The sequence below is a fragment of the Notothenia rossii genome (assembly GCF_949606895.1).
Source record: "Notothenia rossii genome assembly, chromosome: 2".
In the NCBI taxonomy this organism is placed as follows: Eukaryota; Metazoa; Chordata; class Actinopteri; order Perciformes; family Nototheniidae; genus Notothenia; species Notothenia rossii.
In genome coordinates this window covers 33,448,802-33,590,926 of record NC_136904.1, presented here as the reverse complement: position 1 = coordinate 33,590,926, position 142,125 = coordinate 33,448,802, and the positions used below count along the sequence as shown (strand labels likewise).

At 40.5% G+C, this 142,125-nt stretch overlaps 10 protein-coding genes across 32 annotated transcripts; 4 read left to right on the top strand and 6 right to left on the bottom strand.

Moving 5' to 3' along the window:
* The first annotated feature begins 28,032 nt into the window (after positions 1-28,032).
* On the top strand, positions 28,033-78,315 carry c1qtnf4 (C1q and TNF related 4). Its single transcript, XM_079667194.1, has 3 exons — positions 28,033-28,393; positions 73,802-74,163; positions 75,119-78,315. The coding sequence occupies exons 2-3, from the start codon at positions 73,807-73,809 to the stop codon at positions 75,941-75,943; spliced, it is 1,182 nt and encodes a 393-aa protein (XP_079523320.1). The 5' UTR covers positions 28,033-28,393; positions 73,802-73,806; the 3' UTR covers positions 75,944-78,315.
* On the bottom strand, positions 51,210-80,903 carry LOC307030648 (uncharacterized protein). 8 transcript variants are annotated; one of them, XR_013805727.1, is made up of 6 exons: positions 80,700-80,903; positions 80,507-80,583; positions 56,336-56,419; positions 55,972-56,067; positions 54,309-54,457; positions 51,210-53,644 (listed from the first exon to the last, which is right to left on the bottom strand). XR_013805727.1 is itself a non-coding variant. In XM_079667196.1 (5 exons), the coding sequence occupies exons 1-4, from the start codon at positions 58,133-58,135 to the stop codon at positions 54,350-54,352; spliced, it is 312 nt and encodes a 103-aa protein (XP_079523322.1). In that variant the 5' UTR covers positions 58,136-58,185; the 3' UTR covers positions 51,210-53,644; positions 54,309-54,349. The 8 variants fall into 8 exon arrangements, 3 of the variants coding, with proteins under 3 accessions (XP_079523322.1, XP_079523321.1, XP_079523323.1); XR_013805728.1 differs by having other exon boundaries at positions 80,507-80,896; XM_079667196.1 differs by lacking the exons at positions 80,507-80,583; positions 80,700-80,903 and adding an exon at positions 58,112-58,185.
* LOC307030649 (uncharacterized protein) lies at positions 58,596-64,919 on the top strand. The gene is made up of 7 exons (XM_079667198.1): positions 58,596-58,966; positions 60,189-60,343; positions 60,711-60,869; positions 60,958-61,138; positions 61,675-61,808; positions 62,414-62,606; positions 62,712-64,919. The coding sequence occupies exons 1-4, from the start codon at positions 58,738-58,740 to the stop codon at positions 61,081-61,083; spliced, it is 669 nt and encodes a 222-aa protein (XP_079523324.1). The 5' UTR covers positions 58,596-58,737; the 3' UTR covers positions 61,084-61,138; positions 61,675-61,808; positions 62,414-62,606; positions 62,712-64,919.
* An 884-nt stretch (positions 80,904-81,787) lies between the features above and the next one.
* ndufs3 (NADH:ubiquinone oxidoreductase core subunit S3) lies at positions 81,788-87,169 on the bottom strand. Its single transcript, XM_079662939.1, has 7 exons — positions 87,011-87,169; positions 86,586-86,645; positions 84,190-84,287; positions 83,471-83,620; positions 82,993-83,118; positions 82,780-82,899; positions 81,788-82,069 (listed from the first exon to the last, which is right to left on the bottom strand). Exons 1-7 carry the CDS (start codon positions 87,063-87,065, stop codon positions 81,899-81,901), a joined length of 780 nt encoding a protein of 259 aa, XP_079519065.1. The 5' UTR covers positions 87,066-87,169; the 3' UTR covers positions 81,788-81,898.
* Positions 87,170-87,506: 337 nt separating this feature from the next.
* Positions 87,507-94,189, bottom strand: ptpmt1 (protein tyrosine phosphatase mitochondrial 1). Its single transcript, XM_079662940.1, has 4 exons — positions 93,880-94,189; positions 89,490-89,570; positions 89,117-89,308; positions 87,507-88,207 (listed from the first exon to the last, which is right to left on the bottom strand). The coding sequence occupies exons 1-4, from the start codon at positions 94,024-94,026 to the stop codon at positions 88,079-88,081; spliced, it is 549 nt and encodes a 182-aa protein (XP_079519066.1). The 5' UTR covers positions 94,027-94,189; the 3' UTR covers positions 87,507-88,078.
* A 5,224-nt stretch (positions 94,190-99,413) lies between these two features.
* prc1b (protein regulator of cytokinesis 1b) lies at positions 99,414-109,296 on the bottom strand. Of its 13 annotated transcripts, none has more exons than XR_013805771.1 (16): positions 108,842-109,295; positions 108,476-108,608; positions 107,405-107,527; positions 106,949-107,182; positions 106,077-106,247; positions 105,280-105,429; positions 105,029-105,176; positions 104,803-104,939; positions 103,738-103,833; positions 103,484-103,630; positions 103,294-103,404; positions 103,073-103,186; positions 102,260-102,439; positions 102,111-102,142; positions 101,142-101,276; positions 99,414-100,291 (listed from the first exon to the last, which is right to left on the bottom strand). XR_013805771.1 is itself a non-coding variant. In XM_079667377.1 (15 exons), exons 1-15 carry the CDS (start codon positions 108,850-108,852, stop codon positions 100,243-100,245), a joined length of 1,836 nt encoding a protein of 611 aa, XP_079523503.1. In that variant the 5' UTR covers positions 108,853-109,296; the 3' UTR covers positions 99,414-100,242. The 13 variants fall into 13 exon arrangements, 6 of the variants coding, with proteins under 6 accessions (XP_079523503.1, XP_079523507.1, XP_079523504.1 ...); XR_013805772.1 differs by having other exon boundaries at positions 101,190-101,276; XR_013805773.1 differs by having other exon boundaries at positions 100,247-100,291; positions 101,190-101,276; positions 102,111-102,178; positions 102,337-102,439.
* Positions 109,297-115,642: 6,346 nt separating this feature from the next.
* On the bottom strand, positions 115,643-127,101 carry vps33b (VPS33B late endosome and lysosome associated). 4 transcript variants are annotated; one of them, XM_079666451.1, is made up of 24 exons: positions 126,967-127,101; positions 124,204-124,311; positions 123,279-123,359; positions 123,131-123,192; positions 122,977-123,026; positions 122,499-122,566; positions 122,366-122,411; positions 122,185-122,279; positions 121,597-121,701; positions 120,890-120,980; positions 120,730-120,807; positions 120,583-120,656; positions 120,414-120,500; positions 120,249-120,339; positions 120,095-120,169; positions 119,955-120,019; positions 119,813-119,867; positions 119,684-119,730; positions 118,529-118,661; positions 118,134-118,207; positions 117,942-118,043; positions 117,741-117,816; positions 117,061-117,180; positions 115,643-115,896 (listed from the first exon to the last, which is right to left on the bottom strand). In XM_079666451.1, the coding sequence occupies exons 1-24, from the start codon at positions 126,967-126,969 to the stop codon at positions 115,817-115,819; spliced, it is 1,866 nt and encodes a 621-aa protein (XP_079522577.1). In that variant the 5' UTR covers positions 126,970-127,101; the 3' UTR covers positions 115,643-115,816. The 4 variants fall into 4 exon arrangements, with proteins under 4 accessions (XP_079522577.1, XP_079522578.1, XP_079522580.1 ...); XM_079666452.1 differs by lacking the exon at positions 126,967-127,101 and adding an exon at positions 124,662-124,802; XM_079666454.1 differs by lacking the exon at positions 126,967-127,101 and adding an exon at positions 124,662-124,709 and having other exon boundaries at positions 124,204-124,327.
* Positions 124,686-127,218, top strand: hddc3 (HD domain containing 3). Its single transcript, XM_079666458.1, has 4 exons — positions 124,686-124,933; positions 125,977-126,032; positions 126,117-126,357; positions 126,997-127,218. Exons 1-4 carry the CDS (start codon positions 124,822-124,824, stop codon positions 127,125-127,127), a joined length of 540 nt encoding a protein of 179 aa, XP_079522584.1. The 5' UTR covers positions 124,686-124,821; the 3' UTR covers positions 127,128-127,218.
* Positions 127,219-130,018: 2,800 nt separating this feature from the next.
* Positions 130,019-136,767, top strand: mfap1 (microfibril associated protein 1). Its single transcript, XM_079666455.1, has 8 exons — positions 130,019-130,232; positions 131,637-131,853; positions 131,949-132,087; positions 132,201-132,388; positions 134,523-134,792; positions 134,872-135,031; positions 135,638-135,727; positions 136,159-136,767. The coding sequence occupies exons 1-8, from the start codon at positions 130,151-130,153 to the stop codon at positions 136,336-136,338; spliced, it is 1,326 nt and encodes a 441-aa protein (XP_079522581.1). The 5' UTR covers positions 130,019-130,150; the 3' UTR covers positions 136,339-136,767.
* Positions 136,768-136,813: 46 nt separating this feature from the next.
* hypk (huntingtin interacting protein K) lies at positions 136,814-139,126 on the bottom strand. Its single transcript, XM_079666459.1, has 4 exons — positions 138,892-139,126; positions 137,991-138,046; positions 137,785-137,836; positions 136,814-137,051 (listed from the first exon to the last, which is right to left on the bottom strand). The coding sequence occupies exons 1-4, from the start codon at positions 139,051-139,053 to the stop codon at positions 136,956-136,958; spliced, it is 366 nt and encodes a 121-aa protein (XP_079522585.1). The 5' UTR covers positions 139,054-139,126; the 3' UTR covers positions 136,814-136,955.
* Positions 139,127-142,125: the final 2,999 nt, after the last annotated feature.

Genomic DNA, 142,125 nt, shown 5'->3' with positions numbered 1-142,125 from the left:
GATTCAGAACACCGCTGCTCGAGTCCTCACTGACACTAAGAAAGTGGATCACATCACTCCTGTTCTGAAGTCTTTACACTGGCTTCCTGTGTGTCAAAGAATAGATTTCAAAATACTGCTGCTGGTTTATAAAGCACTGAATGGTTTAGGCCCGACCTGCTGCTAAATTATGAACCATCCAGATCTCTCAGGTCTTCAGGGACTGGTCAGCTTTCTGTCCCTAGTCAGAACTAAACATGGAGAAGCAGCGTTCAGTTATTATGCTCCAAATATCTGGAACAAACTCCCAGAAAACTGCAGGTCCGCTGCAACTCTGACTACTTTTAAATCCAGGCTGAAGACTTTTCTTTTTGCCGCTGCTTTTAATTGAACTATTCACATCTTAAACTACTGCAAGCACTGTAACTTTTATCCATGTATTTTTTCTTTTAATGTTTATTTTATTATCTTTGCTTTTTAATGACTGATTTGAAATGCCATTTTCTTAATGTCTTTCATTTTGTGTAAAGCACTATGAATTGCCTTGTTTTGAAATGTGCTATATAAATAAACTTGCCTTGCCTTCTATTTAGTTTGTGGTTAGTTTTTTTCTCGCAAAAATGGAACCATTGTCCCCAAAAATGTGTGCCCGAGTACAGTTTTGTAGGCCTAAAATTTGTTTTTTAATTAACATGCTCAACAACTGGTTGATCTACAAATCCTATAACTTTTTATTAATTTTCAAAACAAAATCCGATTTACAACCAATATTTTAATTATGAATATTAAATGATGCTCTGCTCAACGCACCTGATACATTATGAACTAATTAGGGTCTGTGTCTAATCCATTTGATATGATGCTAATGTCTAAATGGATTAATATGGAGAGCGCCACGGCTGCCGGCACAAACCATCAAGTGTTTGATGTCCAAGCTCACTCAGGTGGATGTTTGGTGCCTTCATTTGTTTAAATGTGAATGGTTGCATTGGTGTGTGTGTGTGTGTGTGTGTGTGTGTGTGTGTGTGTGTGTGTGTGTGTGTGTGTGTGTGTGTGTGTGTGTGTGTGTGTGTGTGTGTGTGTGTGTGTGTGTGTGTGTGTGTGTGTGTGTGTGTGTGTGTATGTGTGTGTTTGTCTTTGTTATAGGTTGCAAAGGGTTGCCATAGAGGAGAAAACAATTCATTTCAGCTCATTATGTAGCTGAGGTGTTCATTAACAGCGTTTCAGATGAAGGTAATGAGAGAGAGTTTGTTTCTGAAATAAATCTTTATAAAAACCTGGAGAGGCGGGGGGGGGGGGGGGGTCTATGGACGCAGCAGACAAAGGCTTATATCTTCGGACCAAACTTTAAAAATTGAGTGTAAATTTAAAAGTGTACCCATGTAAATATAACAAACAAGAAGTTCCGATATCATAGTCCATAAAGCATTAAAAAAATAGTTCAAATTATTAAGATATTTTGGGTTCTCCCTTTCCTCTAGTGTGATATATAGATGCATGTAAATGGTCTGCAAAGGCTAAAATCCCTAAAGTTCCCTCCATAGGGAGTGCTGTCCCACACACTGCCCCTGCCCTGCCTGAAACGCCTCCTTTAGACCCCTTTGTTTACTTCAGTAACATAGTGACATCACCACGTAACACTCGTGCTATTATTAGCTAGCGCTCAAACACATTGCATCTGATAGGCTAAGGGACGGGACATATCTAAGCAGCTTACCAATCACAACAGAGCCGGCCAGCTAACCAATCAGAGCAGACTGGGTTCTGTCTTCAGACAGAGGGTAAAAAGAGGTGCTGCAGCACAGGCAGTATGAGAACAATAAAGAGCTTTTTGAACATTAAAGCATGGAGACATGTCATAGAGGCACTAAATGTAAATATAAAATAAAAATAAAAGATTTTTTGATTAAACATATGCTCAACTTAGACAACATTATTACTTGACATAATATTTATAACAAGATCATTTCTACACATAATAATTGGAAAGCAGTTTGTGAGTGAGTGCTGAGTGTTACATATGCCATTTTTTCTGCAAGTAGTCAATATTTTTTTTAAAGCTGCACTGATCAATAATTTTTAGTAAACAAATTGGTGATATGGTTTGTGAAAATCATAATGTCAAATGTACATAGATTTATTTCACGCAAAGCAGTTCCCCTCCACCTTTATAGCATCTCATTGTTTTGGTTATACGGCCTGCATATGTACCGTTTTAATTCCCTCTCACGGGTCTTATTTTCTATAACTGCAGGCAGCAGTTTTCAGTGAAAAGCTCTACTAAGCTGCCGTGCGCTACCTGCTGAGCATGATACAGCAGACAGATACAGTTAGCGGCGAGCCGGTGAACATAGAGCACTTAGCAGCTGAAGAGCCAGATGTTTACTCTGAGCAGTCAGTGGAGACCAACACACATCTAAAAGGAGAGACAATATTCATCAAGCGGTCAGGAACATGCTCCCAAATGAGTGCTAATTTTGCTCCGTGTGTCAATAGAAAACTCGATATATATTGATGGTCAAGGTTGTGTTTTTTTAATATGGTATTTTTGTTGGACTTTCTTACAGATCCCTTCCAAAATTGCAGATTTTGTTAAAGATTGGAGGTTATCACAGAGACACTTTTCTCCATTAGCAGATGAACGTGAAAACAAAGTCATACAAACATAATTTTGCACAGCGGAGCTTAAACATCCAAGTGAAGAAACACACAAAAAAAAGATTCATGAGCTGAAGGAGGCTCTAAGTAAGGGATCCGAATATTTATACCACCACTGACAATGATTATAATGGAAAGTACTTTTAGTGGAGTATTCTGACATTTTCCTCATAAATGGGGATTTGGAGTCCAAATTAAAAAGCGAGAGGTATATTAAATCCCATAGGGGGAAATATTTCTGAGAAGACACTTCACTTTTCTTTTTTTTAAAACAATATGTTTATTAATTTTTCATTCTTTTAAACAACAAGAAACATCATACCTTACAAATAGTTACGACAACAAAACATTAAAATAAAAGAAATTATGTGAAAAAGGTTCGCTAGTGCAGGGTTACTGTGCGGAGCGCATAAAGCAGACCCTTCACGCGATAGCGAGGGGTAGAGCGAGGGATCGCAGATGCCGTCGTGCTCGCGGACGGATTAAAACAATTAAACCTAAATAGCTCGCGAATTATACTTTGGCAGCCGGTAACATACCTGGGCGGCCCACCCAAGTAAACCCTGCTATCTTACCAGTTCTTATGCAACTCGCAAATATCTCTCTCTCTCTCTTCTCTCGCAAATGCGCCTTTTTTCAAATGATCCGGTGCTCTTTTTTAGCGGGGGGTGCGCATGCGCACCTGCGCACCAGTTATGTGCAGCCCTGAACATTATCCTAAAAGTGTACATAGTCACAGCAGTTTAAGAAGTACTTTACTTTTCCATTCAACTAAGTCGCTCTCATGGATTCCCATTGTTATTTCTTAGAATGTTTGACACATTAACATCACCCAACAGTTGAGTAAACGGGCCCAAAACCCTATCATAGGTTTCATTTTTCCTTTTCAGAATATACGTTATCTTTTTCATAGAGCAGCAATTACTCATTTCCCTCAGCCATTGGCCCACATGTGGCCTCTGAGTGTTCTTCCATGATAAGGCAATCAAGTGTTTTGCTTGGAGTAAACACATGTTTATGAGACACTTGTTATTCTTTGTTATGACTGGGGTGGAGGGGTAAAGTCCCAAAATAAACAATTTAGGATCAAAAGGTATCATAACATCTAGAATTTTGTGAATTATTTGTGAGATCTCGCACCAGAAAGTTGCAATCTCTTTGCACTCCCACATCCAGTGAAAAAGTGTCCCTTTAGACTGTTCACACCTAGTACATATATCTGGAATGTTATTATTAAACTCAGCCAGTTGTGCTGTGGCAATCTTAATCTAGTATTCGCAGTTTGTCTATGTGTCTCAGTACATATCACACCCCAGTCATCCAAGGAAATATCCTCCTGTATATCTCCCTTCCAGGCGTTAAGCCGGTCGGTATAGGATTCAGTTGAGTTAAAAACCAACAAGTCATATAGCACTGAAATAAACCTTTTCCCATGACAATTATCAGAGATCAATCGTTCCAGTTCAGAAAGTGGTGGGGGAGTTAATAACTGGTTGCGGGATGCGGTTATAAAGCTTCGTACCTGTAAGTATTTATAAAAACTGATATTTGAAAGGCCAAATCTAGTACGCAACTGTTCAAATGACATCAACGTTTCATCTTGAAACATATCTCCTATTTTTGTTAGACCTTTTGTTGCCCAATGATGGAAACCTTGGTCCATTCTTCCTAGTTTAAATTGGTAATTTCCCCAGATTGGGCTAAAACGGGACATTGACGGTATTTCCCCTAGGACATCTTGAATTTTATACCAAACATTGATCATATTCAATACAAATGGGTTAGATGTTTGTTCCCTGAGCTTTTTAACATTGGCAGAATACATGTATGAGTTAAGTGGTAATTTAGGGGTAAGTGAAAAGGCTTCAATGTCTACCCACTCTGGGACTGGGTTGGGGGAGAAGTAATACATTATGCTGCGTAATTGGGCGGCCCAGTAGGAAGTTTGAGTCCTCCTCTGTCATACGGTAAGTATAATAACGTCAAACATAGCCTGTGTCGTCTATTATTCAAAATGAAATTTGAACATGTTTTCCTCAATTTAATGAAATGCGATAGTGGCAAGGGTAAAGGTACTGTATGTTTTGAAACTGGTAACTGATAGTTTTGGGAGGATATTCATTTTCAGAATATTTATTCGGCCTATTAAAGAAATTGGCATATTAGACCATCTTTCCAGTGATTTATAAATTGATTCAAGAGCAGGGTCATAATTGGTTTTCACAATTTTTCCCACATCAGGGACTATATGTATACCTAGGTAGGTAAAATAGTCTGTTGAGTTGAATGAGGACACATTGTCCATAGGATTGCATCTTTCTTTTCCATTCAATAACATTGTGGAGGATTTTGCATTATTTACCTTATAACCTGCAAATAATCCAAACGTCTTAATTACATTTAGTAAAGCTGGAATTTAATTAGCTAAATCCGTGAGGAACAAAATGACGTCGTCCGCGAAAAGAGCTATGCGATGTTCTAGCTGTCCCAACCTGACACCTGAAATATTCTTGTGTGTCCTGACTGCTATGACGAAGGATTCTATGGCGAGTGTAAATAGGAGGGGTGACAAAGGGCACCCCTGTCTGACCCCCCTATTAATATGAAATGGTTGAGAAATAACATTGTTAGTCAGAATTTCAGCAGTGGGTTGAGTGTACAATAACCTTACCCAATTAAGAAAGCAGTCCCAAATCCAAAACGGTCTAGTGTTGCAAATAGAAAAGGCCATTCTATTCTATCAAACGCCGTTTCGGCATCGACTGATAGCATAGCAGTTTCTGGCGAGTCTTTACTCTCTTGAAGTATATTTAACACTGTGTGTACGTTATGAAAGCCTTGTCTCCCTTTAACAAATCCATTTTTATCCATATCTATAATGACAGGGAGAACAGACTCCAATCTACATGCTAATACTTTGCAGATAATTTTAATGTCCGAATTTAGAAGTGAGATTGGACAGAAAGATTGGCATTTATGGGCTGGTTTGTTTGGTTTGAAAATTAAAATGATCATGGCACCTCTCAATGAGGGAGGGAGTGACCCGTTTTTATAGGATTCCTGAAGCATTTAGAATTGGAGTTAAACGTTTCCTCTTGAATTTCTTATAAATATTGATTGGTAATCCATCAGGACCAGCTGCTTTGCCAGCATTCATTGCATCAATTGCTATAATTTCCTCCGTTGACAAATCAGAGTCCAGGTTGATTTTTTCTTCATTTGAGACACTTGGGAATTTTAAATTATCCAAAAATGAAGTTTGAGCGTCCGAATTAGGCGGATATTCTGAGGAGTATGACGTTTCATAGAATTGTCTAAAGGTTACATTTATTTCTTCAGGATCCACAGTCACATCTCCCTTAGAATTTTTGATTGCATTAATAGCTCTTTCTGATTGTAGCTGTTTAATTCTCCAGGCCAGAAGTCTACCTGGTTTTTCTCCCTGATCATAAAAATTATGTTTAAGCTTCAACAAGCTATTCGCAACCCTCTCAGCAGATATTCTATTGTATTCAGCCTCAAGAAGTAATAGTTCCTGATGTGGGTTTTCTGAGATATCCATAAACTTGTCTTTCTCTAGCACTTTAATTTTATAATCCAGCTCTTCCAGTTTTTGACGGATGCGTTTTAATTTAGGAAACGTAAAATGTGTAATCTGTCCTCTCAAGAAGGCTTTAAAAGCTTCCCATCTGATACAAGCCGAGGTCTGACTTGTGTTCATTAAAAAAAATATATCTATTTGTTTCCCAATAAAGTCTATAAAAGCCGGGTCCTGTAGCCAGTTTATATGTAAACGCCATCTCGGAGGGCTATTAACCAGTTTAGAATCTACATATGTAAAAGATATCGGGGCATGATAACACCATGGCATCATAGTTGCAGTCTTTAATTTTATATCTTATCTGTGTTGATATTAGAAAGTAATCTATCCGTGAATAGGTTTTATGTGTGCTAGAGTGACAAGAATATTCTATATTGTTTGGGTTCAGTTCCCGCCAGATTTCTGATAAGCTCAAATCCTTCATAAAATGTAATATAGATTTTATAGCTCTAATATGGGACGTGTCTGATCCAGTAGATTTGTCTATTTGTGGGTTCAGGGCCACATTAAAATCGCCTCCTACAATGAAATTCCCTGGGAGCGTTGATAAGGTCAAGAATAAATTATCAAAAACTTAAATTAACTTTAGTTAATTTACCCAAGCCCCTGCAATTCTAAGATAACCTTAACCTTCATAGATTTAGACATATCTCAAACATCTCGAACATATATTGTGTTGTATAGGTTGTTTAGTGACTGTAATAGTGAGTGGATAAACTATGCAGCCCTAACAAAATACGTGTAAAAAGACATATATTCCAACGCATAAGTACACATAAAACCCCAACCTCTAACATACATTTCCCCCTGAGATCTACAGAAAAATGTCCCCTCCCACCACCTCCGACATGGCCAACCTACCACCAGACCTGTACACTGTAGTGGGCTGTCCTTTGTCCCCTCTTTTACCCTCCCATGGCGTCCTCACTTGCTCCGTCTTCTGTTGAGTTTTCCACCTTTTTAGTTTTTTTTGACGGTTTCTGTGGCATAATGGATGTTGTGGGGGTTTAGAATCAAATACCGTGCAGTTTTGGGTGGATTCCGAGTAATTAGAATAGGATTTTAGTAGGAATTGCAACCGTGCTGGGAGTGTCAGCCTCTCAGCTCCGCCATAACCGGAGGTCCGACACTTCACTTTTACTTCGACAGAAGGTCAGGGGAAAATACCATAATGCAGAGCGGCAGTCTCGATCTGTTGTTGATGATGTGTGAAAGACAATGACCTCTACTGTGGTGCGTTTGTTGAAATTACTCAGGTCTCTTTCCAGCCTCAAACTTTTTTTTTTGTTTCTACTTTGATGTAAAGTTAACTCTGTAACAATTGGATAATTGAATTGAATTAAAAAACACTTTCATTATAAAACTCCTTTGGATGGGGATTTTATCCAATTTCATGGCCAAAGTTCTGCATTTGACAGCTAATTGGAAGCAACTTCTTTGATACTCCTGACTAGGGTGTGGCATGGCGTGTAGTGCAACAATGACCTAGAGTCAATTCACTTTTTAGGATTCCTATTGCAAGAGTTGTGGGCTTTGTGTCTGTGTGTTTGTGCATGAAGCTCATTTTAGGTGCCTGAGAGCCTTAATGACCAGCCAGTCGATAGTGGCTGGTACAGGAGCCGCGGCTCAGCAGCTTTAGATGCTTCTGTCAGCTGTGATCAGTGTGTTGGAGCGGACCATAGGCAAACAGGCAAACAATGTGCCACAAGGGTTACTGCAGTATCAGGAAAAACCACTATCTGTCCTTTCCATGAAATCCTTTCAACTGGTCTTTGTTCGGTGACCTTCATGTTTCATCAGCTGAAGTAGAATCCGTTTTTGAACTTAAAACAAAAAACATCTCCGACTGTGCTTCAAAAAGGCTCAACTCGCCTAAAGTCTAGAGCCACTACAGCTTGTTAAAGTAAAGTCAATTTTATTCTTGTAGCCCAAAATACGAAATACGCCACAAAAGGTCTGTCATTTGGAAGGAATTGTAGTCCAAAGGGTAGTGTCAGAGGCAAGATGAGTTGTCACTTTCTAACTCTAACCCTTCTTTAATGTTGGTTTGGCAACCTAAAGTCTGCATGTACGATATTTTATTAAATGTAGCTTTTCTATGCAGTTTTGCCTTTCTTCCTAACCAAAATTCTGTTTTTCGCTCCTTCCTTGATGAGGATTTCCAGAATCTCAATAATAAATGACCTTTTTGGAGACAGGAAAAAAGCTTGTGGGGGTGTATATGCCATTATTCCCTTTGTGAGATGCCACAAATGATGCGACATGGCGAACATGGCCAACATACTGCTGCTTCTGACTATGCTAAAAGTGTTCACATGTTGTGCACTTTGAGAGACAGAGCAATGAGTAGTTAAACTCTTCCATTGTATTATTGAACAGAGGCACCAGAATGTGCTGCGATCAATTACCGCCACATTATCCAACACTCCCGTGCGATGGACCCCATTGCCATTCAAATCAAATGGGTCAATCAAATGAATGTCACTCCGATGGTTCAATTACAACACTTAAATCCAGACAACACCTGATTCAGTTAGAATGCAGCCTACAATTTAAACACCAATTAATGGGTAGGCGCAGAAGGGTGCAAAGCTGGGAAATCTATGTAGAGGATGGGACTTCTAAGACATGTTAGTATATAGCTCCACTGTTTAACATGTCAAACACAAATGTAAATAAAACAGCTCTGGATATGTAAGATAGGACCTTTGGGAAAGGGTGTAACTTTGGTTTGAGAAGTGGGGGGGACACAAAACAGGGGGTCCTCCGCAATGAAATATTTTCTCGATTTAATTCCATTTCCTGCCTTTCTACAAATACATTAAGGACTATAGTATTAACAAATCCAAGAAAAATGTGTAGTGTATATAATGAGTGTGCAAACTTATCTAGTATCCTATCCATGTGAACCTGTTTTATATGTGGGTGGACCTCACATCCTCTAGTTATATGCATAAATCTAGTGCACTTTGAGGGCAAAATGAAGAGATGTATGGATACAGCTCTCAACACTGATATTAAACAGAACTGTATATATTTTAATAATAAACACACACACACACACACACACACACACACACACACACACACACACACACACACACACACACACACACACACACACACACACACACACACACACACACACACACACACACACACACACACACACACACACACACACACACACACACACACACACACACACACACACACACACACACACACACACACACACACACACACACACACACACACACACACACACACACACACACACACACACACACACACACACCTGATTTAACAGGATTTTGGGTACCAGTTTACCGAAGCTTTCAGTTTTGGAGCTGAGCTGGGCTGAATACAGCTTACTCTTCTTGCCTCCACATAGATTAAATTGATATGTAACCCAAACTTCTATTAACAAGAAATCAGAACTTTGTAAGACCCACAAAGAGGAGATTTACAAAAGGCGCTGCAGTTTACCCACTAGGTAGGCCAGATATTATGTATACAGCAGTGTGAGGGTCTGGAGCCTGGCTTAAGGGCACTTCTGGTTCCTAAGCCAAGTCTTTACTCACCCTAATACATATAGAATTTCCCTCAATTTTGGTGGAGGTATTTCTAAAGATAAATGTAAAGATAAGATAGAACTTCATTCATCACAAGGGAGATTGTTATGCAATGCAAAGTATGGGAGAAAAAAACTATACAACAGTGAAGATTATCAATAGGGTGCAAAAACAAAAAGGTACATTTGGTTAACGTTAAGGCACAAATAGATGTACGAGAAGTGGCATATTGGTATGTAGTTAAATTGAAAAATAACCCTATTAGCATCGACTTTAGGGAGGGAAGGTTTATCAATCAATCACAGTCCTCAGCAGGGATTTTGCGTTGATTTTAGCGCCATGAAATAACTATTCTTTTAGATTCCATCACTGCCATATTTATCTATTCTACATTGTTATTCTTGAATTTGGCGAGATGAAGCAGCGCTCCAATGCACCATGAGATGTGTTTAGGGCAATCTGTCTTTGTTAGCATTACTTCACATGGTAACATGTTGGCAGTGAGCCAGCCTATCAGAGAGCCCCTGGAGAACAGTGTGGGAGCGCTGTCTTTACTCAACAGCAGGGACATGCACATTCCAATGACTGAGAAAATGTGTGAATTTATCTCTGCTTCTATTGCTTTTATCTTCCTGTATCCATGTGGTTCTTTGTACTCTTTCATATATTTTTCACTGATATGCTTTCTTTACAAAAAGCACAATAAAACAAGAAACAATAAACTGAAAAAGTAGGATCGGCTCAAGCTAGCAGAGAAGGTAGCCATGCATAGAAAAAAAAAATAACTGGCTGTTTTTAATCGCGAGGCTCTGTGTGAAACGTCCTTCCAACCTCTTTTCAACAAAGAGATGCAATTGTGTTTGGCTTTTCTAGACCCAAAAATAAATACAAGAACAGAAGAAGAATTAGATTATAAAGACATTAGCCTCCCTGGCTAACTAGCGTTCTAGACTATGTTGCTGTCTTCAAACCGACTCACAGGGCGTTTGTAATCTTAATAAGCTACAGCTAATAAAGCCCGCTAGGTTAGTCATTTTAGCTAAAATCGAGGATAACCATCTAAACCTAAAGAGCTCTTTTATCCGCAAAACAGCGGATACATTTGCCACCACTATTGTAGCTTTAAATGTGTAGCAAGAGTAATAAAGGGAAGGTGGTGGAGCCCCGTGGGGTCGATTGACGCACTGGAAATCCATATCATTAGCTTGGAGCCATTCTCATTAGTCTACTTACTGATTAGCGAGTAATTATTGAAACAAATGTGATGAGTGTGATGTATCTTTGCTCTGCGGTATTGTGTTTTTATTAAAGAGAGATGACACAAGAGATGAGTATTTCCTTGTGTGTTTACCGTTGCCCTGTTTGTGGATGTTCTTTATCACTTGCAGCTGGTGGGAATCATGCACAAAGACCTTAGAGACGTCCGACTGTTAAATGTGTTGGGGCATATTGTTTAACAAGGGAAGAAGTATCCTAGACTATTTCCAGCAATTCTGTGTGGATATGAAGGCAACTGCAAAGGGATTTGAAGACTTGCATACACCACCAATTTTCAAATATGTCAAACTGATGTTGTTCCACATTAAATTAAAAGTAAACAGCGTTATTCTATCTATTTAGAACATCTATTTGTTTTCACGTCCTTAATTGATTGAATTTCATTAATTTAATAAAACTTATAATGATGCATTTTAGCAGAGTTCATTAAATGTCATAGCAGGTGAATTTTGTTTACATTTGATGCACTCCCTTCAATTGGTTTCTTATTAAAAATACAAACGTTTTTACATTTGAGTTGACTCTTTGTTAACAGCAGATATAATTAACTCCAGACTCAGTATCAGCTAAATCATATGTAAATGAAATGAGTGTTTTATCACGGATCTTTCTGGTTTATATTTTTGAAGTTATTTTTTCCAAACCTTTTGAGTTTTTGAGCAAAAACAGCTCCTCACAACATGTAAATGATCATCAATGAATTTTGCCTGCATTTTACCCAAAAAAATGTTGTCATAAAACAGAAGTTGCATTTTAATGAATGCCTTTGAAAATAAATATTCAAATAAATATAGAAAAAACACAAAAAACCCTTGGCCCACCCAATGGGATGTGTGTTCCAATTATTTTTCTGTTTACGATCATCTGTAAACTGTGATGAACAAAATCTGTTCAAGAAGTTAAGAACGGAAACAGAGGATCATGGACAAGCTACTGAAAACTGTTTATAATAGTAGTTATTCAAACCCTAATAAACAAATAAGTTCGTAGCTGAAATTGGACACAATACCAATATTTTAAATAGTTTAAAATACAAGTTTTTACTTCACTTTGGGGGGGATAAAACAACTACATGTAGTCTAAATAAAAAAGGCATGTGAAATCAGAGGGTTTTTGCATCATTTCTGAATGAATAGCATGAAGTCAGACATATTCCTGACACAGCTAAAGTATCAACAAAGCAACTGTGATGGAGAAAATGCATTTCCTCCAATTTTGTCTGATGTAAAGCGAACGAGTGCAGAACATTTCTCATGGATTAAGTAGAGGTGATGGTTCTTACTGAACTAATATCCATTCTAAAGCTTTCTTTGCCTTTCACTGCTATGCAGTTCATGGTAAACATCGGCCCTGGAATTACAAGAGGAAGTAAGGATGATTTGTTGTGTATGTAATTAAAAAACGTAATTTTTTACGGTCCCAGAATAATCAACAATGGCCGCTCTATTTCAGACACAGACATTCTATCATGGTTGAACTGCGCTCACATTAACTCATTTTGACCCCCACAGCTCGCCATATGGAAACTTCAAGGTAAACTACAAATACACCAACTTTACCTTATGAAATTGTTCGGTTCTGATTTAATTATATTATTATATACATTTACAAGGTATTTATACCCATTCATTTCTGTTTCTCTAGTGGTAGCAATAATTAATCCTTTCATGATTAAACTGTGTAGTGTGCCTTTAAAGTACCCCATTTAAAATCTTTTAACATGCATATCATTATTTATTTTGAAGCTGTATTCCGACCCGTACAGATTCATTTCAGCCAGTTTCCTAAATAGAGCCTGAGAGAGGCTCCATGCCAGGAAACCTTCACGCCATCTTCTTTCATACGTCATCATATCTAATCTCTGGTGTGAGACCACTGGCTTGTGAGGGTCTAAATGTACCACTGTTCCCCCATCATCCAGGGAAAAACAACACAAGACGGGCTGCCAAGGAACCCCTGGGAAATATCAGAACCATAGTGAGGAAAAAATAGAGATGGAGCAGAGAGGGGGAGAAAGATGAGATGACACGAGAGAGAGGAGGGCAGCCAGAGATAGAGAGAGAGAGCTGTCAAATAAGAAGAGGAAAATTATGTTAAAGGAGGGAGGAGGGAGGGGAGAAGAAAAAGAGGAGGGGAAGGAGGTGGGGTGAGTGCTGACGGTAAAGCAGAGAAATTGCATTTTGATGGAGGCAAATTGAATCAGCCCTGCAATAGAGGCCTCAGGGCAGAAAGACAGATTGAGAAGCGGTTATGTCAGTAGAGAGATTACTGCCACCTGTGTGTGTGTGTGTGTGTGTGTGTGTGTGTGTGTGTGTGCGTGCGTGCGTGCGTGTGTGTGTGTGCCTGCCATCAATGTCTCACACAAGGATATTTGCCCTCACATTGTGACAGCCACTCCACCCGTCTTTGAGGTGAGTGAACAGACACACTCACGATTTCATTGCCTGGATTTTCATCTGAAACGCATCAACTTCACTAACAGGATTATAGCTGCTAAAAATACGGCTGGCACAGGTCTGTCTGAAAGGACTTTCAGCTCTGAATCAGCTCTGAATCAAACATTGAAAAGTCAAAGGCACCTTCAAGACATTCAAAAACTCCCTCCGGAGAGTCACAATTTTCTTTGCAAAGAATTTGTCATCCCTAGATTTTGTGTGAAAAATAAAAAACTAGTGTATCTGGATGAGCCCACGTGATGTGCTTTTGATTTACATATTACACACAAGTATGTCTGTTTGCTTCTGTCATTGACAGTACACGTCTGTTTTTTTTACACGGAAGCAATTTCAAGTCACATTTACTTGTTAAGTAACAGGAGAAGACCAATGCCATTTGAAATGTAAGATACTGTAACGTCCACCCGGACGTGTCGGAATGACGAGTGAAGCGTTCTCAAGATAAACAGGTTTATTAACAACCAACGGCTCTCCTCCGTCCTTTCTCACTCTCTCTCCTCTCGCGCCAACCTCTCACTCACCTGCACGCGCCCACACAGACAAACACACACCAAACCCTCTGCTCCCCAACCCCGCCCCTACCTGCTCTCCTCACAGAAGCCTGACACAAACAGTTAACAGAACACTTGAACAATAAATGCAGATCGCTACATTGCCCCCCCCTTACTAAGTCCCTCGCCCCGAGGGAATGCATAAAAAGTCTCTGAGGTGGCCCGGGGCTCTTCTTGGTCTCTGAGGCCGCCTTGGAGTGAACACAGGCGGCTGCGCTTGCCGGCTTGGAACATCCTGTCCCGGAACAGGGGGTGAGTTTGGGGGTGGGGGTGAATGTGGGGGGTCAGCAGGGGACACAGTCAGTGAATCGGGGGAAGTGACTGTCTGGTTTCTCCTAGACGATGCTGGGGGTCTAGGCCGCGGATGTGCATCGCCTCTGTATGGGGCCAGCCGGTCCCTGTGGAGGGCCACCCGTCTCCCTCTAGGCGGCAGCTGGACCCTATAGACCACCTCTCCCAGCTTTTCCAGCACCTCACAAGGGCCCACCCAGTGACAGTCCAACTTAGGGCACCGGCCCTTCTTTCTTCTTGGACTATACACCCACACCAGGTCCCCGGCCTTGAAGTCCCCCCCTCTAGCCCTCGTGTCATAGTTTCTTTTCTGTCTCATGCCCGCCTTCTGCAGCTGATCGCGGGCAAAGGCATGTGCTGACTCCATTCTATCCTGGAGCCTCCTGGCATATTCCGGTCCCGGAGGAACCGCTGGTGTGTCGGGAGGTCGGCCAAAAGCCATTTCTGCTGGTGTCCGCAGCTCTCGCCCCAGCATGAGCAGGGCCGGTGTGCATGAGGTGGACTCCTGCACAGCCGATCTGTAGGCCCAAAGAACAAGAGGGAGGTGCATGTCCCAATCACGCTGATGCTCCGCGGTGAGGATAGCGAGTTGTTTTCCCAGAGTCCTATTGAACCGTTCGACCAGTCCGTCACTCTGCGGGTGCAGAGGAGTAGTCCGCGTCTTTTGCATGCCCAGCCGGTCTCACATAGCGGCGAACACCCTCGACTCAAAGTTTCTTCCTTGGTCGCTGTGAATGACCTCGGCCGCTCCAAATCTGGCAAACATGCCCTCCACCAGGGCACCTGCAACGGTCACCGCCTCCTGGTCTGGTATAGCATACGCCTCTGGCCATTTTGTAAAATAGTCCATGGCGGCCAGGACGTAACGGTTCCCCTTCTCTGTGCACGGGAATGGGCCCATTATGTCCACCGCCACCCTCTCCATCGGGGCCCCCACCGCTAGCTGCTGAAGCTGGGCACGTGACTGATCAGTGGGACCTTTGTACGCCGTACAAAGGTCGCAGCGGCGGCAGAAGTCCTCAACATCTCTCCTGAGCTGGCCCCAGTAACAGCTTTGGCGGAGTCGACGCAAGGTTTTGGAGACCCCAAAGTGTCCTGCCCCAGTAGTTCCATGGGAGGCCTTAAGCACTTCTTCCCTCAGCGCCCTGGGGACCACCACCTGCCACCTCTCCTCCCCCGTTGCAGGCTCTTTCCAGGCTCTCTGCAGCACTCCATCCTTCGTCCGGAGAGCCTCAAACTTTGCAACCAGTCCTTTGGTGGCAAGCGAGCACCCAGCAACTTCATTCCACAGTGGCTTTTGTCCTGACTCCACCCACCTCAGCACTGGCTGTAGGTCAGCATCCTCTTCCTGCCGCGCTCTCCATTCGGGTGAGTCGATGATCCGTGCACCTCTGCAGACCGGCTCGGCTGGTTTATGCCTGTGGTCTCGCTCCTCCTCTGCACAGAGCTCCTTTTCTTGGTCCTCTCTCTTTTCACAGTACCGACAGCCGCTGGGAGCACAGGGGCGCCGGGACAGGGCGTCAGCGTTGGTATGGCGAACCCCCGCCCTGTGCTCCACTGTGAAGACGTACGGCGCCAGTCCTTCTAGCCAGCGTGCAATCTGTCCCTCGGGCTCCTTGAAGGACATCAGCCACTGGAGGGCTGCGTGGTCAGTCCTCACTGTGAAGGACAGGCCACACAGGTAGTACCTGAAATGGCTGATTGCTCTCACAATTGCCAGCAACTCTCTGCGTGTCACACAATAGCGCCGTTCAGCTTTGTTGAAGGTTTTGCTGAAATACGCCACCACTTTTTCCCCCCCAGGCCCCACCTGGCTCAACACCGCCCCCATCCCGACGTCACTGGCGTCCGTATCCAGGACGAACGGTAGGCTGAGGTCTGGGGGAGTGAGGATGGGAGACTCCGTCAAGGCCTTCTTTAAAGAGCTGAAGGCCAGCTCACACTCTGGAGTCCAAGCAAAATCACAGTCTTTCTGTTGCAGGCGGAACAGGGGTGCAGCTATGCAAGAGAAGCCACGCACGAACCGCCTGTAGTACGACGCTAACCCAATGAAGCTCTTCAGCTCCCGCAGATTGATGGGGGCTGGCCAGTCCTTTACTGCCCGCACCTTCTCCTCCAGCGTGCTGATGCCCTCTCCTCCGACTCGGTGCCCCAGGAACTCCAACTCTCTCCTCAAGAAACAGCACTTGTCGGGGTGGAGCTTCAACCCCGCTGCTGCTATCCTCTGTAGAACCCGCCGCAGGGCTCCTAAAGCCGCCTGGAAGGAGCTACCATGGACCAGGATATCGTCCAGGTAGACCAGGCACTCCTGTCGGGGAACGTCAGCGAGCACCCTTTCCATCAGCCGCTCAAACGTGGCCGGAGCGTTGCACAGGCCGAAGGAGAGGACTCGAAACTGCCACAGCCCCCTCCCAGTGCAAAAAGCTGTCTTTGGTCTGGCTTCTGGGCTGAGGGGAACTTGCCAATACCCGCTGCGCAGGTCTAAAGAGGAGAACCAGGATGAGCCAGACACCAAGTCCAAACACTCATCTATGCGGGGCAGCGGGTATGAGTCTTTCTTGGTCACACTGTTCAGCGGTCTGTAGTCCACACAAAACCTCATCTTTGAACTCTTCTTCTTATTGACCATCACAACCCCCGAGGCCCAGGGGCTGTCAGAGGGCTCAATAATGCCAGCTGACAGCATCTCATCAATAGCGCTGTCTGCTGCTGTCTGATGGGCCAGGGGAAGGCGGCGGGGGCGTGTCTTGACGGGCCGTGCGTCGCCCGTGTCGATATCGTGCTGCACCAGGTGTGTCAGGCCCACTTCCTCTTCTGTCAGAGCAAAAATGTCCTTAAACTCCCACAGCACTTGCCACAGTTCCTCCCGCTGCTCGGGTTTTAAGTCATCACAGCTGCGTTTCCACACCTCCTTCACTGCCGCCCGTCTGTCCCCCTTTAGAGCTGCAGGTTGTTGTTCCGGGGCCGGGGGCCGTACATCAACTGGAGTACGGGGTGTGGGGTTGGGGCTGGGGTTAGCATTGATGACAGGGGGCATGGCTGCAGGGGGGGGGGTTTGGGGTGGGGGAAGTGTTTCAGTCACTCTTGATGTAGGTGGGTGTGGTGTCGTGGCAAGTGTGGGGTGCACCATTTCAACTGTGGGACCCCCTGGAAAGGCCAGCGTGTTCCTCCCCAGGTCTAGCACACAGCGTGCAACCCGCAGAAAGTCAAGTCCTAATATGCAGGAGTCCTGTACTGCCGCAACCCACACCTTAACAGACACTGACAGCCCCCCCACCTGTATAACCACCACCCCTCTCCCAAGCATAGGGGCTAGCTCACCGGTTACTGTTCGCAGTTTCACCAGAGTGGGTGTCAACCGTGTCCCCGCTGGGACCACGTCCGGTCTCATCAGTGTCGCTGTGGAGCCGGTGTCAACAAGGGCCGTCCATGGGGCCCCTGCCAGGGTGACGGGGACATGGCAGAAATCCCCCGCGTGAGTCCAGCCCACCACCCTCACAGACTCTGCGATGTCGTTTGCTTCTGGGGGAAGCGGAGCCCCGCTCCCCCCTCCGTGCAGCTGGGCTCTGTCCACTGGAGACCAGGCAGGATGGGACCCAACGGCGGGGGTCTGTGACGTCCCATTTACACAGACCCGGGGGCGTTCCCCTGAATATCAGCATTCATGGGGCACCTTGTGCTAATATGGCCGACCTGGCCGCACCCCCAACACACCAGAGGACCCCGACGAGGAGGGTTGCTGCCCTGCGGCGATTGCAGTGCCATAGCACGGATTAGCTCAGTCAACTCAGCCGCCCATGCTGGTTTCTCTTGTCCTGGCTCCTCCTGTCTCACCGTTCTCACAACCGGGCCGCCTCCCGTGTGCGTGCTCTCTGCCGCCCCTCCTACAACCTCTCTCTCCAACGCCAGCTCCAGTGCTTCCTGCAGAGAGCGGGGATGTGCCAGTTGTGTCTGGACGCGCAGCTCCCTGGGGGTTATGGCCCGGATAAACTGGTCCCTAGCCAGCTCGCTCTGCACCTCAGGGGACATGTGGCTGTATGCCCTTCTCGCCAGGGTTTCAATGTCATTAGCCAATATGCGGAGCGGCTCACCCGGCTGTCTCTGTCTGCTTGACAGCTCCGAACGCAGCACCCCAGGCTGGCTGTATTGTCCAAACCGCCGCTTCAGAGCCCCAACCAAGGCCCCATAGTCAGTTCTTTCAGCCGGGCTGAGCAGTAGCAAACAGGATAAAGCTTCATCTGTAATACACAGGGCCAGCTGGAGCGCCTTATTGTCCTCAGACCAGCCCACAGCCCGTGATAACAGTTCAAATTGGGCATGGAAGGCTTCCCAGTCGGCTTTACCGTTGTATTTCGGTGTTTTAACTTGGAGGCGGGCGCCGCCATCATTGTTTACAACCGGCGCCGCGCCACTCCCGGGGGAGGTCCCTGCGCCGACGTGCCGCTTCCCGCCGGCCGAGTCGAAACCGGCAGCAGCATTTAATTCACGCCATAAATTGTCTTCTGAGTCACGCCATAAGCCATCCATCTCCTCCTTGACTTTCGGACGAGCTCCGGTCCGGTTCATCTGTGCTTCCATTATTTACCGGCCGATGAAGCAGAGCTAACGTTAGCCGAGTCAGTGCTAGCTGCGGCTACCGGCGATTAGCGGATAAAACTCTGTTTTTTTTGTTGTTGTTTTTTTAACTTCTGACACCAATGTAACGTCCACCCGGACGTGTCGGAATGACGAGTGAAGCGTTCTCAAGTTAAACAGGTTTATTAACAACCAACGGCTCTCCTCCGTCCTTTCTCACTCTCTCTCCTCTCGCGCCAACCTCTCACTCACCTGCACGCGCCCACACAGACACACACACACCAAACCCTCTGCTCCCCAACCCCGCCCCTACCTGCTCTCCTCACAGAAGCCTGACACAAACAGTTAACAGAACACTTGAACAATAAATGCAGATCGCTACAATACCTTCAGGGGAAATAAAATGTTACACTGTGTTTACACACTGGCTGAAACACACGTCACTATTGATCCGTACCGGAAGCTGGATTTGTTCTGCGCATGTACAAAAGTGCTGCGAATTCCCATGATGCTAACTAACCCCTCGATTCCACTGGGTCTGTCTGCGGCGCGGTTTTGGTCCTGCCTCCTCCGGCTACATACCCTACCGGGCGCGTTTCAGAAGCGGGGCGCGTTTCAGAAGCGGAGCGTCTTGCGTGCCGGCTCGCAGCTTTTGTTGATTTGGGCATATTTCCTGGACAGGCTACTTTGTACAGACAAAGTTAATAATAATTGTAATATTCCAGTTATAAACGACATTAATCAAAGATCTGTTGCTGTATTTTAGTGGTAAAAAAATGTGTTCATCATCATAATTATTCTATATAGGCCTATATAATTTACACAGTGCCTGTAAACCGGAGGAGAACGCTGGCATTTCTTCTCCTACTTGAAAGACTACGGAGGGATAGGGTCTGCAAAATTAGTTTATTTTGGGGATTGACTGGATGCTCTGACCGTTCCACTTCCTGCCTGTCGAAAATAGACTTGAATCCTATTTTTAGCGGAGCCAAGCGCCGGGACCAGAGTTCCCGTTAGCCGGTAATTACCGGACTATGACCGGTAAAATATGCTGAAGACCGGCAAATCTAAATCTCTCCGGTCAAAGTGTCCGGTCAAAAATAATTTTCCCTTAGCGCAATACCGCATCAGTTGCGCCACTTATGTGACAGACAAGAAGAGTCAATTCTAATGTCTAACGCTTAATATGGAGAAAGAGATGTCCTGTATGGGTTGATTGTGCGTTGATCTGTTGATAATGCCTCCGGTGGGCATGTAAACAAATGCATAATGCTGCGCTATACTTTGCGGCCTCATCCGGTTGCATAGCTACGCTTATTGTTTAGGTGTCTTTTAATAAGCAGGTAGTCATATCATTAGCTAGAACTAGCTAGATCTGATCGATATGGACATAAACGCGAGTCTAATCTGACGGGAGAGAGAGATCAGCTGCTGCTGACGAGTCGACACCATAGCCGACACGCAGCTCTGCATAATCACATGCAGCGGTGAGCTGAGCAAAACACATCCTTCAGGTTAGAATATCACACGTAGCTATTTTAATTACCTCTCAAACTACAGTACCTAAACTAGTTATAGATATGTTTAGTTTTACTGTCGGGTCACTCATTACTGATCCGCAATGTGCATGAGACTAACGGGCTGTCAGGAGAGGGAGAGAGCGCTCCGTTTATTATTCCCGTGTTATTGTAAATTACTGTTCACTTTTGAATAATGTAGTTAATCTATTATAATCCGTTTGTTTAATATTGAATCATATCGATTTGTTTTAAAGCTCAATAAATAACAAAGAAGACCTTTGACGGCACTTTTCAAATTTTGTCCGGAAGATTTAAACTTTAACATGTTGACCGGCGAAAAAATATTAACGGGAACTCTGGCCGGGACGCTTCTGGGACGCTTCTGAGCCGTAACGCGGCGCGTCTGGTGGAATAGCACCCATTGACTAGAGTGGCCGCAATCTTTGCGAACACCACGGCGCAGCTGTAACACGGCCGTAACGCAACGCAGACGGACCCGGTGGAATCGTGGGGTGAGGTGTGTCGAAGCCTTTACATTTGTTCCTTATTCAATAAAGACTTTCTTTCTTGTTTTGGAACGGAATGTGAAAAATATGGAACTCATTTCGTTATTCACTAACAAAGGTAAGATGGTGAAATTAGTGCATTCCTTAGACATTTACTAATCATTTAACTATGAAATAAGTATATATTAATGTTTACTTATTAAGATACTTTCGAACCCATGATATCAAAATGGTTTTCATTTATTTATTTATAGTGCACCTACAGGTCTAAATTATTTTACATACACTTTATTTTGTATCTGGGTTTTTGATGCCAACATGAATAATGTAAAGCTGACAAATGTACATTTCCTCAATAATACAAACACATCAACAATATGTCAGACAAATTCTTTGTAAGTAACTTGGAGTTGAGGAAATCAGTCTTTCTGACTCATCTACATCACAGCGTTTTCGGCGTTTATCACCATCAACAACAACAAGGGCTGGTTGTTCTTTCTGCTGTGAGCCCACTGTGCGGCTATATTTAGTTTGTCAGCCCGCTCCCTAAAAACAGACCTAATGATGAAACTAGGGCAGTCCACAGTGACTGAGCCCCTTGCAACCTGCAGCAATAATCTCTGAAGACCTTTATGTTAACAAAAACCCAGAAGAACCCGGGATATTCATTTTCCAACAACACATTCTGCCGCGGAAGATAAACTGAAGACCAGAATCTTTCTCTGCAGCAAGGTTATTCTTAAGGCTTGATCTTTTCCTAATTTAATTGTTTTAATATATATTACAGGTACACGATTGATTACTGCAGAAATACAACTGGTTAGTATGCAAACACAATGAACAGTTGTGTGGGGTATGACCCATGTCTGGCTTCCATCTGTGTTTTGATAATTAGGGGGAAAATATATGAATCTAAGGTTTAAAAAAAAAATTCCAGATATTAAAAATATTCTAGATGGATATATAGATAGAGGAACATAAGCAAACCCTCAGCAGATCAGAAGCAACTCAATGCTACCTAAATATATAAAAATATTTTTAAAGAAGTCAGGAAAGTGGAAGGCACGACTTCCCTCCACAGAGGTTGAGATGGAGTCTGAAGACACTGAGCGCTCGTGGATTGCTGTGATGAATAATTAACCAGAGAGTGAAATCTGGATCCTTGAATGAAAGCAGCCTGTTACATCACTGCTGGGGAACGATACTCAATCATTTACTTATCAACGTATACCCGTATTTGCACATTTCCACAGAGACATAAAACTAGGCTGAGGGAAAGCCTGTAAGCATCATACTGTATTATATGCATTCAAACACTTCATTATTTGCCTAGAAACAAATGTACATATTCTTGGCTCTAAGACTTCTGTACATTACTCTGTGAGTCCATTAGTAACTCCTCAGTGTTCAGTGTAATGAGTGCTACAAGACACTATAGCACCAGTCTGACTTTTTCATTGATCATGAAACAGTAAATATTAGTGTTAATTAAATGCCACCGGCCTCATATTATATGTAACAAGGACATCCAGGAATAATGGTGTTGAAGGATTGCCAGTATGCAGTAATGTAGGAGGAGAATGAGGAGTGCTTCGGTCCATGGGCGTCGCAGCCATTATATGAGGGTGGGACAAGTCCCCCCCCCCCCACTTTTTCAAATGATTAGTTTAGACCCCCCCACTTTTACCATGTGGAAAGTCCGTGAATCGGTCTATCCACTCGCCGCACTTTGTAGAGCGCTGTGTCAGTGCTTCACTATCAAATTAATTCCATTCCATTTATTGAGAGAATGCCCAAATCAATGAAACTCCGTACCATGTTTTCACTGCTACTTTGTACCAAGGCAGATTCTCCCATTGCACGCTCATGTTCAAGGAGTGTTGTCATAGTTGGACAGCTCAGATCTGTTGTACGAAGCGATGCCGGTAGCAGAGGTAAGGCACACACACCAAGTGTTCAGGAAATGGTTAATACAGCGAAAATCAAAGCTGACAATCTCTTGGTTTGATATATGTTTTCTCCCCCAGACAACATGGACATAAGAACATTTCAAAGAAGAGGAAAGTAAGTCATCAGCTGGTAGCAGTTAATCAGTTAACAGTGATGTCGGCGGCGGCAAAAGCGTCTCACTTCTGGAGAGGAGTTTCATCTTTATGTCATGATAGAGAGATACAAATACTGAATAGTTTAGATGATAAAAAGGCATCGAAATGCCAGGTTACTAGTATTTATCATGTAAACAGGGAACATGAATAACCCGATCTCTCTGTGCTCGTGTAAACACCATGATGTACTGTAGAGACACAGTCAGTGTGTTTTACTGGAGCCTCAGTTCGATAAGAGATTATTTTCTGAGTTCTTTAACTTCGGTACTCTCTCTCAAAATGGTAATGTGCATTATGTTTTAATTATACTTCTTATCATTCAGAAGCTTTTTGTGTGTGTTTATGTTTTACTGAGTGCTTATAGGCAATTTCCATCCCAGTATTCAGTTAACTATTTATTTTCTGTGCACATTACATAGACTAGCTAATATTCTACTGCTTGGGACTTTGAGTCTTCAAAATATCCAATGTGACAGATTGGGATTTACTTTAGAGTCAGTTGTATTTACATTCAGCATGACTTGTTATGATTCAATGTGAAAGAGTATACTGCTCAATAAATAAGTATCACTTCACCACCTCTCTTGACATGTAGGCGCTTGAGAGTGAGTCAGAGGCAGAACACAGGGACAGTGGAGAGAGGTCCGTTGCGGAGGTGAGTGATGAAAGGGAAATGACAGTTTAGAGTAAATTGTGATGTGGACTCTCATCCCAGAATGTTAAGGAAATCAGTGGGGATATTGAACAGGAAACATTTCAGCCAAGGGTCATCATATGACCAATATAGACAGAAGAACAACATTTATTTGAACATGTAAGTCAATGATACCATTCCTAGGTGAACGTAACATCCGTATGGAGTCAGATCAGTCTCAATATTAATAAATGCTCACAGAATGATTCAAAAATGTATTTTGCAATTTATATATAAATGACTCTCCACAACAATATCTCTCAATGCACTCACAAATATTTATTGTTGTATATAAATGTACAAAAAATGGGCATTCAAACTGCTTTTTATTCATTCAAAGACGGCTCTGAATTAATAATCAAATATGTTTCCTTTCTTTACTACTTGATGAAATTACAAAATGTACCCATCATTTCCCTCATGCTAGTATAGCCACATAAAAGTATCAAACCACCTGTTAAAATGCACCAGAATACAGGAAATCAAATTTTTTTTGTGGTAGGGGACCCCCACACCCCCACGTTAAAAATGTCCTCCCCACATTCAGGATGCTTCCTACGCCCATGCTTAGGTCAAAATAATAGCTACTAAAGAGTATAAGAAAACTGTTCCAAAGAATAAGAAATAAGCCCTTGCATACATTGAGATACAAGGGATTAAGGCATACAATTACACAATAGGAGGAATTGAATTGGGTATATAAGAAAGCACTTTTTTAAAATATAAGTCAGTTGGTTTTCCGTTGAAACAGCCCTTGGTTTGCTGTAATGTGTTTTATGTTTAGTTAACCTATTATTGTATTACACTCTAGAATTGTTATTTGGATTCTAAAATATCAACCACGTCCCCATCTTGTGGGTATCAGTGCTAACGTTAGCCGGCTAGAAGGACTATTCTAAAACTTCCTAGTGAAAAATGGAAGTGGAATTGACAGGTTACGTAACTACTATCTCAGTGACATTAAAACAAAATACCACAGGTAGATCTCAGAAGGTTCTTGAGCACATGCAGTTTGGCCTCCTAGAGAGAGAAAGTGCCATCTTTCTTTTGCGTTTTTTTAAATAAATAGATACACTTCTGTTTAAGGAAAGTCTCCCCTGTTCACCTACTGCCTTTCTAAAGGTAGAACAAGGCCTGTCTTTAAGCTCTTTATTTTTCTCATACTGGCTGCAGCACCTTTTTCACCCTCTGTCAGAAACCAGAGCCCGGTCTGCTCTTATTGGTTGGCTGGCCGACTCCGTTTTGATTGGTCGACCGCTCAGACGTCCCGCCCCTTAGCCTCTAACGTACAATGTGTTGGAGCACTGGCCAATAGAAGTGTGACTGTTACATTATAATGTCGCTTTGTTAAGGAAGTGGGAGGGTACCCAAGAGCATGTTCAAATATGATTTTTGTAAATTAGCTTGTTTTTAGAAAAAACTCTACAAGGATTGGGACTATAGTACATTTCCCTATCTACTCTAGTCGTCTCCCCTATCAATTCTCATCTCGTGCATGCTTCCATCTATCTCTCCTCCCATCCATCTGGGTCTCACGGAGCAGTAATAAAACATAATGTCATGTCATGTTGCAGGCTTATCGCATATCCTTATTTCCACAGATGAGATGATGCTTTGTTATTAACAAGGTTGCCTGGAGCTGCCTACGCACCGCGTCACCTTCAATCTGAAGACAAGTCTTAATTCTAAGACAGGGGGAAATACAAATAAAAAATCCCACCCAGCCTTTTAGGTTTATGATGAAATATTCCATATCTGCCTCTTGTTCTGTTTCCACAGTCTCCACTATTAAAATGTTTATTCCGAGAGATGACATTTCAAAGGTTTTTGGACTCACAGCTGCATTTGAAGCAGATGCTTTTTTTCACTAATTAACGCCGGTGAAGAAGGTCTGACATTCACTCACCAAGAGCAACCGAAACATAAGCTCCCTCTATTTCCCATACTCACATAACGAGAGAGCAAGCCATTGGCGCTGAGCATCTATCTGCTCCCCCTCTCACTAATTGGCTAATCCCGAATATTTGGACCATGAAGAGTCATGGGGAAGGCCAGTAACAGACTGACTGGCAGAGAAGAGATGACGGGGGGAAGGCAAGAGGTAAAAGAGAACATGAGGGGGACATTGGGACCAATTTGAAGCCTTTTTCCATCATTAACTGATAGCTGGGGCGGGTCATTAGCTGATTCTGTCTTGTATGTGCGGGGCTCATGGTGCAGGAGGAGAAACACCTGCTGAAGGTGGCAGATGGCAGGGTAGAGAGCCCAGAAAGAGACGTCAATAAAGGGAAATGGGAGATGATTCAGCTCCTGCCCTATATTCTAAACGAGGGGAGAGATGTAGAGTTTGTCAAACACATAACCTATCTGCCAAGAACCATTATGATAGCCGCACACATGTTGTAGTCAACATACACGTGGTTAGTTTAGTTCCTTCAAAGTCAGTGCTAGATGCCTTTTGCAATTTAAACCAAGCCTGTAAATGTTTATTTGCATGTGAAATATGAACCTAAAATACAATTGGTTTCACTTTGTCATTCAGACAGACGTCTCGATCTTGTTTTACACTCCATCTTAACTGATTACTAATGGTGTGTTCACACATGTCAAGTTTTGGCAAATAACGTGACCCAAATTGACATACAGTATGTCGCATAAACTAACCAAATATCAATGTGAGAAATTCTGTATTGCAAAATTGTTGAGATTCATCTGACAAAGATAGAAACTGTGCATTTCTTCTCTGCTCGCCAACTGCTTCAAAAATAAATGTATGTATGACAGGACAATGATATGGTCAGAGTTTGGTTAGATTTAGCGCGTCAAGACTTCGAAGTGGATGGAAAAGACTGGTTTGGGGTAGGGTTAGGGTTATTGTTACAGTTTAAAAGAAATCTGGTTTGAGTTGAAATGACTACATTCTTGAGGTTAAAAGAAACCAAAACTGACTCTGTAGTTCTTCAATGTCACCCAACTGTTTTACTTGAATACAGATAGACAGCTTTAACCGTCCCGTTTGGACTTGTTGCCTGAAACGCCACCATTGGACTCCTTTGTTTACTTCTGTCACATATTGACATCACTATGCAATACTTGCACTTCTATTGGCTAGCCCTCCAACACATGGCACTCCATAAGGGGCTAAAGGGCGGGACATCTCTAAGCAGTTGATCAATCACAACAGAGCCGGCCAGTTAACCAATCAGAGCAGACTGGGCTCTGATTTCAGACGGGGGTGAAAAGAGGTGCTGCAGCACAGGCAGTATGAGAAAAATAAAATTATTTTTGTTTTAAATTAAAGTATGTAAACATGTCACAGTAGAGGCACAAAATACATATATAAACTTAAAAAATTGCATAATATTTCCTCTTCAAGAAAGTCTCTAAAAACAAAAGCAACTCCAAAGTTCCATAAACAAAAATAAATCCATAAAAAAAAAATCACAATTCATCATGTAAGCTGACAACAGTTCTTGGTTGAATGGTTCTAACTTTCTTGTGCTTTTTTGGTAACAAACTGAGTAGAATGTCCTAGAGGAGTAAACAGGTCCTTCTGTCAGTGTGGACATGTCCTGACCTTTTGGTGAATCCATGCTTCATTAACCTTCCTCCCGGTCAGAGCAGACGCATGTTACCGGCCTGCCCATTAGACCTGTTTAGCCTCATTGCACGACTGTGCTTCCCACTCTTTTCAATTCTATTTCTGCATGTTGGCCAAAAAACAAAGAGCGTGCCAGTTTGCCGAGAAGCGTCCAGGATGCAACTGAGCACGGCAGCTTGCCAAGCGTCAGCCAAGAAAAGCAAAAGCACAGGAGGGATTTAGTCAAGTGCTCATTTAAATATGAGCGAGCAACAGACTGTGGAATTTGAATGAGATTACAGAGGGAGAAGGGGTAGGATGAATTTCAATTTGAGAGCATTACATGTATTCTCTCTCTGCCTCCACCCCCCCTTCCCCCTTCCTCCCAAAGGTGAGATAATGACTCCCAACAATGAGCAGGAGGGAGGAAGTTGGCAGCGGCGTCGCCACATAGCAAAGCCCAGCAGTTATTATGGCATGGTGGCTCCTCCCCTCCTATTTATCCACACACACACACACACACACACACACACACACACACACACACACACACACACACACACACACACACACACACACACACACACACACACACACACACACACACACACACACACACACACACACACACACACACACCTGATTTAACAGAGCATCTCACCAGTAGCTCCACTGCAGTGGTACGCATTGCACCTCCAAGACCTCATCAGATCACAACCTCCTCTTAGCATTTATATTGTGTGTGTGTTTGTGTGTGTGGGGGGGTTTGTTAACTCAGCTTTAAAGACAGCAGCAGGTTGAAGGAACACACTGAAGGAGGGAGAAAGAGGCAGATGGAGAAAAAACAGCGAGTGAAGGGAAAAAAAGAGCAAGGAGAGTGAGTGAGGAGGGTGGGAGTAGAGAGGGAGGAGAGAGGAAGAGTAGGGGAGGGTTTTTTCTACAGCGCTGAAGAGACAGAAGTTTCATCTCTGCGCTTCACACACCCACATCCAGGACAGAAGACTGCACACATACATACATACAGGTGAGAAAACTCTTATTTTTGCATGCTGTAATTGAATGCTGACATTCAGGTTCATGAAGGTGAACACAGCGTGAGGGGGGTGAACTTGATGCTCAAGTTGTGAGTGTGCAGGCATGCAGCGTAAAACGCCGGGGCATCAGTGGGGGGGTTTTGCTGTGTCCTGAGGGACGAATGTCAACAGAAGAGAAAGAGTCCGGGACGTGATGTGTCCATCCCAATGTAAGAGTGTCATTCTCCGGATTAACAAAACAATGGGGTGTAAGTGATGCTGTAATATTAATGAATGCTTTCCTCAAGTGATGCGTGCTGCTGGTGAAAAAAAGCGTGTGTGTTCAGCAGTCGTGCCGCGTCTGAGCAGAGTGCATTATTTATTCGCACTGATCTCCAGAAACAGCGATACTTCAACTGAGGGAGGAATGTATATATGATGTGTGAGTATCATATGTGATAGCTAGAGTGATATTATGTGCTGTACAAAAGGACAATCTTTTAACATCTTGCAGCACATGCATGGATATCCTGTGCTTTATTTATTTCTCATTAAATGAGCCCTGTAGCAGTGGGGGGTTGTTAATACCACGGAGGTGACGAGATCTCTCTTATCTCTGGCTTCCCCACACTGAGGAGGTGACTCCTTTTGTCTGCAGACACAGTATCTTAATCCAGATCGGTGGCACACAGCTGCCGCAGGCAACAGATTCATCCTCTGACTCGAGGTGTGTGCACAGATTACACATTTGGAAACAGGCCTAAGCTTGTGTTATTTGCAGCATCTTTGCGTCTGTGTGTTTGTGTGACTGTCCAGCTGCTTCTCCCCTGTTTTATCCAAAACTGATGTCGGGAAAGCAAACAGAGAAAGCAGCAGATAAAAGATACTCTGACCTATATCATCATACTAACACACTCTTACATACACACTATAATGCTGAGTTAAGTAAAGAAATGCTCTACTTATAAATCCACCCCTAAAGGTTTGGGAGACGGTTCTGTAAAGTTTGGAGCTCGCTGCTTTGGGGAATATTGCAGCTTGGATATACAGTTTGAATTAGTGAAGATAATTCTCCACCCACTCCTGCAGTGTGGCCCACTTCTGTGCTCCATTTTTTGGTTTTGCCATGTACGACTAAATAAATATACTTCATCTATCACTAGTACAGTTAGCTAGCACTTGTTGTTGATGAGCAAAATACAGCTGAAATAGAAGCCCCGTCTTATTCCCGTGGTGTCAAAAACGTAAAATATTTTCACAGCCTTCAGTGACTGATGCCGAATCACAAGGCACTCTTAAAGATATCATATCATGCTTTTTGGGGTTTTCCCTATCCTGTAGTGTGTTAAATATGTGTGTGTGTGCATGTAAATGTTCTGCAAAGGCTAAAATCCTGAAGGCTTTCAGGTGATAACTATATAAAACCATCTGCTGCATCAGAAGACGCCCAGAGCAAGTTCTCCGGAAGTCATGAGATGTGGTATAAATAGTCATAGGTATGGATGTAATGGATGGTTCAAACAAACAGGTCTTTGACCCATGAGATCTCAGTTTTCATCCCGTGTGATGAAATGTAATTATTTTAGGTTGCATAAGACATTTTCAAAACCTAAATCAGAGGCTCGAAAGCAACAAAGACAATCTGGGGAAAGCATAGAAATAGGTGACATGGGGAAGTGGAAGTACTGTATGTCTGGAGGGGAAATGTGACTTATTTAGGTTGAAGGAAACACTATTGACACATCTCTTTGCCTGCATCCGACAAAGGAATACCAACTCAATACACTACACTAACAATTCCTTAGTATGATGAAACAGTTTGCAGAATGTGGATAAAGCACTACACTGCCTTTCCTCATGCCACTGCAACCTCGCACAAGCTTATAAAAAAGACAGGGTGGTGACTCTGCTCAGATATTCAGGAACACACATCCTCTTATTGGGAAAACAGTTAACCTTATTCTATCCAAGTCTGGGCTCTCCATGTCTCTCTTGAATGCTAAAGCTATTCAGAAACCCTCTAAAATTGGTCGAAAGAGAATTTACAGGGCTTAGGTAACTATTATAGTACCAAATCAAAAGGAATTAAAAAGCATCATGTTTCATGTAGAAAATCTGGTTTCACTCTGTTCTCCAACACTATATATGCCTAACAATCCCCAGTTTGCTTTCTTTAACAAATGCACAACAATGCACCCTGAATGTAGATGTTACTGACAGATGATCTGACAACAAGATTATTTACAAAAAGGACTGCAGGGATCTCAGTTCATTAAAGGTCCTGGACAGGATGTACTCCAGTGCACACCAGCACTTATCTGTTGCCATTCCTACATAAATTGCATAGCATTCACCAAAGAAAAAGGAAATCATTATGACTGATGTATCTTGTAATTATGCCGTAACATAATTATGCAATCCTTATCTTATCTTATAGTTCTAAGAAACGTATCTTGTAATTACCAGGGGGTGGTATGGGATGTGTAATTACAACATAGCATAACAAATGTATTTCCATGGTTAAAGCAATTCACTTCCATAGTAACCACATTATTTTAAAAGAGATGATTCAGGGAGGGTAATACAGAATTTTTTCCTCTAGAGTCTAGCCCCCTGGTTTTCTGAACAAGATTCAGGGGTGAGGCAGGAGCAACAATTACACGAACGACCTTCTATAACTCAGCAGAGGATAGCGGTGGTTTTATATATGAAATATCTCTAAACTGCAGAATGAATTGCTGTTGTAAAGAGCTTTGCAGAAAAACTATTTAAACACAAAAATTGTTTCTTAACCACAGGTAATAGATGCAGAATATACTCTGTTGTTGATTATTTAAAAAGAGTTAGGAGGATATCTCACGCAACCATCAAGTCCACACACATTGCTGTTCCTGTTGTATTGACGAAGCTGGTGCTGTAACAGTACAACTGGCAGTATGTTCCAAATAAAACTGATGTGGGCTATTGGCAAAGGTTGTTTAGCTGCTGTTGAATACACCTCTGCAAACAACAACCAGAATACTCAAAGCATATGGATAGCTGTTTCCTCCGAGCATGCCAGTCCTCGAAAACGTCCCACACAAAAAAAACAAAGTGCCTCAAATCATGTGAGATTATTGACTTACTGCAGGTGAGTGTGTTGTGAGCACAACAGTGTGAACACATAGTCAGCTATGATGTGAAAGCCAAATTATTTCCAAGCATTCACTTAGGATTTTAGGATTACTGTTAGGATAAAGCCAGACCATAAGCCCTGAGCGGAGAGACATGACAGTACGGCAGTGGAAGACATATGAGTTATACAGGGAGGCATCGTGTGATAATCCCTGTTGTTGCACTGATCTGTCTCCTGAGACATCCTGAGATAATAGCCTTCACTGCTCATTGCTTTAAACAAAACCCTAAGTACCAAAACGTTATGATCACTTTAACATCTCTCCAGTCACATAAATACAAATCCTTCATGGGAATCTTTCCCTCCATATGTTTTAATGCGCCATCGGCCTGTGATGCATTTGCTCGTTAGAGAGTGACAAAGCTCAATAAAGTCGGAATTAAAGGTGGGGTAGGTAAGTTTGAGAAACCGGCTCGAGATACCCTTTTGTTATATTCCATGGAATGCTCTTAACATCCCGATAGCAATGAATATCTTAATTGCTTTGACAAAAAAAATCCATTAAGAAAATGTCATCTGTGGAAGCCGTAGTACTGTAAAAAGAACGACAAATCATTTTAGCCGGCCCGGCTGTGTATTTTCAAATTCTTGCGCACTCGAGCTGGTTTCTCCAAAATTATCTATACCTCACCTTTAAGAGTCCTTTGCTAAAATGTTTCTTCCGCTCAGTTAAAGAGACAGTGGGTTGGATGTTGCAGCATTAAGTGGTTGCAGATTGCAACCAACTAGAACCCCTTCTGCTAAACCCTAATTTTACAAGACAATTCAGGACCTTCAGGTAGCTGGGGCCATCCTTAAAACACTGCTTTAGGAGCCACACAATTCCGGTGGCTGCTTTTGATTTACCATCATTTGACCATGGTTGCCTTCAGGTAAAAATGTATATGGCCCTCTCTAGAGCCACAGTTTGATTAGCCCTTTCTGAGATAATGTAGGAACATGGTGGACTATGTGTAAGGGTCACACTTGCAATCCTTTATCTACATCAGAGTTTTCACCCTAGCGTTGGCATCATTGGTCTATGCACCAATCCTCCACTGAGATATTTTAACAACCCACAGATGGATTGGCATGTTATGTTGAACAAATATTCATTGTCCTCAGAAAATAAATTCTACTGATCGTGGTGATCCCATTACTTTATGTGCCACAAGCAGGTTAAAACATTTTGGATTATAGTGACATGTCTTGACGATTATCTGAGGGATCACCATCACGTATTTCAATACATTCATGGTGCCCAGAGGCTGAATACCATCATCATCCTAAGGTAAAAGATTCAGTCTGTCCTGTACTTTATGAACACATTCCCAATTCCTTCTAAACTAACAAGCTTTAAATCATCCATAACAATAGGTTACTTAATGTAAAGTTCTAATAAGCAAATGATAGCATGCTAAGACTCAAAACTGAGATGGTAAACATAAGCATGCTTCTGTAGTATTCTGCAAAAGGAGATTCAGATAGTGACACTAGCTTCAGTACACCGATTTGTTGATCTTGAGGATTTACCATCGGTTTGCTCAATTAATGAATACCTGGAGTTAACTGAAACAGTGGAGGAGAGAATGTATGAGCGAGCGATAAAACCAGATTAATTTCAAGCACTGAATGGATTAATAAGTGTTGCTCCTCTTAAGTATGGTTCACTGCAATATTTGTCTGAAAGTAAAATGGCAGCTCTAAAAAAGCAGCTCTTTGATACTAAGGAACTGACACCAAAACCGTTGATGTTTCAGATCATAAATATTGAGCCGGCTGTCCTGGAAAATATAACATTCAGAATCCAGAACCAGACAATAAAAACAGACCTAACTTGCCAATAGATTGTTTGTACATTTTGTAAATGGGATTTTTCATGCAATTTACTCACATTTTAATTAATCGGCTCAATAAATGATGACATTTGTTTGCCAAGTCCTCATAATGACACACACACACACAGTGAACCCAGTCTGCTGCCTTGCTCCTGTCTCGTCTGTCACCATCATCAGTGTTTCCTGGCAAGACGCCAGGATGCCACTACCGCTGTTACTTTTCTCTTTCTTTTATATTTCTGTGTCCCTGTAGTGGTACAGGCTGAATTGACAGTTTTGAGAAAGCAAGTCTTCCTGCTCCAGGTTTTCTTTGTACTCAGAGTGTGGCAGGAGAAAGAAGACATTTACAGGATGGATTAGAGTCCATAGAAATGGATCTTCCTCTGTTGTTTGCTTCAGATGACAAGCCTGGCTTACACCTCGAGAAGCTTTCATTTTTTATTCCTTCTTTCTGTCCTTCATCCATGCCATCCATCCGGTCCCCAGGCTGGTCCCGTGGCTACAGTCGAGCAGGCAAGCTGACAGCACAGTGACAAGTGTTGAAGACGAGAGAGGAGGGGGGAGAGGAGGAGGAGGAGGGGGACTAATGAGGGACAGCAGCAGCAGCCGGGGTCTGTCACTGCACCTCCAGATAACAGCCCCCCCGATTCTCTTTGATATTGTGTCCCAGGTGACCAGGGCACTCCATCTCCAGCTTGTAACATTGAGGTTGTGGATGGGGTGCTTATTAGACACTTTTTTTTTCTTTACCCTTTGTGCAGTTGTAAAGCAGAGGAGGGTGGTGTCAGGCCTGGCAAGGATACAAACATCCAAAAGCAGAGTTGAGAGAAGATCCAATAATTAGAAAGGATGGCAAAGTAATACTGTTTATTGCAGAGGATCTGCAAATAATACATTTCACTGTGCACAATGCTAGTTTGCATGAGGCGTGGCAAGAGGCTACAGAGAAAGTCCCTCTGGAGGGGTCTTTGGGATTGTAGCCTTTGCAGACCATTTACATGCACACACATATAGAACACACTACAGGAAAGAGAAAACCCCAAATAGCATAATAGGAGCCCTTTGAATTCAGATGTATGTTAAATGAATAGATTTGACAAGAGAATCATTCAAACATTTTAATTCTCGCAAAAGCCAGAGAAATTCATGTTTTTGTATTTAAAATGTCAAAAAACTACAGATATTTGAATACGTCTGAAATAGATTTGATATATTTACACATTTTATTTTATCCAAGGCAAAACCAATGAAAATCATTTTTGTGATAAAACAGTATGCAAACTACAATGCAATGTTTAAATATAGATAGAATAGAATTGAGGGATGAACCCCTCTTCAATGGTATCACATGCAGAGCACACAGCACACAGTGACATTTGTTCTCTGCTTTTAATCCATCCTAGTACCAGGAGCAGAATAACATTTCACATTATATTTCTTTTTAAATTGTACACCATATCAAGATATTGATCCCCATTAACAAACAGTAGAGTCATGTGGCATTGCTGAGGAGGTTACCTAACAACAATATGTAGTTTAAAACATCCAAGAAGCCTCATGAACATTTTCTTTTTTAGAGACAGCAACATGCAGATCATTTTAAATTTGATTATTTATAGCTCAAGGAGATATGCAGCTGCAAAAACAGTTCTTTTTTCCAGGCACGCTCGAGCCACGGGGGTGAATGTAAAGCAGTGTGTTAAAGGGAGGCATAATGGATTTCATGGTATAACTTCCCCTCAGCAAGAAACAGAGCTTGTGATCAAGTGAGTTTGTCTAATACTGAAAACATCAATATGTCCCTCCGTTTTCCTGATTATCTTGGCAGCTGTTGTTGTTGCTGCTCAGCGGGTTGGCAGGTTGTCCAAGCAAGACACTCAACCTCAAATTGATCCCAACTCTGTGCAATCCGAGTGTGTGACTGAGGTGCTATAGATAAATGCTGTCCATATTTAAATCGGCAACCCTTGTACCGATCTACTTGAAGCGTGTTACTCGTGGGAGTTCAAAGCCACGTGTTAAAAGGGGGAGACGGCGGCATTAACGTAAATTCCCTGCCGGATTCGAACCTGGGACTTACGCATGGGGACTGAGTCTTAATACATGGGCCCTAATAAATGGACCTGTTTAAACGTCAGTGTAGTCTTCCAAACCTAAGAAGTAACAACATCTACATTTCTGATTGTAACACATTACAGAGGAAAACATCATTGTTACAGCAGACAAAGTGTCCCGATTGTTGGCTGGTGTAGGATCACTAATGGTGTCTGCCTGTGTGTTCCCTAGAGCCGTGTGATGTGTGAACAGATTACTCTTTTAGTCAGTAAAGAAAACCCATGAATCCTTCATGTTTCTAGTTTGTCCCAGAAAAAAAAAATTGTACGGTTGCTTTTATGACAACGTTATCCTTTGTAGAACTCGTATCATGGTTTCAAAAACGATGGCCGTGTGAAGTAAAAAGCAATACATATTTATTAGGGGTGTAACGGTACACGCACAAAAATTATTCGGTACGTGCACTTCGGTTCGGTACACGTGTGTACCATACCGAACGAATATAACGTTAAACGTAAAAAAATTGAGAACGTGAACAACGTTTTGGAAGTAATATCAGGTGCTGCGTCGCAGCATTCAGAGTAATTTGCTCACATTGGGTTCAACGCGTCATAGAGCGAGCAAGTCCTTTCATTGGACGAGAGGCATACTATGAGAGCAGTATGAGAGCTGGTCACAGGGATGCGTTCAAATTTAGTCAGTCATTTGAGGAACTGTCGAAATTGCGAACGCAGATAAAGTTGAGCTCGAAAAATTCTCCAGCATCACTGAAGTCTCCGGTTTGGGAACATTTTGGTTTCGCAGTTACGTACAAGGATGACGGACAAAGACAGGTGGACCGAACCAAAGCTGTTTGTTGGCATTGTTCAACTAAAATTGGTTACGCGGCTGGCAATACATCAAACTTGCACACTCATTTGAAAAGGCATCACCCGAACGTGAATATCACCGGTACCAAAAGAAAAAAAGACTGAAGTGCAAACCCAACTCCCACTAGCATTTAAGCCTCCACCACTCGCAAAAAGTTCAGACCGAGCCAAAGCTATTACAAACGCCAAATGTCCTTATGTTGCCATGTTAGCAAAGCGCTACCTGGCTGTATCTGCTACCTCTGTCCCTAGCGCAGTGGTTCTCAAAGTGGGGGGCGCGCCCCCCCTGGGGGGCGCAGAGGCATACCAGGGGGGGCGCGGGAGACCAGGAGGAAAAATGGTAAAAATAAAAAATGTAAAAGATAAAAAAATAAAAAATCATAAATTGAAAAATTATTTAATCGAAAATAATATGATGCAGTACTATTACGTCTGGGTCTCTGTGTTTCATTAAAGCTCGGCTCTGTGTGTGTGTGGAACGAGCCATTTTGTGTGTGCGAGCGAGAGAGAGAGAGCGCACTGGTACCGGGGATCGTTGTTGTTAGCTTCTGGTGCTAGCGAGCTACGCTAACGGACATAAGGAGCTTTTTCAACAACAAAGTGGAGGAGAGTCCCCTCCTGTCAGACTGAGAGACTCAGTGAGCTAAAGCAGGGGTTCCCAACCTTTATTGTGCCAAGGACCGGCAGATACATTAAAAAAAAATCGCGGACCGGTTGTCAATTTTAGCTGATTTTAATATTTACTCACCAGCAGGTGGCAACAGAGGCTAATTGTTTTTAACAGCCTGAAGAAATACTAATATGCATCCAAAACATATTAATAACGTTTAAAACCAGGATACAATTAAAACTAAAAATTAGGACCGCTTTACAAATATTAATATAATATATAATATAATATAGCCTAATATGGCAATATCAGGCTGTTACATTGTATGTAACAAATAATAGAGCAATATGCATCCAAAGCATATTAACAAAGTTTAAAACCAGGATACAATCAAAACAAATTAGGACCACTGTACACATATTGATATAACTGAAATGTCAGGGAGACCCCTAGGCTTGTTTGCCAGCCATAATAACGTCATACCGGGGCGTTCGTTCCGGTGCACTCCGACAGCATTTAGAACTACATCGAGATTAAGATTAAACTAACTTCTTTTGGGAACACCCACATACCTATGGAGTTGGCCAGATGTGTGTAAATTACTGTTCATGGTAATTTGAAAACAAATGCCATTGTTGGACACACACAAACACACCGAACATACACACACACACAGCGGAGCTGAGCAGAGCACATACACACACACACACATCATGTGCCTTTGTTACCGGACATTTCCTTCATACAACGATTAATAGGGGTAATAATCAGGCCGTTCGGTGTGTGTGTGTGAAACGTAGCAGCCTGCAGTGGGGAACACAGTGAAGGCTGTGTGTACACGCTGGTGCTGCACTTCTCAGAGGCTGCCTCCTGATGCTGCAGCTATTTCATGAAGTGAAGGAGGTTTTACAAATAAAAAAAATAGCTCTACACCCCTGGCCGCAATGTCCTTAAAATGAAGTCCGAGTTCGAAATATATCTCAAATAATGTATGCACTGCCACTTCCCCACATAAACATAACAGTCTGCGATTAAACGGTTGTCCCCTGTGTGCTCCACTTCCTATTGGCGCACCGGTAACTTTCTCTGTGCATAAATGAACAATGATAACATATTTTTAAATATGTTATCATTGTGATCATCTAATTCTGAAAATATTACGATAAACTCACAGCCATTTCGCGGCCCGGCAGTAACACCTCCACGGCCCGGTACCGGTCCGCGGACCGGGGGTTGGGAACCCCTGAGCTAAAGGACTCTCAGTGTTTAGATAGTTCACTTTAGTCTAAGTTATCTCAGTGGGTCTCAAACGGTTTGGTCACGATTAATGTAATCAATTATTTCTGAGGCACATGTTTATATGATCATTATAGTTATATATAAGAGAATAAATGAAAAACAGGTATGAAATACTATATGGCAGTAAAACAAGAATAACGTTTAAAAGGGTGATTTGTAAAATATCCATAAAGAAAAAGTAAATCTGTTTACAGTTCTGTTTCATATGGGTGTTGAGAGATGTATCCATAGATCTCTTCATTTTGCTCTCAAAGTGCTCCAGATTGGTGCATTTAACTTCAATATTTAAAAATAAATCTTCCCGGGGGAGCTTGCCCCCAGACCCCCCTATGTGAGGTCCACACACCACCTATAAAAATAGCACTTTACCCTATGCCGTGAGCTGATTAGCGAGCCTTCATTGTAACTGTCTCACTGTGTATATGCGTGGGGAATGTTGCAGTAGAAAATTCCACTGTAGCGCCCGGTACATTAATGGGAAACCCTAAATGTTTGAGCACCCTCTATGAAACGTCAAGCTACCCCACAGCACCCCCAAAAGAAATTTCTGGCGCCGCCACTGAGCCTGACTATTTGTGTTGGGGGGGCCCGACTTTTTTTTTTCTCCAAGGGGGGGCCTGACAGAAAAAGTTTGAGAACCACTGCCCTAGCGAGAGGGTGTTCTCCATAGCAGGAGACATTGTTAGTGCCAGCAGATCTGTCCTTTCAGCAAGCAATGTGGACAAGTTCATCTTTCTTTAAAAAAACGTGAAAATACAATGACAAGCAAGTCATAATGTCAAACTGGCTGCTTAGGTACTAGTACTGTACAGTTCAAATACAGATTATTTCAGTTCATCGAAATGCTGCACCTTAATGCTTATTTTATTTTGTATTTATTTGAGTGAATACATTATTCACAGTTTAATACAAATAAAAAAAATATATATATATTTTATGTTTTGTGATAATTTTTTCTGCTGTACTGAAAACGTACCGAACCGAACCGTGACCTAAAAACCGAGGTACGTAGCGATCCGAAATGTTTGTGAACCGTTACACCCCTAATATTTATATACTGTACTAGAGCCAAAAAAAAGGTAGTTTAGTTCGGACTCAGTTCTCCTGCCCATAAACTTCACACTCCTTTCAGCCTTTGTCTGCACACAGTGTGTATTGATTTTAAAAGACATTGCAATCTTTGCTCCATAAACACAAGATGATTTTGTATCGTCCTAGTGATTTCAGGATTGGTTCATAACACTAAGCACTTCTACATGGTACATTTCCATATTTGCTTTCAGCCAGAAGTGGGATCTTTTGTATCCACCTTCCCTCAGAAGCCTGCACTTTGCTTTGGCCCACCCAGCAGGTAGGAGGCCGACTGAGGCGGCTTCAGAACATCAGTCACAAAGCGGCCCTGCAGGCTCCGTGGAGAAAAGAGCCGCAGTATTGATCATTATACAAAGCTTTAGGGGCTGGGATTTTGTCTGTAGGAACATGTTGCTTTATTAATATATTTGGGTTTTGCATCCAATTGAAAGTATGAAGTGAAATAAAGCTGTAGTTTGTGCTTTCTCTGATCAGCCCTGCAGGTTTCTGAGTTTTTCAATCAGTGGCTCGCCCCGCTGAGAGAAGCAGGTAACACATATTGATTTATTTTCTTTTTTAAACTGGCAAAGCGCGATAGATTTGAAAGGCCTCTGAAGTTTGCCGGGGGAATTATATCGACTATTATACCAACCTCTGGTATATGATGACGGTTTAGGTGTATTATTGGAATGTGGCAAGCAGCGGTTTGAAGGAGTCTTTTGTAATATCTCCAAAAATCTTATTGTATATGATGAGAGCCAATATTTGTATGCACTTTATAAAAGAGATTTATTTTTTTCAATATGCTTTGGCTGTCATTCCTATCAGTAACATTGCTTTCATCAAATGTATTTTCAATTAAATAAGCTGTTTGACGATTAGAAAGGTCTTTACGTGGAAGAGAAAATTGAGAAATTGTTCAATTATTAACAAATAAGCAACCTTGTGGTTCGACTTTGATCCACCATAGTTACAATAGGGGGTAATTGCAGGCTTTTGGTTGTGCTCACTTTCAGTTTAGCCTCAAAATAAAAAGAGTTTAAGTACACAACAACTGGCTACGCTATTGGTTCCTTTACAACCAAGTTGGCCTGAGTTAGTATATTACATGTATGAAAACCCTGTTTAAAACTATGAAGAACAATACTTAAGTTATTAAAACAATAGACAGAACATTACTGTGCATGTTTCTAACTCATTTAAATAACCTCCCAGAAGGAATAATGCATTAGTATATTTCTAGGGTTTGGAAATACAACAGCACCATCACTTTTTTTGCACCAATGTTATGATACAGGGAGAACATCATCAGCCATTGTAGCAATAACCTCTTGTTGTTACTGTTGCGGTCACAATAGTTTACATTTCACAGTATAACATGAATCAAGGTCAGGCAAGTAATTGCTGAAATGCATCATGGGAAAAGTACATAATCACACATGTATGCGTAGGTGTGGCTGAGAGGATAAAGGATAGGGACAAGGTTAAAGTAGAACACACTGATGTGTATTTTATTTGGTACTGTAGTCAAGAAAATGTGATTTGCAATGCAACAATGACTGGGGTTACAGTGCAACATTTTTAGTACAAGTCTGTTAAACAATGTAGAAACAGAAGCCCGTTTTTATACTTTAAAAACCTGCTGTCACAGCAAACAGCTGCATATTAACATATCTAGTAGAGCACAATATGATCATATAATTCAGATCTCAGTCTACCTGATGAACATTAATCCAATATCACCTCTCTTTTAGTTCCAGTTTTGGTCTCCAAATCCTGAAAGAATGATCTGACGATATAGTATCTAACTTTGTGTGTCAGCCGTCCGGTTCTGAGCTAGTTGGAAACAGCACTAGAACGGCGGTAAGAGCGAACCAGACAGTCAGGTTGTGAGCAGGACAGATAAACAATGAGCAGGAACTCACTATAGTGGTGCAGTGATGACGTATTTTTGTAGACCGACCTGGAAAGCATTGGTTTCCCCATTGGATTTTGGTATAATAGTTTACATGTGTTGTTCAGCAGGATAAACTCCACATATTAACACAACTTTGTGATTTTCGAAATGGAAAATGCAATCGGCAGAGATAAAAAGCTATAAAGAACTACATCACGGTCACATTGCTGTGCATCGCTAAAGGCGGACTTGTGTGATGACGTTTAGTGGTCTCATTTAGTCACATGTTAACAACCGTCGTTTTTATGACATAAAGAAGATTTAGAGATTCACCAGTGGGGTAATTACTGACGTTTTTTGCGGTAAAATCTCATAAGGTTGTGTGAACCACAGACCTTTTTTCTGACTTCTTACTTCAAACACATAAAAAAACACATTGACTTCAAGAAAAAGCAACCAGAAGTGGTAAAAGGCTAGGACTTTGTGTTTTAGGACTCATTCCTGCACCACTCTTTAAGCAAAGCTGATGAGAGCTACATATGCCGTTGATAATTCTCTCTGGTACCTCACTACAAGCGACACATTTCACATTTGATTCTCTGTTTGTTTGTTTTTTATATCGGGAATAGTTGTTAAAAAGTATTAAGTAATATAAGTTAAGACTGTTCAGCCAGTATGGACGTGAACACAAGCTGAAAGTCAGCATTTCAACCTTGCAACTCTATGAAAACATCACTGCCCTAATACTTTCTGACAACACTGTGTTCTGAGAGACAAAATGTGCATACTTCATCACAAAACAGTTCGACAAAGATAGAGGGCATATTTAGATTGTATCTGCATGAGCATCCTTGTTCTTGACATTACAAATAAGGAGGGATAGAAAACCATAAATAAGCACAAAGTGTCCATGGCCTGCAGCATTTAATGTTTCTTATTCATATGGTTTGGCGAACTGCTTTAAACAAAAGTGTCAGAGGCAGTGGTTATTTCCTCATCAGGATCAAGCTTCTCTCCTCTCAAGCCAAAGATTTGGACCTGTTCCCTGTTCTTCGAGGCTTTCAAGGCTGCATGCTGAAATTCTAACAGAAGTCATTTTCAAAGGCGCTTTTATATTTTAGATAGCAGTCAGAGAGGAGGAGGCTGCCCCCACCACTCCCCCCTTTTGTTGTTGGGAGACGGGGGCGGTAGGCCTTGAGCTGGAGCGTCACAATAGATGTTTGTCTGAACTCATAAAGCAAAAGATGTTTCATCTTTTGTGAGTGGGTAAACATGAGCATACATGGAGATGTATGCCTTTAGTATTCCTTTTTTAAGCTGGACACTAGCAGGAATGATGTAAGTTGGATCTTACCAACATTACAGATCATTCATATTTGACATAACCTACTGTCAAATAAATAATATTTCACACTAGTCATAAATGAACCGCTGATATACGTAGAAGAAAAAAAAACGTTCTTACAATGCCAATTTAATTAGTCTCTGATGATAGGATTGCAGATCTTTAACACATACAGACAAAAAAAACAAGGAAATCAGCTTGGCTGGCTCTGTCTAAAGATCAAAGCTACACATACCAGCATTACCAAGTTAACTCATTTCCAAAAAGCATTGCATAAACAGAAATGTAATAGTGACAATATGTGGTTTCAATGTGTCCAAAAATTCAGATACAAACGCTTCAAAAGATCTATTTAATAACTAAATGTGTCAAAATGTGAACCTGTATAGTGCACCATGTTGTGTTGAGTGTGTTAAAGGTCCCATGACATGGCCATTTCTACTGATCATAATTCCATTGTTAAGGTCTACTAGAATAGATTTATACTGTTCAATGTTCCAAAATCACATTGGTTTCTCATACAGCATCTCTGTATAGTATGTGTATTCACTCTCTGTCCTACACGCCTTGTTGGAGCTCCTGCCCCCCCCCCTCCCTCCCTCCCTATGAGCCCACCGTGCTTGGATGTGTGATTATGTGTTACAATGGCGTTTGTTTGAGGCTCGTGGAGCGGACTGTGTGAGCTGGATTACTGGTGTTGTTTCCTGGTTGCTGTGTGGGGTCTGCGTGGGGTCTGCGTGGGGTCTGCGAGACAACGAGACACCACAGAACTCAGCCTGAGCGCACACACACACTCACAGCCTGAGCTCTATGGAGCTCCGCAGAGCACCGCGGTTGAGAAAAGATAAGGCTGAGTGAGTGTGTGGGTGCGCGGAGCTCTGCAGCGTTACGTCACTATGAGCAGGAAGAAAAAAATCTCCAACGAGGCGTTCTGGGGCAGCATAGACACCAGTGTTTCCGCCAGGGGGGCGTCTTGCCGTCGTTTGACGGCCTTATTCAGCTCGGAACGGCCTGAACTCGAGCCGAGGGCGTCCAAAAAAAAAAAAAAAATCGCTTGAAATGACGAAAAGGAAAAAGGACAAGGACAGCCCTCTGTTGGAGGGGCAAAGGAGCCTATTGGGATTATTTTCGGAGTATTGAACCCATGCTGCCATGCTTGTGAACTGCGAGCGCCGGAGCCTCGCAGCGCCCGTTTTTGGTTGCGCTTCCACTTGGCCTAGTTTTGGCCCGGGGCTACTTTTTCACCTTTTTTCTGGCCCGACTAAATCGTGGTTCTATCGAGGCCAACAAACAGGGCTGAGTCGGGCTGAGTTTGCTAAACTAGAGAGAGAATCGCTGTCAAGGGGGCTAAAACTACAACAAGATGAACATATTTGACCATGATTTAATTGTAATACACGTTTCAAAATGATGCCGAAGTAACAACATACTGATACCGGTTAGTAAAAACCATGAATTAATGCTTTGACAAGTCTGCAGACAGCCGGCAGGCGAAAAACCTTTTAAAATGCGTGATCTTCGTAATATAGACATGCATTTCCAAACATTTGGTCTACCTACCTGTGCTGTAAAATGTATTATCTCTTTGATTTACACACGGCATCTATTGCACGTCTGTCCGTCCTGGGAGAGGGATCCCTCCTCTGTTGCTCTCCCTGAGGTTTTCTCCCATTTCCCCCTTTAAACTGTGGGTTTTTCTCCGGAGGTTTTTCATTGTACGATGTGAGGGTCTAAGGACAGAGGGTGTCGTTTTCTCATACTGATATTCTTGGAAGTTCTGTTAGTACATTCAAGCGCACAGCACAACATTTTAATTGTCTGGTATTTGTAACAATATTCCCTAAAAGGCACAATCACCACGAACACGGCTAAAGCTAAAGGGTCAAGCACAGTAACTACAACTAACTAACGTTGTAGCCTCTATGGTTGTAGCCTAGCAGAGTGGACAAGTTGCTGTTAGCTGACAGTGAGGCATGTACATGTCCATCAAAGTGACCACGCCCTAATTTATGCAAAAGCTTTAATATTAATTAAACAGATGAGTTGAGAAAAAATTCACCCCCCAATCCATATTCATGAAGGGGGGATCTAACTATACAGAGAATATGGTTTTTTGAACCACGATGTAAACATGTTTATTTCTGCTGTAAAGTTGGGCATTTTAACATGGGGGTCTATGGAAATTGCTCCCTTCTGCAGATTGCTCCTACTGGCCACTAGATGAACTGCAGTTTGATGAACTGCAGTTTGAGGCACTTCCGTATTAGCGTCCCGGCTCTTCCCCAGAGTTTGCCGCTTGGTCCACACTCACAACGGCCTATACAGACATAAATAAACCAGCGACTGTATTCGCCATGACACAGACAGTCAGTGGTTTGTATTTGTTTAACTTTTGTCTAGTTTCTGAACAGATATGAAGAGCATGAGTGCAAACAGCTAACGGCTGATGTTGTTTTTTCTGGGGTGCTCACGGGCGCTCATTGAAGATGATGTTGCGGCTCCACCTACACTGCGTTACTATAGTTACTGCCCCAGCTCCTAAACTGTAATGGAAGCACAGCATTAAAGTGAGCCGGGCCTAATAAGGCCTAACCAAACCGAGCGAGGCCTGCAGTGGAAACGTGCCATTAGTGAGCCGAGCCAAATGATCCGGCTCACTAAATAGAGCCGTAATTCCAATCACTAACGTAAAGAGATATTAGGTCCTATATAAGGGGACAGCTCAATTCAAAATTCAAGTCACGTGACACTCTCTCGGGTGGATGCCCTCTCAGCCCTGGTCTGGCGGAAACACTGATAGACAGGTCTTTTCTGTTTTAGAGTTTTACTCGCTACAGGGTGTACTTTGAGGGTTTGAGACTCTGCAGAAAGTTTACATGCAGAAAAACCTTCATAACACACAAGGGGACGGGTAAAAACCGGAAAAGCATGACATGGGACCTTTAAGGATTGAACAATCAGTGCATAATTCAACAAAAAGATGTAGTGACCATGAAACTCGCACTATCGTACCAACAATCCCGCAAATCATATCACTGAGGCATAGCAACTAGTTTCATCTGGGTTCCTGCTCATGTTGGTGTGGAGGGTAATGAACAGGTGGATATGCACAGACACAGACATAGAAGTTCCACTTAGCAAAGCGGAGGTTAAAACATTCATACAGAAATATGCACAAACAACATGGCAAGAAGATGGGGACATTAGTGACACAGGAAGACATCTTTATAAAATTCAAAGATATGTGGGGGGTAGGGCTGTACCCGAATATTCGACTATTCGAGTATTCGTTCGTTGGCCAACTATTCGGGTTTCAATTTCATTATTCGGATATTCGGTTTTTTTCCAAAATAATTTTTTTTTTCCTAAATATATGCATACATCAATAAAGGCGAATTGCCATATTCTTATACTATATTTATACTTTTGAATTGCACTGTTAAAATGCGGAAATATATACAATCTCAGCCTGTGCTCCTGACATCGCGTTCACTCACAGTCACGAACGCAAACGGCACGCTTCACCTCGCTTCACCTCGTTTCACACACCTGAACACAAAATGCCGAAGACTTCAGCTGTGTGGGTGGGACCATTTTAAATTGGACGACGGTAAGAAGAAGGCAGTGTGCCAAATATACAACAAGAAACTGGCCTACCACGGTGGCACAATAACTCTGAAAAGTCACCTGGATGCTGTAAGTAGTAGCCTAGCTTAGCTTAGCTGTTGTCAAGTTGCCATGATGAAGCTGCTTTATCAGCCGTTTAAACAGTAACGTTACACATGATAAAAACGTGCACTTACTTTGCTTGGAAAATAGTTCTAAGCAAGCAACCAAATTGTTTTTTTATATTAGTTTTTCAATTTTATCCGAATAGTGAAAATAATAGGAGCAATGTGGGAACATCTGGGGCTAAGGCAATTATTGGCATACAGTTCGTTCATTTATTTTTCGTTCTTCATTTATTTAAATACTGTTTACTGTATCGGTAACAAGTGTTACACTGTTAGGCCTACTGTTACGGCTATATTATTAAAAGTATTGTTGTTATAACAGAAATAAGTGTTTTTTTATCTTCAGGTTGTAAAACGTTAGACGGAATTTGGAACCAGATTTGGTCCCCGGGCGCTGCACTGCGGCTGGGTTAAATGCAGAGGACACATTTAGTTTTAATGTATGCGAGTACTGAGACAATAAATAAATATAAATCGTAATAGTATACTCTTTCTGCGCTTCTGCTTAACAGCGTGTTGTCAGGTGTCTCGGATTCAGAGCGTGTTATGAAACCTTTTTTTTTTTTTTATTTGATTAAAAAACAAAAAATCTCTCCGCACCGAATATTCGCTGCTGATTACTACAGAATATCCGGAGCCCGAAAAATGGTATTCGGGACAGCCCTAGTGGGGGGTGGAAGGAAGGTGGAGTTTAAAAGAAGGGAAGAAAATGTAATTTCTCGGATAGAATAGGTCATACTGGTCTCAATCATACATTAAGTATAATAGGAAAGCATCCAACCGGAAAGTGTATACACTGTGGCCAACCAGAAACTGTTGAACATGTTTTACTGCATTGCAGGAAATATGTTACTCAGAGGAATGTGCTTTTCCAGACACTGAATGAAGAAAGCAAATGAAAATACCATGACTTTTTGCTATCAGGGCTGTTAGGGAAAACATCAGGCAATATATATTGTGAAATTATTAAGTTTCTAAGAGAAATTAATCAATTTAAAATAAGAGTTTTACTTAATTTCTCTTTTCTTTCTTTTGTTTATTATTTTTCTGCATAGTCTCTTGTCCACACTCCAGTCCAGTTGGTGGCGGTACCTACAAGTTGGTTTGCCAACCCAGGTAAAAAAATAGTATACTTTAGTGCAGTGTTTCCCAACCGGGGGTACGCGTACCCCTAGTGGTACGCGAGGGAACTGCAGGGGGTACGTGGAATTCCAAGGTGACAAGTAAGAAAAAAAAAAAGTCCCGTCAAAAATGATAGTGCGCGATTAGTTTCCCTAGGGAGACAATAGTCTGTTGCACAACCGTGCCAAAATCCCACAATGAAAACAGCTGCTTACCTGCAGCCAGAAAAATACTGGTCGGTCTGCGCTATGGATAAATGGCTGAAACGTCCGCTTGCTCTGGTTTCAGGCCAGGAGGAGCCCGCAGAGAAACGTAAGAAAGAGGCCAAACTGAAACCAAGGCAGTACAGTGAAACATATATATTATTTGGATTAATTTCTACTTCTGCGGACCCACCGCAGCCTCAGTGCTTCTTTTGCGGTGAAGTCCTGGCTAATAGTGCGATGAAGCCAGCGCATTTACAGAGACACCAGAGCACCAAACACTCGGGAAGTGTCGATAAAAGTGAAGAATTTTACAGACGAAAGCTGTCGGAATTTTTAAGTCGAGCCAGACAGTAATGATGAAAGCCACGAATGTGTCAATGAAAGCACTCGAGGCATCTTACGCCGTGTCCCTGCTTGTGGCTAAATAAATAAAAACCTCACTATTGTTGAGGAGCTCATTCTCCCTGCAGCGACTGCGTTGGCCGAAATTATGATGACAAGAAAGCAGCCGAAGCACTCAAGAAAGTTCCCCTGTCGAATAACACCGTATCCCGTCGGATCAATGATATGTCTGTTAATATAATTGGACAAGTGGTGAACAAAATAAAACTAGCCGGTCAGTTCGCTTTGCAGCTGGATGAAATGACAGGCGTGAGTGGAGAAGCGCAGCTCCTGTCCTTCGTGCGTTACAAAGATGCGTCGGACATAAACGAGCATATTTTATTTTGCAAAACGCTGCCAGGAAAGACAACTGGGGAAGAATTGTTCCAGGTTATCGACAGCTTCTTCAGAGAACATCATCTGCAGTGGAAAACCTGCAGCCACATCTGTACTGATTGAGCAGCTGCGATGACGGGGCGTGTAAAGGGACTTTTTGGGCACGTAAGAAAGGTAAATCCCGACATTAAATGGATGCATTGTATTATTCATTGTGAAGCACTAGCTAGCAAGAGGATGAGCCCTGATTTAAGTGCTGTTATGGATGATGCTGTGAAGATGATAAACTTCATCCAATCTCGGCCATTGAATCACAGGCTGTTTGAAACTCTTTGTCATGAGAACGGCACAGAGCACGATCAGCTATTGCTTCACACAGACGTGCGCTGGCTGTCTCGTGGGAAAACGCTACTGAGACTTTATGAACTTCGCAATGAAGTTTTTGTGTTCTTGAGGGAGCATCTGCATCCTCTTGCTGTGCAGCTTGAGGATGACAAGTGGGTGGCGCTCATGGCATATCTTGCTGATGTGTTTACCAAACTCAACGAGCTCAACCTATCACTTCAGGGCAAGCAGTCACATATCCTGAAATTGTATGACAAAGTTCAAGGATTCACAAAAAAGCTCAAACTATGGGAGAGGAAATGTGATGAGGGAGACGGCATACTTGACAACCTTTAGACCTCAGAAATCGGGAGCATTTCAAAATGCAAAATTTGGGGGGGAGGGGGGGGGGGGGGTGCTAGTGGATCGCCGGAGCTGTTAGATTAACATAACATGCTTATTGTAGTTGTAAGTGCACTGCCTTGCGGCCTGTAGCACCGTCCTTGATGGAGCATATGTGTGGGCTGGACCTGTATTTTACAGGAAAGGAGTGAGCAGAGAGTAGAGTAGTTGTCGATTCTTGTTCTGTTTTCTGTGAATATCTGCCTCACCCGCTCAGACTTTGAGTTGCGCGCGCTACTAAAGAGACGTGTTACCATGGAAACCAAACAATGGTGTAGCTGTATTAAAGTCCGAGTGGAAACAGTCGTGTGTAAATCTGATTTTGTCAGAAATCGGGAGAAATATGACCCCGGGAGGAAACCGGGAGAGGGCAATGAAATTGGGAGTCTCCCGCGAAAATCGGGAGGGTTGACAAGTATGGGGAGACGTGAGCTGTTTCCCACTACTCAATGCCCATCTTGCCACAACTGCTGTTGCCAGGGGTCCAGTGGTCAAACTGGTGCAAGCACACCTGTCCAAACTCTGCACTGATTTCAGCCATTATTTTCAGGACATTGAAAATAAGTCAGAAAGACTGGATTGGGTGAGGAACCCATTCATTGTGAGTGAGAGCAGCAACAGCCTTCCAGCAATGCTGCAGGAGCCTCTGATGGAATTATCATCTGACCGTGGTCTGAAGATGGCATATGCTGAGAAGTCATTGACTGAGTTTTGGTGTGATGTGGAGAAGGAATATCCTGAACTGGGAGAACATGCACTGATTGAACGTTTGCCGTTTGGTTCTACTTATTTGTGTGAGGTGACCTTCTCAGCTTTAAACACACATCAAAACCAAGCAGAGGAACAGACTGGATGTGGAGACCAGCCTGGTCACAGCTGTTTCCACACTGCCTCCAGAACTATCAAAGCTTATGAAAGACAAGCAAGCTCAAGTGTCTCATTAAAGCTCACATGACTGGTGAAAAGAAACTGCTAGATCATACTGATTCTGGATATTATTTTGCTAAGTGTTTTGTTCCCGAATTAAAGTTTAAATGCCTGTTTAAAGGGGAGTTTTTCAAAGGGGCTCCAGGTTTAAGCCTAAATGTTACAAGATATATAGCAAAGATAAGTTGATTATTTTGATTTCATATGTATTTAATTGATTATATTATTTATTTTCAAGGCAACATATTCCTTTTTATTGAGTGATTTAAGTTAAAATTAAGAAAATGCCTGAGAATTAGATGTTCAAATTAAGGAGATGAAATAAAGTTATTTTCATTCAATAATCAGTTACGTTCTACTTGTGAAGGATCATCAGCACGTATGAGTGAGGGGGTACTCATGGTATGACAAAAGGCTTTGTACACAAGACAAAAAAGGTTGGGAACCACTGCTTTAGGGTATTAGAAATATAATGTAAGTATACAAAAGTGTATACAAGTATACTTCTACTTTTTGTGCTTAATTGAAAGTATGTTTAAAATGTACTTTTAAAAAGTATAATTCAAAATAGATGTCATTTAGTTCAATTTTAATGTACTAAATATAAATATACTATTTCTGAAATACTTAAAGTGGTATTTCAGTGTGCTTATTAAAAGTGTACTTGAAACTAAGTGTATTGTGAATTGCAAGTAAGTACACTTTCGCTATACGTACTACATCGCAAATACTTATAGTAGTCATTAAGTATACTAATCGAAAGTACAATTCTTTTTTTACTATTTTGTAATACCCTACTAGCATGCTTTAATAACGAGTACCTAAATATACTTAATTAGAAGTGTATTTAGGTAGTCTTATAAAAAGTGCATTTTAATAAACGTTTTTCTTAATTTGTACTTCATTGTAATTTTAAAAAGTATATTAACTTGCAAATACTTGCATACTTGGTACGTTAGTTTACTTTTGAAAAGTTCAATATTTGCAAGTCATTTGTAATTTTAGTATGTCACTATTAGTATGCTTTATTTAAGTAGACTTGAATTTCACTTCATTAGAAGTGTACATAAGTATACTTACAAACAGTGCACTTTAATGCTACTTCATTTTAAACTGTACTTCAGTGTACTTTGTTTGTAAGTGTTTATTTTATAACACTTATGAATAGTGTACTTTGTTTACACCTCTGGGAAGTGTATAGGTCTGGACTATTACCATCCTGTATTAATGCACAAAGACTTACTTGACAGAAGGCACTTTATCTATGTCAGGTTCAGAACAGGTTCCTAAAACACATTTGTACATCACATTCAACATTCTACTACAGGTGTGTACTTAACAAGTCGATCTACTAGGGATTCGTACATTACAAAATACTAGTAAGTAGAACATCAAAATGACAGAATTCATTGTGCACAGAATTGGAAATTAGTACACTTATTTTCCCATAATAGGCTCATTATTTAATCTCATTCGTTATCCGGTGAATTACATCAAACCTATAGTCTGAATCAGTTCTTGAGGCTTCCTTGATGTCCAGTCAAATCAGTCTCGTTCAACGTTGTTTGGTAAAGGGATAACATATATCTTCTCCCTTGACTTAATCATGACACATTTGCATGTCAATGAGTCTGGATGTATGGCATACACATTGTTGCACTCAGACACTTCATACATGAAGCTTGATGCAATATGAAGTATTGTGTCTCTGCACAGCTTCCTTCCAGACTTCAGAAACTCCTTGACCAAAACAGTGTATTGTACCAGAAACTACGAAGCTCAGAATTCTGATAAGCGTCCCATTCTGCAGCTCTACAACAGAGTTATTTCTTTTCTGAAGGCGGCTGTTTGTGTCAAAGTGATACAGTATCCCATTCACAATGAAACGTTAGTAGTAGGAAGCTTGTCTCACTCTGACACCTAGTAGTTCCTCTATTGCAAGCATGTGTAACACAGGAACATCTGTCTGTACTGACTTACCAAAAACTCTGACATGGGTACTGATTTGAACTGATTTGTCAGTTGAACATTTGCTGCCCAGCAGTTCAGAGAAAAGATCTTTAATATTCTCATCAGCATTTTGCATTATTGTGGCTCCTTTCTTTGTGAGACTCCTCCCTCTAAGGAACCTTCTCATTATCTGTACAGGGACATGAGTTGTTCCTTTGAAATATTTCAACAGGGTACCATTAAATGATTCGAAGGGAAATGTGGATGTGGCCCACAAAGGTCCCCAGTTCCTCACACTCATAGAGATTTGCATCATTAGATGCACATTAAATGAGACATTATCTGTGCCATACAACCCCTCAAATTGTCTGACAAATGTTTTCAATGCCTGTTCAGCTATTGCCATGCCGCCCTCTCTGATCCTTTCTTGCAGGAGATGATACATGGCAAAAACCAAAAGGAAAAGGTGGTTCCAGTATTTTTTGGGCAGGATCCCATTCAAAACAGGTAAAGCATAGAACAAAAGAAACGACCTCCACTCAGACGCCTTCCAAAACTTCCGTTCTTTGATAAATCGTGGTACTCTTGTGATCTCGGTCGGTGGCAAGATTGCCATAAGTTCCTTTTCGATCAGCTCAGTTTTGGTGCCTATGTACCACCCATTTTGATGGTTTGTGGAATCCAGCCACAGAGTAGCCAGCTGTCTAGTAACCCCGAGACATACACTGTGCTGGTATTCAGGAACAAAGCCTTGGACCATTTGAAAATGTGTCCAATTTCATTAGTTGACTTGGGCCTTTCACTCCCATGACAGGCTGCTGAGGTGTTGCGTTCATGGCATTGTCAAAATGCTCAGCTTCAGTACGAAGACCGTGCTCAGGACTAACATATGGATAAGGACCCCCATCTCTTCGATAACAGAAGTCACAACCATAAATTCCATTAAACTGCTTCGTATTTCGGATAAGTGGCTGGGCAATAGAATCTGAACTACATATTAGGGCATGCACCTTTGAAGTGCAACCATCTGCCCAGGTGATGCCATGAGTTTGAAGTTCCTTAAGTTCGTTTACAAAAGGAGTGAGGAGTGTTTGGATGTTGGGCTTGCTCTCTCCAAACCAAAGGCAAGGAACACAGATGTTGTTCTTCCGATCTGCAGGCTGTAGCTCAATCTGGCACTGAATAGGCCATATTTGGCACTTGGAGCTTTTGAAAACAGGGATCCCATCACAGTTCCATAGCAGACTGATATCATCTTCACCAATTTCACCGCTGTCTTTGAGCTTCCTATATTCTCCTCCACATTGGATATCACAGATGAAACCTGGAGTTGATATATGTCTTGCGATTTGTATATTGGGATTTTCCAGAATCTCCTTTATCTGCGAGGATAAACTGACAACCCAAAAATACGAACCCTTTTTTAGGCTAATGCTCACATCAAATGACGATTGACACAGAGCAAACTGTGCCAAAACACATTCCTTTGTTCCAATATAGTTAGAGTACTGATGGCAGTAAAAATGGGGCTCATACTCTCCATATTGAGCATATGATTTGTGGAAGAGATACGAGGTTGCTGGCATTAATCCGGGAAAATGTTCATTAAAAATCTGTAGTAGATGGTCCAGTGCAATTCCGGTCAGGTTATGCCTCGGGACATAGGACATTAGAAGGAGCAGACTTTGACCTTTCGTGATCGGTGCTCCAAGGTACAAAAGGTCATCTCCACAATTTTCTTCCTAAAAAGAGTGGGAGATCTAGATTAATATACATACTATCATCAATCACACTGACAGTAATGTTTCTCCTGGCTGGACTAAATGTAATATTTAAATTTAAAGGAACATACAAATAGTTTGAATGTATTTAGATTATTTACTAAATAAAAGCTAAACATGAAATATCCTTGTTTGCATTACTGTGGGAACCCTTGGGATCCAGCAGCTGCTGGTGCTTATGACTTAAACTAAACCACATGTGCTTTGGTAGGTTTTAGTTAGTTTTCAGCTCCCTCAATTTACTAATATTTTAGGGATTACTTGTGTGAACAGTTCACTATTGTTCCTCCCACACAGTATGTCAATGTTGTTTGGGTCCCAATTGCAATTGGGCCATTGAAATGCTACGTCTTATCATTTAGACTCTATAATCAATATTTGCTTTAATATTGATTATCATCTCCTTGCTGCATGACTCATTTGACATGGCTGTATGTCAAGTAAAACGTATACAGATTCCAGTTGGAAAAAACGCATTTATAACAGTATTTTATTTTCCCTTTGATTGTTATCGTAGCGTACCGCGAGAAGCAAAAGCCCCTCTGACTGAAGAATGAAATACTCAATGGAGAGATTTTTAGGCAATACGTGCATCAAGTTTAAGGTTGTAAATAGAAAAGCACACCTTTAAGAGAAGGTTCCTGGTAATCCCACAAAGAGGAACTGTTATTGCAATCCCACCCGTGATGGATTTCTGTTGGGTCTCTCTGCCCCCTGCCCCAGCCCAGCCTGGTGTCCTCCTACATCTTCAGCACCTCCTCCAGCTGTCTCATTCTGAAATGTGGACAATTTGTGCAGACAGTTAGTTACTAACAAGTTAATATAGTGTGACGCACACACCTTCCCTGGCCATCCTGAGCAGTTTAGTGTATGATTTATGTGAAGTGTCACATTGCTCCATGAAGGGGATTGACTGTTTTTTCTCAAATGTATGTGTTAATGCTGTACTGTTGTGTATACTACTTCCACATACCGGACACCCACAATGAAAAAATAGGTAATTAGTAGGGGTGCACCGAATGGGAAATTCTTGGCCAAAACCGATACCGAAAATAGGAAACAGTTGGCCGAAAACCGAATGCCGAAAGGCCGAAAAGGATTAATAGAAATATATATAATGTATACATTTTTTACCAATGTTGTTCAGCTGCCTGATTATGGAAAAATAAAAGATTATGGCAAAACTTAACTTAAATAATAATCACTATTATGGGTCCATAAAACATTTATTCAGCACTTTTGAATGCATACAGTACATTAATTCCAAGTCAAGTGCATTTTCTTTTCTCTGTAGGATAACTACAACAAAGTGCATTCAGAACAAAGCCAAGGTGCTTTAAAACTGCATAAACATCTAGGCCAGTAGGCCTACAACAAAATAGTGTAAATAAAGACTGTAACAGCCAGGCCTTCAACAACAACAAATGCACCTATAAGTGCATGCATACAAATGTGCAAACTGGATAAATCCACATGAATGTAACTATTTACAAATGAAATTACAATTCAATTTCAAGAATCTGTAAATAAGGCTGTCTGTCCTCATAAGCAAAGTAGTAAACATTGTATAAAGATACATCAAGTGAAAACTGGATACAAAATCCACAATCAATTACAAATTAAATTACAATTTCAAGAATCTGCAAATAAGGTGGTCTGTCCTCATGAGCAATGTAAACAACATTGTATCATTTAGATACCGAAAGTACAATATATTGAACACTGTGCTGCTGTCATTTCCCCCTAATGATAACCTGAGATGGTGAATTATAACTCACAATGAGAATTGTTCAGGAAAGTGGGTATAGAGTAGACATGTAGAACTAGATAAGCTTATGATAAGCCAGCCTTGTCTACTTATTAAGAAAAAGTGGGAGGTTATTTTTAATGAACAGTAGCTTCTCTGCTTTATCAGCCATAAGTCTGCTCCTCTTCTCATCAAGCACATGAGAGGCAGCGCTGAACAGTCTCTCGCTGTCAGTGCTTGTGATTTGATCTTACTCCGCATATTTGTCCGGGTGTTTTGATTTCAAGTGGTGGAGTAATCCCGAAGTGGTGAAAGTCTTTGCAGTTACACCCCCTCGAGAAATGTCAGCTGAACACGTTTTACAAATCGCAATCCGCGCCTCTTTCTCTGATAAAGCCGAAAGGGCCTTTTTAAACCATTTTCGGCGGCCGAATATTCGGTGCATCCCTAGTAATTAGTTTGGGTAGTTCTCTGATGGGAGAAATGCTCCTTCAAGAGAAGGTTCCTGGTAATCTCATATTGAGTGTTATTGCAATCCCACCTGTGATGGATTTGGGTTGGATCTCTCTGCCCCCTGTCCCTGCACAGTCTGGTGTTCTGCTATAGCCACAGCAGCATCTCCAGCAGCAGACCCATTCTGAAGTTAGTACCAAGTGTATCAAGTTAGCCACTACATTTAAAGCATTGTGATCTAAATTGTACCATATACTCAGGTCGGGTCCCTGGCGTTCAATGTTAAAATGTTTTATCATGTCAGTGAGTCAACTTTTGCTCCAACAACACAATTTTACTGACACTTCAATCAACTAATTGCAACCAAAGCACTATGGTTCTTTTCATACTGAGTTTGATCTAAAAGCACAGCAAATAAAGCAATCTGTATATCCGAAACCATCTCATCCCACCTGTGATGGATTTCTGTTGGGTCTCTCTGCCCCCAGCCCAGCCTGGTGTCCTACATCTTCAGCACCTCCTCCAGCTGTCTCATTCTGAAATGTGTGCAGACAGTTAGTTACTAAAATGTTACTATAGTGCAGTGGTTCTCAAAGTGGGGGGCGCGCCCCCCCTGGGGGGCGCAGAGGCATGCCAGGGGGGGCGCGAGAGACCAGGAGGAAAAATGGTTATTAAAAAGAAAAAGAAAAAAAACAATTCATAAATTGAAAAATTATTGATTCGAAAATAATATGATGCAGTACAGTACTATTACGTCTGTGTCTCTGTGTTTCATTAAAGCTCGGCTCTGTGTGTGTGTGTGTGTGTGTGTGTGTGTGTGTGTGTGTGTGTGTGTGTGTGTGTGTGTGTGTGTGTGTGTGTGTGTGTGTGTGTGTGTCGAACGAGCCATTTTGTGTGCGCGAGAGAGAGAGAGAGCGCACCGGTACCGGAGATCGTTTTTGTTAGCTTCTGGTGCTAGCGAGCTACACTAACGGATATAGGGAGTTTTTTCAACAACAAAGTGGAGAAGAATTCTCTCCTGAGAGACTCAGTGAGTTAAAGGACTCTATCAGTTTTATATCAGTGGGTCTCAAATGTTTTGGTCACCATTTATGTAAACAATTATTTCCGAGGCACACGTTTATATGATCATTATAGTTATAAAAAAATAAGAGAATAAATGAAAAACAGGTATGAAATACTATATGACAGTAAAAAAGGAATAAAGTTTAAAAGGGTGGTTTGTAAAATATCCATAGAGAAAAAGTAAATCTATTTACAGTTCTGTTTCATATAGGTGTTGAGAGATGTATCCATAGATCTCTTCATTTTGCTCTGAAAGTGCACCAGATTGATGCTTTTAACTTCAATATTTAAAAAAAATCTTCCCGGGGGAGCATCCCCCCGGACCCCCCTAAGTGAGGTCCACACACAACCTATAAAAATAGCACTTTAACCCTGCTTACAGCTATATGCCTTGAGCTGATTATCGAGCCTTCATTGTAACAGTCGTGTGTACACTGTGTATTTGCGTGGGGATTGTTTTAGTAGAAAATTCCACTGTAGCGACCGGTACATTAATGGGAAACCCTAAATGTTTGAGCACCCTCTATGAAACGTCAAGCTACCCCACAGCATCCCCAAAATAAATCTCTGGCGCCGCCACTGAGCCTGACTATTTGTGTTGGGGGGGCCCGACTTTTTTTTTTCTCCAAAGGGGGGGCCTGACAGAAAAAGTTTGAGAACCACTGCTATAGTGTAACACCCACCCACCCACGCCTCCCTTGTGTTAATTCTGTACTGCTTGATACTTCCACATACCGGCAGCGGACACCCACAATGACAAAATAGGTAATGGGTAGTTTGTTGCTTTAACATAGACTGGCCCAGAATACAGCTAGCTACTTCAAATATACTAGATGGAACGCTTAAAAGGTAGGGAATTAAGCTATTGAGTCATTTATGCATTATCAGTGTTCTGACCTGACTGACAGCTCTCTTTAGTTTTCCTGATGTTGGTTGCAATGCAGTATCATCAACTGATGAAAAGATTTCACCATCATCACCAACAATTTCATATTCTAAAAGCAGGCTCTTTAATTTTGAGAATGACTTCCTTCTAGGCTAAAATGTATTAACTTAGCAAGCATGCTCATCATATCTTGTTATTTAACCAATCAATCTAAGCAATTTCATGCCAATACAAAACATACAACTTTACATAATAAGCATCAACTATAGCTGCTTACGTCTCTTTGGTGTTGTGCTGACATTCTGTTCGGGACTTCGACATAACTGCTGGAAAGGTACTGCTTGTACAGCTTACCTCTTCTTTCCTTTGTCTAAAAAAAGACAGTATATTAAATGGTGAAGTAATACTAAGTTATCATATGTGTCCATTAGTTAGCTAGATCTTAGAGCTATTATTATTACTATAATATCCCAATAATCCCACCCTGCCCTGCATATTTACAGTATTAGGAGCATTCATAAAAAATAAATGAATACAATATAATTAATAAAATAAAATATACACAGCATAGTTATCATTATCTTAGTGTGTCTGTATTCTGTTGATCTTGTTTTTTTTATATTGACGTCCGATAAGAACTCCTTGTACATTGTACTGGTGGCATATTTATAATATATAATTGTTAGTCATTAGCTCCAACGACTAGCTAGCGTTAAACCAGACCAAGGGCTATAAAGTAACTGCTAGAACCGAATAATACTGGACCTGCATCACGAGATGCAGGTCACTCACGACGCCCAATCACAATGTAGCAGTTTGCGCGCCAACTGTGGTGGAGCCAAGTGCATCGGTAGACGGACGGTTATTGTTTGAAATTGAGCAGCCAGACTACAACAATTCAACATGTCTCTGCTGGACCTACCAACATTTGGACTGTTCTATTTCCCAGACGGGTCGGTTAGAGTAGAACATACATCTATCATAAAGGATGTAAACAGGGCTGCAAAAGTTACAGTTACCTGCATGGAAGACCTCGATTTGGAGCAAGGCTGGATAGAGGTGATTTGGCCTGCCAAACGTCGACCGCAAAAGGGGTCGAAGCCAGTTGCAGCCAAATTGCTGTTCGTAGGAGGTAAGTTAAAAATACAAGTTAAATGATTCTGAAAAAATCTTTATAACATTAGCTAACTTTGGCTATAGTCTCTCTAGAAATGTAACTGATAACTTAATGCTAGTAGAAAGAGTTGCTTTATTGTCTAGCTAACTAGCTTGCTAGCTAACGTTAGCTTGAGTCCAATTATGAAGCTCTATTCAGTAAAAATGTGTATAAGGTGGTGGTAAATTATAACGTTAACATATGTTCAAATTAGAGGTGTGGGATATTTATGTCTTAGATAATATCTTAATTGTTATTTTCACATATGCAAATAAGGACTTGTGAGCTCCTGCAGGCACTGAATGTGCTCACCTTGCACTGAAGCTAATAACGCGGCGGTAACCATAATCTGGGTCCTGCGGGGTGTTTTTTCCACTCTCAAGGCTTCTTAATATTTAAAAACCTATTAATGTGTCATACTCAGTTAACGGTTATAAGCTCAGCTAACTGAAGATATGAACCATTTTTTCCGAATCAAAGCACAAGTCTCACAAGAAGCATCTAAATTAGCCCTGACCGAAAAATGCTAACAAACTTAGCCCAGAACTCACGGTAAAAAATTGCCTTATTACTTATTATTTTATTATTATAAAACGATAAAAACGCGGCTCAATGTTAATCCTATGTGTCTGTGTCACTTAGAAAGTATTACTGATAATACTTCATTCAATTTTTATGTAAAAACCGGATATTTCATATTAGCTGCTAATGATAGCAGCCAGAGCATATCGCAGCTTCCGGTTCCGGGGTGCAGCACTCATTCACCAATGGTTCATGTTTTGATGGATTTTAGGAACGTCCCCTCGATTCTATTAGCTCTAAACGGTTAAAAAGAGATGTCAATCATCAAAATCGAACAAGGGGGGCCAGAGATAGGTCAAATCCACCCAAATGACCCCAGAAGTGTTTTTGTTTTTTTCTAAATCTCTTTAAAAAGGTGAAATTGAACTTGTTTTGCATCAATCTTGATACAGGGTACATATTATATGTTATAGTTTGGATTTCTAAAGCTTTGAGTCTACTATCCCATCATTCAAGGGTGGTGTTCACTTTAAATAATGGTTGTTTTTTGGATGGGTACTATAATTTACATTTTACTCTGTATACGGTGTGTATCAGTGTGAACAATAGTGCATGAAAAAGTGCTTCAAAGTGCTTACATTTTGTAATGTCAGAATGAACTGGATCTTGTTCACAGAAGTCTACCAAGAAGTGGTTCAAAAGCGGGATGCTTTCATCCAAGGGGAGGACATATTTTTGGTAGCCGAGTCCCAGAAAAGAGGCAGCAGAAGAAAGACATGTACAGTCAAAAATGTGAAGGAGGCTGTACAAAAAACAAACCAAGGAAAGGCAGTAAGTTTGATTGGTGTGTTTTGATGATTGATAGTTTGTGATTGAATGGAAAGACATTGACTGATTTTGTTTATTGTTATAACATTCACTGAAAAATAATTTTCCGTTTCACCTTGAATGATATTGACAGCTATGGCTTTTTGTTATAACGCATGTTTTTTTGTATTTTGAGGCCACTACATTTTCATCCTCCAATTACCAAATGCTCTTTTTAAATACATGCAACATCTGTGGATTAATGGAAAAGTGTAGTCTTAATATGAGGAAATGTAATGTGGGTGAAATGTAGTTTTAAATTACAAGCGTTAAGCCTGGTGTTTGGGTGGTAATTTTCCAAGGCACACTCAAACATGATGTATGTTGTCAGTCTGGTTCACAGATGGTAACTGCCATGGGCGAACAGCTCAAGAGATCCCTACAGGCTGAGAGAACCTCCAAGCCCTCAGAAGAGGTGACATCTGAATCACCTCAACACTCTTCAGATTCTGATGTCACCTCGATTGACCTGTTTGAGCCGATCAAAAAGGTTTAAATATTTAACTGTTTTTTTCAAATTGAAAACTTTTACAGTTTGTGGTGTGAAATTTGCACTAAAATTATTTTTCTCATTTTAGATTCGCAAATGTTATTTTGTGACCAGTGAGGAGGAGGAAGATGAGGAGGAGGAGGACACTTGCATCCTTCCACAGAAGGAGCCAGCGTGCCAGCAGCAACCACAGAAGGAGCCAGCGTGCCAGTAGCAACCACAGAAGGTCTGGGTGGAATTGGATCAGGAAACGTTGGAGGCTCTGAAAGGTGGGTTGGTGCATGTGCATGCTCGTGATCCTCTGTTGTACCATATTGAATTATATCATTATTTTGCATCGTGTTGAATCGCATCATATCGCCACGAATCGCATATTATTGAATCAAATCGTATCGAACTGTATGGCAATAGGGTGAATTTTATTACATCGCCCGGTGCTTCAAAGGTATCGTATCGCTGGGCAACATATCGAGATGCGCATCGCATCGGCCTCAGTGATGGAGATGCACATCCCTATCCCACACAGTTTATTGACCCACCTGCAATAATTTGAATGAAGTTGTGAAGTAAAATTCATGAATTCCGACATTTATTTTGAGACCCACATGTTACAAATTTGAAAATAAACTATCTATTGCATTTATACAACAGTAAACAAATGCAAAAGAAAGAGCGTAACTTCAGAAAATCAGGACTGTTGGAATGCACCATGGTCAATCATAGTACATAGTATTTTTCGGTTGACACTATTTTATGTCTGAATTTGTTATTTACACCTGGATACTTTTTTATACCCACTTTTTAGAGATGCCAAGATTGGTGGCTACCATGAAGACAGCACTGGATAACATTTCAGGGTCGTCCTCATCAGGATCTTTTTCCAGTAGTGACAACGGTGACTCCCAGCAAACTGGCCGCAATACTGGCAGTAACGACTTGGTATGACCAACATAGTAATGTTACTCTATTGCTATTGTTCTATAAAAAAATAATCACTGCGGATCAATGGAATTGTATTTTCACACCCTTGAAGCCAAGACGTGAGCTGCCCCACATAATATACAGAAGTGTACTCGAGTACTGTTTGAGTACACCTTGACTTGATTACGGGGGACGGCTGTGGTAGAGCAGGTCAGCTACCAATCAGAAGGTCGGTGGTTCGATCCCCACCCCACCACCGGCAGCCATGTGCTGTTGTGTCCCTGAGCAAGACACCTAACCCCAAATTGCGCATTGGTGTGTGGATATGAGTGAATGTGTTACCTCTGATGGTTTATCTTCCTCCATCAGTGTATGAATGTGTGTGAATGTGATATGTTGTGTAAAAGCGCTCTGAGTAGTCTGCTGACCAGATAAAGCGCTCTACAAGTAAAGTCCATTTACCTTTACACATATGTTTTGTTGCCATTAGAAATACACTTGCATGACTATTGTATTATATCTCCAGTGTGTTTAAAATATAGCAAAGCATTCAAGTACATTTGATGATTCAGGTCCAATATTTGTAATTTATCTTGTTTTAATCCACCTCTTTGTTTTTACAGATGTTCCTAGGCAACTCCTCCGTCCAGGTCTCCACACGCCTCTTCCACAGATTAGGCAACAGAAGGATGTCTGTCTTTGCCCAGGAACTAGCAACGCTAATCTTTGGGAAAGAGAGCCTGGCAAAGTCTACCCTTACTGGGAAGGGGAAAACCGCAGAGACCCTTGACCCGGAGAAAGTCAATGCCATTATAGGTACAGATATTCTGTATTAATGTTATCATTATGAATGGATTTCAATCTAATATATTGTCTATATTATCAAGTATTAAATCCCATGCTTCCTTCCTGTTTTGTAAGACACTGTGAGAGAAAAATTTCCGGGCACCGAGGTGATTGCGATCTGGGCCCTGCTGCGGAGGAAATGCAACAACGAGAGATATAAAAGCAACGTTACTCCTCACTAATGGCCACCATTTAGTTTATATAGACTTTGCAAGTTAGTCAGTTTAGCCATCATGTTTTGTTAATTGTTACATTTAGTATAAACACGTTTTTTGGTTTGTTGTTTTTATGTCATTAAAATTATGTTTTTCTCAAAATTGAAGTGCAATTTGTCATGAAACAGAATAGCACACTTGGTGTGTACTTAAGTGGTATCCGGAAGTAGCTTAAAGTGTATGAAGTATAATAGTGATGTATTGTAAGTATGCTTCTGTAACACATAAAGCAGTACTTGCAGTGGTAACATTATTGTACTTAAAATACACTTCTATTCTGTAGTATAAGCAGTGATACCATACACTTCTACTCTACATTATAGTATAATAACATTATACTTAAAATACATGGATTTATGGTGCTTAAATTGTGATAGAACCTTACTATAAATACATTTTTATTAACATAATAGCACAATTTAAAAATTATTAAATACAGTCAGAAAGTGCATTTGAAGTTAATTGGAAATATAACAGGTGTGCTTGAATAAGTAGGATAATAGTATGTTCAAAACACTTATGAATTACTATGAATTGAGCTGAATGCCCTTTTAAGTATATTTCCAACACACTGGTGATACAATACAATTGTGCTTAAAGTGTGTTTCGAATGCACACAAATCATGATTTTAACTGGTGTACTTTAGTACACTTAAAGTTTACAAAAAGTTGTGCCAATTTAGCACACTATTTACAGTTCAAGTATACTCAACTAATGATTAAGTAGTACTCCAGTACTACTTGAGTACACTTTAGTATACTTGAATGCGACCAAAATAGCACATTTATCTAAAAGTGTACTTAGTACATTCTTCTAAAAGTATAATTTAAGCATACCATTTTTTTACCTGGGAACCACCAATGACCACCAAAGAAAAAGAAGAAGGAGATCATTTCACTGTATTAAACAGATTTACAGAAACTCACCATAGTATGACAGCTAAAAGTGAACATAATGATTAATACATGTCCCATATCTGTTTTTCCTGGCCACAACACAGTATATAAAGAATGTATGTTATGTGGGGAGCTGTGGATAAGAGTGTGTTCATGACATGTAGCCTACTTTCCGTTTACCACCACAGAATGCAGTGACCCTATTTTTTCACGTTTTTGTTTCTTAGTGACTAATGGGGATAATAATTTGTCAAGTATTGAGCAAAAGCGCTGCAGCCGGCAACCACTCGAGTGCGCTAGAATTTGAAAGTACGCAGCCTAAAAAAATCTGCCCCTTCCTTCAGACTTCCTTGCAGTGCCCCTCCTCCAACACACACGATCGCACACATGACCAATGAGGGCACGAGATATTTTTGTGCACAGATGGAAGGCTGACAGGCTGGTAGGCCATCCAGTTATTTTAGCCGGGCCGGCTCAGATGATTGGTCGTGCTTTTTACAGCGCCACGGCTTCCACAGATTAAATGTTTTTTATGTATTAATTGTCTAAGCATTTAATGTATTCATTGCTATTGGGATGTTAAGAGCATTCCATGGATGTTACGGCTGCTGCCTTCCTGGTCGTCTGAGTGTTTTCAGCTGTGTGTTCTATGTAAATGAGCTGTGCGGTTGCCCTCCCGGCATTGGCTGCCATCTCCTGGTCCGCCCCTGAAGATTGCGATTGGAGCGCACCGGGCCCGACGCACTCCAATCGCAGCGCACAGCCGGCGCACACCTGCTGGAGATTATTACAAAGCTTGGGGACAATCATCATTCTGGAGGCTCTGTATGTGGACAGATGCCTCTCGCTACTTGCTCTTTGTTCTGGGGTTAAAACGTGTGTGATTAGTTAGAGTGTAGAGTAGCTTAGTTAGTGTTTAGAGTAGGTTAGGATTCTGTGACGGTTGCCTGTTGCTGTGTTTTGTATTGATTCTTTGGTTAGTTGTACCACTCTTGAAGTGAGGTTTGGTTTCGGTCTTTATTTAGTATATTAGTATTTATTTTCCCTTTATGTCTTTAGACTCCTTTCTTAGAGTCCTCCTTTTGTTTGGTTATTTGTCAACCGGTGCCCTTTTGGCCCTTTTGTTTGTTTCAGGCTGCTTGCCTGCCATTTTGTTTACAGCTGTTTTTAAATAAACGCTTATTAATACCAATTACATACTGGTGTGTGTTGCATTCCTCTTCCCCTAGTTGGGACGTAACAATGGAATATAACAAAGTGTTTCTGAAGTGAACTACCTACCCTACCTTTAATGAGCTGCAATTTAACACTTCGGACCAATCCACAAAAATAAAAACACTGACAGGTTCAGATTCTACTTCTGTTTCTGACACCATTATGGAAAAGCAGTACAGAGAAATGAAATATTTTTCCCTCAATCCAGTCTGTATATTAGTTTTTCTAACAGTCTTCCTTTAAAAAAATAGGCTTGATCTGAAATCCTGCTTTACAACCACATGGTCAAAATCAGCCCAACATATTAGCTATGACATAAAATAACTAAATACATCTGATACTTTCTCTGTTTTCCAACAATAAACTAATCTCAGCTTTCCTGTTTACAACTCTCACTCACTTTCATCCTCTAGCAAGATATCATAACAAGACTACTTCTTGTGACTGAAATCTCAATTAACCAATACCGGTTAGTTTTTAAAAGGAAATTCCAAAGTAAAGTATTATTAGCTGGCAATATAGATTGGAAGATACTCAAAATATAGCGAACACCTAAACCAAAATATTGCTTTTTCAGGTTTCCCTTTCTTTTTTGCTATGCTGGTGTTTGTTTAACTGGCTCTGTGCCACAATATAACCAAACCATTCCGTTGATTCCCCATCATATTAAAAACACGTTACATGTGTTTGTCTGCTTAGTGATATCAAACATGACATATGTGAATAAGTGAAATTTAGTTGTGTTGGTAACTGTTTTCACTTTAGGCCAATATTTATGCTAGGATAAATTAGCACATGTTAGGACAAACGCAGCCAAAATAAGGGCATAAAAAAACAATGACAAGCATGTATGAATGTACAACCATGCATATGTGCAATTAATTATTTTGACTTCAGAGCAGGCAGGCAGCCTTGCTCGACTCTACAGTGGAACAATAGCTTTCTCTGTGTGGCTTTGATCTAATAAGGGAGATGGTGGGTGGGGGGGGGGTACGAGAGGTTGTTCATGGAAGCAGAGAGATGGATTTACACCGATAGCGAAACAGCCACTCCAAGAACTGATTTGATTTCAGCTTGAGCAAAGAGCTTAAGATAGAAATAGACATCAAGATTGACACCGTGACTAATTTTAGAGTGTTAAAGGCTTCTCATTCAGCCTTAATCAGAGTGTAATTATAGTAAGTATTTGTTAGTCAAAAGCACTATGTGTTAATGAGGAAATCTTCTATATGCAGCAAGATAAATATTCCCTTCAAATAAAGGTTCAAGACGATAGGTGGCCTTAGTAATTATTTAGTAAAAGTCACGAGTACAATACTGTAGAAAGACAGGGCGTTTTGGGGTTGTCCTTTGCCTGTATGTTATATTGTGTGTGTTATATACATTTGTTTTTCAAAGCAGACTGGGCTCTGGTTTTAGACAGAGGATGAAAAGAGGTGGCAGTATGAGAAAAATAAATAACTCTTTGAACAATTAAGCACTTTCACATCTTACAGAAGTGGCACAAAATATAAATATACCTGAACATTTGCATAATAGGGCCCCTTTAAAAAATGCTGGTGTATTTAAAAAAAAAAACGTTGAAGCAAATCTTACCCAGTTACATTTCTGACCAATGAGAGAACAGTTTGCATGCGCTAGGCCTTTGTTTACAACTTTTGGACCACTATATTTCTGAGTGAACACAACCAAGCCAAGGGAAAAATGCAACAGTGGTTGTATAGGGTTAGCTAACGCTTTAGGCCACTGAGGTGCCCTTTGTTGACGACATTGTTGCATACATTTCATTATCTGATACAAAGTTTCCAATTGAAAACTCAGTCCATTTAGTTTCCAATGACTGTTGTCCATTTAACTTAAATCATCTTTCCATCAGCATACAAACAAATGACACCTAGAAAGACAATAACTACACTTTGGCAGTCAACTTTACCTCAGCATCTGTGTGGGTGTAGGACTGTGTCTGTGTGGTCAAAAACCTTCCCGGCGAAACCTCCGAGTACACAAACACTGGTTCCCAACTATATCATAAGCAATAATTGGCTCCTACAGTCGTATGAAATGTCTCATTCTTAGCAGAGTGGCAGACATTCTAAAGTTAGTGGGGTTTTCTAAAAAACTAAGCTGTACTATCATTCCGAAGAATTAAATCAAAGTGCTGTAAAAATAAATTGCTAAAAGAGGCTTAAAAGCGCCATAAAGCTAAAGCAACATTCCATGAATCTGAATCTGTGAGCTCCGCAGACAGTAATAATCTCCAATCAAAGCATATGGACTACGAGATTACAAAGACGACATGTGCACTGCAGAAGGAGGACATATGAAAACATTTACAGGTTCTCAGAGCAGATGTAAAGGTAATAAAAACGAGTGATCCTCAGGCAGCCGGTAAGATGTGGTTCTGCTTCAGGCTGAGGGCTAATGTGTTTGTTATCACCTCGAGCAGATGGCCCAGCAGTGAGGAGAGTCTACAAAAATATTGTCACATGCATATGAAGCATGCACACACCTAACATAAGGCTAAATACGCATATGCAAGCACACACACACTTTTTTACTTGCACATGAGGCCAGGACAACATATTTCCACACATGTGCACATGAATGCAGGTCTCCCTTGAAAAATAGATCGCTGATCTCAATGGGATTTTCCCCTGGTTAAATAAAGGCTACAAACAAACAATACGCAGAACTCATCTCACATGAGAGGATTTTTAATGAGCACACGCAGTCGCAAATTCCTTCAGATACAGACACCTATAGCAACCTACACAGCTAAACACATTCCCACCCACACAGCAAACGTATATAGGCCACACACATTTACTGAAAATCCATCCCCCAGCCAAACAACTTCCCACATCTTCACACTTTACTCTGAATCCCCTCTCACAAGATTGTTGTGCTATATTTGTTCAGCTTTTCTTACTCATTATCTACTCTCTTATTCCATTTCCTCTTACTCCTCCTGTCACGCTTTTCATCCGCCATCTCAATCATCAGGTATTGATCCGTCTCCAGGGAGGAGAAATCAGCCCGTCTCCTTCCCTCTATTTTTAGTCATACAGTAGGGGAGATCTCAGGAAGAGCCACAACCTGAGATTGAGCAAAGATTCATCTAGGATCTGATTAAATAGTAGAATAAAGATTGTAAAACAATGAACCTGCTGATGTGCCAGGGACACACAAAGACGACCACACTCATCTGCAAATATGTTTCACAATTTAGCTTATATTTAAAGAGGCCTTATTATGCGTCTTATGGTTATGCTCTTTCCTGTAGTGTTCAGGTTTTTTGCATGTCAATGGCCTGCAAAGCCTAACATCCTTTGTGTGTGCCAAGGTCAATCTGAAAATAAGGTTGGTTTTGAAATGGTTCTGACCTTTCCGAGACAAACCTGGGTTCAGCTGAAAGGTTTCTACCGTGTTGACAACACACACAAATAACCGATGGTGTGTTCAGACACCAGCCCTCCGTCTCAACTCCGTCTTTCTCTCAGAAGGACACATCAATCCAGAGCCGGAGCAGACTGACTCAGAATGTCAAACACGGGTATAATCACAGTCAGAAAGATTGTATAGATAATGCAGATCAGATGACAGTCTGACGGCTGAATCATTACCCAGCTGTGAAGGGAGGGTTAACTGTTGCTTAATGAAAGGAGAAGAATATGACGCCTGCTTCATGGCTTGTGCTATAATATCATTATTTTTGTCTTTTCAAGGAGGTCTTCTTTGACATTTGCCATATTTCCCATAAACATGGCCTCTTATGTGTCATGCTTACTTTGCTCACAGCTGGGAATGTTCTGCATAAAGCAGGGCTCCACACACACCAACACCCTTCAGGCATCACTTAATAGAGCAGCAGGGACAATGAGTATGGAAAAAGAACTTATAATGAGGAGACAAGGAAGTTGAAGTTGGATGAAGTTTTTCTTCCGCATGCAAGTTGGCCACACACCAGTCATTAGGAAATGTGTTCTATAACATGTTTTTACTCGACGTACCGAACAAGGTGCATCTTAGTCTCAAGTGTTGCCATGTTTTTTTCAGCCAAGTTGCTGTCTAATAATTTGGAGTATGGGTTGATTTAAGGTACTGTAAAGACTTGCACAAAGACACCAGTTCACTGACAAATTACCTGATGATTGTGATTGGTCCAAATAGATACAAACATGCCAGAGAATTGTTTGCCCAAACCAGAATGATAACAGGGGCAATCAGACCTCCCTCTCACTGAGATAGCCAATGTGTGTAGGGTCTTCTTCTCAACACAGCATTTAGAGCCAAAAATAGTCAAACTAAAAGCAAAATAATCCAGAGACCCAAAAATCCATCGTTTTAAAAGCTTAAACAGTGTTGACAGCCGAGGACACTAAACAAATAAGCGTGCTCCTCAGGAGACGAGACGACACATCTTTCTCTGCAGCTTGTTCTATTTGATGTTCCACCTCTGCCAGTCCCAAATCCTCCATTGGGAGAGGAACTCTGTTAGCTATGCAAATGTTGTTCAGCACAGCTGCTGTGCAAATTATTGTGCTGCCCTATCTGGCTCCAACCTTATTTCACTGTGCAAGAAGTGCAACCTAAAAAAAATGTTGTGTGTCTATATACTGTAGCCATGCATCATCCCATCGTCATTATACACACACACATCCACACCAAACCTGCACAAAGACATTAGTTTAATGAACATCATAAATATACATTTAAAAACCATGTTTAGGCACAGCGGGGCGTACATTTTGGCTTTGGCTTTAATCTGCGGTAGTCTGTATAAAGCTCTGAATTATTGTTATATCTAGTTCTAACGAATGTTCAAGGTCAATGCGGCAGCTGGAACTCATGGGGTTCCGGTAATGGCAGGCAGCTGAACAGTCGGCGAACCCAGACTCTCCGACCAATTTCATTATTTTACCCAATACTGACCAATTAGGGAATCATAAAAAGCCACGTTTGGAGACGTAAAACATGGCTCTGAGTTGAAGCCTGGTTATTTCAGAGAACGCACAACCCCACCAGACAAGCTAAGCTAAGGATGGACATGGCTAATAATGATCCTAATGTGGGAAGAGCTGATGCGAGCCACTTAGCTAGCTCAGACCAAGCTAAATCGTATATATTAGAACTGCCACTGAATTGCGCACGTAGTCACTTACGCCTACAATGAAGTCAGCGCCAACCTTCTATCCAAGGCCGCCTGAATTCGGCCCACTGACTGACACACACACACACATAATCTGAGACCAGTTTGCCGCAAATTTCCCCCTGACATTAGAGTGCTCCTGATAACCTCTGCTGACAGGGGGTCAACGTGCAACCTCCTCAGCTGCCAGGATAACGTAGCATTATTAATGAGCTGTTATTCACACCAGCAGAAAACTAAATAATAATGAAAAGTAGGTAAGAAAGTAGAACTATGACGGCAAAGGGATGCAATTAGCTTGAAAACATCATAATTAGCTGATATCTGACTTCAAATGTATGTCACAATCATGAGGCTGAAGCACTGACACAAACTTCTTTATCTAAATGTTCAGTAGGTCCAACTAGAGGAGCAGATCAAGAGCTTGGATGGATGGATGGATGGATGGATGGATGGATGCAATTATTAAGTGCTGGAAGATCTGTTGTTAAAAAGATTACATTTCCGATTGAACAACAGGTTTTATCTGATCATTCTATAACATCTCATGAAAGCAGCCTGTATGTGTGCGCTATCTCACACTGTTAAAGAGGACGTGTTATGCTTTTCAGGTTCATATGTGTATGTTGTTCCTGTACAATGACATGTTTACATGCTTTAATGTTCAAAAAGTGCTTTACTTTTCTCATACTGCCGGTGCTGCAGCACCTCTCCCTTTGTCTGAAACTCAGATTGGTCGTTTTTCCATTATCCTGCTGACAGGCTTACAATATCAGCTGAAAGCATTGGCAGAGGTAAATTGGTGTGACCAATCTAAAATAAATTAAAGGAAGGAGTAAGACACAAGAAAATGCTTGAGCAAATTAGTAGAAAATCTGTGTGCTTTTTCCCGCTTGCATGGACACATTTTTCTCCACTCTTTTCCATTCTGCTCATTTATGTTGCTCCTCTCTGTGCTTAACTCCCATGGGTGCTCATTACGGAAGAGCTTTGTTTGATCTATTCTTTCATAGCTGTTTGAACCTGGAGCATCAAACTCTCTAGGGAGTAGTCTGTCGACGTGACTGGTTAAAACGGCTGCCATTATACACACACACAAACAAACATTATCTCTGAGTGCAAGCTGCCATATGAACACGCCCATCTGCTGCAGTGCTAATTTTGTCTTTTTATTTTTTCCTAAAAGTGTGCTCAGATTCATAAAGGAAAATTATTATATCTGCATCGCGCTAGAGCTGAAGCATCTTGGATTCCTCTAACTGCTGCAGCGAGACAAGTAATCACACAAAAACAATCAGTTGTGCCTCGATGCCTTAAGTACAATTAAATGCCATAATTAGTCCCCATTTAAAAAGAGGTCGCTTAAGTATAAACACACAAGAATAACATTTAGTTTCAAGAGTAAATAACTGCAAGGCATTGCTTCTGTAGAAATAGAAAGAGAAAATGTGTAACATATTAGTGGGTATGATGATGTGCTCAGAATCCAACATAGTATAATAAGCAAGGATCCTTACCAATTACACTCCATCATATGACCCCCTTGAATATTGTCAAAGGATAGTGCACACATACATGCTTTCTGTCCATAATATTCCTACATGAAAATATTATTTACAGTTAATTTGCCAAACGGATCCATTCCAACATATCCGAAACAAACAAAAAAAATTCAATTTTGAACGGAATCAGTTTGCCACAAATCTTATCAATGATTTTATTGTCAGGTAAAAAGGGGTTACATTTACTTTTTCTTACGGTGGCCAACCTGTGCAAACACGCTACAATTGCCAAAAATCTTTTTCATTAGGAAAAACGTGCTACACTTTCAAAAACGATGTAAATATAAAAACACATATGTGCCAGTACACATGCACATGAAGAAACATTTTCACCAACTTGACAACACATGCACAGCATTTAGAAAACATTTACCAACTTGACAGAACATGCGGAACGTTTACTTAAAGCTGCATAAACAAAATACCGCAAATAAAAAAAGCTCAAGGTCAAAACACAATGGAAACGGGGACACTAATAAGTGATGCACACAGCTGGGACCAGAGGGCTTGTTGACATTAGGGGATTATAAAGTTGTCAAACATTCACTGGAAACTTGCCTAAAAGCTAGTTCAGTTCTTTCAGATGATATTATGAAATTATTTTCACCTATTCCACCATTAAAGTTTCATCAGGAATCTTGCACAGGAATGTTGTTTATCACTGAAAAAACAGCTGACTTGAGGCAGCAATAAAATCAAATCTATTCTAATCTAATTCTAAATCTATTATAGGCTTGTAAAAGGCTACAGGCACAATATAAAGTACTTTTATGCAAAGGAATAGTGACAGTGGAGGATAATATTTGCATTTCATTGTTGTCAAATGTCATTGTAATGTAATTTTAACTTTACTTTGCCAAAATATAGATTGATTGTAAAAATATATAAAGATCAAATCAGGTTTTCAATTTAAACCTAGATTTAATTTTGCTGTTGAATAACGGATGAACATTGTTTTAGACAAAAAGGAAAATCCAGTTGCCTTATAATACCTCCTTATACAATGAGCAGTTGCAACCCTTAATACTGTGACACATATTTGACAGTCGTATTATCTATGTTTAGATTGATCAACTGTGGTGAGCACTGGACATGGAAGACCCCCCTCGGGGTCTGGTAGCTCTGCATAAATTGATCATAAAACATATCCCGGGGTATAAACACATCATATATGATTTTGATGATTGACACCTCTTTTGAACCGTTAGAGCCAATAGAATCGAGAGGGAAGTTCCTAAATCCACCTACACGTTACCATTGAGGAATGAGAGTGATGCGCACGCAGCTTGCCCAAACCGAAAGCTATGTTACGCTCTGAAAACTGAAAACTAGGTTATAGCCATAAATATGATGATGGATTATCAGTAGGGCGGCTCAATTATGGCAAAAATCATAATCTCGATTATTTGGGTCAATAATTGATATCACGATTATTAAAAACGATTATCCATTTACTTTGAAAACATCCATTTATTGAAGAAAAATATTTGAACAGTATGTTTTGAACAGTTGATTTCCCAGAAATTTAAGTATAATTCAACTGAAAAACCAATACACATTTTTTTTTTAAATAAATATATAAAAAATTAACAAAATAAATAATCGTTTTACTTTGATTATGTTGTTTTCATAATCGTTGCAAGCCAAAAATCGTAATTGCGATGAAAATACGATTAATTGAGCAGCCCTAATTATCAGTAATCATTTCAAAAAGGGACACAGTGATGATACTTATACCGCTAGAATCTGTGGAATCTCAGCTTTAAATCTGATATCTTGTTTGTGCAGATCCGATAAGTAATAAAGTATTTCTACCGTGAGTTCTGTGCTAAGTGTGTTAGCATTTTTTCGCTCGGGGCTAATTCAGAGGCTTGGAGTTGTGTTTCGTGTAGCTAAAAATTGTTAATATTGTCTGATAGCTGAGTTTCTTCCCGTTAAGTGGGTATGACGCTCAGACGCTGTTTCTTGCAAGATGTTGCGTTTTTCCCCCGGTATCGGGGGCTTAACTGGTTGAATGGACAAACATTTAAAAAGTTTTCATATTCCATTATCGATTTCCATATGGTTAAACATTTGAAACTCTGTATTTTTGTAATAATTCCCACATTTTTCTTTATGTTTCTCCAGACAAAATGCTGCTCCCAGCGAGCGTTCTGATTGGCCTACTGTGCCTGAGCAATGTGGGCGGTGCGTGGGGTTTTGCCCGTCTGCAGGATGACGTGGAGCTACGCTCGGCTTTCTCGGTTGCACGCACCAACAGCATGGAGGGCGGGCCCAAGATGACCGTGACCTTTGACGCAATTTATGTCAACATTGGTGGGGATTTTGATCCCAAGACTGGCTTGTTTCGCTGTCGCATCACCGGGGCCTACTTCTTCTCCTTCACAGTGGGGAAGTTCCCACACAAAGACCTGTCAGTGATGCTGATGAAGAACAGGAATGAGGTGCAGGCCATCGTGTACGAGGAGAACGCCGGCGAGGAGAGGAAGGTAGGTTTCAGACCTCTCAAACACCGCTCAATCAGATCGTTTGTGGGTGGGACTAAAGTTCCTTGCTGACTGGCTTTTTAGGTACTCAACATTTGTATTTGTCGCAAAAAGTCCAGTAAAAATATCAAAACCAACAGTGAATGTATTCATAGTGTGTGTACATCAAAGGCTGAGATATTTTCTTTCTTTGTTTGAAAAAGCTCCATTGTTGTCCAACAACAATTAAAAGCACAACAATAAGCCACACTGTTGCAATGGGTGACATGTTTAATGAACACACAAGCTGTAGTTTATTAAGAACGACTCCCAAATACACCTAATGCCAGAAATACTAATAATGCGGATTCATCCATCGCTGGAACTAGTCCCCATGATTAAAACCAAAACTTGAGTGACCAGCTCTTTAAGCACAACTTTCTTTTTGACGAATAATTAAATATTCATTTCTGAACCATTCTTAAAGATTAACATTCAGTATGGATATCAGGCTAATGATCATTTAACTTCGAACATGCAAGGACTTCTTAAATTGAGGAATATTTTTAAAGTTTAAGACAAAGGTTTATGTTTTTCTTTAGCTGGATATGCTGGTAGGTGTTATTCTGAACTTTGGACAGCCAGGGTGTTGTTCCTGCTCCCAGCCCTTGAGCTAAGCTAAGCTAACTGACGCCATGCTCAATCAAACCTTCTCATCCAAATGCATTTCTTAAAAATGAATTCTGTGTTAGGATTGGTTTTCCCCCCAAGGTAATGATTACAAAAGGTATTTTATCATGTCAAAGCTCTCCAGGAGTCTCACAAGGTGACATGACGTGTTGTATTTGGGTGGGGAATTAATGTACAACAGAGGGGATTACACACCAAATTCCCCCTAATAATAAGTGTGATTTAGATGATTGGATTATATGTGGTGCCGATGTGGAACTCTGATAATAAGGCCTGCTTTAATCCTCAGGTGCAGAGTCAGAGCGTCATGCTGCAGCTGGAGTTTGGTGACACCGTCTGGCTCCGTCTCCATGGTGACCCTCGCTATGCGCTCTACAGCAACACGGGACACTACACCACCTTCAACGGTTACCTCATCTACCCCGACACCTACGACTTCCAGACACACCACCACCATTCTAACTCCAACTCCCAGCAGCCCCAGGAGGAGAACAAGCCCCTGTTGAACAGCAACCAGGCCACCGAGAACATCAGGTCTGAAACAACAGACGCACCGGTGGTGGTGGTGGTTGTGGAGGAGAAGGAGCAGCAACATCAGGAGGTAGAAGAGGAAGAGTATGACGAGGATGAGGACGACCAGAGATCTGCCTTCTCGGTAGGGCGCACCCAAAGCATTGTGGGAGTCAACCAAGTGGGCCTGCCGCAGCACCAGCCGGTCAGCTTCGACACGGCGTTCGTCAACATCGGGGAAGACTTTAACGTGACAGAGGGGGTGTTCACTTGTCGCGTTCCTGGAGCCTACTACTTCTCCTTCAACGTGGGCAAGATGCCGCAGAAGACGCTGTCCGTCAAGCTGATGAAGAACCACCTGGAGGTACAGGCGATGATCTATGACGACAGCCAGGGCGAGAAGGCTCTGCAGAGTCAGAGTTTGATGCTGTCGCTGAAACCGGGAGAAATCGTCTGGCTCTACTCCCACCAGAAAGATGGCTTTGGAGCCTACAGCAACCACGCCAAATACATCACCTTCACTGGCTTCCTGGTATATCCCGACTTACCCAACACTACAACCACCACCGGAGGCAGCCAATCATATGCAGACAAGAAGCCCTAGCCACAGCATACAGGCTTGGGACTGAACATTGTGGGGGGAATTCAGTAAGTGGAGAAGTCCGAGTCCACAAAAGGCATTGGGCAGTTTGTGGGTAGCGTGCCGAGTGGAGGAAACTCACCGTTGTCTTTGACGTTTCCTCTTACTAGGAATTTCTTCACAAAATCACGGGGACCTTTGACTGAGTGCAATGCTTAAAAGAAAATCTCTTCAAATTCCAGCTTCTAGCTTCCCAGGATAAGACTTCATCATATTCAAACGTGAAACTTCGAATGAGAACTCAAATTCAATATTGCACTCTATAATGAAAACTGCAGCATTACCTGTTCACCGCCGTGTCAGCCAAACCACCACAGGGAGATAGATGTTGTACTTCCATGACATTGCAATTCAACAACGCTAAAACTACCCTCTGTTAGTTATTCTGTTAGTGGTATATAATCAATCCAGAAGGGCACTCTTGGAGCGCAGAATTCGACCAAGGGAGTTTTCATAAGTGACAAATAATGCGTATCTACACCCTTGGATTTGGATACCCTCCAAAATTGAATATTTTCTTCCTTGTCCAATGCTGCACCCTTCCACAAAGTTGAATGAAAATTGGGCCTGTAGATTTTCTGGACAAAGGTAATGATTTTTGGTACTTTTCCTGGGTTTGCATTCAGCATCTCCCATTAAAGTGAAAACTAAATTTAAAGTGTTTTTTTAAACTAGAAGCCTCACAACCTGTTAAGGATTAAAGTCACCCTGCCTACTGTACACGTATGTGAGGAGGTAATCTCACAGTAATTTTCATTTTAAAGTAAAAAAAAAAATTCTGTAAGTGCATTTGTAATTCTTGTCAAAGACTTGTTGTTTCTACTTGTATGTAAAATGTCACTTTACTTTAGTTCTGTCTTTAGAGGCATGTGAAACTGATACAAGCACGTGATTCGTGTCAAAACGAGTCTTTATTTTATTTATATCAGAGTGTTTCTCGCTCCGATGCTTAGCCACAGCGGGAGCAGAGGACAATGGGACGAAACCAACCGTTCTGATAAAGCGCAGACTGCATATCCATCCCAACTGTTGACCACATGCCACCTCTGGGCCTGCGGACCTTAAATTTGATTTCTAATTCTAGCAGCAGTTTAATTCATTTCTTCAGATGGCGTCCACTGTGGGGAAAATTGAACAGCTTCTCCGAGGCCACTGTAATATGCATGTCTGTTTAATTTCACACCGCCGGGAGAAAGATGATGCTGTTCAAGTTGTGATGAACCTTGACTTTATGAAATCACATACTCTGTTGGAGAAGCACCGTGTGAAGTGATACTTTGCTGTAATTGAACATTTACACTTTTTTTAAAAAGGTAGTTTTCTGTGAAGTTATGCTATAAATGATGGGCTTGACACACTAGGTTTCTGCTAGCAGGCTAGTTTATTTTAAGAGAATGTACATTTTAGACCAATATAAGTAAGTGGTGGGCACCAATATCAGTTTACAGAATTCTAATTATAAGACTACCAAAGCAAACTTGGTTTGGTTCATTTGATTTCTGCTGTCATTAAAGAGATAAAAAAAAGTTTTACGTGGTGCTGAAAGCATCGAAAAATGACTAATGACTAATCAATATTTTTGTCTAAACAATGGACTAAAAACTCACCACAGCAATCATTTTATTGCTTTGGTTTATTCTTACTGCCATTATTAACTTTCCAGCCAAAAGAAAACCAAACCCACGAAACCCTCAAATGACAGACACAATTAGAGACTAGTTGGAGAACATGTATAGAACCTTTCCCAGCTTAAGAGCAATATGTTTTCTCAGGAGATAGTGGAGACCAACATGAGCTAAAAGCAGAGAGTTACATTCATCACTTCAATGAAAGCATGAGTCAAAAATAATGATAATGTTGCTTCGTGTCTGCTGATTGTGCGAATAAAAAAATGATTGCTTACATAAAAAGATTTTATGGCAAGAAATACACTATTGTAATACAAGGACAATGTTGTTTTGTTTGAAAGGGAACCAAGTGACCAAAAACATCTGACTGCAACTTTCCAAATCCAGAAGCAATGTTGCCAAAGGGGTCAGAAAATAAACGGGTCAGAAGAACATATAGGCGTAGAAAGAAGAAATGTTTGTTTGGTTATTTTTCATTTTCTATGAAGATTTTGACCTTTTTAGATCTTGAAGAGCTAAGGGAACAACATTTTCGTTAAACTATTCATAGACATACAGCTTGGGCACTGGTTCTCAACCTAGGGGTCAGAATAAATCTGAGGAGTCACTCGACAATTGATAATATAAAAAAGAAAAAGGAAAAAAAAAAATCCTATTTCCACACTGAGACCATAACCTTTAAAAATAGGTACTACGTAGACATTTTAGGGCTCACAAGCCAACCCACATGCAAAAAACTGTCCATTGAAACTAATCACAAGTTGAGATAAAGATATCTATCCCCAGATGGGAAATGTGGTAGTTGCAGCAGCAGAAAGGCACAATAAAAAGGGATAAATAAAGAAAGTACAAATATAAGTATACTTAGAATGCATTCAGGCACATTTTAAGACAGTATTACAAGTTAAACTGATGAATATTTTCACAATACCACTCAAAGCTAGTGAAAATCCATACTGAAAAAAAGAAAAAACAAGTACTGCATTGAGACCGTTACACAGCGGCAAATCACAGAAATTAAGTAAGTAAAATGAAGGGTTCTCTTTGTGTATTTCACTGAAATATCTAAAATTAAACACAATCAGATAAACCTGAGAATGTGATGAGTGGGGAAAGCAGAATTTTCTGAAATTAGCTGAAAATCCCAAGCGTCTTCACCTCACAGCGTTCTCTTTAGCACCGGGGGAAATGGCCTCACACACCTCTTCAGAAAACTAATAAGCGACAGCAAGTCTCCGGCGACCTCACACTCTCACCAGGCCTCTCTATAACAGTGTTACTAATCGACCATTTCCTCTCCTCTAGTCAGAACACAGTTTTGGACAAGAGACGCTAATTTTTTTGCAGGATGAAAATGCTGTGGGTTTGCCTCATTTCAGAAAATAATGCATTCTGCTCAAATCCAACCCTTTATATAATTCAGCCTGAGAGAGACTCCAGTGCTTGAGGGTGGACCTGTGGCTGCTTCAGCTTTACTTTAAGACAAACCTGACCCTGTTCAGTAAGTCATGATCAGAACTTGTGGTGTGTGAAATGAATTGAGCATAACTCATCTGAAGCACTTGTGTGATGCATGCATGTAACTAGAAATACAATTAAAAAAAGAAAAGTTGTCATGACTTGCTGACCAGCTTTACAGGCCCAGGTAACGCCTGTTAACCTGGTATTTTTATTAAAGTGAATTATCTGTACAGTAACTGACAATATGTTGGATGTTCCTGGTCTGTGCTTCTTTCTTTTTGATAATCCTGAGGAAAGATGGATCATCCTGTATTACTAACTACTGTATTTCCAGCAGGCATGAGTCAAAATGTGGTTGAAAATTATCCAAAATAAGAAATTGTGTCCCAAAAGCACAAATCCAACCACAATGAAAAAAAAGAAAATAATAATTATACATTTTGACCAATGTCTACAGTAGTCTGGTTGTTGACTCTTGTTTTGAGTATTTCTTAAATGTAAAATGAATGCTTCATTACAAATGTTTGACAAAATAAAAAACTGGAAATGTAAAGCATGTGTTCTCATTGCATCCATGATGTAAACTCAGATAAAACCATCAGCTGTCAGAGAAATGTCGTCTGCATTTTATATCGTGTGCTGCAGCATCATCTGCTGGCTGACTCTAGTATGTCAAATACTACAACTTAGATTTCAACAATCAAAATTAATAGAACTTCATTTAAAAAGGCATTTAATAACACATTATCAACCATATATTCTCCTTGTGATAATGGACTATTAGATTAATTGACAGTTGTATTGTTTAGTTTGCCAAAGTTGCTCCAGTTTTCAGTAATTTCATACATGGATTTGGCTATATTTAATCCTTATGCCTCATGAGGGGCATAAAATAACATTGTTTACCAATTTTGCGACACCGCTGTCAATTGTATGTCACGGTGAAGCAGATTGGAGTTAACTGTTAACCAAACTTTTTTTTTAAAATATACTTTTAGCTATTTTTTCCAAACTTTAACTATACCTTTTCAACCTTTGAACTAGGTTTTCAGAGGCTTTAAAGATACCAATTAATTATTGGTTGAAATGATTAATGCTAAAAAAAAAAAACAGTAGGCTTGGAAGGAGCACTACAAATAAGTAAATGTACTGTGACTAACAGTTTTAATCAAGAAGGCCTACACTTATAATCAATTTGGTAAAATATACTAGACATACAAAAAAGGTCATTTGTATTTGATGAACTTCAAAAAAACATGCAACAAGCATGTATAAAGACAAGTACAGAAATGAAATAAGCCACCAGCAGAAATAAAAATCATAGGCAAAGCAATAGCAAAGAGATGTGAAAACAACATAAACTCAGCCACACAAGTAAGCAAATGTGCAGCAATTGCACACACAAACACACATTCAAACGTCACAACATTGTACTCACCAGTTCGAATGTCAGTCCGAGTCTTAAGCACCATGAAGGCCTCCTCAATCTGCTCGATCTTCATATTTTACTTGTTCCTTCTCAAAGCAAAATATAATCAGTCAACTCAGCCTCTCTGTCCCACAATAACCAGTCACAATCAGCAGGAAGGGGCTTTAAACACCTCACTGAAGGTAAAAGTTCCAAAAGTCACCTGGAGCATCCACCATGTGCATGTTAGCATTTAGCATGTTAGCCACACCCAGCATGCACCTGTTAGATTTGATTTGGGTCACTTGGCATGTTGGTCGGTGGTGCGTTTCACAACTGCTTAATTATGAGCTGCATCTTTTCTTTTATGTCAGATTGAATAATGCCAACTTTAACCCTTAATAAACCAATTCCGTGTTTAACATTTACATTTAGAGGATGTACGTTTTCCAATTCATTTACTCAAGTAGGCTACTGTACTTAAGAAAACATTTACAGTTTTATTTTATTTCCATGTCACATTATTCTTTAACCCCAGTCACTTTCATAGGGAAATATTGGACTTTTTAATGCACGTCATTTATTTGACTAGTTACTTTGCAGATTGAGATGATTGTGCAGAGGATATATGAAACATTGCAAGTTGAAGATGAGACTTGATCAATTCACAATTCTAATAATCGTTGAGTCTTTTCTAATGTTCATTGTTTCACAGTCCAAACCTGTTGCAACCATTGTTACTTGGGTTCTGGGTAATGGTGACTTATTTCACACAAATCAAATATCAATTGATTTATGGTTAAAATAATCAGCAGAAATCTCAATCTAAAAAAAATAATCATACATTTATATCCTTTAAGATAGTATTAAATATTCTTTCAGACATTTATGCTTTTCAGGGTTGGTTTTTTTTTATTATTTGAAAATACACCCTATGCCTCTAAATAACTCTATACCAAACTATGTGGCCAACATACATACACTCACTCTTTATAACTCAAATATCTTCTTTGAATTTAAATCACAATTTTTAAAACCCACTACTAATACACCAACAAATCACACACTCCACTAACTGGTTGTTTTATAGGACGCATTCATCCGATATTCCTGATTTCATATATGTGCATTGTTGCATGTTTTGTTTATATAGTCTATGGTTTTGTCTCATCATTGACATGCCCCACACTAAAAATAGATACAAATTCACACGAACATTACAAAGTGTAGTACATGGTAAACAATCTAATTGCATCTTTGCCGTAATAAAAGCGGTTAAAAGATCTGAAAATAATTGAAAAACTATTGTGATGGTTGTTTTATTAGTATTTTTATTTACATAAACATTTCAGGGTTTGTTCAGGGTGCATCCTCCCAAAAATGACATTAACAGACAGAATATGAAGATGAGAAAGGGGGTCATCATTTCTTCTCAGGGGCTGCGTCACCAGCCTCCAGTTTGGGTGCCACCTCTTTGGGCTCTCTGTATGCCGGGAACGTCTCCCAGGGCGTGTTCAGGTCAAACTTCCTGAACTCCTGCGACAGTTCCACTGGCTCCGCCACCACACGCTTCAGCTCATCATCATAACGCACCTGCAGAGGGAAACAATGCAACACATTAAAGAGGCAAAGTTGTCGCATTTGTTTTTTATGTATCTAAAAGCAATTTGTCATGCTCATGGATAGTACATTTCAAGGACCAAAAACTTCAAAAAACTCTTGGTGGAAAATATGAAAACAATACTGCATGAGAAGCTTTTCAAAGGGCGACTTCCTGATTAAATTATGAATTTTTAAAACAGGAATGTGAAGGGTATATCGTCTGAAAGAGAGAATTAAACTAGAGGAGTTTGGGTACCGTGATGAAATGAATAAATCATTCTTTAAAAAAGGGAAATGTATTCAGGAAGTATTTAGGCCACGACTTGTTCCTTCTCAGCACAAACTATAAAGGCTTTTCACAGCTTGTGCGAAACCTGAAATAATTATCATGAGCTGAATGGAAGAAAAGAATGATCAAAGGATCCAGCCGTTTGGGCACGGTCTACAACATTTATAAATGAACAGCACATTAAATAGGCTGTATGAGAGAGGCGTATTATGCTTTTTGGGGGTTTTCCTTTCCTGTAATGTTTTATATATGTTATTGTGCATGTAAATTGTCTGCAAAGGATAAAATCCCAAAGCTCCCTCCAGTGTGAGTTCCTCTCACCTTTTTCAACATTAAAGCATGTAAACATCTCACAGTAGAACCTTAAAACACAAATATGAAAGCTGAAAAGAGTGTTTCTTGCAGAACTCACCTCTACGTATCCGGAGAGAGGGAAGTCCTTCCTGAAGGGGTGACCCTCGAAGCCATAGTCTGTCAAAATACGCCTCAGGTCTGGGTGGTTGGCAAAGAACACGCCATACATGTCCCATACCTGCAGAAAAATAAACATACACATTTACCAGGTTTGTCCATGACTCTGTGAAGTAAAATAAACGCTGTGATGACCCCTGAGATTGTGACTCACCTCCCTCTCGTACCAGTTGGCAGCCATGTGGACTGAGACTGCAGAGTCCACCGGTGATAACTCATCGCTGTACGTCTTAATACGGATACGAGAGTTGTAGCGCAGCGACAGCAGGTTGTACACAATCTGAAAACGAGCATACAGGCACACATTATCACTGTGAAAACATTTGGAAAGTTTGTTTAGAAGGATGGATACTCGACTAACAGGACAGCTCCTTCCCATTAACATATTCATTTAATTAATATTAGGGCTGTAAACAATAGAACATGTGTTTGGCAACTTGGTATTAATATTACACATTTTAAATATCACTATTTATAGTGACAAATGCAAAGCCGCAATATTACAGATGAATCTTCAAACACACCACACAATTTTCTTCACGTTTTTTGATAGGGCACTCTTTTCATTTTACAACTCACCAATAAGGCATGTCTCTAGGTGTGTGAGTGCGTGCATGTTTGCTGATAGCTACCTCAAAGCGGTTCTGGCGTGACGGTACATCGACAGCCGTCAGGTCGATCATGTTCCTGAACTGGGCGTTGGTGTGGTCCCTCAGGAAGGTCAGCACAGGGATCACCCCGTCGGGATGGATCATTACATCCAGCTCATTGAAACAGGTCACCTACACAAACAAACGCATTACGCTACCTGCACGTTTCTGAAATTGGATTATAGACATTTCAATTATACAGGAATACAATTAAGGAAAATTAAAAAAAATGTATTTAAAAAACAGAGTTCAGTAGTAAGGGGTCCAATTAGGTGTTTTTCTTTTTTATAAAACTACACCATATGTTTCTTCTGCATTGTGCACCACAACGCCTTTATGGCTAAATCTGGCACATGTTCATATTTATCAAAGTACTTAAAAAATACAATTACTAATGCAAACTGTACCAAGTTGAACTGACCTGCTTGTTTAAATATTTACACATCTGTTGTCATGTGGAATGTGTTCAAATACAATAACAATAGATTTATTTTGTAAGCGCTTTTACAGGTGCTCAAAGTCGCTTTACAGAGATAGTGAAAAGAAAAGAACAAATAAATATATTTGGAGTCAAATTAAAATCAAGCAATATAACAATACAAAAAGCCTTCCATTTACATCTTGGTCTGTTCCAATATTAGGATGCACATTACAGTGCTCAGCAGTCAGTACGATGAACACTGATCCTCATATCAACTGACCTCGACCTGCTGGACATATTTGGGCATCATCTCAGCCACAAACTCCCCAAACGCTGCCAGCTGGCTGTTAGCCACAGCATCCTTGGGCCTGATGGTGGCTGCATGATGGAGAGAGGAGAAAATTGTTTAGTAAGGACTGAACAATGGGTGTTTCTCAATCTCGAGTAAAGCTGCTGCAGAGCCACTATTTCAAGCATACTACATTATCGAGTGCCGCCGAAGTACTGTTCCAATGTCCAGCATACTTGGAATTCTACCGAGCCCAGCGTACTTCGTTTGGAGAGATTTCGAGGCTGCACATGTGTAGACTTCGGTCTTAAAATCAAATTCCCACAATGCTTCTCGTACGGACCAATTTCCCCAAATCTACGGCGGAAAATGTAAGGCGGGGCCTCTCATATGACGCACACCTGCACACTTGCTAGCCTGTTCCACTCTTTGTTTTCCGAATGCCAGGAAGTATTCTTCCTCGCTTCTGAAGCAAGTGACTCAGAAGACATATGCTACCAAGCAAGCATACTCGAGATTGAGAAACACCCAATGTGTCCTTCTCATGGTCATTATTGACATAGCAACAGAGGGAATAGTGTGGATTTGGGCTTGAGTTTGAGTGAAATAACTACTCTCACTGAATATGTGATGACCAGCTGCAACATTAAAGTAATGAACACATTTATGAATAAATAATTACGACATAGTAATAATTATAAAATGACATGTTATAGCAATGTATTCATATTTAGATGTATTCATACACTTTGAGATATATGGGCCTTGAGTTTTAATAATGTGACAACAATTGAACTTTGTTAGCTTGGATGAATCTCTGTAAAAGTGTAGTTTTGTGAAGTGCTTTCACTTGACCTTGCTTGAGATCAGATATGGCATAGGAAGCTTCAACAAGAGTATAGGCTACTTGTGCTTCTCTCTCACCAGCTGCTGTTGAGCTGTGTGTGTGTGTGTGTGTGTGTGTGTGTGTGTGTGTGGGCCTGTCGCGATAATCGATAAATTGACTTATCGTACGATAAATAAAAATGGACTCGATAACTTTTCTGAGCTCGATAAATTGCCGTTTACATAAAGATGTGACCAGCATTTTAGCTTGGAGCGCTGTTGCTGCCAGGCGCGCTGTGAGGGGCGGGGCTGACACACAGCCAGTTCAGGACACTCCGCGTGCACGTGCAGCAGCGTAGCAGCCAAATTAATAATATAGCGACAAGCGGGAGACAACGTGTGACTTACTCGCGGGGAATTTGAAATGAAATGGAATTGGTTATAAAACCTAACGACACATCTCGATTCTCCAGTGTGGCTGTATTTTGGATTCAAACCAAATCAACGAGGCGAACCTACGGACTTGAATGAGCCGGGCGGTGTGTCGCATTGGTTTAAAAAAGGTAGCGACAAAAGCAGGCAATACCACGCATTTTAAACCACCTAAAACACAACCACCCCATTCCGTTTTCCCAGCTGGGAGCAAACACGGCAGCTGGAGATGGAGAGCCCCCGCCCGACAATGCAAACATGTTGGTGTTCCTTGCTCGAAAACTTAGAAAAACAGATTTGGATATGGCCTGTTGAGGCATCTGGGTCTTTGACAGTGGACTGTACACTTGACTGTTGTTTTAAGGAGTTTTTTTTTGCTTGTGAGATAATGTGTGCTCATATTTATTTATAAAGCTCTCTCTCTCATCATATATATATATATATATATATATATATATATATATATATATATATATATATATATATATATATATGAGAGAGAGAGCTCTGTTTTCCAGCCTGACTCTATTTAATTTATTGTTTTGGTTGTGTGTGATTTAATTAATTTATTATAATTTAATTAATTGGTTTTATTTATTCATTTATATATTTTAATATTATTTCACATTTCATTTGCAATGTTGAATGTTCAATAAAAAGTTATGTTTGAAAGGATGTACTTGAATTATTATTATATATTATCATTATGTCTAAAATGGTCTTAAAACAGTGCCGACAATATTATCGTTTATCGCAATAATTTCCAGAAAAATGTATCGTCAAACACAATTAATTATCGTGACAGGCCTATGTGTGTGTGTGTGTGTGTGTGCGTGTGCGTGTGTGTGTGTGTGTGTGTGTGTATTTAAATTTAAAACTTGTATTCTGAATTGTTTGGGTGAGCTGAAGATTCTGTTTTACTCTATTTTAGATAATTGTTTTTAAAACTACCATAACGACAACTCTCACTTGAAGGACATTCACATTAAATATCCAAAACACATATGGTTCTTAAATAAGCCATCATGTTGGTACTAGTTAAGCCCACTTTGATGCAAATACTTGTAGTCAGGTAACTTGTTCCACCACTGGTTTCCTGAATCATCGGTTGGTTAGTGTGTACCACTCACGGCTGGTGTCGGAGCTCTGCAGCCTGGTCTGCTGCTGGAGGAGACATGCAGTCCTTGCAACTGGAAAAATATGTCAAAAAAAAGATTAAGTATACACAACTAAAGACCGAACGTATAACTGCAGAGGAATTGAAATAACAACAACACTACAAAATGCATCAAATCTTCCTCCATCTACTCCTAACCCTTGTGTGCGACCTTTAACGTTGCCATAATAAACCAATCTGCCTTTAAAAACAGTAACTGTCATTCAATTACGTGCATGCTAACGTTAGACTTAGCTAGCTCGAAGGTCATCCCTGACACATTTGACGCTTGCAAAAAACACCGTGCTGTTTTCAGCGGCAAGGAAGGACATTCATACATATACAGACCACTGCTGCAAACAGAGTGTACGAAATAAAATGAGTTTCAAATCAACTTACGGTTGTAACTCCTTCCAAGACCTCCGCGGACAAACCGCACCAGCGACGCTGCCATGTTTGTTCTACACAACCGTGTTTCTTCGGGCAGAGTCGCGATTGTTAGCGGGGTGTCGCCTCCTGATGGACCGGAAGAGAACTGTTGTCTGCTGTCGAAAAGCCAACAGTGCCATAAACTCCACTATTTTCACACTTGTTTTTGTTAAATGCCCGTTTTTCTCTAGGGTGTTTACAATCAATGCTCGCCGACGTTATACACCAACCAGAGTCCCGATGGCCAGTCCGCTACTACTCAAGAATTATTTCATAATACTCAGTTGAGTCAATGTATTTAGTTCCCGTTCCGTTCAATCGTTGGTGCACTTACCCTTCATTACAGCAGCGTCTTTCAGTAGATTGCTAGGTTGTCATGCCATTTCACTTCATTACTACAACAGCTCTCATGCATGTATATCAGTAAAACCTGGATGCTGAAATAAAAGACCATCAATCACACTGGGACTGTTTCATCTCACAAATACTTTATTTAACATCACTGTGTCAATATTCGGAAGGCATTGAAAGAAAACATGTTCCAGTAAACAAAGTAAAAGCTGCCACTGGCTACAACATGCATAATGCACACAACTCAATTTAGCCTATTACAGTCACAGTCTAACAATATTTTATTGTTGGCTAGTTTTAGGAATTTGAAAATATTTGTTTCTGTAAAAGGAGGCGGCTCAGATATTTTAAATGTAATGTTAATTGTTCTTTTAACATAATTCTAAGCTTCATACATTCACCATATGAAAATGTATATATGTTTTAGCTAGAGGCAAGAAACCAGGTAGTCATTATGTAATTAAAGGCTATACAAAAATAAAATCGCTTTATATTTCTTGTAAAAAAACAGTTTTCTGCTTACTGATGTATGGTACATTGTTAATGTGTTACTTCATAATTTCCCAGTAAAAGCTCATGTAAAGGCAATACATTTCTTTAGTGGGTGTAGATTCAGAGGAGTGTCCAAAGCTCCGAGTCCAGTGTTCCAGCAGCTGTAGGATGAGGTCCGACCCGCGTCCTATCCTCTCAGCTGGACTGTTCACACACCTGTTGGTAATATTTCATCAGCACCTCCAGCTGAGCGGAACGCACCAGGATGTGCGGACGGACAGACGCCAGCTTCTGACACGCTTCCTCTGGAGTACAGCAGTGTAACTGTCAGCAGAAAAGTGCAATGTCAGAATCAAGGTATGTATTACTCTGTGAACAGACAGCCTGGACTAAGTTTCATATAATTAGTTTCAGAGTAGTATTAGGGCTGTACAATCAATCCAAATTGTATCTAATAATATATGAACTAGTGCAATGTCCAAATTGCAGCCACTGGAACTTCAAGGTACTGTGCCTGTGGTGCTCAAAGCGGCAAGAAAAATAATCTGTCCCTACGCTACAAGACAAAAGGCTTCTGAAGTTCTCCTAAAATATTTAAAGTTAGAGCTCAGCCGAGGATCATTTTAACATCTTGCTGTCAAAAGCTTCTCATACATGTTCACTTCCTTCTTTGTGGTGATACGGTACAAAGGGAGTAGTTCCTCCATGAAACTGATCACAACAAGGCCTGTGGATTTTCTTGAGAAACCGGTTCATGAATTCTGGAAAGAGATATTGCTGTTTACATTTTTAAAAGGCTTTTTGGTTTTTGCTTTGAGCAACACTAGCTGAGCTCCATCTAGTGAAATCATTTCAGGAACAACACTCATCAATCTCACCAAAACAATTTAGATTTATAAGTAGCACGATTTTTTTTTTTTGGGTGGATAACCTGTCTCTATAATTAAAGAAAGTCGAATGTTACACCGTTAACCTGTTGTAACCTACTGCATGAAATTACCTGGATAAATGAGAAATACATAATTAATACTATGGTCAATTACTGTTCTAAATTACAATTAAAAGTTGTTTCCCAACTTAAATGCTTTCAAATACAACAGCACCACAAATACATTCTCAAGACACATACATGTGAGATACAAGAAAACTAAACACAAAACTAAAAATCCAAATTCTGTGCAACAAGGCATTTGGAGGTCAGAGTAAAACCTGAGGACTGTGTTCAGTACTGACCCGGATGAGGTAGGCAGCAGCCATGGTGGCGCTGCGCGAGCGTCCGGCCTTGCAGTGGACGTACACGCTGCTGCCCTGCTCCCGGTGCTTCAGGGTGAACTCCACGCCCTGACACAGGTTCTCCAGGCTGGGGACGCCGGTGAGGTCAACCGTACTCAACCTCAGCTGCTCCACCCCTGCTGACTGCCACTCCTGAATCAAACACATCGAATTAAACATTCATAGATCAATGCGATGCGGAAAGGAAGAAGACAACCTCAATGCTCCTTACACTGTTAGATATCAACCTTTGTGGCTGGATTACATTTTGAACTCATACATGATGTTTGCCTGCTGAATATTCAAAGATAAATGTAAGTACAAGTGGGCTCACCTCAGCTGAGTTGCAGAAATATTTAGTCTCATACTCCTCATTCATGGTGATAACTCCTCGGACATTCTCTGTTTCTACCAGCTGCAACATAAAAAATAGAATCCATCAATCTCAGCAATGTAAATGAAAACATAACAGTTGAAGATTGACTTAAATAACGACTAACTATAGAATTAGAATTGTAACGTAGACTGTAGAGTCATCCACAGACTGAAAGACAAGTACCTATAACTTTATAAGACAAAGCAACCATTTACAAACACCGACCAAATGGATTACATATAAAAGGACAAGAACACACAAAGTACACAACATGTACTGCATTATTCCCCATTTGTACAATTGCACACATTTTATAAAAGTAAAGAACTTAGAATCCTCATACATGCATTCCTAATTTCTAAAGAAGACTACTATAATGCTAATTCCAAAAACAACAAAGGTTCCCCAACTGATGTCTGCATCGGTTACCGGTTCACATAACAGTTAAAAATCGCCCTTCTTACCTATGAGGCCATAAATTAACAATTTCCCTCATATATCTCCAGCTATATCCCACCATCATAGTTTTGTTAGCTTTAAGAGACATGTGTGTTTGGATATCTGGGGGGCTTTTAGAAATGATTCACGAGACACTGGCATCATTAGATCACATAATTGTAAATTCATGGCATGTAAGTGATTAGCTATCCTTCCTGTATGAGGGGCACCTGATACGGGCATGTGTTTTGTGTCTCTATTAGTACTATTGTTTGTGCTTTGTATGACTTAATGTAACCTACTGTTGGGCGCTCACTCACTGGGAGAAATACCATGCGTTAAAGATCTGTAAGAGCATAGAGGAGGATTTGTCCATTGATGCCAACAGCTAACAGCAACTGATTTTAAGTGCTCTAACAATACTTTCAAATATAGCCAGAAATAAAACATAAATAAATCACTATGATCTTTCCTGATTCCTACATTCTCTGACCTACCATTTTGTATTTAGGGCTAAATATCTTTTTATTATCATTTTTTTTTAACACAAATGTTGTTATCTTGTGCTCAAAATTGGACTGGTGGTCAGCATTAAGCAATTACAATGTATATGCTTGTTTTTACTTGTGTGATGTGATTCATTTATTTAATTATTCAAATCAAACAACTGATGTTAATTTTGAGGTTTTTATTTTTACACTTTAGAGAAGTGTTAAATAATTAAAGCTGAATAACTGCATGCATATTCTGAAGGCTGGAGGACAATTTTCTGTGTCTTTATTTAAAAGCAAATAAATACACAAACAGACATTTCTTAGAAAGCAAAGCAAGTTATACCCCGACATACTTCTCTGATGGGACTAATGAAATAATGAAATCAAGATGCAATTACATTAGAAGCAAATTCCAGAAGATTAGAGCTGTAGTTGAAGTCATCACCTCACAGCAGAAAACCGTTCAACTTTGATTCTTCTGAGAAATGCAGTTTGAGTCTTTGAAAAGACCAGTGGTGGAATGTAACCGAGTACATTTACTCAAGAACTGATCTTAAAGGTCCCATGTCATGCTTTTCCGGTTATTACCCATCCCCTTGTGTTATGAAGGTTTTTATGCATGTTAACCGTCTGCAGAGTAAAAAACCCTCAAAGTACACCCGATAGCGAGTAAAACTCTAACACAGAAAAGACCTCCCCAAAACGCCTCGTTGGAGATTTCTCACCTTCCATTGTTTACTTCCTGGGTACTGTGACGTGTGAATACCCAAAGGCCACACCCTCTGCCAGCCTTTCACGAAACAAAGCTTCCCAAACCTTTCAGCGATTCATGCCGGATATGTACAGCGTAGGGCACTGAAGAACGATGCTGTTCCTACTTTGTTTGGACCAGCGGGAGATTCGGGTAAACAACCTGTAAGTACTCATTGTTGTTTGTGTATTTATGATGTTTAAAACAAACAAGGTATCTACCACGACTGTTTAAATGGGTAAACGTTTTTCGGGCTGCTAAGTTGGGATTGCGGAGAAATGCTCTCCGCAGACCCATTCTCACATAAACCTTTTTCTTACTCAATATCAAGCCACACTTATTTTTTTTACTTCGGCTGTGAGTGTTTGTGTGTGCTCAGGACAGACCCGGCGGCAGACATACGTCTCTGGGCGGGCATTTGAGTTACCAGGGCGGGCCCACCCGGGCGGGCCCAACCCGATACTTACATTTCCCGGGAAATCTGAATTGTCAACGAGGGGGGGCGCACGTGAATTGTTGTTACGGAAACAGAGGGGTTTCAGGTCATATATTTTAGGTTGCCATAAGCCTGTTGACGGTCTTATTATAGGCTACATCCATTGGTTGGTTTTGTGGCACATTTGTAACGCTGTGCCAACTTGGGCAAGCACGCAGGCAAACTTGAGGAGTGCACACAGGGTGGAGTGAGGTTGAACGATGGAGAGAAAGGGAGAGAGAGAGAGAGAGAGAGAGAGAGAGAGAGAGAGGGAGAGGGAGAGAGAGAGAGAGAGAGAGAGAGAGAGAGAGAGAGAGATTGAGCGAGGCAGAGAGCGTGTGCAGCAGTCTGCTTGCGCACAGAGCCGGAGTTTGTGAGAGAGCCGGCTTGAGAGTCAATTTCTCTTCAAAATATAATTGATTGCCAGCCTCCCTTGTCCCTGGCTGGCTTGCTAGCTCGTTGGTATTATTATATATTATATTCCTTTCATGAACCACTTCCTGATATCCATTGTTGCAGATAAATATAAATGATAATAGCCAAACTAACCTAGAAAAAGTAAACTGACAGGCTGCTGTGCCGCATCTCACTCAAAAACCCACACGACTCAACCCAGCAAAAAACCAGTCTTGCACGCAGCCTTTCATTCAGAATTTCATGGCAAAATAAAAAAATTATATTAAACTAATCTTTCAACATAGAAACAAAAATAAATATTAGGACAAAGCCCTACAAATAACAACAATAAACATAATAACAAAACAATTAAAATGTTAAAACTGATTAAAACAGCGGGCCCAAATCCTGGATGGGCGGGCCCACGACACCGGGTCTGGCTCAGGATGAGTTTTGCTTGTTCTCGCTGTATCGCCGACACGGAAGCCTGTCCGCTCCTCGCAGCAACCAGCCTCGCAACTTCCCGACCAATCAGAGCACACTGGGCTCACAGGGAGGGGAGGCAGGAGCTCCAATAAGCCGTTTAGGACAGAGAGTGAATACCGGTGAATACACATACTTTACAGAGATGCTGTATGTATGAGAAACCAATGTGAGTGAAATTGCACAGTGTGAATCTATTTTAGTATACCTCAACAATGGAATTATGATCAGTAGAAATGGCCATGACAAGGGACCTTTAAGAATTCCCTACTTGTACTTGACTTGAATATTTAGAAACTACACTACATCTTAGAGTCAGAGGTAGACTTGTACATTAGCCTCCATATTTGTCTGATAGATTTAGTTACTTTTCAGATTACAGCTTTTCAACCCCTTCCTCTCCAAATGTGTGGATTGTGTGTATTTGATGTCTTAAGAGTGAATTGTAAGAACATTTTCCTTATTTGAATCCTGATAAAGTATTATAATAGCCTCTTGGATCAGATGGAAAATGCATAGGTTATTATAAGCTCATTAAAAGTTGACTTTGTGGAGATACGTGGTTTGCAGAGGACTGACAAAACTACAAACATACAATGTGGTAATAGAATGAGATGAGTTGGTTTAGATCAGAGGGGTCCAAACTAAGGCCTGGGGCGTTCTGTGGTCCATTTTCTATTGGCCAGCAGCCAATTCTCAAAGGATAATGGAAAAGGGCCCACACATGAAACTTCTTCATAAATATATACACAAATATATTACACTTTGTGTGTTGATAAGCCACATTTTCAAATAAATAACTTATTTGCATAACAAGTTTGAAATATACCTTCATATTTCCCCTTATTATAAGCAATCGGAGGCTTCTGTTTTAATGAATGAGCTGCCAACACTTTTTGTAACAGGATAAATTGAACTTTTAAACCCTATGGAAAGCTGTGATGTAGACTGTTTTTTAATTAAAGGATATATAAGTTTCAAGCATAATGTACCTACATTTGATTGATTGTGCTACCTTTGAGGCAATATACCTCACCTCTAGTGAGTAGGCCTTCGTATATTTTTCTGTATGTGGCCCTCAGTAAAAAAGGTTTGGACACCCCTGGCTTAGAGTAAACTACATCAGTAAATGCAACATTACTGCAGCAGAAACATGTTTTGAATGGAGCACTTTCACCTGTAGTAGGCCTAGAGTATTTTCATAGGTGGGATTAGCAAATACGCTAGGTGTTTATTCCTCCACTGTAATGACTAATAAGAAGACAGACAGACATGTAGAGGACATTTTTAGTGATGTGTGAGTTGTGAAACCTGTTTGGTGATGGATCGGAACGGCAGCGCCCCGAGGACCACCGTCTCGTCCACCCGGTCAAACCACCGTCTGGACGTCGCCTTCTCCATGGCAACATTATAGGCTAACGTCGGGTAGAAGAGCAGCCTGGCTAACGCCCCCGACATGACTGCACTTTAGCTTAATAAATAAAGCAAAAACTGAGTAAAGCCGGTCAGCTTGTCCTTAATACACACTGTCAACGTGTGTAGTGTGTGTGTGAAAGCAGTGTGACCTGTCACACATGCCATGCCTTTCCGTAAGAATAGTTCCTCCCCTGGGCCGGCAGAGGACTTCCGGCGCAAATCCTTCAGAATAAAATGCGTGACCTCTACAAAATATAAGAAGTCTGTTTCATTTCAATTCATAAGTGTATGTTATATTTATTTGATCATATTACAATTACTTTTTAAATAATCACTCAATTCATAAAGCAAAATCATAAACAAGTTCACAACAGACAAGACAAAAGCAGCATTCAACCCAGTAAGGCAAGGCAAGGCAAGTTTATTTATATAGCACCTTTCAACACAAGGAAATTCAAAGTGCTTTACAAAAAATGAAAAACAATTACAAAATGGCATTTAAAAACAGTCATTAAAAAGAAAAGATAATCAAATAAACATTAAAAGAAAAAATACATGGATAAAAGTTACAGTGCTTGCAGTAGTTTAAGATGTGAATAGTTCAATTAAAAGCAGCAGCAAAAAGAAAAGTCTTCAGCCTGGATTTAAAAGTAGTCAGAGTTGCAGCGGACCTGCAGGTTTCTGGGAGTTTGTTCCAGATATTTGGAGCATAATAACTGAACGCTGCTTTACCATGTTTAGTTCTGACTCTGGGGACAGAAAGCTGACCAGTCCCTGAAGACCTGAGAGATCAGGATGGTTAATAATTTAGCAGTAGATCAGAAATGTATTTTGAGCCAAAACCATTCAAAGCTTTATAAACCAGCAGCAATATTTTTGAAATCAATTATTTTACACAAAGGAAGCCAGTGTAAAGACTTCAGAACAGGAGTGATGTGATCCACTTTCTTAGTGTTAGTGAGGACTCGAGCGGCGGCGTTCTGAATCAGCTGCAGCTTTCTAATAGATTTTTTATTGAGACCTGTAAAGACACCATTACAGTAGTCCAGTCTACTGAAGATAAAAGTATTGACAAGTTTTTCCAAATCCTGCTGTGACATTAGTCTTTTAATCCTAGATATGTTCTTTAGGTGATAGTAGGCTGACTTAGTAACTGTTTTAATGCGACTGTTGAAACTCAGGTCAGAGTCCATGACTACACCTAGAGTTCTGGCTTTATCTGTTGACTGAAGCTCCGCGCTAACTTTTATAGGCCTACGTTCTGCCTTGGCTCCAAAAACCATTACCTCAGTTTTATCTTTGTTTAATTGGAGAAAGTTCTGACACATCCAGTCATTGATTTGTTGAATGCACTTGCTCAGAGTTTGAATTTGAAAAACCTTGTTGGAATAATATCAAGGCAGCAGGAGGAGGATTAAAGAAGTTGTATAATGTCCTCTAGGTTTTTATCATTAATCTGATGGAATTGTGTCATGGTGTTTGAATTGATTTTAAGTGGACACAGAGACAAAACGTTTGCTGTACCTGATGCAGAGGCACTGACTGCTTGCAGGGTCGGCGTCATGGGGGGTCATTCGCGGGCCATTGCCCCCCCCCCCCCCCCCCCCCCCCCCAAATGAGTCACTTCCCCCCCCCCAACGAAGGGTGGGCAAGCCTTGCCACTTTGCCGTTTTTTTTTTTTTAAAGTGAAAACGTTTCCACTAAAGTTTTTTTGTGTGAAATACGTCAGAAATAAATAATTCAATACACATATAAAACACTACTTCTGGGTCTCTGTGTTTCATTCAAGCTCGGCTCTGTGTGTGTGTGGCACGAGCGCATTTTGTGAGTGCGCGAGCGGTAACGTGCTTAGAGGTAACGTGGAATGTTGTTGTTAGAATCTGGTTAGCTAGCTATGCTAACGGATATAAAGAGCTGTGTCTACACCAAGGTGGAGGAGAGTCCTCTCCTGTCAGACTGAGAGGATCGTATAACCTCAGCTCAGTGAGGTAAGGACTCTCAGTGTTTAGATAGTCCACTTATCCCATAGGGTCTCAGACGGTTTGGTCACCATTTATGTAAACAAGTATTTGCGAACACCTTTATATGATCATTATAGTTATTAAAGAATAAGAGAATAAAGGAAAAACGGGTATTAAATAATATAGGACAGTAACCCAAGAATACAGTTTAAAAGGGGAGTCATTAGTAACATATTCATATTATTCTTCTCTTTTCTTTTTTTCTTCACTATTATCTGTAAAGCGTCTTTGAGCACCTGTAAAAGAGCTAACAAATTAAATATATTATTATTATTATTATTATAAAGAAAAAGTTCTGTTTCATATGGGTGTTGAGAGAGGTATCCATAGATCTCTTCATTTTGCTCTCAAAGTGCACCAGATTGATGCATTTAACTTCAATATTTAAAAAAATAATCTTCCCGGCGGAGCATGCCCCCAGACCCTCCTAGAGGAGGTTAGGTCCACCCCCACCTAAAACAGAGCATGTATGCACAAGTCATAGGTGCGCTATAAAATAGCACTACACCCCTGCAATGTGCGTGAAAGACAATAGACTTTACAGCATGTTTTTTTTAATTGAAGTTGCGTTGGTGTTTGTGTGTTGGTTGTTGAGGGCAGTGTGTGCCCCCCCTCGGTAAATGATTCCCCCCCCCCCATTCGACTTGTTCTAGAGCCGACCCTGACTGCTTGTCTGATTTTCTGAATTTTGTCATTGAAGAAGGAGGCAAATTCATTGCAGGCCCTGGTGGATAGAAATTCAGAGGCTACTGACACTGGGGGTTAGTTAGTCTGTCGACGCCACGCATAGCAAACAAGGCAAACAAGGCATTTATTTTGGTAATGATGTCAGAGAAGAAAGACTGTCGTGCATTTTTCAATTCGAAATTATAAAGGCCAAATCTCTCTTTAAAAATGTCATAATGAACCTGGAGATTTGTTTTTCGCCACCTACGTTCAGCTTTTCGACACTCTTTTTTCTGTTTTCACGGTGATGGCCTTTCTCCATGGAGATAATTTCTTGGCAGTTACTTCCTTTACCTTAATTGGAGCAATGGCATCTATAACATTTAATATTTTGAATTAAAATGATCTACTAGCTCATTTACTGAGATGTTAGCAGGGGAAAGTGTGGAAGAAAAAGTCTGAGTAAACATTTCCCTAGTATTTTCAGTTAAATATCGCTTTGTGGTTACCTCTTTTTGAACATTTTTGTGAACAGAAATAGAGCTCTCAAAGAAAACACAGGAATGATAAGAGAGTGCAACATCAGTCACCACAACCTCAGAGATATTCAGACCCTTTGAGATAACTAAGTCCAGAGTGTGCCCCTTGTTGTGCTTGGGCTCCGTCACATGCTGAGTCAGTGCATAGCTATCAAGAACACAAACAGTTCTTTAGCCCCTCTGTCCTAGGGGTTGTCAACATGGATTATAAAATCACCAACAATGACTAGATGGTCAAAGTCAATACACACTATAGACAGCAGTTCAGTAAAGTCATCAAAAAAGCTTGCACAGTATTTGGGTGGTCTGTAGATGTTTAGGAACAGAGCTCGAGAGGAGCATTTCAGCTGAAGGGCCACATATTCAAAAGAAGCAAAGTTCTCATAAGATGTCTTCCTGCATTGAAGGGAGTCATTCAAAAATAATATCAACTCCACCTCCCTTCTTATGCATCCATCCCTGACTAAAAGACTAAAGTTGGGAGGGGGTTGATTCGATAAGAACAGCTGCACTGTTATTTTGTTCAATCCAAGTTTCCGTTAAAAACATAAAATCGAGATTGTGCTCATAAAATGATTGATTAAAAATGTAAAAGCAATACTGTTTATAATAAATTAAAAAAAGAATAATAAGGACATAAGGGGATAATAAAAGGGTGTTCAGTTTTACTGTCACTGTTAGCTTTATTCATTATAGTATACAAATGTTTGCTGATTCATTCTCAGTCCACTTAGAGTTTTGGTATTGCTTATTTCCCCCCAAATGTAGTCTTCAGCAGCAACTTGCTTCATAAGACTGAACTTGTCATAATGTTCACTTGTAATATTTTGAGGTCAAGTGCCACATCTGCACAATATATCAAAAATATTTCTATGAGCCTTTCGCGTAACTTTCATCTAAGAAATATGTTACACATTATTTCACGGAATCTCTATGCTAGCAAAAATATTTTTAAATTATGAGGCAGTAGCTGTGAACATTGAAATCTGGAAAGATATCTTCACTATTTTTAGCCTTTTCTTTAAAAAGACCAGTGAAAGAATGCCTGGTATGTCAAATACATTGTGTATTAAAGGCTAACATGGGCAGGTCTGGCAGCTGGTTTGGCAACTTACAACAGGAGCCACAGGTCTGGTTACAGATAACATCATCTGATGTCAACTGATCCAGTAAATGTAATCAACACTGATTGGATTTAACAAGCAAACTAGATTTACATTTAAGCCTGAATATTTTCAGTTAACATCAACATGACCGATGTACTGTAAATTAACCTCAGAAGAAAACCAGAGAGTTATTACCTAGTCAGTGGCAGGCTTTAATTTGTTGTAACCTTTCTGATGACTGAGTTTGGAGTCAGCTGTTACTTTTTAAATATTGCATTAAGGTGCCTTAGAGATATATTTGTATTTATTTTGCATACCAGGCTTATCCCTGTAAAATGGGCAATCATTAGACTTTCATCAGGGTAATCTACCAATACATAGGCGAAACATTAAAGGGGCCCTATTATGCTCATTTTCAGGTTCATATTTGTATTTTGTGCCTTTTCTGTGACGTTGACCTGTCAAAAAGGTCTTTATTTTCTCATACTGCCTGTGTTGCAGCACCTCTCTTTAAACCTCTGTCTGAAACCAGAGCCCAGTCTGCACTGATTGGTTAGCTGTCCGGCTCTGTTGTGATTTGTTAACCGCAGAGTTGTCCCGCCCCTTTGCCTATCAAACAATGTGTTGGAGCACTAGCCAAGTGAGTGTTACATACTACATAGTGATGTCAATATACAATCTCACATTTGATCAACTATACTCTCTTTGCCACGGATAAGCCAAAATACTTGAGTACAAGGAGGTCAATAACATCTAAAACAAAGTACGGTTTGTGATAAATGTTAAAGAGGTTGATATGACTTGTATTTCAACAAGACATACCAAAACAGTTAAACTCCAGGATTGATTGTGAATCCCTCCACTCTTTTTAGTCAATAGATAAATCAGATTCCCTCTCACCTAAGGTATTTAAAAACATAGCTGGTGTTTTGTTAGGGCTCGTATCTTTGAATAAAACTTGTACACAGTACACGCTGATGGGCACATATTTACATTCCACTCCATTTGATTTGTGGTAAATATGACATTTGAAATTTTGATTCCAACAAAGGTTTATAAAAAGGAAAATTATAAATCTTTCAAAAGAATAACCATGCTTTTCAAGTGAAAATGTTTTTATTCTATTTTCCAAATCAGCCATGATGGTGTATTGATTTCATGCGATTTAACTATAGGTCAACTGATATGCAGCACAGAAACATACTTGAACTAACAGTCTTAAAGTAACATATGACATCTTTGAAAACAGATACATTTTTTGAAGAAAAAAGCAGATACAGAAAATATGTACACAAATACATGTATATACATGTATAAAAACAGATTTGGATGGAGCAGTAGGAGTGCGTGTACAATTACACAATGCATGTTCCCAGTTTGATTCCTGGACAAAACTCTCTTCTCCACCATTTCCTATCATCTATTAAAAGAAAAGGCACAAAATGCCCAAAATAATTAAAGAAAAATTACACTATGTGCTGCAATATATATATATATATATATTCTAAAAAAGTGCAAAGTATTCATAATACATTTGGCCTCTAACCCCAGATTGCATAACATCAGAATGTTAGATTTCCTTCGTTCCTTTCGTGTGCAGTAAAAAATGCGGAGGACATTTATGACATTTCAATAACTGGCAAAATTTAGTGAGCGAAGTAGTGTTAGTTAACTTATAATACAAACTTTGTTTTCCCTCTTACAGTGATAGACTGCTGAAGACCACACGCTCAGCCACTGACGCTTAGTCCTTGTTTATCACTGACTTTGCACTTAATATATTATTGCATTCATTTAAATATAGAAGCAGATAGCAGTGAGAGGCAGTGATCCGTTTAGGAGGAGATTAAAACTTTGTTGAAAGGACCGCGATATGATAGCAGTCGCCCTCAGAGTTGAGAGGTCAAAGGTTGGTGCTGGTGGAGTTCAGGATGTTGTGCTGGACCTTGGCGTCAGAGGCCTTTGACAAGTCTCGCTGTGGAGACAGAAAACAGCCCTTCAGTTTTAATCTTCGTCTGTAATGTGGCGATACGAGAAAATGACAACACTTAAAAGCAGATATGCCATCAAACAAACAGCCGCTTGACATTTTAATTAATAATAAATGGCACACTGTGCATCTTGTTAGAGTGAAAAAGACGCATAACACAGACAGACTCAGATGGTTTTTTAAATTCTGACACAGAATGAGCTTTCCACTGCAGAAATTCACACTACAAAAGGAGCCTATCATCAGGTTCTTCGCCTCAATCTATTGTGTGAATCATTGTTATTCCATTTAGGTGTCCATTGTGTTGAATACATAATGTTGGCTTTTACTTTAAATTGCTGCTTTAGTTAATGCAGTCGAAGAGCAAAAGTAAAAGTAACAAAATGCATTGCTCTGGTATATGGAACAGGCCATGATGCTTCATTTTGTTGTTCAAAAGATCTTCTATAAAGGCCAATACAGTACCTGATACTCTTCATATGCCTGGGAGAGGGACAAGGGACTAACACTGTGCACAGGAGTGGGAGAGGATCTGTGGAAACTAAGTTAATGTCAAGGGATTTTAGATAGATATTAGGCATATCCAATTGGTTCTCAATTGATTGACTGGGAAACTCAACTTCACACACTAGTGCTGTGTCCCAATGTACATACTTCTGCACTTACATTTGCTATTTTGAGTGCACAAGTGCATCCCAATGCAACAATCAACAATGCATGGCATTATTACCGGTTGAATGTTACCAAATACTAAATCAGTTTACACTCTTCATAACATAATCAACTGATCCTAGTCCACAGTGTTTGGGGCAAATGTATCCTACTCAACACTCACACACATTCACCATCCTGTCTCTCTGTTGCTTTTCCTGCATGACGTTACCTAGTGCTTAAAACAAGAATGGCTCTGGATCAGTCAGTAAAAGTTGACGCTCTGGAGAGGCTTTAGTTCAGTCTGAAGTCACTGTCACTATCCAACAGAGGAACATGAGACGGATGGTTAATATAGGCAGCAGATATAGAAAGTGGTTTAGAAACACAGAAAGATATAGCAGCAGGGATCTGTCAGAGCTGTGAAGGCTGTGTGTGGGAGTGAGAGTGTTTGTGGGTAGAGACTGACAGACCAACATTAGCCCTGTGTGAAAAAAATGCAACCCTTAAAAAAGAGAAGCCCCTTAAATTGATCAATCTGTTACTTAAACTGGATCTCTTGGTTCAATATTCAGCGCTCACGATACCTGAAGAAATAAATCGTCCTTTCCAAAGCAGCATGTTTTTTTACACAGGGCCTATTTTGGTCTAAATGACTAAATCGGAACTGTGCATGCCGAAAGCCAAAGTAGCAAGTACATTTAAAGATAGGGTAGGTAAGAATGGAGAAACCAGATTGAGTGCGCTAGAATTTGAAAACACACAGCTGGAAAAATTCTGCCACTTCCTTGCAGTGCCCCTCCTCCAACACACACGAACGCGCACATGACCAATGAGGGCACGAGATAAGTTTGTGCACAGATGGAAGGCTGACAGGCTGGTAGGTCATCCAGTTACTTTAGCCGGGCCGACTAAAATGATTGGTCGTGCTTTTTACAGTACTACGGCTTCCACAGATGACATTTTTTTATGGATTTATTGTCAAAGCATTTAATGTATTCATTGCTATCGGGATGTTAAGAGCATTCCATGGAATATAAGTAAATTACCTACCCTACCTTTAAAGTAATTTCTCTTTAATTAAAGCCATGCAATCACGCCATAATGAACGAGTTAGTCAGGATTACACACGGTTTTAGGATTCCAAACACACCTTAACTGAACAGGTTCAGAGTTGAAGTCCTTCTATAATTAAATGTACATCATTAACATTTTCCCAATCTTCTTAAAGAGGTGTTGTTGCACAGAAATTAGGAAAAAAAGAGGCAGAGGAAATAGATTAGAGACAAAAGGGTAAATTACCACAAACTCTGAATATGTGCTGGCAACAGAGGCTATGCTGAAGTTAGGCTGTGGACTAGCATGGGTCAGCAACGCACCGCTCAGAGGGCTCCCCTTCAGCTGCGCCTCGTTCTCCTTGTTACAGCCCTGCAGGCGGGGGTTGGGGGGTTTACCAACGCCTGGCGTCCGCACTAATGGAGTCTGAGGGACGCGCGGCAGGAGAGAATCACATCAGACAAGCAACTAACATCTTTAGAAAGGGAAACTTTACCCATAATGATTATTTGTAAATGGATCATTAACGCCATGTTACCTTGAAACATTAAATAATATTTTGTTTTCCCAATAGGCAACAAAGATATAAAAAAGCAGCCCCCCATTTCCTCGAATTCACCAAGACTCTCGATTTCAGGATTTTTGTGGAGGCATACGGGAGCAACAACATTTTGTACTTAAATTCTACGTGACAAAGAAGGAGTAAATTATATGCATTGATCCTTTTGTGGGTGAAGAATTGAAAGAAGTTGTATGAAGACGGACATCCCCAAGTTATCAGAATGATCTGAGAAATTAGAGTGAACTCAGCACAAGAAATAACATGCACATTTTAGGAAAGGTTTACATACAAATGCAGCATAAGTCCTGTAAACCACAGAGACCCGAGTTAATGAGTTAATGTAATGCTCTGACTCCATCTGACTTAATGTGCTCTCAATTCATTAACATAGTTCTTCTGTCACATGATGTGTGCAGTCACTGTCTCAAAGTTTTCTCTCTATTCTTGAAGTTGTATGTGCTTTATTTCTACTTCCTCTATCTTGAAAGGAAACCAACCTTGTTTGCTGAGAGAGGTGGGCGGGGCCCAGGTGAGCGACACACCGTCGAACCATACACAGAGCGGCTGCTGCTGTTTGAGGTGGCACTAGAGATGCTGGACGTCGCGTTGAACTAAAAGAGGCAGAACAAATGGTTTAGTGCTAAGAGAGTCAGATAACTCCAAACAGTGAATTTGTAATAAAGCAAGTGTTTATAGACTAAATGTAATACTATCGCACCTTTCGTGTTTTAATGGGGGTAGTAGTGCCTAGGAGTCTGCGCTTGATGGGGGTTCGTACGGCTGTTCCATACAGCATGTCCTCCTCGGTCTGTTTGCTCTTCTTTAGGTGCTACAAAGAGATTGTAACGTTTCAACACATTTCCCACAAGTTAAATTACAATTATAATACAGAAAGGCAGATTGTTTACCCTCTCTTGTTTTTCCTTCTCCTTCTCTATTTGGTGCAGCTCCCACTGTTCCTCCACATACTGCAGGAACTTCTGTCCGTGTACTAAAAACTCACGGTCCTGTTCACTTTCCCATGTATCGATCTGGGCTTTTAATTTCTTTTCCAACTAGAAAAGATTAAAAAAACAAATCATTGTTCAGTTATCGTCAAATTGTAAGAAAGTTACAAAATATTTTACGGTTCAGAAAGGAACAGGCAGTCTTTATGTCTTACCTTGGGCAGGCTTTTAAGCAGCTCAGACCTCTGTTTCTCCTCTTTCAGAAGATTTCCTCCTCTGTTAGTGAATCTGGTCGGATCTGTGGCTTTTTTCTGTGATTCAGAAAGACAATAACAACTCTATAACTAGGGATGCCAGCGATTATTTGATTTTTCGAATGTTCGTTACAGTCTCCATAATCTAAAATTCTTTTTAAAAATTCGATGTATTTATATATATTTTTATTATTATTTATGTTTTCTTTTTTTCCTGGCTTAGTTTCAACCAAAATATAGACTAATGCTAATAATAGTAATAGTATTAATAATTGTAAATGGCCATTGGTCACACCACCAGTTTGTTTTACTGTAAACTTGGAGGAACCCAGCAGCGCAGGCTGCGCAGAGTGCGGCGAATAATCGATTAATATTCGCCAGGGCTGTCCGATTTTCGAATTTGATCATGGTCAGTTTCTGGCATCCCTATCTATAACATGAAGCAATGTAACCAACAAACACAAATAAATTCAGGGGTTTAATGATTGTGGGTGCGTTTGTCTGTTCAAACTAACAATCTAAAATTGTTCTATTCTTAATGTTTTATTAAATACATTTAAAACCATAGACTTACGCTATATATGAGTTAGACAAAATGTAAGTTAGTTATCAAGCTTAGAAGTTTGTTACAATTTTGTAATACATTGAGAAGCACAACATTCATAAAGTCAAGTCTTCCCCTGGATCAACCAGTGTTTATGTATTTTCCTTTATTTGTGTGTGTTGCTTTTATGTTTATTTCTGTCTTTTTTTGGTACATAGTCTGTCAAAGAATATATCATAAAGTAGTATTACAAAGTTATGAAGGTTGAATAGAAGAGATACTGCTGATTCTGGACCAATCTGATGGGACTAGTGGATTCAAAGAAATTCTTACTACTTCTGCATGTACAACTCATCATGCCTTTGCTCTTTGATTCCAAATTGAATTGTTTTGGGGGGGATAATAGCTGACAGTTATCTGTACAGCCAAACGGCCTCAGATGCTTTGAGAGTTGTGTTGTCACCCTGTCGCAGCGTACTCACCTCCAGATCGAGGAAGAGTCTCCAGCTGTCTTCCCACTGGCGGACCCCATCAAACAGCTCTTGGTGCTCCTCATAATGCTGCTTCAAGCGCTGGATCTCAGCATCATGCAGACTCAAAAGCTCTTCAGTAAAAGTCTCTAAAGAAATAATAGCAAATTAGAGTCTTAGATTATTTATTTTCGAAAACAAAAATACTGTATTGAAAGATAAAATGTCTTTAGCATACCGCTGAAATAGGGAGCGAAATCCTGCCGCTGGTCAGTGCTGAAGAAACATTTTTCCCAAAACACAGCGATCTCGGAGCGGATGGCTTCGGTGACGTTGCAGATGTTTAGCAGTTTGAGCTCCTCCAGACGCTGCACCTCTGCCCGTAACTGAGAAAGGAAAAGAAAGTGTTAAAAAGAAGCCAGACCGACCGAGCCTATCCCGGAATGAAGTTAACTAAAAATAAACGAACTAGGCAATCAAGCTTCTCACCGCTTCCAGGTTCCTCTTTCTGGACGAGACCATGTGATCATTGAAGGCCTCCCTCTCCTCCTGGGGAACCTGCAGTCTGTCCCACAGCCGCTGGACCTTCTCTCGGTTAGCCTCACACCTCGCCTCGTTCTCCACCTTGCTTTCCTCCAGCTGCAGGGTCGACAGGACACATCAAAATGACTGCTTGAACTGTTGCTATGCATCAGTTGATATAAGGTGGGCAACAAATCAAATCAATGTATACAGCCCGATATCATTAATTACACGTGGCCTCAGGGGGATTTACAGTTAGTACAATTCAGATCGGATTAAAACACGATCAAATGACAACATGGACAATCCAGATGACAAGAGCATAATGTGAATGCATGTCAAATCAAGAAACCAGGAGGATGTTCATGACAAGCCTGAGCCAACCTTAACTGTAAGCTTTATTTAAAAAAGAAAGTCAGTTCTTAAATGTGGAGAGGGTGTCTGCCTCCCGAAAACAAATTGGAACCTGGTTCAAGAGAACAAGAGCTGTACAGCTGAAGGCTCTGGCTCCCATTGTACTTACTGAGACATAACCACTAATAACCCTGCCTTCTGGAAACACAATGCTCTGGTGGAGTTAGAGTATGAATCGTTTTTTTTTTTTTACATTGCAATGCATTATAAAAAACATCTAGCATCAGCCAACAACACATCCGTCTAATAATAGGACAGATTATATAATTTGTTGAGGAAAGGACTCCCCTTTATCTTAAATGGGGTTGCTTAAAACGTTATCAAATGCAATGCTCGGAAAAACATCTTACCTGACAGACAAGCAGTTTGAGTGAAGAGATGTTGTCTCTTGAAAGGCAAAAGGCGTCCTCGTCCTCGCAGACGACGTCCTTCTCGAAGCTGGTCTCGGGGGTGTGTTCCAACTCTGCCATGTACAGGATGATCTGCCTTTTCAGGTCCGCAAACTCAGCATACCGCTTCGCCTGAAGAGCACAGTCCATTAGTATCGACCCGATTTTTTTGCCCATGGCAAACGTTTCTGTGGTGTTGCTGACCTTTCATTTGTTGTGTAAGCCTGATATGTAGTTTTATATTAAAAAAAGCACCATCTTATATGTTAAATATAATAATTCAGAAGCATTGAGCATTAGAAGTGTATATACAATTGTGAATCGAGGACAGACTTTGGGGAAATCCAGCCTATGCTATTTGTTTTGTTACTTGTAGGCTTCTGCAGTTCAGTAGGGAATATTATGAAAGATCAGGTTGCAAAAGGAATTCTCCATATTTCCTAAAGTGACGTGACTAGAGAGAAAATGGAGTAGCTGGTATACAGTGTGACACAGATTTTTCTTCTAATATAATAACAATAATGTTGTTTCATGTGAAAACAACCACCAACCCACATGACAACCTAACAGACATTTTAATACTAAAAAAAAAAAAACACACTTCAACTGTAGCAACTTTCTTGGACGTGAGATAATCAGCACTATTTTCCACCATGTATTTTGATTTTATACTACTACTTTTGAAATGCTCTACTACTTTTGAAATGTTGCATAGAGGGAAGGAGGGTTTACATTTGAGTAAACTACTGAGAGCGTGCATTAAATAAATTGCCAAAATTAGGCTTTCATCTAAAATAACTAGACAGGGTGGGTGTAACAAAGCGAGCTCCCACCTTCTCTGTGTTCTGGCTGGCCACGTGCTGGCTGAAGCTCTCCAGTTGTTCCAGTGTGGGGACAGAGTCTGCAGAGAGGCCGTAGAGCTCGGAGCACAGGATGTCACACAGGTCCTGCTCCTGCTCCAGCAGCGCCTTCAGCTGCTGCATGCGCTGAGCCTTCTCCTTCAGCAGAGCCTCCACCTGTGTGCGGATGTTATTCTCCTGCTGCAGCATGCTGATGCCACCCTCCTCCTATCACAAAGAAGATAACAACAAGAACACTTTATAGGGGATACTTAAGACATTCAAATCCGTTTTAGCATCAACCAACTCATAACTACTCTACTTATTATTAACAAAAACACAGCTAGTTAGCAGGTCAATCAATCTGGATTGACAGGAAAACCAATAGAAATAGAAATATTGGCTCTGAATGCAGGGGTTGTGTTTCTAGTCACAGTTGATGCTTCTTACCTCGAACGCATTCAGCTGAAGCTCCAGGCAGAGTTTCTCCATGTCTGTCCTGCATGTTTGAATGCTGCTTACAAGTCTTTGTCTCAGAGATTCCTCTTCCTTGACCATCATATCTAGTAAGCTCTGCAGGACAAAGAACAGAAAATAAATCATCTTTATGAATACAGAGGTGTGAAGATATTGCAATAGTTGCAGTCCAGTAACCAATCATTTGATGGGTTTTTTTTGTCAATACGGGAAGATATACATATTTTATTTATTTCCAATTCCATATATCAATCTAGTTTATAGAGTAAAACTGGTCCTTGGTGCCGACACATTTGTATAAAAATGCTTCTTTAATGGTCATAGTTTTAGTTCACACTAAAGTTACCTGCAAATATTCAACTTTTAAAAAAAGATCACATGACTGTCTGTGTCATAACATATTTTCACAAGTTTTTCTTTCACCAGTTTGTTTACTTGAAGCTTCATTGTGTTGCCTCAAGTAAAACATATTTCTGGAAATATTAAGAAATCTGCTGTCTAGAATTCGCAAAAATGTAGATATTACAATTATATATTTTTATATATATAAAAATGTAAAAATGTCCCAATCCCTAAAGTACAAGACTTGATCCCATTTTATTTTTTTTAATAATCATACATTCATCATTCTGAATATCAACCTGTGTTATATAATCAAGTAGCAGTTAGGATCTAGTGCAAACTTCAATGTTTTTTTCCTGCACAAAACCGTTCTTTTGTACAGTTATTTCCTCTTGGAAAGATATATTCTGCATATTGTTTATATTTTTTCTGTTCTATATTATCTTTCCTTACTTTGCATTACTTGCTTTTTATTTTCTCATAGCAAAACACCATGGCAACGTGCATGGGAACACCTTGCAACCCCCAAATGTAATCTCTTCTTTGCATACTAACGATCGGATTCCTCGAGTGTAGGATGGCTGGCTCTCTGCAGAAGCCCCCCACCCACGTATGTCGAAACCTGTTCATTATATCTGATCTCGTTACATTAGCTGACAGAATAAAGCAGCACGTTCACAGACAATGCTGATGATGCCTCACCTTAATGTGGTTTTTGACAACATTAGTCCTCTGTAGTCTCTGGTCCTCTGGGATACCGATCTCCTCCCAAATGTCCTTCAGGTGGCACAGTGCTTTATTCAGACAGGACACAGACTCTGCTGCGAGCACCTCGCTACAGGGACGGCAGACAGACAGTGGAAAATATTGTCGACTCGGTTTTGAATACATAGTTCAATGGAACCCGTAGGGAAATTCAAACCGAAGAAAACAGAATTCAGGTTTCTGATCGAGCTAACAGACGTTGGAAATAGTTAAGCTAACGGTTAGCCACCTGCTGTAAATACATTTAGGCAACTTTTCGTTTAACACACTGACTCCATGGCGAAAAAAAGTATTAAACCATACCTCTTCCTCATTGTTAAAATCCAATATGTTGTGTTCCAATATCGGTGAAGAGTTAAAAACAACTAATGTTAGCCGTAAACGTGTCCCAGAGAAGAGCGTCGCCTCCCTGCCTGTGTTCTCAGGTTTTCAGCCCGGTCAGTTTGTACACAGTTCAAAATACGCGTTCAGCGGCGTCCTGCTCTCTGATTGGCTCCTTCTGTAGGAGCGCTTGTTGTGTGAAACTCATGCCGGCCCGCTGGGGAATCAGCCGTTATGCTTGAGGCTGACCCGCCCATCCTCGAAAAACTTGTGAATAAAACAAACACACCAGGAATGGAGGGTGTGGTGTTTAGCAGAAGTTTGACACTTCATACAATGGTATGAAGTGACCCCCCGACGGGGGGTCGCGAGATGATTTCAGAATCCTCTTGATGTGACCCCTGAGGTGTTTACTTTTTTTTTTTATTATTAAAATATATTATTATTAATTATTATTATTTGTATTATTAATAATAATAATAATAATAATAACGTGTGCATAGACATTTTGTATTATGTAGGTAAGCGGGACGCGTCTATCGTTATTCCAACCCAGTTTAGATTTAACCACGCCCACTTCCGCATTTCGCAAGGATCGACGTAGCTCTACGTAGACACGACACACCCGCGAAATCTGAATCTGACAATGAATCTGACAAGCAAAATACCGTCCTTATAAACGCAGCAGAATATCATAGACTGTATGCATAATATACAATATCTTTGTCATTATGACTGACGACCACACTTATGCAGTGCTGAGGTAATGTTAATTCATCATTTAATATTAATTCCTGATGGATATAAGAGGGATACATTAGCAAACATCTGTATATATAGCCTATATATAATGTTTTGTTTTTTTGTTTGTCATGTAACATGTTAACGTTTATTTAATATTTTATAGACTTTTATAATATGTTATAAATGTCTATTTTAACATTAATATATATATATATGTTTATAAATGAATAAATATGTGTAGGCCTATATATATATATATAAAATAGTATCATTAAATGATGCTAATACTTACACCAGCTGAGATGATAAAACACCAGTAAACATCTGTGTCAGCGCCGTATAGACTATACGGCGCTGATCTGTGTATAAATGAATAAATACATGTGTGAGTACATATAAGTGTGTGTTTATATATATATATATGTTTATAAATGAATAAATGTGTGTAGGCCTATATATATATATAAAATAGTATCATTAAATAATGCTATTATACTTACACCAGCTGAGATGATAAAACACCAGTAAGACAAAAAACAACTATTCCTGCTTTACCGCGACCTGTCATTGCAAGGTGAAAACACAAGCATCATGTCCTTGAATGATAAAATCTGCGCATTCAAGAGGAAAGTGGATCGCTGGACTGCGCGAGTTGAAATGGGCAGGATTTACATGTTTCCTGAGCTGGAGGAATTCATAGAGGAAAATGATCTTAGTGTTAACTCTGTGAAGAAGTCTATCACTGTACCTGCAAGCCCTCCTGGAACACACAAGTATTTCCCAGAGGAAGCAGCTCCGGAAAAAATATGACTGGATAAGATCACCTTAACGACCGAAAGTCATCTGTCATCCGACATGGAGGACGCACTGACTGAACTGTCAAGTGACCGCACATTAAAGACAGCTTTTAATGCGAAGACGCTTGCTGAGTTCTGTATTTCAGTCGAGAGGGAATGAGAGAATACCCACAGCTTTCCAAGGCCGCGATGGACGTTCTGACGCCGTTTGGCTCCACATACCTGTGCGAAAAGAATTTCTCGGCACTGACATAAAAAAAAAATACAGATCTCGTCTAAACGTGGAGGATGATCTCCGAGTGGCCGTCTCCAAAATTAAGCCCAGGATGGATTTGCTGTGCTCCATGCATATTGCCCACCCGTCTCATTAGGTGAGATTAACGCTGAAACATAGCGTATTCCCCAAATGTAAATATGCACCGCAACAATGTTCATATGTTTATTAGTTATTATTACCTTTTATGTCTTTAAAGTTTGCACAGCAACAATGTTCATATGTTTATTACCTTTATGTATTTTTACAGTTTGCACCGCAACAATGTTCATATGTTTACTCCAGTTTATGTCTTTTAAAGTTTGCACCGCAACAATGTTCACTCCTAATTCACATGGAGATTACTTTGACTCACGAGTTCTGCTGTTATCTCATATTAAATTGCTATATGTAAAATCAAATCATGGTTGTCAGGCTGTTCTGTTCTTGTGTGTTGTCGTTATGTGCGTGTTTGGATACGCCTATTAGTGAGTGCATCCTGTGCACACGTTTTTTTTTTTCTTCCAGTCACCACGTGATAGTGGGGGGTCGCCAGTCTCTGGCACTGTTATTTTGGGGGTCGCGGATTGAAAGGTTTGGGAACCCTTGGGCTAACCGATACTTCCGATATGACGTTACGTTTCAAAATATCGATACTAGAGCCAATAGGATCGATACTTTTATACTTTTTTCCCCGTCTCCTCTACTCGTCAATTTCTTCAAAAAACTATGTGCAGACGAACACAAGTATATGCTATTTTCTTCTCTCTCCACTGCTGTCCTCCTCTCCTCGAGGCTCCAGCACGCGCTCCCTGCCTGAACGCCGATTATCAAGCTGACTGGCAGCAGCCGGCAGGGCAGGACAGCAGCAGCCAGCGACTCGCGAGTGCAACACACAAACGCGCATGATGGCTGAGAGAAAGAGCAGCGTTGTGTGGAGCAATTTCACAACTGGCAATTACAACTTAGCGAACTGTGATGTGTGCAAGAAGACAGTTCGCTACTCTGGCCACTTTGTATTGTTATTTTTCATGTTTGCACTTTAAATTTGCAAAAGTAAAACGTTTATTTGTCCATAAAAACTGTCCTGTCTGTATTCACGAACATGAATTCGGATTTAGTCTATTTATGATGCTTTCAGCTCAAAAATCATGTCATGCAGCTCCCTCCTATATGAAAGTACGTACGCTTTTCATTTAAAAAAGTATCGATTCGGTATCGGCGATACTGGCCCTGAAATACTTGGTATCGGATCGAATCCAGATTTTGTGGTATCGCCCACCCCTACCCTACACACGGCGGCGTGCGTTGCCGCTTCAACGCTTCTGCCAATGGGGTGACGTCATGATTCGCCGAACTGCATTGTGGGAGCAAAGCGTAGCTTCTCTTGCGGTGCTCGCTGCAAAAGTAGAGCAATGTTCTATTTTTGCCGTCTCGACGGAGGCGTCAGCCAATCGAATCATATGCCAGTGCAAGCTCTAGCCAATCAAACCGCGTGCTTGTGTGTCTGGGGCGGGAGATTCATGTGATTGGTTGTTGGTCGAGTTTCAGCCCCCCCCGCCGGTGTCGGTACCAGATGTGTTCGGGGTACCATATGTGTTCGGGGGCCGTCTCTTACCAATGACGTCACGCATTGTACGCATTGTGATTGGCTGTACGGTAATTTACCCAGGGGTGCTCGGGGGCAAATCACATCTACAGATCATGACGAACCGAATTGAATTATTCCTATGCTCCTAGCGTGTGAAAATGTTTGTGAAAAACATGTTAAAAAAACATGAAAACGGAGCAATGGCTGTACGCCATTGGCTGTACGGCAACTCAAGAGGACCATCATACACGGTCAAATTCCGAACATTTAAACATAGCCTACACTTCATTCTTTACTTTGTCCGTTATTATATGTAGAAGATGAACTACCTCTCTGAAAGGTCCCAATGTGTTCATTTTGATGGGCTGTCTTCTGAGTGGTTAAACATCACTAAAGATTTTCTGACTTCTGACTGCTTTGGATATATAATTCGACCACAATAAGGTTTTACTATCACAGTGCACTGAGATTTGTGACAAACTGTAAAGCACTTACGCATCACTGTACACTGTAAACCAAGGCGGTTTTGCCATCACTTACTGTACTGAGGCTCAGTCACTGGTACATTTTCATTTACAAAGCCATGTTGGATAAAGTACCATCTTAGATCTGCTCCCTGATCTCTCGGCAAATTGAAAGTACTTATTGCCTGAGATCTCATGCTGTGGTTTTATTAAATGTGCCAAGTGCTAGGACTGTCTTAGGGAAGAAAGCTTTTAGATGTGCAGCTCCACTAACTTGGAACAGTCTGCAAAAAGAATGTAAAATTACCAAGCTGGTACCACTACATGTTTTTAAAGCTCGGTTGGATGCTCCACAGTCAGATGCTGTTGGTACCTGTACATGTGGATAGATATGTAAATTGTAATCCCTGTATTTTTTGCTGTATGATGTCCTTTTGTTGTTCTGTTGTTTATGTTTTTATGTCTTCATGTGGAACCTACTGCTGCAGGTCTCCCTTGAAAAATAGATCATTGATCTCAATGGGATTTTACCTGGATAAATAAAGGTTTTGAATTGAATGTCGAGCATTAACTGCAAGTCACTCAAATGCATAAACTGGAGAATAATTATGTTACAAGTGTTACAGAAAACATATCCAAGTGTAACAAACATCCAGTATTAACCTTACTGTTTTTTTACTAACAGTAACCAACTAATAATTTTCATGAAGTGCATATTTATTCCAAACTCACAATATATATATATATATATATATATATATATATATATATATATATATATATATATATATATATATGTAATAAAACATAATGCACAATGGTACACAGTATCCAAACTCTTTAGGCACTGTTCAGAGGCATTCATGTAAAGCAGATCACCAGAATCCAATACTGGTAAAAACGTTGCAGAGATCCAATGTTTCCTTTTCTGAAAGGAGAAACCTAATTTTAAAACAACATTTTCAGTGTGTGACTTAAAAGATAAGTTCTGATCAATAATAAAACCTAGATATGTGTATGTAGTGACCCTTTCAATGTCAATGTCAGTCCCTTGAACAGTACAAATGTTGGGGAGAAAATAAGTTAACTTTTTGCGATTTGAGAATATCATGAGTTTGGAGTTGTCTGCATTTAATACTAACTTGAGTTGAGATAAATGGGATGGAATAACATCAAAGGCAGACTGGAGGAAATCAAGACTTGCTCTATAGAAGAGGATGAACAATAAATAACAGTATCATCTGCATAAAAATGGAAAGCAGCATTTGAAAGATTATTCGAGATTATTTACATACAGTATATGGTGAAATTATTGGTCCTAATATGGAACCTTGGCGCACACCCTTTCAAATCAAATCAATCAAATCAAGTTTTATTTATATAGCACATTTATAAACGATTTTTGGTCGAGCCAAAGTGCTGTACAAATAATAAAAAATACCCTACAGTAAAGACATTTTACAGCTAATACAACAGCAGTTTGTTCAGAATATCAGTATGAGAAGAAAACGACACCCTCTTTCCTTAGACCCTCACATCGTACAAGGAAAAACTTCAAGAGAAACCCCACAGTTTAAAGGGAAAAATGGGAGAAACCTCGGGGAGAGCAACAGAAGAGGGATCCCTCTCCCAGGATGGACAGACGTGCAATAGATGCCGTGTGTAAATCTAGGAGATAATACATTTGCAACATAGGTAGACCAAATGTTAGGAAATGCATGCGTCTATAATAAGAGGATGAATCCACGAAGATGTCAACAATCCTGTGGGAGCCTTCAGGGAGGCAGACCGACGAGACCCAGGCAGGACCGCAGAGACAGGTTCAGCCACGACCCGAAGTCCACGACTTAATCCAGAACTCAGGATAGAGGATCCAGGATGCGGGACCACAGCAAGAGGATCAGCCTCGACTCAAGATCACATCAAGTCAAAAATTTGGCTGGGTTAATCGGAACATGAGAATACACAGATTCAGACAGACAGAAGGAAGAACAAGAACTCCCTTTGGAGTGATTTTTTTTAAATATTGAAGTTAAATGCATCAATCTGGTGCACTTTGAGAGCAAAATGAAGAGATATATGGATACCTCTCAACATACATATGAAACAACTGTAAACAGATTTACTTTGTCTTTATGGATTCGATTGTGGACTTGATTGTGATTGCTGCACATGATCCCTTACTTAATAAATACTTTTTTTGATAATCTATTATATAGAAAAGTATATCATATTGATATATAATATATAATTTATTGATAATATATAATATAATCAAATATAACAATCAAAACGAAATAAGTAGTATTAAGTATTAGGGCTAAGAAAATATTGTACATGTGAAATAGTTGTATGTATTGATTTAAATTGACATGCATACGCTAAGAAAAATAGTCCGTTGTTACTGTTTGAACTAACGTACCAACGGCACTGAACATATTACATATTACCTACCATATTACGTTATATACTTCTTACCTTCGATTTCTCTTGTTCTTCTCCTCATTCGTCTTTGTTTTTCTTCAAGTTTTATTGTATTTCTTCAAGTTTTTATCTTGTTGGTCGAATGCACTTAAGCGTCAGCTAAATACAATGTAATGTAATGATCAAAAAACCCCTCTATACTCTAGACAGCGTGGGTAAATTACCGTAGAGCCAATCACAATGCGTGACGTCATTACGTCGTGACGTCACTGGTAAGAGACGGACCCCGAACACATATGGTACCCCGAACACATCTGGTACCGACACCGGCAAGCGACAACGCACGAATGAATCACATTTCCCTCTGAGATGTAGTGGAGTTGAAGTAAAAAGTTGCCAAAAAGGGAAATTCTCAAATAAAGAAGTACAAGTAGCTCAAATGTGTACGTAAATAGGCTACTTGAGTAAATGTCCACCTCTGCCAAACTGCACAAAAAATGAACAACCAACTAACATGTTAAAAACATTTATTCACTTTATACATCTTTATAGTTCTTTCGCTGTCAAACACAGGCCAGAAGCAAACATTTTCCATCTGTAACAACATTGTGCTGGAGGGAATGCATGACAGGTGTCTGCTGGAATGTCTCTCAGTTTGTGTCCCTCATGAAGCGCTGACAGGCTTCATACATGGTTGTCCAACAAAGACTCAAGGATTCTTGAACTGTTCGTAATCGCAGTTGTTACTACAATAAATCTAAAACCTGGAAAAGAAAAACAACAGCAAGTGTATTAGTATAATGAAGACCTTCTTTCTGATCAAACAGAGAATCATTTACAATAAGAAATCCAGGTAGTTTCATGAACATAATTCACTGCATGTGTTCACTTTCACGTCAATAATTCCTACTATTTGTTTGTGTAACCTAAATACCTTTTATTCAGTTAACAGGCAAACATGTAAATAGAGCTTTTCTTTGCTTTATCAGGAAAATAGTTTCCTATAATGAAGTGTTTTTAGTCACTTCTGACATGATAAGTTAATGTGATTTATACAGCTGAATATCAGCTATCTTTACAATCCCCAGAACATAACACACAACAAAATGTCGCTCCAAAAAGCCCTCAGCAGACTAAATATATAAAAAGTCATAGCTCAATTGGGCTATGACTACACAGTCTTCAAAGCATAGCAACTGAATGTCATTATCAATCATCAAAATTGTTTATTTATCCCGAGGAACATTGGGTTTTGAAGTTGATCGATTTAAGAAAAAAATTAAATAAAAGATACATTTAAGAAAAATATAGAAGAAAAAACAAAAATACAAACAAATTAATTTAAAGAAAGAATGTACAATGATAAGACAAAAGTATTCGTAAGATTTGAATGCACAGTTGCAGTTTAATGTAAGTTTAATATTTCTTTATCGTAATGTTATTAAGAGAAACACAAGAAGGGGTGTAAGGTTTCTGCTGGTAAACCACCATCATGTTGATTTTGATCGCATTTTAAATATCTTAATTGTATTGTATCCTTGTATTACACATTCTTAATGTAACTTCTTACATTTGTATAATTATTTTCTCAATACTTCTTTCATTTTAAAATGGTTTTATTTCAAACCGTACAAAACCCATTTTCCCCTGTGGTAAACAAAGTATTCTGATATGAATATCTTAAAAGTGCAAGAATAAACTACAAATCACACCATCCAAGCAAATATCTTAAACATATTTAAAAATTCCCCAAATCTTAAAAATGTGTAGCCTGAGAAATCATTAGGAGCAGTTGAGAATACAATAAGGCCGTGAGATTAACTGGTACAACAGAAGAAGTGAAACTCCAAGCAACAGCTGCACAAACAGGAAGAATGAAGACGAAAGGGAGGAAACCATCAGAAGATGACTGGCAGACAAATGTTTACCCTTCTCTCTGCCGAGGAACCGTAGGGCTGAGATCTCAGAGAAGGTGCAGCCACCGAGGAACATGACGAGGACGATGCGCTGAGCGTCGCTCTTTGCTTTTGAATCGGCTCCGTTGTTGCCTTAGGACACGAAACATTTAGCATTCATCAGTTTGTTAAGACGTGGCTTTACTTGAAACAAGGTTACTCTGAGTAATGTTCTCACACAGAAAACAGTAGTTCAGTAATCAGATTTCTTTCTCACATTAACCTTACTTTAGGACCACAGCTTACTTGTTTTAACTGTATTGTAATAATGCAAGCTACGACGTCCTACTTCCTGATGTTTTGTCTTCTTTCTGTCAGTTTTCAAGTGCACATTTTTAATAGTGTAAGCCTTTAGTGAGAATTCTTATTCAATTATAAGGATTAATCGCAAATTATTTCTCTCTTATCATCCCACCACTGAGCCATTAGCTAGTCCCTTTCTAAAGTCCTTGTCATTCCATCTGTACAAGTAAAAAGCACATTTGAGTGCATATAAATGGGGGGAAAATTGCACAAAATCTAGTCTGGGAAATCAGGTTTCTCTAACCGTAGTTCCAAATAATGTGTTTGCAGTTGTTTAAATAATCAGAGTATTGCAGAATATTGCCAGTATTCAACTTCAACATTACATTCATATCTCCTTGTGATCTAACCTGTGACAGCAAATTCATGCCCGTTCAGCAGCTTGGTCACTTCTTCAAGACCAGTCCAGCCGTCCCGATCCAACACCTATAACACGACCACACCAGGAATAATATTACAAATAAGTTTCAACATGGCACTGATGATCTCTCCTTGGTTTCCTCAAACAGTCAACAAGCCATGTGACATCATGCCTCCAGCCGTTTACTCGCCTGCTCCACCAGCTTGCAGCTCAGAGGGACGTAGGCCCCGCTGAAGATGTAGGCCATGTCTCTGGGGACACGTAGGTCATATTCTTCATCTGACTTCGGCACCTTTACACCAAATTGGAACTGTTACTTAGTGACCTAATAAAACCTGATGAAAATGCCGTCGTTTGGAGCACGGTAAAGATGATCTTTTACCAGGTTGAGCTTTCGGCTCAGGGCTCTGAAATGGCTCTTCCTCGCAAGAGAAGAGAAGGCATCAGTCAACTTTCCTGAAAAACAATGAATAATACAAATGCAGATGAGGAGGATCAGGAGAGATTATAGGAAGTTAAAGAGAGATGGCCTTCTTCAGCTTAAATATGAGAGATTTCATATACAAGATATTTTTATACCAATAGAAAACACTCCTTGTCTTTATTGTTTCATGTTGTGGTTTTTTCCCTATTTCTGTATATTTTGTTTGTGCTCCTGCCATGTGTCATAAGACTGGAAAAAACTAAAGATGGATTACTGTATTGATTGAACTGCTGATGATGTGCAAACTGTAATATAAGTACCACAAAACTAAAACAAGATGAAGCCTGTCTCACCTGCAGTTTTGTCGTTGACCAGTTTGCCCACTTTGCTCTCCATGACGGTCAGTATCTCCCCGGGCTGCTGCTCCACCAACAGCCCCAACTGCCTCAGGTTGGCAAATGTGAGCAGGTGGTCCACTCCATAGCTCTGCAGGGGCCAATCAGAGAACAGCTTTCATATTAACAACAATGGCTCCTTAAATTAGGACAGGTTTTAAGGGGAATGCTTTATCCATTGTCTACCAACACCATAAAAAGACTCAAACCAATTTGATACTGAGGATGTAAATCTTTGTTTCCTAAAATGTACAGTGTAGTTTGAAGCTAAGATATTAACACAGGAGAAAACAGCTTATTTATTGGGCACTTCTGTCGATTTTTGCTCTAATGACAATTTCTACAATACTAACCCCTATGTATTCATACCCAATGTGCTCAGTAGCAGGGAATTACACACAGACATAGCAGAAAGTAGTATGTGTAAGTATATAAGTATAGTATTGGATTAGATTGATTGACCCCAGGGGGAAACTCATTTTCACAGCACTGTAGTATACATACAATATATAAACAACAAACAATAACACAGACAACAACAGATGGTGAAACACATGGCAGTTACACTTAGCGAGGCCTGTTATTTAAGGCAGAAATGGCTGCCGGAACCAATCTTTTTCCAAAGCGAGCCCTTTTATGTCTCAGTGCGCATTTGCCCGGATGGCAGTGGGGCGAGGTACTGATTGAGTGGATGTGTGATGTCCGGTTCTATTGTGGATGCGATGCGTGAGATGGCCCTGTTGTTAAGCATTGTGAGGTTTGGTGCAAGAAGTCCGATTATCCTGGCAGCAGTGTTGGTGACGTCTGTCAGTTTTGTACAGTTGGTGACAGTGAGCATATTGAAAAAGCAGGCGGAGGAGTACATGAGGATGGGTTGGATAATGCTTTGGTACAGTATTAGGAGAAGAGGGGGGGATAATGGATAATCTTTGTTGGCTCCTTGTGAAGATGTCAGTGGTGTGCTGGTTGAAATTAAGTTTATTGTCCAGTGTTACTCCAAGATATTTAAAGCTGTCGACTGGTAGTATGTCTAATGCCAGTTCATTTGTGGCTTTCAAAAACATAAAATGTTTGATTTTAGGACACAGACAGCATTTTCATGTTGAATCTCACCTGTAGAAACTGTGTTTTTAGTGAGCGGAAGTCTTTTGGCAGAAGTCCTGTGATAAAACACGGTTTTAATAAAACATTAGAATAATATGAATCCGTTTTTGAATTGATATTTACATAAAGACCACTCACCGTTTTCCGTGATGGACAGAAGACAAAGCAGCCTCAGACTTTCTAGCATAGAAACCTTTGAAAAATATAAAGAGGTAAGTTTCCAGCATTTCATTTTTTATATTTCACCTGTACATATCAGACTGTGTTCAAGCAGGCGCACCCGTCTGTTGATGTGCTCCTCTATGAAAGAAATGCTTTCCCGGATTTCAAATCCTTCAAGTAAAGCTGGAACAGAAAGCGAGTCAGAAGTGAACCCTTTGAAATCATTAATATAATATTTGGACACTTTAGTATTCTTACAGTGTTCTGTCTTCAGCAGCTCCTGAAAGTCCTGCTTAGTTTTCTGCTTCATTATGGATTCACTGGCACCGATGTCTGAAAGAGAATGTCAGTCATTATTATTGGATGTATACAGCACATGCCAGTTGATTTGATTTACTGCTGTAACACTCACGTAGGCTAAGCAGCCGATGTTCCTGTTTCAACCCTTTAAACTCTTCTGACACAAACGTCTTCATCTGTTTTATGTCCATCCCCCGTCGCTTCTGTAGAATCATCACAGTGTTAGCTCTGTCACTCACAGGCCAAGTTATAATAAGGGTTATCAACAATAACTCACATCATATGCCGTCTGGAGATTCCTGGCTTTCTGACTGAGAAAGCCAAAGACGTTTGAGAAATGCTCGTTTCTGATTTCGTTGAAAACCTATGAACCAAGCAAGAGTTACGACAGATGATTAACTTAAAGTCATGTCCATGGAGGATCTCTAATGTCAGCAGCTTCCTACCTTATCCTGAGAGTTCAGCATGACTTTCATACTTTTGTCAGACGAGGTAACCTCAGGTCCAAACTCCACACATCCTGCAGAACAGACACTGTGATGAGACATGTCCAAATAAATCTGCAGCCAGAGCAGAATCATACAAATACCTACCACATTTGATTCTAAAAATATCGTCCACGAGTCCTTCATACACAACTTGTGAGCACAGAGGAGTGACAAAGTCCACGTCTGCAAACATAGAGACAGAGTTATGGAGGACAGAAAGCACATCTCTGCATGTCGTCCACTGAGAGGGCACATGCATCCTCACCTCTGTCGATGAGAAACACTTTTCCTATTTCAGCCTTTTGAGCTCTCTGCTCTCCCTCTGCCACCTGCTCCCTCCACGACTCGTACGCCATCTGTTAATAATGGACAGAATTAGGGGCAGTTCACAGCAGAGACTTTATTTGGGAAAACTAACTATATATTTTTTTCCATTAGACTCCTTTGTTAACTTCCGTAACAGTGACATTTATTACATTATTATTACATGTGAATGACTTACATACATTCAATGCTATGGGCAATCCACTCAGGATACATTTGATTTGGTCAAGGACACAGCGGAATTCTGACTGACTGCAGCAGGATTTGAACCAGTTCCCTCATATTCCGAAGATCGGCGCACCAACACACTGAGCCACAACCTCCAACATCACAACGTAACACTTGTGCTTCTATTGGCTAGCGCTCCAACACATTGTACGTGATGAATAAGGGGCAGGACATCTCTACCTATCACAACGGAGCCGGCCAGCTAACCAATCAGAGCAGACTGGGCTCTGGTTTCAGACAGAGGGTGAAAAGGGGTGCTGCAGCACAGGCAGTCTGAGAGCAATAAAGAGCTTTTTGAACATTAAAGCATGGAGATATGTCACAGTAGAGGCACAACATACAAATATAAACCTGAAAATGAGCATGATAGAGCCCCTTTAAATATGACCTGACAGTTTTTGGTCGTTAATAATACCGCACCTTGGAACATCGTCCAATCCCATAGACCTTTGAGAAGGGCCCGTAGAGCGAGTGAATGAGGTGCAGAGCGCTGCCAGCGGTCTTCACCCAGCGCTGGTCCCCCGCCTGTGGGAGGAAATACAAGGTGATGCTCATGTTCTGCTACTCGGGTGCCGTGCTACTGTATGTGCTACAATGACATTTTACTTTCTTATACAAAAAGTATGGTTAATTGGTTAATAGATTGCAAAATGGCGCTTCTTTCCTCACAATTTTCTAATATTTATAGTGATTAATAATGAAAATAATTCTTAGTTGCATCAGATCAGAATTCACATTTACAGCCATTTCAATTTACTGACAAACAAAGAGTGCACAGTGTCCAGCAAAGACAATGGATTTTGGATGATTTGTTTGTATGGTCTGATGTTTTTTTTTACTGCTATCTGACAAACTGTACATATCCATATTTTCTTGCTGATTTAATCGGACAATTTGTTTCATCTGCCATATTTTTCTATATCATAATGTCAGACTTCTAGTGCAATAAATGATTTGGTAATTTACTAAATAGTCAATCAACTAATATTTCCCATGCATATTATTTACCAGGAAGTTGTCTCGGAAGAATTCCGGCAGCTCCAGACTGATGATGTCATCGTCGAGAGGAAGAAGATAGAAAGACCACTCATCAGTGGTCACATCTGTGGGAACAACAAGTATAACATTTCCTCTCACCAAAACTGATCACTGCTACTGAAACACAATGTGAAAGAAGAAGAATGCTCACCGCCGATGATCCCCTGTTCCTCTAGCACCGCATCGCATGAATAGAACTGCACAGAAGAGGCAGAAGGTTAATATCAAGGACTTCATCCAAAAAGCAGAGTGTGTACACAACAGTAGAGGGGAAACAGATATACCTTCTTTGGGGTAAAGATTATCTTGTATCTTCTACATTTTCCTGCTGCTTTGTCTGCATTGGCCACATCTGCAACAGGAAGGAATAAACATTACATTATTTAATAGGCTTATTGTACATTATTCAAGGGGGCAATGTTATAACTAAGTAAACATATCATCACTGTCGGTAGCACCTGGGCACCCTTTTTTTAGGTTTTCACTTCAGCTAAAGAACAGAACGTTTCAATGTGTGTTGAGCTAACTTTACAAAAACTTGCAATTGATAATAATCTAAATCATTAAAACAATTATAATAATAAACTCCAACCATAGCCAAGTTCCTTACAAATTTGAAGATTTATAGTTTTTTAAGCGATAAATCAAATGACCTTTTCAGTTAATAAGTATTCTGCTTTAGTTTAACGGTGTTACGACTTATTCATCTCTCTAAATCATAAGCGTCATACTAACCTACAAAACAAATCCAACTCTACTTACCACATATCCATTTCACAGTTTGTATTCTTGGCCGGATCAGAAAACAGAGCCTGCAAGAGAGCAATGCCACATTGTGAGGCAGTCGTATCAGACGTGTGTGTGTGTAATATAAAGGTCTTAGATTATCTAAGAAGTATGAAGTGGCAGGGCTCACTGATCTGAGGTGCTGATAACAGGTTTATATTCCACTTTGTAGAGTTTGTCAACTTCATGTTGCTGTAAAAAAAAAAAAAAAACATTTTGAAAAAGATATTAGAACTGTAGATTTTCAATTGAAAAAGAGACAATCTGACGAGGTTTACCTTTAGTATTGACACATTGGCGATACGATCCAGCGGGCTCATCAAGTCAGGCTCAATGAAGAGGTCCTTCTTCCCCGGCAGCTGTGAGATAGAGAGAGGGGGACGAAGAGATGCTCGCTAAAGTGCTATTTGGCAACATTGGGGAATAAATCATTTATTTAACCAAGTGTCAGGCTCAGCATGTTGGTTTTCAAACTAAAATAGCAAAAAAACGAAATATGTGTATGCAATGCTCAGCGCTGGTAACCCTGCTGTTTTGCGGGCGTTATATTTTTTAAATGTTCTTTTGCATGTCAATGTCAAAACATTATTGTCCGACCCTATTTGCCCATTGCTTCCTATTGTAGAAGTGCATCTTTAAATATTAGGCAAAAAAAGAAAAGTTAAATTTCCTTTGGTTTTGTAGTGAGTATTTTTGTCAGCAAGACGATCCAGTGGAATTGATTCAAAATAAACTAAGGCGTGTTCATGGCAAAGAAGGAGCATATTTCAAAGTGCAACAGTGGGTTTCTAATAGTATTTGGACACCAGTGGAGCTCTTTTTTGGGCGAAGAGTAACATGCTTTGGATATTCAGAAATACTTATTGCTCGTGATTTTTATGTTTTCATAAGATTTGTTGACAATAATGGAACTCACTTTTGTGAGTAGACTGTACAAAAGAAAATGAGTCTGAAGTAACACTTCTGACCATCACATGAGGACAGATGGGGCGTGGTCAGCAGTGCAACGTCTCCTTCGTAATCGCTCATAGTCCCCTCATTGTAAAGTTTATTTTGGTAATTAACAGTTGTGTATTCAATTGAGGTCCTATTAAAAACTTTAACATCTGCATTATTTACATGCCAGTCATATCAGTAGGATGTTAGCAGCCAGATATCAGCCTATAATACATTATTTTAGGACATATTGTGACTTGGTCCTACCTGTTCTAGCAGGTAGATGAGATGATCTCTGGCCAGCGTTTTTAGCAGAGAGAAGTCAGGGAGCTCCGGGCAATCTCTCCTGGCACTGTGAGCCATTCTGGGCCAACACTGGAACAAGGCAAAACTCACACATTCATTGCACAGGACAAATAAGTGTTAAATAGCGTAAATACTCCAAAAACATGTGGCTCATATAATTACAGAGAGGCTACATGCAATAGTAACACATACAAATGACTAGTATATATGCTGTGGTTCATCTAATAGCTAAGCTAGCTTGTAGGCTAAAAACACATCCTTCACATCACAGGAATATTCAAGACAACGATTACCGTTAAAAAGCTGACAGTTATGTAGAAATAATGTTACCTTAATATTTAATACATAACATATATAAGGGGGTGAATATATGTAGATAAAATAAGCAAAAGGTAGGTTAAGCTGATATTAAAAGCTACCTGCTTCCGTAGCTAAAAAAGCGGAATCAATCGGTCCGTCATCGGTTTCCCCCCGGACACCAGAAGGAGCGGACTGATACACTGACAGCGCGACGCTGCGACGTCGAAAGTTTAAATCAACTGACGCTGTTTCTCTCTCGCTACATGTTATTCTACAACAATGAATTTCGACGCAGTTTTGTTGTTAGAGACCGTGAATTTTGCCGCAGAGAAACACCGTAACCAGCGACGCAAAGACCCAGAGGCAACGCCGTACATTAATCACCCCATCGGTAAGTAGTGGTGCTTTAACCACAGACTGTATAAAGGTTTTAACTCTGCGGTGATGCCTTCAGGTGCTGCTGCGCAATCTTAAAGTCCAACAATGCAGAAATCAAAATAAGACAACTCTGCACTTAAGTGCAATTTTGACGTACTTTATACTTCTACTCTACTACAATTCTCAAGTAAATATTGTAATGTTACTACACCAAATGTTTAATAATAAAAGAATATACTGGTCTGAGATAATATAAGGCTTTGTGTTTCACCGTTGACAAGCTACCTTGCAGTATACACTGTAGCGTTTTTAATAATAAAATGTAGCTCCACTTTGACAGCTGCAACATGAAGTGATATATTCTGTAGGAGCTATTTGTTTTGTTTTTTGCATCTCATTTAGCTATATCATGTTGTGGAAGATCTACAAATGGATTTTAAAATAGTTTCTGATGTTTGTCCGAAGTGGCTAGGATACCTGATACTTGGTAAGTTACCAGTGTTTCCCCTACCATTGTCTTGGAGGGCCGCTGCGCCCCGCCAACGGATCCCCGCGCCCCCCCTGAAATTCAAGGTGTTTAAAAATAAATACAAATAAAAATCTTTTTTTATATATATATATATATATATATAATATACCAAATTGGAACTAATCTATATCTACTGTCACTTTTCACATTGAACATGTGCTCTTTTATTAAATAAACGCTTTCCTTTTAAGTTGTGAGTTTAGTGTTTTTGACCTTAAAAAACACTGATGCATTAATCAATAACAACAATCCACAGCTCCTCTCTCTGCTCTTATGGATTTAAAAATTGCTTATGTTGTCTGTCCTTCTGCCGTGTTTTTAATGTTATGTATGTCTAGTTTTTGCACACTGGGACAGAGTTGCACTCTGAATCTCATTGTACTTTTTGTATAATGACAATAAAAGGCTTTAACTTTTAACTAGAAGGATTCTCTCTTCCACACCCCCAACCAAAATTGAGCATAGCAGGGTCCCTTTAAGATATCATGTGGACTTTCCTCTTAATGCTCACTGTGTGTACTTTTAAGGAGTTGCAAGAATCATCAGCCATGAAGGAGGCGTCGCAGACATCGAGGTTTTGCAGGTACATTATCAGTTGTTATCAGTGAGTTGCTGTTACTCAAAGTGTTTCATGTGTAGCTGAGCCTGTGTGTTGTCTCTCCTGCAGGCGGCACTACTCCATGACACAGTGGAGGACACAGACACTTCTTTTGCAGAGCTAGAAGCGAAGTTTGGACCAATTGTGGCTCGTATCGTTCAGGAGGTGACGGACGACAAAAGCCTGTCCAAACAGGAGAGGAAGCGTCAGCAGGTGGAACACGCGGCTCACTGCAGCCGCCAAGCCAAAGTGGTGAAACTGGCTGATAAACTTTACAACCTGAGGGACCTGAACCGCTGCACCCCCTCCGGTCAGCACCTCTCTTTAACTGTCAATGGACTTCATGTTTCATGGGATTTATTTCATGTTTCTTAACAAATCCGATTTAGAGAACACGATCCACAAAGTGTTATTTCATCTCTTAATACTTTTTGACTTCCCTGCACTTTTGTTGATCTCAGAACCAAGAAAGATTCTCCCCAACTGAGGATGAAAACCTTTAAAACGGTTTAAAAATATCTAGTTTCTTTTTATTTCTTTTTATGTTTTAAATACATCATTAATAAACAATTAACTGAAAGAGATAAGGGGTATTTGCTTGAGAAGTGTTTCAGCTAAACGAGGCTTTAGCTACACAGGCAATTCTTGTTAGTGAGAAAATGCATTGTTGGTTTTGTTATAGGATGGATTTGATAAACTCATGACCATACAAAAAAGGGTACACATGATAAAGTGTATTGAACTCACCAAAACAAATGTACTCATACGGGAAATAAACCTGTCCAACAACTTTAATGGACTGTATTAAAAAAAAAAAAAAAAGGAGAGTTTATGTTGCAGTTGTGAGATACATGTAGTAAAATTGTAACAACTCCTGGTGAAGTACTGTGTACCGATGCATGACAATGTATTTACTCACCATATTCCTCCCTCTCTGTGTGTTTTGCAGGCTGGACAGCCGAGCGGGTGCAGGAGTATTTTGTGTGGGCCAGTGAGGTGGTGAAGGGCCTGAGAGGAACCAACTACGCTCTGGAGGAGAGGCTGGAGGAGCTCTTCAGACAGAGAGGGGTCCAGCTCTGACAACACATGGGAGAGCATACCATTTGAATTACAATAGGATACATTTATTAGTTGTAAATTATAGAAATAAATCATATTTCATTTTGTTTCAGATGTGTGGTTATGTAATTTTTTAATTTTTTTATAACTAAATTAAGGGTATGTTAAAAGTGAGTAATATCAGTTATTCAATTCAAATTCAAACGTTTTTATATGCTACATTGTAGAAATGGCAATGACAATCGTATGTCCCAAACTCCTCCAACAATGCAACATAGTTAAATAGAACATAACACAAATTCAAAAATAATTAAAGCGTTGAGCGGGTCTTCGATGTTCCGCAGGCTGTTGTTCGTATGCCGATATGTCACATAGGTGTCTCGAGGACTCTGCCGTTGGCCAACATGGGAAGTTTCAGGCTGATCGGATAACGTACATAGGAGTTACAGCAGTATCATAAACATTGTGTTTGATGGCGAGGGATATGTCGCCATGGCAACAGCATTTGATGACACCCCATACGCCTAGATGTGTTGAGGGCTGCATCGTTATCAAACCTGTGAAGTTTTGGGCCGCTTGGAGTTTTGAGAAAACCGTGTTTCATGGCGAGCATTGTGTTTCACGGCGAGCATTGTGTTACCATGGCAATCTGACATGTAGATGTCTTCACAGCTGGACTGTTAGCACATATGTGAAGTTTGAGCACTTTTTGACCATTTACACAGGAGTTATAACAATGTCGTGCTTAACGGCGAGGGATGCGTTGCCACGGCAACAGCTTTTGAGGAAAACTCACTATTGTCATATTGAGGTGTTGAGGGCCGGACCATTAACTGTCATCTGAAGTCTGGTGCAGTTTAGACCATTTCCCATTGAGTTACGACAACATCGTGTTTTATGGCGAGGGATGCGTTGCCATGGAAACGGCATATGATGACATCCCATTATTGACATAGAGCTGTTCAGGGCCGGACCATTCACCAGTATCTGAAGTCTGGTGCTGTTTTGACAATTTTCCATTGAGTTATGACAACACCGTGTTTCGTGGCGAGGGATCTCTCGCCATGGCACGGCATATGATCACACCCCATAATTGATATAGAGCTGTTGAGGGCCGGACAATTACCCATTATCTGAAGTCTGGTGCTGTTTTGACGATTTTCCATTGAGTTATGACGACATCGTGTTTTATGACGAGGGATCTGTCGCCATGGCAACGGCATATGCTGAGATCTCAGATTTCACATAGAGCTGTTGAGGCATGGACCGGTGACATACAAGTGAAGATCAAATTTTAAGTAGAGCTGTTCAGAGCCGCAGTGTTAACCATCATGTAAAGTTTGGTGGCGTTCTTAGCATGTCAGTTGGAGATATGACATCATCGTGTTCCATGGCGAGGGATCGCCTAGCATCGAGCGAACGCGAACTTTGGCGCCAAATCACGGGAAAAAAAGTTTTGTGATGTCTTTTTTTCGCCCATGTCTCGACACGCTACCCGACGAATTTGGAGTCTACTGGATGAAGTCTCTAGTACCTCATTCACACCAACGCAACTCCGGTTCAAGCTCCGTGTTAGAGCTTTTCAGGTTCAGAACCGGTTCTTCGGTTTAGCTCCGGCTCTTTTCACACCGCCCAGAGTCCGACTGGTGCTGCGTCATTGCGTCATCGTTTGCGTCATGACGTAACCGTTTGAGTGCCTGCTTCATAAAGCCAAACCGCGCGGAAACCCCTCACACCTGAAACCGACAACAACAACAATGGCCCATTGTGCTCCAGCTTCCTCTGTACCTCTTCGGAAGACCAGATTCCCAGTAGGTAGCTGGTCTCTTCAGTGGACCACTGCTGCTTGTTAAGTTTCTCCATCGTTGTGTACAAACTGGATAAAACGCCGGCTTTTTGTTGGTGTGCAGGAGTTGATCCCGCCCCCGCCTCAACGTAAGCGTGACGTATGTGGTGCTTTTGCTTTGGCCGGACAATTTTTTGGTGCTCGAAATGAACCGGATTCCGGAACTAAGAGGCTGCTCCGCCGCGCTGTGAAGAGGAAAACCCGGTGCTTTTCAAGCTCCAGCTCCGAACCGGCCCTGAAACACCGTTGGTGTGAATGAGGTATAGGAGGAGTTTGTTGAAGTACGGAGGACGAAAAAGGCGATAAATCGCGTTTTTCCGACACCAAATTCAAAATGGCCGAATTCCTGTATGTTTTTCATACCCCTCTAAGAGGCTTTTTTGTTGGTTTCCTCACCCTAGATATGCGTAGCGATTACAATAGGCTATTTGCCGACCTCTGGTCTCAGACCCTACAAATAAATAAATAAATAGTGCAAGAAAAAGTCTATAGGCCTATACACATACATAGAATATGATATATGTAAGGGCAGAATATGAAATTAAATATTGTACAGTAAAATGAAATGATGGCCTGTGGAATGAAACTGTCTCTGAGTCTGGTGGTTTTTGTCCTTTGTACTTTTTGTACCACCTACCAGACGGCCAAAGATTTTATATTTTTATACCAGTAGGCTATAAATTAGTATTAATAATTGTCAGCTAAAGGATGTAATATTTGTAGTTTTGCTAGAGAAAAACACACAGGTTCAGACACTTTTAAAATAAAATTAACATATAAAAGTGTGAGTAAGAAAAAAAAACATCTAACCAAATTCTTCAATAAGTAGCCAAGGTATCAGCTCCTAGAGGGCGGTATTATACGCTATAGACTGGCTATTATTGATTTGCAGAATATCTAAATTTAGCATAAACCATATGTTATCAACTTTTTCACTTGTTCAATTTGGGTATATTTGTAACTGCTGATCAGTAATAAACGGTATTGGCGTTATTATTGTTGTCTTTATACACCCGTGGATATTGGGTGTTTGTTTCAAATCGGTAGGAAATATAGGTCTGAACAGATACACTTCCTGTCCGCTTGCTTCTCAGAGAGTTAACTTCCGTTCGACTGAAGCGACGGCTAGCTCGTTTGGTCTTTCAAGTTAAATACTTATTTGTACCCTTAATCAATTGAAACCCTCGACCAGGCAGTCATGTCTAGTCGCGAAACCCACGACATGAAGCTCCCTCCGATCCAGTCCACGGCCGGAGCCGTGCCGGTCCGGAATGAGAAAGGTGAGATGTTGGCCGTTAGCTAGCAGGCGGCTAGCGGCATGCTAAGTTAGCCATCTAGCTTAGCGTAACGCAACTGTTCATACAAATAACACTAAAAGTCTGTGTGAAACGACTAAAAGATCATCATAAATACGTTAGGTGGACTTAATAGTAAACTACGGTTCATGTTACGAACAAGTAGGAGATAATTCAGCAGCCTTTCATAACGTGTTGTTTCATAATAAGAGGCCAAAACAATCACATATTAGCGTGATGTGTGTTAGTGGGTCCACATCATGGATGTATAGTCCACATAGGCTACTCTTGGCAACGTAGTGAAACTGGAAATGCCACAGCAGAACAACACTTACTACTACTGTCATACATTATGTACAACAAATCAGTGATGGAAGAAACATTCAGATCCTTGAGATGCCTGTGATAATGGGCTATAGAAATGACATTGCCTTGATTCTGACAATAAAAAAACAGGCAGCAGATAACACATACTTACTAATTGATGATGCTTATGATCTATTTTTTGAGTAGTTTTCTTTAGTAGTTTTTAGTTTAGGATGTGCAATTTACACGTGGAGACAGGGATCATAACATTGTCATAATGTAAAAGCATGATCGTATGATGTGCTCAATCTCAACGACAGATACATTATATAAAGCTTTAGCAACTTATTCTTTATTGCCCAAAAGTCTTGGTATTTTCTTCCTTCTACGTTTACTAGGGTTGTTTTCGGGGGCAAGGTGTGTCCTCCATAGCCTCAAATCCAGCAATATGGGCCTTGGAATCAAATGTCCATATTGCCTATAGCCTTTTACTTACAAACAAATAGATACTTTTCCTTGAAGCATCTGGCTGATTGGATTGCTCCTTGCAATAAACAAGTTATACATCCGTGGTGGAAGAAGTATTCAATATTTCCTATTGGATTGTAGTGGCAGCTTCCAAAACCTGATGCATCCCAAAAAGGATATTTGAATGAAATGAATCATCCCTCTTGTGACTAAACAACAATTAAACGCTCTAAACCTGACAAAGAAAGTGTGCTTGCAGAGATGTTAAATTTCTAGCCCTAATTAAAGTATTTCAATCCAAAAAGTAGATTAAATTAAAAAAAGGTACTGCCTTGTGGGATATTTTGTGTGTGTGTATGGGACAGATTAAATAACAACCCTAGCCATTGAAAGCATGCATGCTCAGAAACACATACGCTAACTGCTTATCTGTGAAATGTCCTGCTGGTTGGATCCTTGAGTTCAAACTAAGACAGAAACTAATGGTGTAATGCTAAGGGATGGAGTTTATGAGAGTTTTTTGAAAGTGAAATAAGTGTTTCTTCCGAAACACCCTCAGCAGCATCAGGGGTGAGAAACCTTGTCTAAGCTCACCGTTGTCTCTGCTTCTCCCAGGTGAGCTGTCCATGGAGAAGGTGAAGGTGAAGAGGTACGTGTCGGGTAAACGTCCTGACTATGCACCAATGGAGTCTTCGGATGAGGAAGAAGAGGACTTTCAGTTTGTTAAGAAGGGAAAGGAAGCAGAGGCCGAGGCGGAGCTGGAGGAAGAGGATGTCTCCGACCCACGTCTCAAACGCTTGCTCAACCGTGTGTCTGAGGACGTGGAGGAGAGGTAACCCGTCGTTTGTTTTGACTGTTAAGATTTTTAAATGTTGCTTCCATTTTAAACTCATTTGAACACGCTGCTACCCTTCTCTTTGTCCTCAGACTGGCTAGACACAGACAGATCGCAGAGCCTGAAGTTGTGGCCGAGAGCAGCGAGGACTCTGATGAAGGCACATGGCACCCTGAGCGGGAGGAGAGTAGCGAGGAAGAAGAGGAGGAAGAGGAAGAAGTGGATGATGAAGTAGGTTTCTTTTGTGCCGTTTAATTTGAACAAAACATGAGTGGCTTGTCACAGTCACTTAACAATTTCCTAATTCAAGGAAAGTTTTTAAAGCAGACTCTCATTGTGATCAGGAAATTGAGAGGAGGCGACAGATGATGCGACAGCGCGCCACTGAACGGAAGAGTGACGACGTAGAGGTGCTGGAGGTGGAGGAGGAAGGGAAGTCGGGGGCTGAGTCAGAGTCCGAGTCTGAATACGAAGAGTACACAGACAGCGAGGATGAAGCTGAGCCACGGCTCAAACCTGTCTTCATTCGCAAGTATGCAGTGAAGCCACCGTGCCTTTAACTCCTGACTGTAGCTCAGTGATCTCACTTTACGGCTTTAGCGCATGACCACAAACATCTCACTTTCATTGTTTGACTTGAAGGGTAAGCCAAGTAAATACAGAATATTCATAAAAGAGATGCATTCATTTAAAGGAGAGGTGTCATGGCCATTTCCACTGATCATAATTCAATTGTTGAGGTATACTAAAATAGAAAAATACTGTGCAATTTTCCAAACTCACATTGGTTTCGCATACAGCATCTCTGTAAAGTATGTGTATTCAGCAGTATTCACTTTCTCCACTAAACGGCTCGCTGCATCTCCCCCCTGGAACCTGGGTTGGAGTAGGGGCAGACCAACGCCTTGCAACGGGACAGAGCAGCTTCCGGATGGCGGCGTTGGGGCCGGGTGGCTGGCTGGTGGTCCCGAAACCGAGACTATAGGACACTGTGCTTCCTGGGGAGATGAGGAAGGAAATGTGACGCAGGGAACTGCGTCACTATGGACTGATGGCTTTGGGCCGGGTGATTGTGCGCACCTGGGGCCCTGGGTTGTCCCTCCCCCCTCACCTGTGTCTAATTGTTTTCCCTCACCTGTGTTTGATTCCTCTGTGTATTTAAGTGCTGTCTTTTGTTGTGCTGGGGTCAGTGTGTGTGAGCTGCTGCAGGCTGGGCACGTGAGCAGTTTGTTATGGCTGTGTCATTGTGTGTGATCTAACATTGGGTTGATCATTTAATAAATGCCCCGTCGGGTTATATTTTTGGATGGTACTTTGAGGGTTTTGACTGTGCACACCGTTTACATGCAGAAAAACCTTCATAACACACAAGGGGACGGGTAATAACCGGAAAAGCATGACATGTCACCTTTAAGTGATATACCGTAGTTGTAGTCGGATACTGCAGTGCCTTTCCCTTTTTGGTAGTCAGAAATGTTAATGATACTGGCTTTTATCTGATGAAAAACAGAAAATTGGATCCAGGTCCAAAGTTAAAGGTCCCATGTCATGGCCATTTCTACCGATCATAATTCCATTGTCGAGGTTTACTGGAATAGATTTACATTGTTCAATTTTCCAAACCCACATTGATTTCTCATACAGCATCTCTGTATAGCATGTGTGTTCACTCTCTGTCCTAAACGCCTTGTTGGAGCTCCTGCCTCCCCCTCCCTGTGAGCCCACTCTGTTCTGATGAGTCTACCACTGTTACAGCGGAACATCAGTGATTATGTGTTACAATGGCGTTTGTTAGCAACCAGAAAATGACACCAGTAATGACAAACAGATGAGAATGCTGCATGGGGTCTGGGTGCCTTGTTGGCGGGACATTCCGAGGCTCACTGCTGCACGGAGCGGACAGCGAAACCCAGCCCGAGCACACACACCCGCAGCCTGGCTGCAAGTGTGTGTGTGTGTGTGTGTGTGTGTGCTCACACACTGCAGCCTCGCCGCGTCCCGCCGTCTCAGGCTGACAAATCTGCGGAGCTGCAGCTGAGAAAAGATTGAGTGTGTGTGTGTGTGTGTGTGTGTGAGGAAGTCTTAACTTAACGGCGCCGCGGATTGGTCCATTTGGAACAATTGATCCATTTAGGTATGGTTACGTCACCATACCCAGGAAGAAAGCAATGAAAAAGAGAAATCTCCAACGAGGCGTTCTGGGGCAGCATACAGGTCTTTTCTGTGTTAGAGTTTTACTCCCTACAGGGTGTACTTTGAGGGTGTGTGACTCTGCAGACCGTTTACATGCAGAAAAAGCTTCATAACACACAAGGGGACGGGTAATAACTGGAAAAGCATGACATGGGACCTTTAAAGCTTTTATGTATGCAGGTACTTAAAGTTTATAAATAGCATTCCGTTGCTGGTAAAGATTCCCATCGTAATATTATATATTTTGTTGCATTTGGCTCGTTTTCATGTTCATAATTGTATTTTGTGACATGTTTACAGATCATATACATGGACAAAAAAACAATATAACACACTACAGGGAAGGGAAAATGTCTTTGCCTATATTATTCTCAAAATGAGTCTCAAACATAAGTGAAATTTATTTTTGCAAATGATCCGACACTGAAATGGAGTTTTGACCATCATTAATCTGTGTCCTGTTTGCTCCGCAGGAAGGACAGAGTGACGGTGGCGGAGCGGGAGGCCGAGGAGCTGAGGCAAAAAGAGCTGGAGGTCGAGGCCAAGAAGCAGGTGGAGGAGCGGCGGCGCTACACCCTCAAGATTGTGGAGGAGGAGGCGAAGAAGGAATTCGAGGAGAACCGACGCACGCTGGCTGCTTTGGAAGGTCTGGACACTGACGGAGAAAACGAGGAGGAGGAGTACGAAGGCTGGAAAGTCAGAGAGCTGAAGCGTATCAAGAGGGACCGAGAGGCCCGAGAAGTGTGAGTAAACTACGATATGACTACTTTATGATCACATGGTGTATTTAGACTTTCCTAATGAGCGGTGTTCTGTCCTCAGCATGGAGAAGGAGAAGGCCGAAATCGAGAGATTCCACAACCTGACGGAGGAGGAGCGGCGGGCCGAGCTGCGCAACAGCGGCAAGCAAGTCACCAACAAAGCCAGCAAAGGAAAATACAAGTTCCTGCAGAAGTACTACCACAGAGGAGCCTTCTTCATGGTGAGTCTCACAGAGCAGAACCATTTCACTAGAGGATCTACTTTACAATACTCTTCTCTTTTCAAGCCCAGTGGAGACATTGAAGAGAATGATAGGGGTGATTTTCTCTAGTTTTTTGTCAAATAGCATACAGGTACATTGACTGCTATTTATCCTTTTATTTTTTTGTCCTTTTATTATTCTTTCCATTTCATTTATAGAAGGTGCTACAAACTTTTGTATTCTAGCATCTGTATTGGTACAGAATAACCTCCTTGAAAAGTTTTCAGATTCTAGTGATTTAATTACTTTTGTTAATAAGTTGTTGAATAGCCCTATTATCAATTTTACAGATGAACCTATATGTTTTAATATTTAGATTATTGGACCAATTTGACCTCCAATTAGTTTTAGAGAAAGCTTTTTTTTAAGGGACAATTGGAGCCTGACTGATACAATGGCACGATGACATTACAGAAATGCATTAGATAAGTTAGAAATGTATCCATTATAACATTTCCTGTCCAGTACATATCGTTGAAGTTATCGTATAGTTTGATTTATGAATATATTGAGCTGTGCTTGTTGCTGTGCGTTGTGGAACTGTTAACATGACTTTTGTTACAGGATGAGGAGGAGCACGTGTACAAGAGAGATTTCAGCGCGCCTACTCTGGAGGATCACTTCAACAAAACCATCCTCCCCAAAGTCATGCAGGTTAGCTGCTTTTCTTTTGCTACACTACACAATGTTGTTGTAACACAAAATAATGTCAATCAGTTTGTGTACGATGGTGCAAAAACATGGAATTGGCAAGATTCCAACTTGACAGTTTCAATGTTGTTGCTGCTCCACAGTATAACAAATGTTACATTGATAAGAAATTAGGCTACTTCCTGCCTTTTTTAAATATCTATTTTGTTAGTCAATCGCAACAGCCTTAATCCTAATTTTACCTGCCATATACCATGTAAACTCTTGATTTTTCCCCTCGTCAAAATGCACAAATATATAATTATTTGTACCTGCTTGTTTCACACACACACAAAAAAAAGTGTGCCTCTTTAAATGGATGCTCCTAGTCTTGTCAACGTTTAGGAGATTCTTTATTCTGACTCGATCTGTTCTGGTTTCTTTCTCCCTCTAAGGTCAAGAACTTTGGTCGCTCTGGACGCACCAAGTACACCCACCTGGTGGACCAGGACACGACGTCCTTCGACTCGGCCTGGGCCCAGGAGAGCGCTCAGAACAGCAAGTTCTTCAAGCAGAAGGCGGCCGGCGTGAAGGACGTGTTTGACCGGCCCACAGTGAAGAAGAGGAAGACCTAAGATGTGATGAAGACTTCAGCTTCAGAGACTTTTCAGAGGCACAGCCTGCAGTTTATCTCCTGGATTTTTGCTGTGGAAGGAAAGCAGCAAATAGACTGATTCCACTGCTTTGATCATATTGATGAGTTCTTCACCCAGGAAATAACACCATGATTTCAAATTGTTTCCAAAAACCAGAATTAAGATGAAGCAGGTTTTCTATTTGCAATTATACAGAATCTTCTGTCAAAATGGAATACACGATTGACGAAGATATTGGTAAATTGTCTATTGTACTTTTACAACAGTGAGTTTTTGTAAAAATCAGCAAGTGTCGACAGTATGCATATCCTTGTACCGACTTCCTGCGTTACCTTTTTGTTTCAAAATACAGCCATTGTAACTTGGTTTGCTTGTGTTTAAATAAAACTAGTTTTTCATTTTTAATAATTTCCCACATTAATCACAATAAGTATTAACTACGGTCACACAAGTACTCGGGTTAACTTTTATTTTAAAAAAACAAAAAAAAGAATTGTTTAAAGGTTTTTCACCACTGATTTCAATCTGGTGGTTATGAGCTCTGTTGAAAGAAAAAAAAGCAACCAAAGTGAAGCAGTCCAGTGTGTGAAAGCTGTTCAGTTGGTCAGAGTCACTAGCGCCTCCACCACGTTCCCCATGTGTTCCCTCAGACCGCGCTCTGCCACGGACCGAGAAATCTCCATCTCTGACATCTGCAACATAACGACACAACATGAACCAAATGTATTTGAGTGCTTCATCAGACATTGTTAATACATTTTACTTTTCATAACACCCAAGGAAACTACAATTTGCCAAATATTCAAATACGTTTAAAGTCACAGAACACAAACAGGCAATCAGAGAACATCTAAGTTGACAAACGATAGGGACAGGTTATTCAGGGAGAAAATGATGGTGAGCACTACAGTGAAAAGACTAATTTGAATAGGTGGGTTTTGAATGTGGTGATTTTGTCAGACTGTCAGGTGTGCGACCTGTGCAGCTAAAAGCCCGAGCCCCAATGGTGGGGTCGGTATGGTTAGCAGACCAGCAGAGGGGGTATACTCCTGAAAGAGGTCAGACAGGTCGTGGTGAGCAGGAGCTTTTTGTAGTTGATCATAAAAATGCTTTTAATGGAGAACAACTCACGTCTGGAATTCAAATAAATGACACCTACACACTTGCAACCAATTGAGATGCAAATTACCAAAAGTACATTTTCACACCCTTGTGTATCATGAAATATCAAATTATGCAGCTGCATAATATACAATCTTGTATTAAACCTTTGCTAGAGTAAAGGCTGTTAAAGCAGCAGATTAATGCTCACGTTAATGAACTCGTTAGTTCATGTGGTTAAGTGGACCAAACACAGACATGTGGCTTCAAAGTGATCTGAACAGATTAATGAAACAGAAAATATATATTGAGAGAAAATCTTACAATTAGTTCCACATCCTCTCTCTTGATGGTAACTTTGGCCAACTCTTTTTCTCTGAAAAAGAAACAACACAGTGAGCTGCAGATTTGAGATGAACACTAGAGGAACTGCTCAAAATGGAGAAATTTGAATCTGATGCCGTCACAGCTGGACAGACTGCAGGGTTAACATTGATCTTGTAAAAACAAAAATACAACAATAATCTTACCTTTCTTGTTTGGCTTTCTGTTCTCGTGACCTTCTGTCTCCAATCACTGACATGGCCTGAAAGAAAAACATTTGTTATTCATAAATGTATGTTTTAACATTGTTTAAAATGCCAGTCAACTTTACCACAAACACATACAACAATATTCAAACACAAACATATATTTCACCAGTAAATAAAAGTGAGACATTTAGCACATTTTACTACAAGTACAATAAAAATATTGGGCTATTACCATATCATTAAAAAATAATTAAAACGTGTTTATTGCTAGATATGATGTCACTGTTATACATACAAGATACCTCTGATTTTTTACTTTCTGAATAATGTTACAAAATAAGATAAACACCTGGGCTGAGAAATGCAAGTCCTTTGGCTTAATTTAAAAAACATTAAGTAAGTATTGATTGCCAAGGCCCAATAATGGGATAAAGAAAATAACGAATCTGAAAAGTAACTAAAGCTGTCACACAAATGCAGTGGAGTAAAAGTAAAATATTATATCTACCCCTGATATGTAGTGGAGTGAGTTATAAAATTGCATAAAGAGGAAATATTCAAGTTAAGTACAAGTACCTTCAATGTGCTATACCATCAGTGCTTAAATGTTCTTGTTATATTACACTACTGTCCCTTTAACAAGTAGGCTCGTTGAGGCAAAGAGGAAAGTAACGTTAGCTTTAGCTAGCTGGGAGGCAGTTCACGACACTTCTACACCAGAATTGTATTGTTTTGACTCGAGCAAAAAATGTATAAAACACCAAGGACATATATTTGAAACAAATACTTGGTATAATATCAGTAAACAGCTGTAATACATGTGCTGGGGAGGATGTAGCGACAGTGCAGCCGGCAGCGGCCGCATGTTTCCCGGCTAGCGTTAGCCCGGAGCTCTCACCGTTTCTAAATCGGAGCTGGAGATCTCCTTCTCCTCCGCGTAGTCCGTGACTCTCTCCAGGTCAGCGGCTCCGCTGTCATGTTTGCGAGGCTTTTCTGCTGGTTTCCCCGTGCAGTTATCCTCGACTTCCAGGTCCAAATCGACGTCTCCCTCTGCTGCCATGTTTGCTAATGTCAGGCCGGAACCAAGAGGAAGGTTCCTTCGAGAGTCGGACGCAAAACGGAGTAGTACCGGAAAGATCTTCTTCTTCTTCTTCTTCTTCTTCTTCTATTTAATGGCGAATCGCTTCCACTTGGAGCATATATCGCCACCTACTGTTTAGTTATTAAATGTTCATACTAAATCCTTGTCCTCAGACCAGTGCTTTTGAGGAATTTGAAGATCAGCTTGTTTGCTTCATTTCTTGATTTACTTTCAAATATTGCCTTGAAATCCATGTCCTTGATGTTGAGTTGTTCCAGTGCAGTTTTCAGAATGAATCTTTGTCTGTTATAGTCCGGGCAGCTAAAAAATACATGATGTATTGTCTCTGGATGTTTTCCAATCAGATGCAGTGATGAGTTTAGTCCAGAGTGTCCCAATTTTATCCTGCTGTTGATGCTCTGCTTTCTTCTACTACTCCCCCAAGTGCTTCCTGTTCCTACTTCCCTTTGTATCTGATATAAATGTCTTCCTTTGGTGTTACTGTCCCATAGTTTTTGCCATTGTTGCTTGATAACCACTTTAGTAGTTAGTACTGCTCTACTGATGGGTACCATAATATCAATCTGGTTTGCTTTCAAACCACATTTTGCCAGTTGATCCACTACTTCATTCCCTCTAATGCCCACATGCGCTGGAACCCACACAAATTGAACAACAATTCCCAGATGAACTAACCTAAACATGCTTTGTAAAATTTCATGTAAAATATCCTGACGACATTCTGAAGAGAAGTTGTTTATACTCTCCAGAGCTGCACTGGAGTCAGAGCAAATGACCACTCGCATTGGCTGTATTTCCTCTACCCACTGAAGTGCTAGAGAGATAGCCATCATCTCTACTGTATATACTGCAATGTGATCACTTGTACGCTTTCCCACTTTGACTTTTAACTCAGGAACATAAAATGCACAACTCGTTAGACCATTTTCTGGATTTTTGGATCCATCAGTAAATATTTTTATAAAGTGCCCATATTGTTCATGTAGAACAGTGTTCACATAAGCCTGTACATTGAATTTGTTTTTCATTGAATGTACCCAACAATGGCAAAAACTATGGGACAGTAACACCAAAGGAAGACATTTATATCACATACAAAGGGAAGTAGGAACAGGAAGCACTTGGGGGAGTAGTAGAAGAGAACAGAGCATTAACAGCAGGATAAAATTGGGACACTCTGGACTAAACTCATCACTGCATCTGATTGGAAAACATCCAAATGGCAATTGTGATGGTTGCCAACAACCAGAGACAATACATCATGTATTTTTTAGCTGCCCGGATTATAACAGACAAAGATTCATTCTGAAAACTGCACTGGAACAACTCAACATCAAGGACATGGATTTCAAGCCAATATATGAAAGTAAATCAAGAAATGAAGCAAACAAGCTGATCTTCAAATTCCTCAAAAGCACTGGTCTGAGGATAAGGATTTAATATGAACATGTAATAACTCAACAGTAGGTGGCGATATATGCTCCAAGTGGAAGCGATTCGCCATTAAAGAAAAAAAGAAGAAGAAGAAGAGACACCCCAGGTGAATAGGGTAATTTTTTTAACAGCTATATGTATGTATATATGTATGTCTATGTATCAGCTAGACATTTCTCCAGTTAATTACTTACAATAAGGCAATTGTTTTTTGTATTACAAGTTTTCTGAAATAACATGTTTAAATATGCAAATTATCTCATTAAATATGCACATATTTTAACACATTTCAGGAATCGAAATCTGAACTTTGGATAAAGCCAGGTTCAAAATTCTTGTTTCATTTTGTAGTCATATTAGTATCTAAGGCTTTTACAGAAGGGATATTGGATATCTCTTTTTTTCACTCCATAAATCAGAAAATACTGTCAACAGCCCTAAAATATCAATTTTCGCCATGTTTTTAGGTGTACAATGTTGTATAATTCAGGCTATGTATGAACAAACCCTTTATGTAAAAGCCTTCATAATATTGATAGGAATATAACTGGAAGGTTTGGTGTATCTACGTGCTACTGAAGTGGACATTTCGAACTCAGAGTAGGAGAAAAAACTCATTTTGAGAAAACGACCTTTAAAGATTGCAGTGAGGCGCTAGCTAAACTCTCCTGTTATTCGGATGATAGCTTGCGCATCGACGCACTCCGTGAAGGTATTTCATGTTCGGGGTCATTTGTTTTTTGTATAACCTTGCTTTGTGCAAGTGACAATTGTTGTCGTCTTCTCTGTGAATGTTTTTTTCGCCGTTCTTTTGCCATTTGAGATTTCAATTTCTAGCGGAAAGCTAACCAGGAAGTGTTTTAGCACACCACGTGACGCATCTGAACGAATCACGTTGTCAGAAATTGACACCAGCCAAGAGACCCCTTTGTACTTTCACGATTGGTTGCTGATACAAAGGAAATGACCATATTTGGATCCGATGAGATTGTGCAGGAGAGACACAGCTTTCCAACGATATATCTGTTGACATTGTGCACACAGCGGTCGTGGTACTTTATGTTACGTTAGAATCGTAACTTTTGGAGAAATCTACAGACGCAAATAGACAAACTATAGTAAAATAAACACTTAAAGAGCATCTTACAGGTTTTTTTTTTTCTACATTTATGCTTAAACTTGCTTGAAAATTACAATTGAAAAGTGAATGTAGGATTTGATATGTTTTAAGAGACATAAGGGCAGGAATTCAGAGGGAAAGGAGCAATTTTGAGCTCTGCTCTTAAAAACGGCTTTTTTTTAAGGTCATACGTCAAACGCATCATATTACATAACAAAGGGGAAACATCTCCGCTCTCTGACCGCGGGTATAGTTAGTAGTTGCGTTGAGTTGAGCGGTTGTGTTTTAGTGAGCTGGTATTTTTCGGTAGTTTTACATTGTATTTCACCATTTGTAATCATGGTGCAGTATTGTGTTTATGCACAAATACCAGCCTGTCACGACATCGAGTCCACAGTTTCCCTCACGGGAAAAGGACCGGAGCTAGCGTTCGTTCCTGGGTGCGTTGTGCATCCACCTCCCTGCTGCACATACTC

What these genes read in the sequence shown, in the direction of transcription:
- LOC307030648 (XM_079667195.1), bottom strand. Translation starts at nt 58,135, where the DNA reads ATGTCAGCACAACACCAAAGAGAC. An exon ending in CAGCACAACACCAAAGAGAC is followed by an intron (nt 56,420 to 58,111) that starts GTAAGCAGCTAT and finishes CACACATTTCAG; the next exon opens with AATGAGACAGCTGGAGGAGG. An exon ending in CCAACAGAAATCCATCACAG is followed by an intron (nt 53,645 to 56,335) that starts GTGGGATGAGAT and finishes CACTCTTTTTAG; the next exon opens with GAAGAAAATTGTGGAGATGA.
- LOC307030649 (XM_079667198.1), top strand. Translation starts at nt 58,738, where the DNA reads ATGTCTCTGCTGGACCTACCAACATTTGGACTGTTCTATTTCCCAGAC. An exon ending in CAAATTGCTGTTCGTAGGAG is followed by an intron (nt 58,967 to 60,188) that starts GTAAGTTAAAAA and finishes TCTTGTTCACAG; the next exon opens with AAGTCTACCAAGAAGTGGTT. An exon ending in AAACAAACCAAGGAAAGGCA is followed by an intron (nt 60,344 to 60,710) that starts GTAAGTTTGATT and finishes GTATGTTGTCAG; the next exon opens with TCTGGTTCACAGATGGTAAC.
- c1qtnf4 (XM_079667194.1), top strand. Translation starts at nt 73,807, where the DNA reads ATGCTGCTCCCAGCGAGCGTTCTGATTGGCCTACTGTGCCTGAGCAAT. An exon ending in ACGCCGGCGAGGAGAGGAAG is followed by an intron (nt 74,164 to 75,118) that starts GTAGGTTTCAGA and finishes TTTAATCCTCAG; the next exon opens with GTGCAGAGTCAGAGCGTCAT.
- ndufs3 (XM_079662939.1), bottom strand. Translation starts at nt 87,065, where the DNA reads ATGGCAGCGTCGCTGGTGCGGTTTGTCCGCGGAGGTCTTGGAAGGAGT. An exon ending in CACGCCAGAACCGCTTTGAG is followed by an intron (nt 83,119 to 83,470) that starts GTAGCTATCAGC and finishes GCTCGTTTTCAG; the next exon opens with ATTGTGTACAACCTGCTGTC. An exon ending in CCAACTGGTACGAGAGGGAG is followed by an intron (nt 82,900 to 82,992) that starts GTGAGTCACAAT and finishes ATTTTTCTGCAG; the next exon opens with GTATGGGACATGTATGGCGT.
- ptpmt1 (XM_079662940.1), bottom strand. Translation starts at nt 94,026, where the DNA reads ATGTCGGGGGCGTTAGCCAGGCTGCTCTTCTACCCGACGTTAGCCTAT. An exon ending in ATTTCTGCAACTCAGCTGAG is followed by an intron (nt 89,309 to 89,489) that starts GTGAGCCCACTT and finishes TGTTTGATTCAG; the next exon opens with GAGTGGCAGTCAGCAGGGGT. An exon ending in CTGCTGCCTACCTCATCCGG is followed by an intron (nt 88,208 to 89,116) that starts GTCAGTACTGAA and finishes TTCTGCTGACAG; the next exon opens with TTACACTGCTGTACTCCAGA.
- prc1b (XM_079667377.1), bottom strand. An exon ending in AGAAGGAAAAACAAGAGAGG is followed by an intron (nt 103,405 to 103,483) that starts GTAAACAATCTG and finishes ATCTCTTTGTAG; the next exon opens with CACCTAAAGAAGAGCAAACA. An exon ending in GCACATATTCAGAGTTTGTG is followed by an intron (nt 102,143 to 102,259) that starts GTAATTTACCCT and finishes ATTTAATTATAG; the next exon opens with AAGGACTTCAACTCTGAACC.
- hddc3 (XM_079666458.1), top strand. Translation starts at nt 124,822, where the DNA reads ATGAATTTCGACGCAGTTTTGTTGTTAGAGACCGTGAATTTTGCCGCA. An exon ending in GTACATTAATCACCCCATCG is followed by an intron (nt 124,934 to 125,976) that starts GTAAGTAGTGGT and finishes TGTACTTTTAAG; the next exon opens with GAGTTGCAAGAATCATCAGC. An exon ending in CAGACATCGAGGTTTTGCAG is followed by an intron (nt 126,033 to 126,116) that starts GTACATTATCAG and finishes TCTCTCCTGCAG; the next exon opens with GCGGCACTACTCCATGACAC.
- vps33b (XM_079666451.1), bottom strand. An exon ending in AGTGTTTCTCATCGACAGAG is followed by an intron (nt 120,808 to 120,889) that starts GTGAGGATGCAT and finishes CTATGTTTGCAG; the next exon opens with ACGTGGACTTTGTCACTCCT. An exon ending in GCATGAATTTGCTGTCACAG is followed by an intron (nt 117,181 to 117,740) that starts GTTAGATCACAA and finishes TCGTGTCCTAAG; the next exon opens with GCAACAACGGAGCCGATTCA.
- mfap1 (XM_079666455.1), top strand. Translation starts at nt 130,151, where the DNA reads ATGTCTAGTCGCGAAACCCACGACATGAAGCTCCCTCCGATCCAGTCC. An exon ending in GACCGAGAGGCCCGAGAAGT is followed by an intron (nt 134,793 to 134,871) that starts GTGAGTAAACTA and finishes TTCTGTCCTCAG; the next exon opens with CATGGAGAAGGAGAAGGCCG. An exon ending in TCCTCCCCAAAGTCATGCAG is followed by an intron (nt 135,728 to 136,158) that starts GTTAGCTGCTTT and finishes TCTCCCTCTAAG; the next exon opens with GTCAAGAACTTTGGTCGCTC.
- hypk (XM_079666459.1), bottom strand. Translation starts at nt 139,053, where the DNA reads ATGGCAGCAGAGGGAGACGTCGATTTGGACCTGGAAGTCGAGGATAAC. An exon ending in CAGAAAGCCAAACAAGAAAG is followed by an intron (nt 137,837 to 137,990) that starts GTAAGATTATTG and finishes TTTCTTTTTCAG; the next exon opens with AGAAAAAGAGTTGGCCAAAG. An exon ending in GAGAGGATGTGGAACTAATT is followed by an intron (nt 137,052 to 137,784) that starts GTAAGATTTTCT and finishes GTTATGTTGCAG; the next exon opens with ATGTCAGAGATGGAGATTTC.